Source organism: Peromyscus maniculatus, chromosome 21, assembly GCF_049852395.1.
Source record: "Peromyscus maniculatus bairdii isolate BWxNUB_F1_BW_parent chromosome 21, HU_Pman_BW_mat_3.1, whole genome shotgun sequence".
Lineage (NCBI taxonomy): Eukaryota > Metazoa > Chordata > Mammalia > Rodentia > Cricetidae > Peromyscus > Peromyscus maniculatus.
Window position 1 is genome coordinate 45,677,041 of NC_134872.1, and position 144,179 is coordinate 45,821,219.

A 144,179-nucleotide genomic window follows, 5' to 3' on the forward strand; every position below is an offset into this window, starting at 1 on the left:
ATATAAAGTTATTTTTCTTTTTCTGTTTAAGATAATTTGTATATTGATATAAATTCAAAATTATTTTTTGTTATAATGTATATATGTTTCTATTTCTGTTTGAAATATTTTTGTATCTAGATACAAATATAAAATTATTTTTGTCATACTGCATATGTTTCAACTTTTGTCTAGGATATTTTGTATATTGATACAAATTAAGGTTATTTTTGTCATATCACACTATATATTTCTACCTCTGATTAAGATATTTTTGTACAGTGTCACAAATTCAATGTCATTGTCCTTATACTGTACATCTGTTTACAGATTGTTTTTTATAATGTGAAGCCTTAGTCTTTAAATTATATAGGTTGATAAGAATTACAGGTTAATTGGCTGAGGGGCCCCCAACTGGATCAGGCTCTCTGAATAGGTGAGACAGTTGATTGGCTTGATCTGTTTGGGAGGCATCCAGGCAGTGGGACCGGGTCCTGGGCTCAGTGCATGAGTTGGCTGTTTGGAACCTGGGGCTTATGCAGGGACGCTTGGCTCAGCCTGGGAGGAGGGGACTGGACCTGCCTGGACTGAGTCTACCAGGTCAATCTCAGTCCTTGGGGGAAGCTTTGCCCTGGAGGAGGTGGGAATAGGGGGTGAAGGGGAGGGGGACAGGAGAGGGGAGAACAAGGGAATTTGTGGCTGATATGTAGAACTAAATTATATTGTAAAATAAAATAAAATAATAAAAAAAGAATTACAGGTTAATAGTCACCCATATTTGTTAGACTTATAGTCATGTCAGTTAGGTTTTCTAGCTATACATAGATATATTTCAGATGGGTAGGCAATCTTCAAACACCTCATAGACCTAGAGAATATTGTGTTTAAATGTTTTAATAACTTAGAATTCTGATGATGTGAGATATAACTGCTCCTGGCAGCACCAATCTATTCCTGAAATGATGATGGGCATCGAAGACACTCCATATGGAATTTGTTTTCTTCTTGGCAAAACTGGCATGTTGGGCAAAGAACTCTCCTTTCCTTGACTGCTGACAATACAAATATTGTCCAATCTGAACAAGCAGGGCACAAGGAAAATCAACTGCTGAACCTTCCCAAGACAGGGTAGGACAGTCTTTCAAAATTTCCTGCTTCTGGCAATGGTTTTTCAGATATCATAGGCCTATAGCCAAAGTTGGATGCCACAATGATGAGGAGAAACATTGGGTGACTGTCCATGTAGCCAGCCATTTGTCATTTCTCGCATTTTTTGGAAGTCACATACTTGCATTTCCTGCTTACTCAGGTAATGTTACTTTTCTTCCCAGGTCCTTGATGGGGTTGAAGACTAGATAGTTACAGTTATAATCCTCTCATTTCTTATCTACGGGCATATCAAGTATAAGACAGACTCTTCAGGATAGGACAGCTATTAGAGTAATTGCTGTAATTGGCCAATTACCTATGGTCTGGACATCTAGAATGTGTTTCTTGCTTGATGTTGTTCTTGTTAGTTATAGGTCCATTTTTGGCTGTGTTATCTTTTCTTTCTTCTGAACAATACTTGATAATTGTTCTTATTGCATATAGTTTTGTATTAGGATTAGAACCTATTAATTAGACAAAAAGGGGAAGTGTGGGAATTTGATCTGTTCAGCCAATGGTATTGGGGTTACTAGCCATGGATGTGGTCTGCTCTGGGTACATGACCAGTTAAGAATGGAGGAGGAGGAGTCTCTCTCCCTCTCTCTTGGATGTGGAAGGTTTCCTGATGCCACGGTTTGGTGACCTGGTATGGAGCTTTCTCCATTCTCCCCTGGCAGACAAAGAGGCAGCAGGGCTGCTTCATCCCGTATTCCTTCATTTTGTATTCATGAGTGTGCTATTTCCTTTAGCTCCTTAATAAACTCTTGTAGAGACTTTTGTGTGTTCTCACTTCATCTGCCAATGTTTCCCGAGTACTGAGACTAAAGGCATGTGCCACTGCCACCCAGCTCCAAAGGTCTCAGATGTGGGCTCCTATAAAATAAGTTATGTTCTTTCTTGCTCAAAGAGGGCATAACCAGGGCACAGTCACAATCAGATCAAAGCAAAGCCAAAGTCCATAGTGCGAAGTCAGCTTCAGCCTTCTGGTATTCATGATCTTCCGGGCTCCTGAGGGCTTGGCCGTGGCACTTCCGGCTCTGCCACTCACACCACATGCAGCTCGCTTCTTAGACTCAAGGCTGGCCCCACCTCATAGCTGCTGACCTCTTGTGGTTGTTCCTTGGGACTGGAATCCCATGGGACAAAATGCCAGGGCTCCTCTGAAAGTGGGGTTTGCCTTTATAATAGTCTCTTGGACTTTCTTCAGGGACCCTATCACTGCCACACGGTGCCAAGCCTCAGCTCTCTGTATTGTCCCTTCAATCATGGGCTGCCCCTTCACCAGTGGCCTCTCCTGGCCTTTCTTAAGGGACTCAGGAAAAATGTACTAGTATGTTGGTCATGAAAGCCCAAATTATGAAACCATATACCATAAAAAACATAGAGGATGCTTAAATTATAAATATTAGATTCCACTGAATATAAGAAGCTTGGGAAAATGATGATGTGAAGTTTAACAGCCAGACCACTGTTGGGGACAGCATCTTTAGGGGATGCCTGCATCCTTTACTTATCAGGAAACTAGAAATGAAAGGACTCAATAATTTGGGGGTAGGCAAGAGGTGAGATTGTTCTAAGAGGGAAATTTGTGTATCAAAATCTTCAATATTTCCTGACTCTGAAGGAAGCCAACCAATAAGACGCCAGAACTTAGACTGGTTGTGGTAGCCCATCTTCAGGTTCCTCGTGGCTTTACTCAGCAGGTCTGCATAGGGGGATGATTGGACCATGGGCATGAGTGCAGGTGTCTGAGATGATCTGCACTTGACTGTGCTGGGGGCGGGGGAGTGTAGATCTTTTGTTCCACCCCTTGGCATTTCTATAAATACTCTAGGGCAGAGACAGTCAGGGCTCGTTGGAATAGGTTCCCGGCCCTCTCAAGGCTATCCTGTATTTTCTGTTTATCTCCACAATTTAAATCTTACTATCTAATATTTCCTGCTGCTTTCACTCAAGAGAACTCCGGGGAACGGTGGGGTTGGTGGGTAAACACCCCGCAACTGGTGAGGTGGCTCTGGAGATGAAGGTACTTGCATTCAAGGCTGACATCCTGAATTTAATCCTTGGGTCACACGTGGAAGGAGAGCAGTTCTCACCTGTCCTTCACATGTGTGCTCACAAACACATGCACGGTAGAACTTCAGTGGGGAGTTTGTTCTACAACATAGGAGAACCAAATTACGAGTACTAGTATCATAAGGTTCAAATCGTGGGATTACAGGAGCAGAAAGTCAAATGGGTTGAGATTCACTGACAAATACAATGTTTACAGGACATCTGGTCAAACACCTGCCCCTGACCATTCATCTCAGGGCCAGGCAGTAATTGGGATTCTTAGAATGAAAAGTGTAGGGTTATAGCTCAGTTGGTAGAGTGCTTGCCTAGGATGAATGAAGCTCTGAGTTTTAACCTCAGCATTGCATAAACTGGCATGTGCATTCATGTAGTCCCAGCACTCATGAACTGGAGGCAGCAGGCTCAGAACTTTAAGGTCAGGGCTGGGAGATAGCTCAGTCAGTAGGGTGCTTGCTACTCAAACATGAGGACTGAAGTCGAAACTCTGCCACCCACAGATGCAAGAATATCCCCCAATGTAAACACACAAAATAAAATTTAAAAATTCAAGGTCACAAAACAAGGAGAGAGGGACCCTAGAGATGGCATAGTGAGTAGAAGCACTTGAGTTCAGGTGAGATCCAATTCCAGAAAGCTGTCCTCAGCCCTCCGATATTCACTGGGATGCCCATATCACTCCAAACAAACAAAATAAATAAAACTGTAAAAAGCAAGATAAGGAAAACATGACAAGTCTTATTTTATTGATTTGGCTAGAAATTAAAGGAGTTTATACAGTTAATGTGGTATAATTAGCCTGAAAGATCAAGTTATCCTAATAAACATTTAGGCACTTAGGTAGCATGTCAGAGCTTTAGGCCAATTAGGAATAAACCTTTTAATTGTGGATGCTTGAAAAGATATCTTTAAGACAATAGCTTTTGCCTTCCTTCCTTAATGGTTACTCCTCCAGTCTTAGATACAGGGTTCTTGTTTACAAAGAAAAAGAAAAAGAAAGATATAGAAAAGGGTAGATCATTGAATTTACTCTGAAAAAAGGGAAGATACAGAAATGATAAAAGGTAGAATTTTGGATCTACTCAGAAAAAAAAGGATATGGATATGGTAAGATAAAAAGGGAGATTATTGAATCTACTTTAAAAAAGGAACTACTTGTTTTAAATAGGATAAGTAATGAAAATTTTTTTATCTGAATTTGTCAAATGTTAATGGACTAGACATTGTTATATATTAATGGAGTTTTTTGTCTGAATTTGTCAAATGTTAATGGACTAGACATTGTTATATATTAATGGAGTTTTTTGTCTGAATCTGTCAAATGTTAATGGACTAGACATTGTTAATGTAATTCTTGACTGTATATATTGTATATACTTATTGCATATAGTTTTTCTTGTATTAGTTACAAGCTTCTTTAAATTTTAGACAAAAAGGCAAAATGTGGTGATATTGTATTCCCCAATATATTGTGCATCTTAATAAACTTATCTGAGGTCAGAGAACAGAACAGCCACTAGACAGAGGCCAGAAAATGGTGGCGCTCACACCTATAATCCTAGCATTCTGGAGGCAGAGATCCATCCAGATCTGAGTTCAAAGCTGCACTGGAAACAGTCAGGCATGTGACACACAGGAAGTGATGGCAGGAAGCAGAAGGTATATAAGGCATGAAAACCAGGGACTAGAGTCTGTTAAGCTTTTAGGCTTTTAGCAGCAGTTCAGCTGGGATTCATTCTGGATGAGGATTCAGAGGTTTCCAGTTTGAGGAAATAGGGTCAGCTGAGAAGTTAGTGAGGTGAGGTTAGCTGTGGCTGGTTCTTTCTGATCTTTCAGCATTCACCCCCATACCTGGCAGTGAGTTTGTTTTTATTAATAAGAACTTTTAAGATTCATGCTATAATGGCTAAGGCAGGCAATGTCTAAGATGTCTGTTCACCCCACAGCATGGCTGTAAACTAGATTAGATAGCTACATGGTAATTTGAAGGATTCTTTTTAAATGTCCATTGGTTTAGCATGGTAGTATATACCTTTAGGTACTTGAGAGGCAGAGGCAGGTGATCTCTGAGTTCAAGGACAGCCTGGTCAACATGGCAAGTTCCAGGCCAGCCAGAGTTAGATGGTGAAGCCCTGTCTAAAAAAGCAATGTAAGGGAAATGAAGCAGATCTAATTAATTTCTAAAGAGAGTCAGGCTGATGAGGAAGACTTATCCCAAATTCCTGTGAATGCTCATACTCTTTAGTTGGTTCCCTGAGCATCCATCTTCCCATTGGTGTTTAACATGGCTCTGAGATCTTTGAGTCAGGCCAGACATTCAGGCAAGCTTCTATGCTGCCAGGAGATGACAGAAAGCCAACAGTCAAGTCCTGTGAACTACACAGGAGTCACAGTTCCATGTGATGTTTTGATTGATACAAGACTGATCCACAGAAGGCAGGGGAGTCTACACCAGACCTGTCATGAAACTGGCAAAGAGCATAAGGGTTGTTTCTGGCCTCCTCCTTTGTTGAGTTGGGTCTGGGCAGCAATTCATTATGAGCACAAATTGCTTCATCATTGTTCATTTGGTTTTCATCTCATACAACACTTTGCTTTGAGAACACCTACAGTTTTCCCACCCCAGCCTCATGACCAGGTTATTCCAGAGTTCTTTTCCTGATGCATTAAGACCGAGACAGGGGACACTGGAAGAAATCTGTCTTCATGTTTGGTTGAAACCCGATAACACTGTCAAGGTCAGCCTAAGGATCTCCAGGCTTTGGTAGACAAAGAAGGAGGAGCCTGAGCTGGAGCCTGAGCAGTTTGGGGGAAAACCCTTTTCTTCTTAATCCCCAGGCTAAATTCTGAGTCTTCACAATGATCTTGGCTCTATTATTGATACCCTACATTCATGCGTATTCATTCCAGTGTCTTCAACCTCAACACATAACAATGGAATCAGCAATGTCTGGACCTCTAAGATGAGCACAGTTCCCTTGGACTGGCCTGTGTATATATGAGAAGGCCATTTCTCCCATTCCACACTGGACCAGGAGGTGGTGAATGAACGTTCCCCAAACTGGAAACAGTTAGCTTCCTGTGATGGCCATTCTTGGTTGTCAACTTGACTATATCTGGAATGAACTACAATCCAGAAGTGGAGGGCACACCTGTGATCCAGATCTTAAGGCAGGAAAACAACATGACTTTGAACTTTTTCTATTCACAGCTAGCCATTGTTGGACTACAACCTGTAAGTTATTCCAAAAAATTTCTCTCTCTCTCTCTCTCTCTCTCTCTCTCTCTCTCTCTCTCTCTCTCTCTCTCTCTCTCTCTCTCTGTGTGTGTGTGTGTGTGTGTGTGTGTAGTGAGAGAGAGTGAAAGCAAGTGAGAGCAAGAGATTCATTCTATAAATTCTGTGACTCTAGAGAACCGTGACAAACACACTTCCTAAAGGGTGGAATAAAAAAGGGTCCCAGACCAGGACCTGAAAAGCATTTAGACAGGCCGGCTCGTGCAGCTCTTTTGCATCTACCTGCTGAATCCAACGAAAAGGCAGTAAAACTCCTGTGAAGCCCCAAGAATGTGCAAAGCCTGTGGGAAACACTAGCTTGTTGACAAATGGACTCGGACAAGACAGGACCAAGTTCCTAAGGCATTAGTTTCTTTCAGAAAACATAAATGATATGAACCTTGAGAAATCAGGCCTACCTCCCAGTGGGAAGTCTATCTCACAGTCCCTCTCCTGAAATCAAATCTCCAAAGGGGCAAGATAGCCTGTCTGTTACCTTCAGGGTAGAAGGATTTTGAGTTTGATGCCTTGAGGTGTGATTTTCTCAGTCTTCTAGATTTTTCCACTTTAGATGAGTTCAATATTTACTTAGGGAAAATAACCTACCAAAATGACCTGGAATAGCAGAGAAGTCATTGTACAAAGTAGGCTGGGGTTCAGGCAAACTCCTATGCTGCGGGGAGGTGACAAAGCCGGGAGCCAAAGTTCTGTGAGCTACACAAGGTTAAAGTTCTACCAAGTTAGGTATGTGGTTTAGAGGTGGAATGGTTGAAGTATAGGTGGATGTTTCTATCCTGCCCACCAGTTCTCAAACAACAGACTCAGAGGCCAAATATGAATTATAAATGCTCAGCCAATAGATCAGGCTTGTTACTTGCTAACTTTTACATTTAAATGAACCCATATTTCTTCTCTATGCTTAGTATCTTTTCTCAGTATGGCACATTCATCTTGCTTCCCCCTGCATCTGCTCGCAACTTCCTTGACTCCACCCTTCTTCATCCCAGCATACTCTGTCTCAGGCTGTCTTGCCCAATCTCTTCCTGCCCAGCTATTGGCCAGCTTTTTATTAGCAATGAGAGCAATACATATTTACAGTGTACAGAAGGATTATTCCACAGCACTAGAGGGTGGTACCCATGTGCTGAGAAGCCGAGTTTGCAAGCAGTCCTGTCATCCATTAGGACTTCAGCCAACCCCAAACAAAGAAAGTCAGTATCATATTTTATAGCTATCGTTCAAGATAGTGACATTAGAGCCTAGGTTCCCCCATTAAGATACAACAAAGCCTTTGAACTCCATTCAAAAGATGTTAGATGTATTACCCTCTTAGCTGTCGGTTGGGAATCTGTGTTAAATGCATTTTTCTAGAAGACAACGCTAACCATCTTCTCAAACTGCTCTAAGAACTGCAGCATAAGGAAAAAACACATGAGTCAGGTTCCTCCTGGACCTTTTGATAAATATTTCAAGTGGGATTTAGCGATAACAGAATAGCCAACCTCATAGTAAAAAACTAAGTTGTGGTATCAGTAATACACTATAACTAGATTATGCTAAGACTCTGCCTTATTTTCTTCACTATAAAGTAAAATTAGAAGTTGTATGTTACTTTTAATATAAGCATTTAGCATTTATATTTTATGCTAATTGCATACATTTGGTTATAATTGGTATGTTTCTATATCATGGTTTTCAACCTAGTCTTTTTTCTATGGCTAGTTAGATTGAATAATAATGCTACTTAATGCTGCCCTATGGTTTATTCAATAAAAGCATGCTTAAAAATTTAGTATCCTAACAATTTCCAAGCTATATACATATACATCTTAACTAGTTTTCTTCCTTAAGTTGGCTTTTCAGAATCAAATGCTGGGTTTACTGGAGCAAGTTAGAAAGGGCCTGCTAGTGGCTAATATTGCCAGATGGAAGCAGCCTAGCAGCTCAGGACAAACCTGAGTGTGGGGAGGCTCAGTCCAGCAGAGCCCACCAAGATGGAACCCAAGCATCCTGTCTACTAATTTTGGGTTAGTTCTCTCCATTTGCTTATGGTATCTGTGGTATGTGACCCAACCTATGGCTTCCCTTTTTGATCTACAATTCAGATCACTAAATCACCCTGTTGAACCTTTACATCCTGTGAATATATTCTAAACCCTTGTATTGTATAGCTTAACACCCTCCCTTCTTTGCAGAGACAGGTTTCTCCTTCTGCAGCCCAGGTATCCCAGCAAATTTTATGTCAACTTGGCATAAGCTAGTGTCATTTTTAGAAGAGGGAACCTCAATTGAGAAAATGTCCCCACCTGTGGCCAAGCCTGTGGTACATTTTCTTGATTGATGTGGGAGGGCCCAGATCACTGAGGGCAGTACCACCAATGGCATGTGCTGGTGGTCCTGGGTTCTATAAGAAAGCATGCTGAACAAGCCTTGGGGAGAAAACAAGCAAGCAACATTCTTCCATGTCTTCCATGTGATGGCCTGGCCTGGCCTCTCATTGTACCAAGCCTCAGCTGATCTCCACGACCCTTCATGTTTTTAGATCTAGTACGACCTGGGAGACTCTTATACTACCAAGTTGGGCTGCCAGGATAAGATGCAGCCTCAGCCCCTGTGGACCACAGCTTCTGTGTGCTGAGCCCTGAATAAATACTCAGATTTATGATCCTCAGTGATGCTGGTCTCTTAATCACCACGAACTTCTTAGTTCCAAATAACCAGTATCAGTTATCTCAGTAAAGCAAAGGTTTCACTTCAGTGGTCCTTAATCCCACATATTACATAAATGGCCCTAATAGTTTTTGCTTTCATCTAAAATTTCATGAACCAGTCTGTTGTGGAATATTATTTTAACTATGTAAAAATGTGTTACATTTCTTTAGGGTGTGCAATATTACTTTAACTATGTGAAGGTGTGTTATATTTGTGCTGCATTTGTTTAATGATGTAAAGATGGGTTGCATTTGTTTCACCTTGACTGCCCTAAGGCACCCGATTGGTCTAATAAAAAGCTGAATGGCCAATAGCTATGCAGGAGAGTGATGGGTGGGGCTGGCAGGCACAGAGATTAAGTAGGAAGAGAAATCCAGACTCAAGAGAGAAGAGAATGAAGGAGAAAGAGAGGGACATGCCTGGGGCCAGAAACCAGGCAGCCTCTAGCCAGCCAGACACAAGAAGCAGGGTACGTGGGACATACATTAAGGTAAAAAGTCCCAAGGCAAGTTCAATAAACATATTGAGATAAGAGCAAAAAAAAAAAAATTAGAGCATTCATAATAACAAGTCTCCATGTCATGATCTGGGAACTTGTTGGTAGTCCAAAATAAAAAGTCTGCTACCCCAGTCCTCCATTGTCCACACTGCTCTCAGCATTATCTTCCCAGCTCCCACAGAACAGCCCACTGAGCACTGAGCTGTTTTCCAGTCCAAAGTTCCAGTGCTACCGAAGTCCTCTCAAAAACATGGTCAGATCTGTCACAGCAATACCCTACCCTTGGTACAATTTATTTTAGTCAGTCTTCTGCAGAGTGACAAGACAAGAGGGGTAACCTTCAAAATAATGGCAGCCAAATCGCAGCAGAGAAGCCAAGAACCCGCTGTAGTAACAGTCCACAGACGGGTGTGCCTCAATAGTCTCAGTATTGTGCTAGAAGCTCAGCAGTTCCTGGAGAACCACTGGCCCCTGTTCCACAACACTATCTCAGAAAGGCTCATTCCGCTACCAGCAAAGGTGCCAACAGGGCAAATCAGCTCAGCGACCAGAGGGAAGTCCACGTGATCAAAAGCAAGATGGTCTTCCTTTTGCCATGCTCTTTTTATCTGGGCTGATATCATAAAGTGCAGCCCATAGTTGAGGGTGGGGGGAGGGCCTTCCCACATCAATCAAGGCAATCAGGACACTTCAGATGAGGCACTTTACTCAAGTAATTCTAGTTTGTGCCAAGTTGACATTGAAGTCAACCATAATGATACCCAAAGACTGTTTGAATTCATGGTCCTTTCATATCAAGGATGGTGCGTGATTACCTGGAGGAAAGCCACCCAGCCATTATCTCTCCATGAGTAAAGCATTTTTCAACTTAACAAAAGTAGGAAGGCTGGGCCTGGTGGCACATACCTTTAATTCCAGCTCTTGGGAGGCAGATCTCTGAATTTGAGGCCAACCTAGTCTACAAAGCAAGGTACAGGCCAGCTAGAGCTACAGAGAAACCCTGTGTCAGAAACAAAAAGTCACTGATCTCTCTGGAGTCTTTGACTAAAGCATGGCCTAGACACCACAGTATTTATGCTGGGCATGTCTCCCCCTGCCTCCAACATACACAAGTGAACATCTGTTGTGTGACATTTTGATCACATTCTGACAATACAGTTTGCTTTGAGTCAGAGGGCAGAGCTAGCCATTAGCTGACCAAAATTAACCATCGAGGTTTTGGAGGACAGAGGACAGGTAGAAGACAGGAAGTAGTAAGGCGGGACTGAGAGGATTTCAGTCCTTTTGGATGAAGGAATGGAAGAGATAGGAGGTCATTGGTGGCTGATCTGCTGCTTCTCTGATCATTAAGGTTCTTACTCTAGGTTTTTTTAATGATAAAGAATAATTAGATGAATACATCATCTGGTGTCCAACTTAGGGCCCAAAATCAAGATATGCCTGGCTTTGCAGCCCCCAGAGACACACCTTCCAGCTCTGGTTGGCTTTTCCTTTCTTGCCCCAAACTGTGAGTCTGGGATTTTCCTGTTGTAGCCTCTCTACAACAGCCTCTAGCTGCTGCTCAAACTCCAGAGGTGCCTGGGCTCCAAACAGGGTTCGCCACCCATGACTGGCTGGCTCTGCCTCTAGGCAGCTCCCATCACACATGCTTCTTATGCATGTTCCCGGTGTCTGCTTTTCAGATGGCTGGCTCCTTTTTCCCGTGGGTTGGGGGTTTCCCCTGGACCCCCTTCTCTGGGCCACTGCCACACCAGGTCAGCCACCTCAACACCCACTTGGGCTTTTGTTGCTGTGACAGCTACACACTCTCAGCTTACAGCCACAGCTGCGCTCAGCCAGGCTGTGTACTGCCTGTGTTCTCCTCTGCCTGTGTTCTCCTCTGCCTGTGCTCTCCTCTGCCTGTGCTCTCCTCTGCCTGTGCTCTCCTCTGCCTGTGCTCTCCTCTGCCTGTGCTCTCCTCTGCCTGTGCTCTCCTCTGCCTGTGCTCTCCTCTGCCTGTGCTCTCCTCTGCCTGTGTTCTCCGCCTGGCCGGGCTGGCGGCAACAGCCAGCCTCACACTTCACTGTCATTGTCAGCAGATCTGATAAGAAAACTGGAAAGAATTAGTTTTTAAAAGGGGCCTTTCCTTCTGTTAAAAATGGGAAATACGATGCAGGGAGTTAAGTCTCTGTATAGTTCCACAAATGGTTTGAAAATGAACAATTAATTGAAGAGATAATCAACTTAGCTAGGATTAACAATGCCAATTATAATCATTATTTTAGTAATTCATGTTTTATCCCTAAAAGCTGTTTGATATTGGTGTCAAATACAAAAAATTGACTGATAAAATCCTTAGATTAATGAAACTAAAAAAATATTCAGAGACAGAAGAGTTTGAGCAGAAGTTAGCACACCATTGCATTGCGAAATCGAAGAGGAGTGGCCAAGGTTATTAGAAAGCCAACCTTAATTTATCCAGTTACAATCAAGAATGACTGCCAAATAGGGATCCCCCAAGGCTATTCAGAAGTTAACTGGGATCCTATAGAATGTTAGATGAAGATATTTAAGGAAGCAATACTTTCATATGGTATGTACCTTTTGTGAAGTAGGTGTTAAATTCATGGTCCACGCAGAACAGAATTATTCCACAAGATTGGGAAGATTTAGATACAGGAGTACTCGGAGCTGGTCCTCAGCTACAATGGAATACCTGGTAGAGATGAAACTAGGGCCATCAAACAACAAGGTAGGGCTAGAGGTTGAGAGTTCCCAAGATCAAATCCTTGGTGAGGACCATTACGCTGATGTGGAATGACAGGTTACATCTGATCACGATTTTTATTTTCTTTCCTTCTGTATATCTTACTTTTAATGCCTCTGATGTCTGCCTGGCTTCTTGCCCCCAGTCATGTTCCTCAAATCCCCTTTCTCATTCTTTGAGAACCTAGATTTCTCCTATTTATTCTCTGTGCTTACCAGCCCTTTATATCATTTCTCTGCCCAGCTATTGGACATTCAGCTCTTTATTAGACCAATCAGGTGCCTTGGGCAGACAAGGTGAAATAAATCCAAACATAATTAATCACATATCCTTACATTGTTAAACAAATGCAGCACAAAAATAATGTCACACACCTTTACACAGTTAAAGTAATATTCCACAGCATAAACAAATCTAACATCTTTGCCTAGTTAAATATTCCACAGCATTCAGCTTTCCAGAATTCCTGAGCTGCCCATGCTTGGGTGGACTTTTTGATGCTGTTGTGTCTGTTCTGCAGCTGAAACAGGCCCTTCTCCATATTCCTGTAAGTGGCCCCAAGAAAACTCACTGGCTCACCAATTCGGACTTTATCAGTATGCATGCTTGGAGCTGTTCTCATCTCCCTTTCTATGGTGAATATATATATATATTTATATATTTTATGCATATATATATATATAATAAATAAAGCTCCCCAGGAAATGTTTGTCACACAACATGTGCCCAAGCCTTTAGTTTTTACTTCAAACTTGTTCATAAGTTATTAGTATACTCAAGATGGCCGCAGCTGCCAGGACCCATCAGGCCCCTCCCAAGAGCCTGAGAGACCAACTGAGGCTTTGCAGGAAGACACAGTGGGGAAGGACAAGCCTGGAGAATGCACCATTCATATCTCTGGAACTGAAAAAAGGCAGGTCTTCTGGGAAGATGTTTTTAAAGAGTGGTTTCACGAAATTGAGAGGAAAAAAAAAAGATGTCGGAACAGAGCGGCACACGTGGTGAGAGGTGAAATGGAGATGCTGCCTGAGTGACGGGTGTGGGAGCATGGTGGCCGAGGCAACAAAGGAGCATGTTGCTGCCAAGGAGGACAGGTCTTCTGCCACCTGGAGGCTCAGGTCACCCGCTGCTTGCAGGCCTGGCCCATGGCATGGAATTGCCACTGCTGCCGCAGCTTTGCAGCTCGCCCTGCTGAGGGGAGGAGAGTGTTGCCCACAGGCTCTAAGTGGTCTGTGCCTGGAGCAGAAGAGGGGCAGCCCAAGGCAGGGTAGTGTGCAGTGGCCTGGAGCTCTCATAGATCCTGCTCCCCAACTTCCCTGCCTAGCCACATGACCACCCTGACAGGATATCCAAGATGAGTCCCAGTGATAGTCCAGTATTTATGTTTCAGAAACCTTAAACCAGATCAATAGTTCATTGTAATGTGTATTTGCATGTAATGCTGTTGGAGATAAATATACTGTGTGACACACAGCAGATTGCAACACCACTTTAATAAATGAATGTGTGATAGTGAGATGGGAAAGATGGCAGAATTCTTGTGGTAGAGATGTGAGTGTGGCTGCCGTGGACAAAGGAGCAGTTCATTGCCAAGTAGGGCTGGTCCTTGATCCACCAGCAGTTTTGGGACACCATGGGACCCACCTAGCCTTGTCACCACTTGCTAGGATGGTGCCACTGCTTAGCCTAAAAGGCCAGGCCCGTGGCATGGAGCCCCTGGGGAAAGGGGAGCACAGAGTTGTGGTGCTGCCCAAAGGCTGCAAATAATGATCATGCCCAGTGGACTGGGAAGGACGGGTGGTGCTGAGGGCAGGGTGGTGGTGTACAGCTGCCTGGAACGTGCACAGGTTCTGCCCCAGGGCATGCTGTGCAACCACACGATTGCCTTGGCTCCGAGCAACAAGATATCCAAGATGAAGAATGGTTCATTTTCTGGATTAAGTCTCCTCAAAAGACTTCTGTGGTCCATGCTGTCTCCAGAGACCATGTTGATGTCCATGATGTGTGCTGCTGTCAGAAGCCATGTGGAAGTCTATGACCCATGCTGCTACCAGCTGCTGGAAGTCCATGATCCATGCAGCAGCCAGCTGCTGTGGGTAAGGAAGCTTCTTTTGCAGTGGTATCAATGACTGCAGACTCATGAGAAAGACACTGAAGGTTTCTGTGCCACCCGCTCCTCCTTGCAAGAAGAAACAGATAGGAAGCAATTAAAGGGGGACCTTTAAAATCGTGATAAAGATGCTCTTCACAGTTAGTTTCTGCTGGGGAATAGGGTGGGATGGAGAAGGACTCAGTTTTAAGGGGCTGCCCACTGGGAGTCTCACCATGCTCTGATAAGTATATGGGCACACAAATTAGACTTGGTGTTTTTGTTTTGTTTCCTTTGGAGGGGAATGCAAGGGTGGGCCTGGAAGAAATGGGAAGTGTGTGTGATCGGGGTGCATTGTATGAAATTCCCAAATAATAAAAATATTAACTTCCTTTTTCTCCCCCCAGATAATATCAGAAAGAATGAACTTGTTCATTATTGTGCTAGATTCATGTCTGGTTGTACCTCAGAAACCCCACTCTAGAGAACCCCAAGAAATACATTGAAGTTGTCAAATCTTTACCTAGTAATTAAATTATAGCAGCATCTGATAAATTATCTTCCAGAAAAACCCTTCCATTGCTTTATTAAATTATGTGATACTCAAAATAATTAAAAATAAAAACAAGTGGCTGAGTCTTGGTCATCCTCCAAAATCCTGTGCTCAAAGCACAAGCAGCTAGCTACCTGCTCTTTGGAAGCCACACACCAAAGGGCTAATGGTATGCCCAACCTTCTCTTCTGCTCCAATTGGCCAGGAAGCCAATATATTGTCATTTACACTGATTACCCATGGCATGAGCCCTCATCCTTGACTCATGGTCTCTATGCATTCTGCTAATCTCAGTACTTGCTGGCTAACTCAGCTCTACCCTATACCTATGTATAGTATACACAGGAAATGTATAATGTATAGTGGTACACAGGAAAGAAATGAATTCTGGCCTTGAAGTGTGTCCAGGATGCTTCCCCAGTGGTTATTACAGGGCAGGAATGGTAGTGCTCGAGATGTGGATCCTTCCAACCTGCAAGGACATAATAAGGACATGGCTGGCTTTACTACCTCCATGTAACACCGCCGTGCTACTTGCCACACAAGTAGGGCATCACTGGGGAGGTGTGCCATCAGTGTGGCCCACATTTCACAGGAAAGGTGCAGCAGAAGGAAAACCTGACCTGTTATCCATGCACAGAACCCTCCTCAGCCTGGCCTGTAGACAGTGTTCTGGCCAAAGTCCTGCTGCTTTCTCCACAATTATCAGGAGAGTCACAGACGACTCGAGAGGAAGGCTTCATTTTGGTTCACGGTTGCAAAGGTATCAATCCACCATAGTGGACTAGTTCAGTCGACATTATAGGTCAGGAAGCACAGAAAGGGTAATACCCATACTCTCTAGATTTCTTTCCTTTTATTCCATTAAACCGATAGCCATTAAGATGGTGTACTCATATTCAGGAAGAGCAAGCTCCCTTATTAATCCTCTTGAAGTGCTCAGACATAGATATGCCTTAATAACGTAAGTTGCCTGTGATCTAGTTGACAATGACCAACCATCACAAGCCCACCCTTATCAATTTGACACCCAACCATTTCCTTGACCAGGGATATTTTGCCCTAACACCTTGTAGAAGGTTTATGTTCAGCTCATATTGTGAGTCCCATGGACTTTTGAAAAACTAAACTCTTAAGACTAAGTTCAAAGTCTCCTTGACTTGACCCAAAGCAGACCTGAGCACTCATGAGGAAAATGAAAGTTATGTGCTTCCAATACACAATTGGTATCAGAAGCATTTGCTTTTCAAAATGGAGGAAGAGGGCATAGAAAACAGGGATGGGGCCAAAGCAAGTTGAAACCCAGCAGGGCAAACAATCCTATAGTGTTCATGCCTGTACTTTAGAGGTATGTGTTCCAACATTTGAGTTCCAACGAGCTCGGGCAGCCTTTCTTCCCTATGGGCATGCCATTAGAGCCTCTCTTGGTGACTCCACTACTTAGCAGCAATGTGGAATGTCCACTGAGAAAAGCAGCCATCTCCCATCCCGGGCTCTCTACTATAGCTTAGGTTTCAGCTCATTCCTCATGCATCACACATGGAAATCTGACCCTACTATACATTGTCTGGCATCCCGAGCTTTCTTTTGGAATCTTGGGTGGAAACCCCCATGACTCCAACTCTATCAGTCTCGAATGTCTGCCTTGAACTTTCCTCCATCTCCTTTAAACTCTGCCTCTCAAAAACAAGGCATGTACTAGAGTGCCATTTATAGTAAAAATTCTGACAAAGAATCTGTCTATATTTTGTATGGTATTCAAGAGTCCTAATTCCTACCTGAAACCCCACAGATACAGCAGTTAACTGCCTAAATTTCAATCAGCATTGAAGAGTTTCCAAGCTCTTGCTGCACCTACCCACTAAATGTCCTTTCCCTCATTGTAGGGATTCTCTAGCCCACATCTCCAGAGTCTTCAGACTTCCTTCTGCAATCTAGTTTCAGAAGCCCAAGAGCCACATGGTCAGATTTAGTTACAGCAACGACTCCACTTCTGATACCAATTTTCTGTGACAGATTCTGGACATAAACAGCTTAGGGGCAGGATTTATTGTGGATTAAAGTTTGAAGGTCCTGCTCATTATGATGGGAAGCAAGTGAAACCACTCAGTTTACAGGATGGGCCAAGGAAGCAGAGAATGGAGAGTAGCCACTCTGGCTTGCTCTGTTTCCTCCTTATTCTACCTGAGTGTCCAGTCCACACAACAGTGACGCTCACATTCAGGGTATGTCTCTTTCCATCACTTAATCCTCAGGAAATGCACTCCCAGGTACTCTCAAAGGGTGTTTCAATCTAAGTGGCTCTAGTCCAATCAAAGTGAAAGTGAAGATTAACCACCATAACCGCTCCTGAGTCCGTTGCCTTAGCATCTGTGACATCTTTGTTCATTTAGACCAGTAAGCCGCTTCATATTGTGTTTAACACCCTGAAATGGTCCCTGAAACCATCTGGTAACAATGGCAGCTGTTGATCCAATTTGGTTTGACTTCGCTACGTTCATCAGCCCATTGCCACCAAGTCAAACCACAAGCTTAAAGGGTCTAATGGGAAAAGGGAACCAGATGCCCAAATGTTAGTCTCAAATACTAATCATTAGATATAGTGGCAGGTTCAACATTTCCTGTGTATTTGGAATTAACCTTCAGCTCCAGGAAAGATCTCCTAAATAACAGGGGGTGCATTAAAAATGGTACCTGTGCTACTCTGAATGAGAAACATCCGCTCGTGTGTGTGTTTGAGCACCTGACGCCCAGCAGGTGCTGCTGATGGGGGAGGTTATGGAACCTTGCAGGAGGAAGTGCCTCACTGAGAGAAAGCTTTGAGTTTATAGCCCCGCCCACTTGAAGTTCGCTCTTTTCTGCTTGCAGCTGAAGATGTGACCATTCAGCTCCCTGCTCTGGCTGCCTGCTGCTCTAAGTTTCTCCCTCACATGTGCTCCCCCCTCCAGGACTGTAAGCAAAATAAACTTCTACAAGGTGCTTTTGGTTGTGGTGTTTTATCACAGCAACAAGTCACTGATCCATCACCCAAGAGTACCTCTTGCTTTGACAACCTTTCCCAGACCTCTGATTCTTACCTAAGAAATCATGCAATATTTACATGTAGATTTCTCTTTAGGCACCACAAGCCTTGCATACACAAACACAAATTTGTCAAAAAGCCTTAATTTCTGTCCTATTGGAGCAGCAAAACCCCACATCAGGCCCGAAGACTCATCTTCATACTTCGCAGCAACCTGTTCATTCGACTCCTCTGTGCTTCTAAGGCTGCACCTTGATCCTCGCTGCACATATCAGTTGCTCTGGGAGCCACACAGCAGTGAATAAAGGCGCCATTGCTGTAAGTGTTCCTAGTGGCTTTCAGTAAAATCTACCCAAGGTTCTGCATAGCAGTGCCTGCCTACTTCCCTCACTAAATTCTCACCACAGCGCATCCTGCTGGGGATTCTGGACCGTTTTGCAATACTCTACACATCTGATGTCTCTTCTAGGACCCTCACATTTCCAAACCTTAAAAATAAGAATGTAAAGTCATCTCTGAGAAGCTCCTGACTACCATATCACTGCCTCCACCTTCCATCATCTGTTTTAGTTATGAAACCAATCAGAAATATGTGATCTTTCCATCTCTTCCCTAGCAGCACAAGATCTTACTCCTGGGGACCTCATCTCTTGAGACCAATGCAGACAGAGGCTTTTTTTCTTTGTTTTCCAGAATGAACTCAGCTGAATTTTGGGAAGCACATAAGCCAACATATCTTACATGGGCAACATATTTAAAATCAATTATGGTATTTGAGTACCCGCCAATCTCCTAGAAATAGAAAGTATATTCATGATGGAGGGAGGTAAATTTCTAGGGACTTCCTCTATAGACAATCTTCTCACAGAACTTCCTACAAGATTGCTATCACATTATCTATTTTTTACATTTTATTTTATGTGCATGGGTGCCTTGCCTGCTTGTATTATCTGTGCACCTTATGTTTGCAGTGCCCATGGGGTCCAGAAGAGAGCATCAGATGTTCTGGAACTGGAGTTTACAGCCTGTTGTGAGCCACCATGTAGATGTCAAGAATCAAACCAAGTCCTTTGTGAGAGCAGCCAGTACCCTGAACTGATGAGCCATCTCTGCAGCCAATGCAATGGTTTTCTTACAGATGGCCCTGCAGTCTGAGCTTGCTCCTACACAGCCCTCTATCCATCCTTTCTGTGCTGGTTTCTAGAGGCTTTCCTTGCCTGCTCTTGGCTTGCTTTTTCTCTTTGCTGTTAAGTCTTAGAAGTTTCATGCTTTTGAATGTCCTTGCAATGTATTTTCCATAGGACCACTTGATGACAGAAGTAGCTTGAGATATCAAATGGAAAGGAGGGGTTTTGAAGATTAAATCACTTCTCCAACTGGTCAGAGATCCTGTGCTTTTGAGTACCTGGCTGTTTATATTACTCTAGAGAGTCACATTTATTTGCATTAGCTAGAGCACTGAGGACAGGCCAAAGAAGCCATTCTACCCACTCTAGCTTGGCGAACCAGGGAGTTTGAGGCTTACAGGAGCACTAATCATTCAAAGACAAATGCATCATCAGAAAGGCTACATGTGGTACATGGCTACTGATGAAATAAGTTATCTTTTTTCCAGTCCAGTTACTAGATGATCAGAACAGTTTTAATCCACACGAAATTGTATATAGTATAGCCCAAGTGCAGATCTCTTTCAGGCTCCATCAAAATACAGTCAAAAGACTCAGCCATTCACACAACACAGAACACATTGCTTCACTAGAGCCTGAGATCACGATTGCACCCAGTGAGAGAGATCTGGTGTCCTACAATCACATTTGCAATGTCCCAGGCACATCCAGACTATGGGGAAGGAGATTGCTCAGTTTTCTAGGAAAACTGAAAGTCTAAATTGTCTTTCAAGACTAACTCTGAGAGAAATTTCTCACAACTTGAGGAAGTTACCAAATCCAGCAAGGTGATGCTGAAGATCCCACAAAAGCATGAACTGTGAGAAGCACCTTCATTTCATCCAAAGGTCATGACTGCTCTTTGCATTTATGGAGAGAGGTGTGGCACACCCAAAATGTACCCTGGCATGGCCATATCTGAATGAAATGTCAGAAGTCATAAAGCCAGCACAGCTTCCTGACAGAGATCCAGAAAAGCTGAGCCACATGATGGCTACCATGCCACCTTTGGTTTTCATTTCCACCTGTTACATACTTGGGGTACTTTTAATATTTGTACAATTTGAGGATGTTGGATTGATGGACAATTCCTTATGAATCATTTATGCCTTCTCCCAGGAATGCTGCTTCTAAGCTTATCCAGGCAAGTCCTGAACATACTATCCCTCCCCCGCCCCATACACACACTTTGAGGGAGATATCCTTATCTACTTGAAGGTCTTCCTTACACCTTGAAGGTCGTGACACATAAAGAAGCCACCAGAGGTCTCTTTATGAGGCTATGAGACATTCTTGAAACATCTGTCCCTGTACTTACACTGGAACAAAAAATTCAAAACAAAGTAAAATTAAAAAGGTCAACAAGATTCAGTGGGCTAGAGGGATTGTCTGCAGTTGAGATTACAAGGCTCTTCCCACTGTACACTCCGACAATTATGTGGCATACAACTCTGCCCCACACAGAGACATATTGATAAGCAAAGTACAGAATGGAAAGATGATAAAAGTATAAGAAGTCAGGACTTCCCTCTCTTACAAGTTAGAGCTACTATAATGTCAAGGAACAACAGAATGCCAAATTCTATAAAGATATAAAATATAAACATTGTATTATGCCAGGATTTGAATAAAAACTGTAGCAGCTTTAGCCTGAGGATTTTCCCTGAGCACTCTCACCACTAAGATTCAGTAATATACTGCCTGAGACATGGCAAAATGCCCAGGGTAACTTGAACATTTTGTTTTGGTCTAGTGTCCTTGAAGCAACCAAAGCTACTAGCCTGAGAACAGGCTGTCATATGCCTCTAGTTTCTCAAAAACTGGGTTATGGGGTTAATGGGTAAGAATGATAACTGTTTATTAGTGATGTCAAAACCTGAGGGAAAATGATTGGAAATGATAACTCTGTTTTGTCATAGTTCATTAATGATGACTAAAAGATGAGCAAAAAAAAAAAAAAAAAGGTAAAACACATGTCCAAGAACAAAAATGATATGATCTATGTTTTGGAACATCATGAATGTATCCCTACTTACTAAATTCTGTATAAATAAAGCCTATGAGAGATATAGGTTGTCAGAGTAGGACAAGCCATTCCTAGATGCACTTCCTTTCTGTCCATCTCTCCCAAAACAAAATTAAGAAATGTCCCGTGTCTGATTCCTCCATCGCCGCTCTTGCATCCACCCATCTTCAGACCCTGCCCTCATCTGGAGCTGGACTCCGACAGTACCTCACATTTTCACAAAATCCCCAGAACACTACTAGGGAGCTGACCAAGGTCTTGAGAAATACAGACTCCCAGATTAGAGAAAGCAGAAGCATATTTAGAAGTTTCCAAAAGAGAAACCAGTTAGATGGAAACCTGTCTTAATTTAGAGAAGGCCACCCTGAAACAGGTCGGGGTGTCCAAGGACTCAAATGTCCCCACAAGACCCAAACCAAAGCCACAGAGTTACATGGAGAGCTTAGATCTTTTCGGAGATTAGAGAACTTTCCAAGAAGGTGAAATATCATGGAGAGCCTAAGAACTCTTCCATGGGCACCACCAAGACTCTAGGCCAAGTATAAAGCATGAACAGGCTGAGGTGCAGCTAGTTCAGAGGCCTGGACCTCTGTCGAGAGTTCATCATCTAAGGACTAGGCTGCCAAACTTGAGCTGCCTAGGAAGTGAGCACAAGAATATTACCATGACAGAATGCTCAAACCCCATGTTCAGATGAACAGCTCTGCAGTCCTCCTCAGCCTAGGACCTGCAGAGGGCTTGAGGAGCAGTCTGCTCCAGGGATGGATTGTTAGGATTTTGTACATGCTCAGCTCGGGGTCTTGTTTGGCACCTTACATCATCAGCAGGCGACTACATCCTGGACCCCACGCTCTCTCCCTCCTATCTCGTCTTTCTAATAAAGCCCATTCTAACTCTGGTAACCATGGCCCGTGATTCTTCTGCCGACCAACCAGCGCTGTTCATCCTTTCATGGATGACTACCCCAGTCAGCTGCTACTGCTCACAGGGATCAAGGCATATAAGTGACAGGAGAGAGGAGTGGAGTTGGGGCAGTGTCTGTACCTCACCTACCTTGGGATTTCTTAAATAGGTGCCACCTGATCTCTGGTCATATTCCAAATCCTAAGTCAGGAAAACTCCCAGAAAAGTTCAGAACATCCTCAGAGGGGAGCAATTTATATGATGGTGGTTGGAGAGAAGAGAAATGAACAGAGGAAGAAATCTGGGCAGGATATCATCTGCAAGGGCACAACCTCAGCCCCCTGCTGCTCTGGACAGGCCCCTCTAGTATACAGTCAGTCAGCAAGGGCACACATGCTGGCAAAGGGCACTCACGACATCGGCAAAAGGCACGCCCTCAGCCCCCTGCTCCTCTGGACAGGCCCCTCTAGTATACAGTCAGTCAGCAAGCGCGGGCACGCCGTCGGCACCCGGCTCCTCTGGACAGGCCCCTCCTGTTGTTAACCACCTCCCAATTATACCATACAGTTAGATAGATCATAAGGGCTCTGGCATAATAACTGATCTCTCTGGAGACTTCATCACAAGTGCACACACATGCATGTGCATGCATGTACAACACACACACACACACACACACACACACACACAGTGTGTTTTATTAATCCATTGGGCATTTTTTTTTTAAACCTATTTACAGTGTTTCAAGATGATATTGGATAACCATCGAACTTTGTGAACATTCACCTCTTGGGCAGCTATTAATCAACTTGACAAGAGTACTATACCTACAATAGGTCAGTCAGAGATTGTATTTGAAGGGATTTTCCTACATCATGTCCATGTGGATCTTCAGATTTAGGGAAATAGACCAGTATTTGGTGCTCCTTACTAATCTGAATCACTATGTCTTCTCTCAGATTGTCTCTAAATGCAGGATTAAAAGCAGGTAACAGTCTGTTCACCATGTGTGGAATGAAGGATTTGTGGTGGGAAAAGCAGTTCCCCAGAGAACTTCAGGACCTAGTCAATGCACATAAAAGCAGTGTAGTGATTTAGATAAGATGTCTCCTATGTGTCAGGCATTCAATACTTAGTCCTCAGTTGATAGGGATGTTTGAGTAGGTTAGGAGGTACAGCCTTGCTGGAAGGTTGAGGCTTCAAAAACTCCCAGATTTCTGCTCTGCCTGCCTTCTCTCATGGATTTTAACCCCTTGAACTATAAGCTAAGATAAACTCTAGACAATTGCTCTATTGTGCTGTTTTATTATAGCCTTAGGAAAGTAAATTATATAAAAGCAGGGCCTTGAACCTCCCATACAAGGATAGAGCAAGCTGAGCACAAAGGATTTATTATGGGTCTCTTGCTTTGGCTTACTAATACTTATCCTAGACACACATTGTAAAGCACTTCCTTGGATGTCTGTTAGGGCTCAACAACCCAGTTTCCATGGATAAGTCAGTGGAAATTGGGAAGAGACATTGACCCACTGAGGAAAGCCTTGTCCTAACAAATACCATAAGTTCTTATGGAAGGGTGAGGGAATATTTGTAACTGCATACAGAGAAGAGGCACATGCTCACTTCAGATAGGCTGTCTGATGAAGAGCCTGAGCTGCCACTGGTATCAAAAGGGCTGACATGGCAGAGATTCCCTTGATACAATGAGTGTGGAAGCTAGGTGACAAGGAACTATGGCCTTCTTAATATTGTCATCATATTCTAGGAACATTTTCCTCATCCAAATCCTTAATTGGGAAGGCAACCCTAATGCTGGCCAAGCCAAAAAGCTTTTGGACCTATAGGAATTGAACAATAGAAACTTGACCAAGGTGTGGCCACTGATGAACCACCTCTTGCTGGTTTACCTATCCTTTGTAACAATCACCTTTCATGGTAGGAAGCATCTGGATGAGGCCCCTAAAATTGCTCTCCTCCCTTCCAAAGCCCCACATCAGGTACTATTTATAAGTTACTCACCAGGGGTAGAGGCTGCTCCTCCGCCTGAGCCGCTAGGATGGCTTTTAAAACTAAAATGAGTTCCACAAACTCAGGCAATTAGAGCTATAGCCCTGGAGGAGAGGTCTTCACTACTGATCAGCTACCTTGGCAAGTATCAAGCTATCGGCCCAGCACAATCATCCTTCAGTCCTTTTCAGCAAGACAAACCTCTTCCAATAAGCACATGCATCATTCATTAGTATCCCTCAGGTTCTGAAAGCTTTTCTGGCTTAGTGATCTAAGATGACCTTATGGTCTCAGAATTCTAAAGACCTCCATGCTAGTTCATCACATTGATGGCAAATGTTTGACCTGTTGAGGCAGTGGCTGGTCCATTTTTAGGCACAAGGCATGACATCAAGCCTGTGGCTTTGTGGAGTGGCAGGACACTGGTATCATTCCCACAAATGCCACTGCCCAGAGCTCTTCCTGCTCTTGGCCTGGGGTCTTCAGATGGGAGTGGTTTTGCCACTCACAACTGGAGTTCAGTGGTTTGTCCACATGGCAACTTAGTAAAATTAAGCCTCAGTCTATGCACAATTGTTTTATTAAAAGAGGGGCTGTCCTAAGCACCCGACACACATGCCTTCCTGTTGCAGAGTATAGGGATTACAGGTACTTGCCACCACATCCACTTTGCTGAATTGGAGACTAACTATGTAGCCCAGGCTGGCCAGTAATGTTCATTAAACTGCTTGCTTTGGTCACCAGAGTACTGTGGCTACAGTTGGTGACTGAATTTCTAACTCTGGTGTCCAAAATCTGAAGGACTTTATTTCCAAGTTAATTTTGGATTGAGTATTTGCAATATATACAAATGTATAGCTCTTTTAGGACAATGTTTCTGTGTGTAGTTCAAGAGGGCCTCTAGATTCTGGCTGTACTCCTTGCTCCTGAGTATTGAGAAGCTCATTTAGAAGCCAGGTGTGCTATCTCACCTGGGCTGTCTTGTCAATTGCTATGAATGACAATAGAAGATGGTTAAACTTTTTCTGTAAGTTTAAGTACAACAACACTTTTTATCACTAGCTGGGCATGGTAGAGCATGAATATAATAGCAGCACTTATGAGGTTGAGGCAAGCAGATCTGAGTTTGAGGTAGCATGCACCAGCAAAGTTGAGTTCCAGCAGGACAGCAACAGATATGTAAACAGATCTTGTCTAAAAACTGAAATAAGAACTTTAAAAATGTAATGCAATTCAGCACTTACACACCGATGGTAAAGTAGAAGGATGATATACTTGATTCAAAGACAATGATGTAGAATTAGAAACACCAAGGCCAGTGACACAGCAGATCTGAACTATAGCAGGGACACTGGTGACAGCATCCTTAGCCTTTCTCTCCCTTCCGCATTCCTGGGGACTGCCCATGTCAAAGGACAGAACTCTGGGAAGTCCAACCCAATACAGGACCCTGTTGAGACCCTTCCAGGTATGCTACAAGCTCCCACATAAGTATGAGCCGTGACAACACAACCAAGAATAGAGTGGGATTGGACCAAGAGTCAATTCTGACCTTTTAGTGATTTTGAAAATATGTCCCTGATGTCTATCCACTGATGGACAGTAACAGGGCATGGGTCCAGCTAGGCCACCTCTATGTGAGCATACATTCCAGAAGAGGTCACTGTGAGGTCAATCAGGAACACCTCAAGGATCAAAACATGAACAAGAAGATGAGTGTTCTTTAGCACTTATGTTCAAGAAAATTCTTGGTCTGATTTTGACCTTGTCACATATGACTTGGTTTAACCTCAGCACAGCTTCTGCATACCTTCCTCAGATCTGAGTCTCTGAAGGGCTATTTAGGGTGACTGTGAAAGTTAGCAACAATGAGATGTATGGAGATGGCTCTTAGGAGATGGCTATTTCATGAAAGACCTGCCCCACAAGTGTGAAAAGGGTTGTCTTGAAGCATATAGGCTTGTTGGTGGATACATAAAAAAGATGATCTATGAGGTACTTCTAGGGAAAAACCTCAATAGGAAGGAGTCATACTGCTGTAGATTTCTCAATATCACTTGTATTATGCTATCCCATAGCTGCACTAGTGTACAATATTAGGTTCTTCCTAAGAAGAAGGAGCTGTCATAGATGCTAGTGAGATGGCTGGACAGCTTCAAGATGTGGACTGGTCATGGAAGAAAAGAAGCATGATTAGAAGGTTGGGACTTTGAGCCCCACACCCAGAACCCCAGAAGAGAGAACAAGGGAATTGTCAGTGGCCAGTGCTGTGATCCTTCATGCCTACATTAGGAAGTTCCTATGATAGGAGTGGATAAGTGGCTCAAAAGTTCAGAGAACACAGTACTCATGTAGAGGACCCAAGTTAGGCTCCTGGTTCCTAGAGCATGTGGCTTATACCCCCTATTACTCAAGCTCTAGGCAGACCACAAGTCTCTGGCCTCTCAGAGTACCTGAGATCAAGTGCCTGTACCTAAACATATACCAATAAGACCTTAAAAAGGTTTGGCAGCATATAAGAAATTATCTTCAAGGCTCATGTGCTTAGAGTGGATACAGAAGTTCCTTCCCACCCACCTTGCCCTAATCTACTCTACCCATGCCCAGTGGTTTCACTTAATTTTTTTTACCCACTTGTTGCACATGCCATTTGAAATCCTGAGTTCTATGAGCATTTCTATCCACTAACAAAAACCAAAGAATAGAGGATAACTCATAGCTAATTGAACATAGAACCAATGAACGTCTGCTGGCAGTGGGCAGCCAAGGTGAGAGATATCAGATGAGACTTTGATCTGTCTGCTGTGGCTGTTTCCTTCTATGGTATCAATACCAAGTGTTATTTGGGGAACACCAAGCTACTATGTGCTGGAGAACTGTTTAGTGTATAAAGAATGAGCCATTCATGTCTACTGTTTGAAGCACTGTAGATTATGAAAACCATCTGACTTGAATGGCAACCTTCAGTTTTGTAGAATATTTTAAAGTGCTGCATTTTTCCTACTGCTTTTGTTCACAAATAAATGTTTTTGATGAAATAAAACTGACCTGCTTGCAGGAGGCTGAGTCAGCAAGCAGTTGACAGGAAGTGGTAAGGAGGAACCACCTGTAGCAAAGGTTTTTTAATTGGGAGCTGAGAGAAAGAAGCTGGCATTTTTAGAAGATGCAAAGGGAGAAGGTTTGCTACTTGTTATTCAGCCTCTGAGAGCAGAATTCCACCTAAACCAATTGAATCCTGAGTTCTTTAGATTTAGATCAAGTTTCCCTTAGCTTTGAAAGATTCAGTACCTAAGGAAACAGAATCCCATCAGGCTGTGGTCCTGGCAGCTGAAATACTGCTGGTACAAGCAGAGCTGCAGTCTCTCACTGGGATAGCCATTGCTCAAGGGGCAGCAACTATAGATAATAGATAGCACTTCAGTGGTTCATTTTAAAATGGACCAACCAGGCCAGTGAACAAGGGAGCAGATACTACCTTCCTACTAATTTTGGGAATTCTAGTGGCCCAAGTGTTGAAGGATCTAATGTGACCAAGAACCTGAATTCCCCCATTTCATCATGTCATAGCGACCTCTCTAGTTGGCTCTGAACAGAGCCTCCTCCAGCACAAACAGTAGTTTCAGTACAAATATGGACTGTGAAAAAAGCCCTTTTAGACTAGATAAGGCTTTCAAATGTTCCCCATAATTGAGTAGCAAGACACCCAGGAAAATATCATGCAAATGCATGCTCCAATTCCTTTTAAACAACTTAAAGAGTTAAAAAACACTTTTTTCAGCCCAAAATGCCTTTTTCCCCCAAACTTTGTTAGCCTTACCTCTCAGCAACTGGAAATAGATGAAAGCTTGCCTGTCAGGAGGCAATTAAAATGCTAATACCACACTTGTCAAGCCACTTTGAGACCTGTTATAAAGCAAGGGAGCATTCCAAACCCTTGGAAATTGCTTTCGGTGTGGAAAAAGCTTAAGGGCAAATAAAGAACCAGGGTTGTGTATGAGATCTAAGAGGGAAACATTGGGCTAATAAGTCTATCACAGACAGGACATCATTGAGAGAGCCAATGGAAGTGTTAAGATGCAGCTTCAAAAAAATTAAGGGGGAATTGTACCCTCAGTTATCAAATGAAGCTTAATGACTGCCTGAGCACTTGGTGCAATGTGTGGAATAGAGGAATGTCACCTGTGATGACACTGTAGCTGCTGACAGAACCAATGTTCCCGATACTGATATTCCATCCTGCAGTTAGGAGAAAGCAAGAGACTAAGGAGGCCCCCAAACTGGTGATGAGGAGTTTGGGACAAAAGTTTTGTCACTATTTGGTAAAAGCTGGAATGAAACAGAGCCTGGAGTCATACTGCTTCTGTTTACTAGTGGCAAATTAATGTATTGCCCCTTTACAAGGTTTCCTGTGTCCTACTAGCTGAGCAGAAAGGCAGCTCAGTTACTATGGCAACCACCCTCGCCCTGTCAATAAAGTGCTGCTGTAGCCAAGAGTGAAGTTTCAGCAATTTTTTTTTTTTTTTTTTGTGGCACTCAGTGGAGCTGCTAGGACTTTGGGTTAAGGGGCAGTCCTCAGCTGGTGACCATCTTCTGCTGAGCTCACTACTCAGTGGGAAGGTGACTGAGGGGGAGTGGCTTTGTCCTGAGTGTTACTGTCCCCTACCAGTGGCATTCAAATTCCCTGGTCAAGAGAATTGGTTACAAAGACTCTAGAGCTGCTGATGAATTAGCCTCTGATCTCAAACTCTTAGTGGAACTATAAGGATCATAACAAAACTGACTGAACTACAAGCCTCAGAAATGAAACAGTTTTGAGTTCACTCTGCAATTTTAACTATAGTGATTTATAATTCATATACTGTCTGGTTGGAAGAAAATGTAAATGGTTCTGTTTGCTAAAGTTTGCAAAGTAGTCCTATAGAGTTTGCTTTTGAATGGAAGTTTGTAAGGAGTGTAAATATGTATAGTAAATATTCATGTTAGCTGTAAATATGTCTAGTAATGTTCATATTAGAATTGTGTGAATTTATTGATAATAATGAACCATGATCTGGTAAAGCTAAGGAAATCTAAGTTTGATGCAGTTTGTTTGATGCATTTACATCAAGGGTTTGTTGATTTAAATGAGAATGTGGCAGCCCAGGGATTGCTGTGGTTGTTTCAACTACTTGCAAGTCATTAGTAGAGACCCAAGTTAGAGATAAGAGAAGCTCTGTACTCCCCACTGCCAGAGGCTGGTAGACAGAGATGGGCAACATTCTTGCTAGCTGCCAACCTAAGGCAGAATATGCATAACTGAAAGTGTATCTCGATGACTGATAAGGCTTGACTAACTGAAGATTACTTAAGGCAGACAGAGTCTGAGGGATTTGAAGGGCCCTTTAAAGTATTAAGGGGGAGCTGTGGAGACCCACATAGGTTTTCTAATGAGATCTAAGCTTGCTTTACCCAGTAGGGCTGCATAAGCGGATGACATGATCACCTGCTTGGTTTCTAGGTGTTTGGAAGGGTCTGCACTTGGCTGTGCAGTATGCTTTGATCTAGCAAGGAGAAGGTGTTTTGCTCTGCCACTTGGCATTGTTATAAAAAGCTCTTTTGAAGAGACAGAGGGGCTGGTAGATTGTGATCCAGGTCCTCCCGAAGCTATCTATGCTTCTGTCTCATCTCTGCTATCTTTCTATCTACAAATTCCTTATTCCTCTCCTCCTCATAGGAACCCTGCAAAAGGTGGGAGATGGCCTCCCAAAATTTCTATGCATTAAATTTTCAGTTTCTGTGGAAGATGGTTGGTAGACAAAAGACAGAGGGGCAGCCTGAATAGCACTGACAGGCTCTGCTTCAGTGAATGGAGAGGAAATAATGGCAGGATTCTTCATATGTCCCATATGGAACCTCTGCCTCAATTATCATCTATCAGACAGTCTATATACCTCCATCTTCTTGGAGGACTTACACGCAAGCTTACAGGCACTCATAAACACACGAGATTGGGAACCAGGATCTCACCATGGTAGCTAAACACTCCCATTATTACCAAGTACTATTTCTATAACATGAGCTCTGTCACAATAAGAGTCTGATGACCTGCCCTTCAGAGTCACTAAGGAGCAAATAGCTAGTGGCAAGGAAAGAAGTTTGGTCCAAGAAAGGGTGGGCAGTGGCCAAAATCCTTCTTCACAACATCACTGCAGACTGAACAGAACTTCATGCTTCAGGGTGAGAAAGGCTCCCAGTGGGTGGGCAGATCTTTTAGAGACCAAGGAGGCCATAGTCTTGGTATCTGCAATTCTTGTCCCCTAATTCTCACACTGTCTCCTCCGATCCTTAGCTTTGGAGCTGAGGACCTAGGACCAAGCAGTGACCTTGCACAGTGGCCTCATCTGGAGTGTGACCCATTCCGGCTCTGCTTCTGCATTGCTGGTGTGTACTTGTGACTCCTGGCTGTACAGTGAAAACCCTGACAGGAGGTTCTGTCAAATGTCTGAGCTTCTTATTCAGCGGTCAGCTCTTCAGCAGGGGAGCTCTCCCCATGCCCAGAGCCACCTCAACATCCATAGGCATTGGGCAGAACTTTTAAGAACAAGCACACTTCGGGATTGTAGGGATTTTGGCTACTTAGCTTCCCCCTCCCTGGGCTATAAGTGCATTTTCTAGTACAATCCTTAGTAAAAGGAGCCATCTAAAGGGAAGCCTGTTCTAGGCTCCTAACACACAAACCTACTAGGGTCACTGAAGTCCAGATGAGCCTCATCTCCCTGTGAAACACTTCTATATGCCATGAAAGTTCCCTAGTGTCCATGGCAACTTGAAGACTTGCACAAGATGTTTTAGAAATCTTAAGATTTCACTAATTATTTTAACATGATTCTTTGTTATTTGAGAATTGCACACCATGCACCCCAATCCTGTTCATTGCTGAGACCTTCTATATCCTCCCTTCACCTCTTAAAGTATCCCCCAAAGAAATCCCCTCAAAAAGTCACTTAAAACCAAAGAATAACATACAACCTTACTCCTCTGTCTTTCCAACACCTCTTCATTCATCCTAGTGGATTGGGTGCTTCAGTGTGTCAGCCTTTATACCATTATTCCAATGAGCCTCACCTACAACATGTTCATTGCAATGAGTCACTGGTCTAGATCAAGGCCTCTGGCACACTGTCATCTCTGATTTTACCAAAACTTCTACTGGATATCATGCTGCTACCCAGAGTCATGGAGATCCTATGGATATTTTTCCACAGGACAAGTCTCTTCACAAACTCTATAGTCACCAATGGGGTAGATGTTAGGGTGGGCCAGTCCCAGTAATCTTCATTGACTAGATGAGCTACCACCCAGATCCACATCCTGGGTCTTGGATTGGCCCACCCTTAAAGATTTTTCTAAGGTAGCCTACTGTTATTAAATTTAATCTTACTACTTGAACAAAACTAGAGAAAGATAAAGAGATTGACTGAAAGCCCCTACCATTCAAACTATGGGAACATACTATTACTAAGTCCCATAAGCCAGCCTAAAGTTCAGATCTGGACACAGCCAGATACAGAGAAGCAGCAGTTGAGTTCAAGTCTGTTAGCCCTCTGTTGAACACAAGATACAGTTAGAAAAAAGACTCAAAGAGGGTTCTATCCTCAGGGAGCAATGCCCTTTATACATATCCACCTCCTGTGACTCTGAACCCAAGTCCTAAAACACTTGAACTTTGGGATTTTCATCCAAGTCCCTGTCATCAGGTTCAGAGGGCCTGAAGAATCCATACTAGCAGGCCTCTAATTTTCACAGATCTGAGGTTTACCTGCTTTCTCAGTACATTATACTGAGCTACTCCCCCACAAAAGACATAGTGTTCTGAGGCCAGCCCTACTCAAGAGTACCAAGATCTGGTATAGAGTCCTGCCCTGAAGTCCTGCTATTGATTCAAAACTACACGTGCTGGGTTGGGACATTTGCTGAGCCTGACATGGGTCTCTGACGCCCCATGAAGCTCTTTGTTCCCTGTAGCATCAGAATTTGCTTTGGCTCCTCTGTTGAATCTGCACTAAGAAGGCAGTTTCCTGAATTTGTCATGGAGAGCTGCAGCTTTTAAGAACAGCAGAGAGAGCAGAGAAATAGTGACAGGAGAAGGAAGGCATCAAAGCTGCAGGGCTGGCTGCCTCTCCAGGTTATTTTCTCCACTCAAGGGTGGTCCTCTCAGGCTCCAGAACTCCCAGGGTATAATAAACCACTCCCACAGGAGAGCTTTTCCTTCCTCCATCTTGCCCAACACAAAGATCTGGGCTGACTCTTGAGAAAGCTGTCTGAAGCATCCATAGGGGAACCACTCAATGCAGTTCCCTTAACACTCATCCACTGCTCCTGTTCCCCACACTGTTTTTAATTCTCTTCAGATGAAGACACATGAAGACACACTGCAGTCCAGAACTCTGTTTGGCTCTTGCTGCAAACCAGAAGGTTCTGAAGGTTCAGAAGGTTCACTGAAGGTTCTGTAACAGCTTAACTCCAGCTTTACAGGAAGCTTGAGCAAGAATCCAAGTATGAGGGGCTGTCCCCTCTGATGACATGGTGTCTGAAGCCAGACCATCTGTCTTGATAGCAGAGGGACACAGACAAGTAAGCTACAAGCCCAAGTGAGATTTCAACGACAAACACAATCATAGTCACAGAGAATATCAGGCTCAATTGCCATCCATGACCAGCTCTTCATTGAAAACCTCTATGAATTGGCTAACTTTCTAGATCCTGACATCACTGAGCACATCTCACTACTGGATTACTTTTAAGATTCTTGATCTTTACTAAGACATGGGTATAGCAATGAAGGGTTTGGTTTTTCAGGCCTGGGTTTTGCAGTCCTGAAGTCAGGACATTCCTGAATCTATTGGGTAGGGAGAATTGGCACCTGCAGATGCACAGGCCACAGATGCACATCCTGGTGTGGACTCTTTTCTGAATGCATTAGTTCCCAACCAGCTTTCTGGGGACATCACCTGCTTCCACGGAGCTAGCCTGGCAGAATGTCGCCACCTGGGTATGCATGCTCCTGTAGGGTCATTTGAGGGACATGTCATCAAGCCTGTGAGTTTGTGGGTTTTTAAGACAGAAGTGCTAAGGCAGGTCACAGGTGTAGTTCTGCAGATGCCATTGCCTAGAGCTCTTCTAATCTCGGCCTGGCTCTTCAGATGGGAGTGGTTTTGCAACTCAAATCTGAAGTTTAAAGTTTGCCCACCTGCCAATTTAAAGGTGCACAGGCTGGGGCTTCCTTTGTTTTATTGTCAAGGGGCTGTTCTGAGGCATCTGACACCTCTGTGTCACTGTCCCAGATTATAGGATTGCAGGCACTTTATACCACATCCAGGTTCTATTTGTTGATATGGAGTGTAAGTCCATGTAGCCCCGGCTGACCAGGAATGTTCAGTGAACTGTTCACTTTTGTCCCCAAAGTGCTGACAGCTGGTGACTGACTGGAAACCAGAGTTAGAGGTCTTCAGGAATTCTTTCCCAAATTAAGTCTGTATTAAGTATTTGCAATATATGTCAAATGTAGATATTTTGAGAGTGTTTCTGTGTGTAGTCCAGGCTGGCCTCTACATTCTGACTAAGTACCTTCTGCCTAATGTGTGTTGAGAAGCTCATAGGAATCTAGGTATGTCTTGTCAACATGCTATTAATGATAAATGGAAGATTTTTAAAATTTTTCTTTATATGAATGATTTAAATACAAAAATACTTTTTGATCCCTAGTTGGGCAAGGTAGAGCATGCATTTAATGGCAGCAATCAGGAGGCAGAGGTGAGCAGATCTCAGAGTTAGAGGGTAGCCTGGTCCAACAAAGTTTAGTTTCAGCATGACAGCAAAGGATATATAGACAGACCCTGTCCAAGAAGTAGTTACTTCATCACACATACACACACACACACACACACACACACACACACACACAGGAATTTGTGCCCTGCTGCAATGGTGGGAAAGTAATAGGGTCGCCTCCCTGATTCGAAGCCAATTAAGTAGAATTGAAATGAACCACCAGGGCCAGTGACACAGCAGAGCTGAAATCCTACAGCAGGGACACTGGTGACAGCATCCTTAGCCTTTCTCTCCCTTCATTCATGGGGACTGCCCATGTCAAAGGACAGGACCCTAGGAAGCCCAACCTAATACAGGACCTTGTTGAAACCCTTCTAGGTATGCTACAAGCTCCCACATGAGTATGAGCATGACAATACAACCAAGAATAGAGTGGGATTGGATCAAGGGTCAATTCTGACCTTTCAATGCTTATTTTTCAAATATGTCCATGATGTCCATCCACTGAGGACAGTAACAGGGATGGGTCCAGCTAGGCCACCTCTAAGTGAGCATACATTCCAGAAGAGGCCAGTGGGAAGTCAGTCAGGAACACCTTGAGGATCAAAACATGGACAAGTGGACGCGTGTCCTTCAGCACTTATGTTGCTTAAGGGAATTCTTGGTCTGTTTTCGACCTTGTCACATATGACTTGGTTTAACCTCAGCACAGCTTCCACATACCTTCCTCAGATCTGAGTCTCTGAAGAGCCATTTAAGGTGACTCAGTGAAAGTTAGCAGCTGTGAGATGTATGGAGAGGGATGGAAAGCTCCCCTTAGGAGATGGCTGTTTCACAATGACCTTCCACACATTGTGAAAAGAGTTGTCTTGAAGCATATTGGCTTGTTGGTGGGTACAGTAGAGAGATGACCTAAGTCTCTGAGGTCCTTCTAGGGAAACGTTCTACAGAGAGGAACCATGTGTTGTAGATTTCTCAATATCACTGATTTGTTTCTCCCATAGCTGTGTGAATGTAAAACATTAGGCTCTTCCTCACTTCTTAGCCCAGCTCCTAAGAACCCTGGGGAGTCTCTGGAATAAGAGCCGTCTTATGATTCTTGTGAGATAACTTGACAGCTTCAAGATGTGGACTGGTCATAGAGAACAAGCATAATTAGAAGGTTGGGACTTTGAGCCCCAACACCTATAACCCAGAACCCCAGAGGAGAGAGTGGGCGAATTGTCAGTGGCCAGTGCTACATTAGGAAGATCCTACAATAGGGGTGGATAGGTGTCTCAAAAGTTCAGAGCACACAGTACTCATGTAGAGGACCCAAGTTAGGGTTCTGGTTCCCACAGCGTGTGGCTTACATGCCCTCCCCAACTTGAGTTCTAGGCATATTTGATCTCGCTGCCCTCCCAGGGCCCCTGAAGTCACCTGTGTGTACATAAACACAGCCGCCTATACATTACAACCTTACACAAAACGGTTTCAAGCGGTGTAGCTCCGTGACAGGTTCGGCATCGCATGCGCCTCCCACCGAGCTCTGCCACGAAGCCCAAGAGGAAGGATAGTGTGGACAGAACAGCAAAGGCAGAGCCCAAGCAAAGCCCCACAAGGCTGTTGGCCAAACTGGCCAAGGTGGACACAAAGCCTCAAAAGGCCGTGGAAAGGATAATTCAGACAAAAACGTGCAAACCAAAGGGAAGAGGGGAGCAAAGGGCAAACAGGCCGAGGTGGCTGAGCAGCAAACCACAGATGTGCCTGCAGAAAATGGAGAGACTGAAAACCTGAGTCCAGCCTCTGAAGTCGAAGAGAAGAAGCCAAGGCCGACCAACTATCCGTCATGTCTGTCCGTGTCCCCGCCTCCCTTCTTGTACAATCCAGGGAAATTTTTATCAACTATTTTGTAAATGCGAGTTTAGTAGCTCTAGAAACATTTTTAAAAAGGGGGGGGAGTCACACCTCATCCTTTTGTGTAAGTGTAAATGATTTTTTAAGAGGTTAAATCAGTTGATGGTTGTTTATTTTTTGGTACAACCAGAAAGTAGCAGGATACTGACTCAGGAGAGGCTGGGATTGTCTCAGGGGTCACCATAACATTCCATAGAGGTGGCTAGTTTTATATCCTACAACATAAAGCAAGCATTACTAAATAGTAATTTGGAGTCTCTTGGTTGTGCATTTGTGTCTGGAATATGTTCAGTTACATCTGGTCTCATGTTTGTAGTAGAACTGTATCCTTAAAAAAACACTCCTCAGTCCTTGCCCTATCAGAACTGTCTCTGGTCATGGCAGTCCATTTTCCTAAAAATTGTGATACTGTGCTAGTATTCAATGAAAGAATGAAATTTTGAATTTGTACTGTATGTGGCATAAAATTGTGAGTCAGTGGAATTAAGGATTGTGAGCATTTGATTGTTATGTGATGTCTTAGGAGAACTAGCCAATTTTAGGATGGAGCATCAATGGAATAAGTTCAAACAGAAACACCACATGGCTCTTTTGGGTACATGAGCACATGATTGACTGAGAGTTTGGGTAGATGTTTTAAATGATTTGAAATGTCTGTATACTCTGGTCCTCAACCAATAAAATCTCAGCTGTGAAAGCAAAAAGGTTTCAAGCACCATGTAAGACATCACTTTGAAAGGCTCCCACAAGACTGAACACAAGAAGGTGCACCTAGGCTCATGTGCCCCGAGTGGATACAGAAGTTCCTCCCACCCACCTTGCCTTTTGCTCTACCTCTGCCCAGTGGTGCCAATTCTGTTTACCCACTTGTTGCACATGTCATTTGAAATCCCAAGGTCTGTGAGCATTTCTATCCATTAGGAAAACCAAAGAACACAGAGGATAACTCATAGCCAATGGGACATAGAAACGATGAACTTCTGCTGGCAATGGGCAGCACAGGTGGGAGAAGTCAGGTGATGGGACTTTGATCTGTCTGCTGTGGCTGTTTCCTTCTTCTATGGTATCAGTACCAAATAGTATGTGGCAACACCCACTACTATGCACTGGAGAACTGTTTAGTGTGCGAAGAACAGTTCTTGTCTATGAAGGAAGCACTGTAGATCAGGAGAGCCATTCTAACTTGAATGGCAACCTTCCGTGGTTCCTTTCAAAATGGACCAATTAGTCCAGTGAACAAGGGGGCAGATACTACTTTCCTGCTGTCTGAATTATGAAAATTATAACACCACTAAAGTGTTGAGAAATCTAATGTGACCAAGAACCTGAATTCCATTTCATCATGTCATAGAGGCCTCTCTTATTGGCTCTGAACAGAGCCTATTCCAGCATACACTTTAGCAGTATGAATATCCAAGTCATAACTAAAGCGTTTCCTCCAATACATGATGGCAGGATACAGTGCTTCAGTGTAAAACACATGGGTTTTTTGTGTGTGTTGCCTGCATGGTTAACTGTGCACTATGTATGTACAGTGCCCATCAGTGCCAGGCCATCAAATCCACTGAAAGAGAAGTTACATTTGTGATTCACAATGTGGATGCTGGAAATTAAACCAGGTGCTTTCCTAAAACAGGAAATGCCCTTAAACCCTGGCTAAGCTCTCTCCAGCCATCAATGTCACCACTTTTAATGACTTTAGCTTTTGATGATTCACTTGGGAGACTATCCCACTCTCCTCTCTGACCAAAGTCAGGTCCCTGAGTGGAAAGGAGTCAGGCTGGTGGGATCCTGATATGTAAATGCCACATCACTGTGAAGAGCTTTCCTAGCACCTCATGAGATGTCTTCAGGAATTATATGACTGGATAACTGGAGCTGACCTGGGTACCACTCTTGACCAGTGTATAGCCAACTCCCACTTTGTCATTTTAATCCAGCCCTGTCACCTATCAGAAAAAGTCAGCACTCTATCATCACAATCACCACCTTAACTTTGGAGATCCCAGCCTGAGCAATCATTCAAGGAAGATTTCTAGGCATTAAATGTTCATTTGGTTTTAGAGGATGGTAGGTAGACAGAAGACAGCAGGAAAGCCTGGCTAAGAGCAATGAGACTCTACATCAGTGAATAGAGGAAATACTGGCAGGGTTCTTCCCCACACTTCCCATCTGGAGCCCGTGTCTCCATCATGAGCCACAGTCAGTCTATACACCTCCACTTCTCTTGGAGGACTTCTTACAGACAAGTTTAATGGTGTCATGAACACATAAAAGGAGATTGGGAACCAGGATCTCACCATGTTAGCAAAACACTCCCAGTATTCCCTAGTATTTCTCTAACATGAGCTCTGTCACAGCAGGGGCTGGTGACCTGCCCTTCAGAGTCCCTGGGGGAACAAGTAGCTAGTGGCAAGGAAAGAGTATGGTCCAGGAAAGGGTGGGCAGTGTTGCCAAAATCCTTCTTCACAACATCACTGCCGACTGAACAGAACTTCATGCTTCAGGGTGAGCAAGGCTCCCAGTAGGTGGGCAGATATCCTCCTAGAGACCAAGAGGCCACAGTCTTGGGGTACCAGTAATTTTGTCCCCTAACAATTCTTATACTGCCACCTCAGACCCTTAGCTGAGGACCTAGGACCAAGCACTAACTTTGCACAATGGCCTCATCTGGAGTGTGACCCGTTGGGGTGTGCTTCTGCATCGCTACTTTGTACTTGTAACTCCTGGCTGTACAGTGAAAACCCTGGCAGGTGGTTCTGTCAAAGTGTCTGAGCTTCCTGTTCAGCAGTCAGCTCTTCAGCAGTGGAGCACTATCCAAGCCCAGAGCCACCTCAGTGGGCAGACCATACAGGAACAAGCATACTTCGGGATCCTAGGGATCCTGGCTAGTTAGCTGTACCTTCCCTAAGCTCTAAGTGCATTTTATATACAATCCCCAGTCAGAGGATCTATCTAAGGGAAGGCTGTCCTAGGCTCCAGACACCCCCACTATGGTCACTGAAGTCCAGATGAGCCTAATCTCCCTGTAAAACACAGATGCATGCCATGATAGTTTCCTAGTGTCCAATGCTACTTGACTATATCCTGCCCTACATGTAAGTTGAGAAATCTTAATTTTATTAATTGTTTTAGTATAATACTTTATTATTTGGGAATTTCCCATCATATAACCCAATCCTGCTCATCTCTGAGAACTTCTATACCTTCACCACAACTGTGATACATCCCCACTAATTAACCCTTCAACATCATTTAAAAAGCAACCGACAACCTCACTCTTGTCTTTCCAACATTTTACCATTCATTTTAGTGGCCTTGTGTGATTCAATGTGTCACCCAATATAACCTTAGTCCAGTGAGACCCACCCACAACATGTCCATTGCAAGGAGTCACTGGTCTAGGTCAAGGCCCCTGGTACACAGTCATCACTGGACCATCAAACTCCACTTGGATATCTTGCCTTTGCCCAGAATCATGGAGATCCTGTGGTTATTGTTCCACAGGACCAGTCCCTCCATGCCCTCCATAGCTCACAGATGGGATTGATGTTAGGGTGGGCCAGTATGAGTGGCTTTGACTGACTAGATCAGCTACCACCCAGAGTCACATCCTGGGCCTTGAATTGCCCCACCCTAAAGATTTTTCTAACTGAGCTCTCTGATATTAAAATTAATCTTACTACCTGAACAAAACTAGATAAAGGGGAGGAGCTTTCAGTCAATCTAACACTATGGAAACACATACTACTACTAAGTCCCACAAGCCAGCCTAAAGTTCACATCTGGACACAGCCAGATGCAGAAAAGTGGGTTAGCTCCAGCCATTAGCCCTCTCTTGAACACAGAATGCAGCTAGGAAATTAACACATGGAGAGGTTCTATCCATAGGCAGCAATGCCCTTCACACACGTCCATCTCCTGTGCATCTGAACCCAAGGCCTGAAATGCTTGAACTTGGGGATTTTCATCCAAGACCCTGTCATCAGGTTCAGACTGATGAATCGACACAGGCTAGCCTCTAATTTTCACAGAAGACCTGAGGTTTACCCCTTTCCCAGTGCATTATGCTGACACACTCCTCATAGGCGGATTTGGCTTCTGAGTACAGCTCCACTCAAGAGGACCAAGATCTGGGACCTGGCCCTGCCCTGGAGTCCTGCTGTTGACTCAAAACTACATGTGAAGGGTTGGGACATTTGCTGAGCCTGATACTGGACCCTGACACACCATCAGCTCTTGGTGCCTCGTGCATTTGGATTTGCTTTGGCTCCTTTCTGAGGGATTTCCACACCTTGCACTAAGACCATGCCAGTTCCCTGAATTTGTCAGGAAGAGCTGCAGCTTTCAGAACAGCAGAGAGAGCAGAGCAATAGTCAATCCACAGGACAGGAGGAGGAAGGCATCACAGCTGCAGGACTGGCTGCCTCTCCAGGTTATTTTTTCCACTCAGGGGTGGTCCTATCAGGCTCCAGAACTTCCAGTGTATAATTAACCACTCCCACAGGAGGGCTTCTCCTTCCTCTGTCTTGCCTAACAAAAAGCTCTGGGCTGACTCTTGAGAAAGCTGTCTGAAGCATCCATAGGGGAACCACTCAATGCAGTTCCCTTAACGCTCATCCACTGCTCCTGTTCCCCACACTGTTTTTAATTCTCTTCAGATGAAGACACATGAAGACACACTGCAGTCCAGAACTCTGTTTGGCTCTTGCTGCAAACCAGCTGGTCTCTTCTCAGTGAAGGTTCTGAAACAGCTTAACTCCAGGTTCACAAGAAGCTTAAGGAGGAATAGAAGCATGAAGAGCTGACCCCTCTGAGGACATGGTGTCTGACGCCAGAGCACTTGTCTTTTGATAGCAGAAGGACTCATGCTAAGGCCTAAGTGAGACTGCTTCAGGAAACTATCCCAGCTACAGAGAAAGTTCAGGCTCAGCTGCCATCCATGGCGAGCTCTTCACTGGAAACCTCTATGATTTGGATAACTTTCTAGACCCTGACATCACTGAGTACATCTCACTACTGCATTAGTTTTGAGATTTTTTATCTTTACTAAGATATGGGTATAGCAAGGAAGGCTTTGGTTTTGCAAGCCTGAAATCAGGACATTCCTGAATCTATTGGGTAGGGAGAATTGGCACCTGCAGATTCACAGGCCACAGATGCACCCCCTGGTGTGGATTCCTTTCAGGTTGCAGTAGATCCCAATCAGCTCTCTGGGGACATCCCTTACCTTGACTTAGCTAGCCTGGCAGAGTGTCCCCACCTGGCTATGCATGCTCCTGTGGGTCATTTGAGGGTCATGACATGAAGCCTGTGAGTTTGTGGGTTTCTAGTACAGAAGTGCCCAGGCAGGTCACAGGTGTAGTTCCTGCAGATGCCTTTGCCAAGAGCTCCCCTAGTTCTTGGCCTAGTTACTTAGATGGTAGTGGTCTGGACACTCAGATCTGGGGTTCAAGTTAGTTTGCCCACCTGCCAACTTAAATGTCTATAGGCTGAGGCTTTATTTCATTGTTGTATTGTCAAGGGGCCTTCCTGAGGCTCCTGACATCCCGCATCCCTGTCCCAGAGTGTAGGATGACAGGCACCTGTCACCACATCCACTTTGCTTCTCTTTCCTGAGATGGAGTGTAACTCCATGTAACCCAGGCTGGCCAGGAATGTTCAGTGAACTGCCCACTTTTGTCCCCAGAATGCTGTGATGACACCTGGTGATTGACTGGACACCAGAGTTAGGTCTTCAGGAGTTTCCTTTCCCAAATTAAGTCTGTATTAAGTATTTGTAATATATGTTAAATATTGATATATTGAGACAGTTTCTGTCTGTAGTCCAAATTGGCTTCTACATTCTGACCAAATATCTTCTGCCTAATGTGAGTTGACAATCTCCTAGGAAGGCTGGTGAGTCAATTCACACCTGGATTCTCACTTCTTAGTCCAGCCCCTAACACCACCAGGGAGTCTTTGGAATAAGAGCTGTCTTAGATGCTTGCTAGATAACTTGATAACTTCAAGATGTGGATTGGTCATGGAACTGGTCATGAATAAAGAACAAGCATGATTAAAAGGTTGGGACTTTGAGCCCCCACCCATAATCCATAACTCCAGAGGAGAGAGTGGGGTAATTGTCAGTGGCCAGTGCTGTGATCATTCATGTCTACATTAGGAGGATCCTACAATAGGCGTGGGTAGGTGTCTCAAAAGTTGAGAGCACACAGTACTCACGTAGAGGACCCAAGTTAGGGTTCTGGTTCCCATAGCATGTGACTTACACCCCCTACAAGTTGAGTTCTATAAGGATCCAAACTCTCTGCTCTCCGAGGGCTCCTGCACTCACCTGTGTGTACCTAAACACAGACACCTATACAAACAACCTTATACAAAAATGTTTCTCCAATTAAAAAAATGGGCTAAAGAGCTAAACAGAGAATTCACAAACAAGAACTACAAATGGCTGAAAGACATTTAAAGAAATGCTCAACATCCTTAATCAGAGAAGTGCAAATCAAAACGACTCTGAGATACCACCTTACACCTGTTAGGATGGCTATGATCAAAAACACCAATGACAACCAATGTTGGAGAGGATGTGGAGCAAAGGGAACACTCCTCCACTGTTGGTGGGAATGTAAACTTGTACAACCACTGTGGAAGTCAGTATGGCGGTTTCTCAGAAAATTAGGAATCGAACTACCTCAAGACCCAGCTATCCCACTCTTGGGCATATACCCAAGGAATGCTGATTTATACCATAAAGATACATGCTCAGCTATGTTCATAGCAGCACTATTTGTAATAGCCAGAACCTGGAAACAACCTAGATGCCAGTCAATGGAAGAATGGATGAAAAAAATGTGGTACATATACACAATGGAGTACGGCTCAGCAGAGAAAAACAATGAAAGCATGAAATTTGCAGGCAAATGGATGGAACTAGAAAAAATCATCCTGAGTGAGATAACCCAAACCCAGAAAGACAGTCATGGTATGTACTCACTCATAGGTGGATTCTAGATATAAAATAAAGAACAATCAGACCACAACCCATAGAACCATAGAGGCTATATATATAGCATGGAGGTCCCTAGGATGACTGTGGCTTATAATAAATTTCAGTTTTACTCAATTATTGAAAAAAAAAATAGCCAAATGAATGGAAACACATGAACTGTGAACCAAAGGTTGAGGGGCCCCCAGCTGGATCAAGCCCTCTGAATAGGTGAGACAGTTGATTGGCTTGATCAGTTTGGGAGGCAACTAGGCAGTGGGACCAAGTCCTGTGCTCATTGCAGGAGTTGGCTGTGTGAAACCTGGAGCTTATGCAGGGACACTTGGCTCAGTCTTGGAGGAAGAGACTGGACCTGCCTGGACTGAGTCTACCAGGTTGATCGCAGTCCTCGGGGGAGGACTTGTCCTGGAGGAGATGGGAATGGGGGGTAGGCTGGAGGTAAGGGGAGGGCGTGGGAGGGGGGAGAATAGGGGAACCCATGGCTGATATGTAGAACTGAATGGTATTATAAAATATATATTAAGAAAATAAAAAAAAATTTAAAAAATGTTTCAAGCACCATATAAGATATCATTTTGAAAGGCTCCCACAGACCTGAACACAAGGAGGTGGATCAAGGCTCATGTGCCCCGAGTGGATACAGAAGTTCCTCCCACCCACCTTGCCTTCTGCTCTACCTCTGCCCAGTGGTGCCAATTCTGTTTACCCACTTGTTGCACATGTCATTTGAAATCCCAAGGTCTGTGAGCATTTCTATCCATTAGGAAAACCAAAGAATGCAGAGGATAACGCATAACCAATGGGACATAGAAACGATGAACTTCTGCTGGCAATGGGCAGCACAGGTGGGAGAAGTCAGGTGATGGGACTTGATCTGTCTGCTGTGGCTGTTTCCTTCTGTGGTATCAGTACCAAGTGTTATTTGGCAACATTCAGCTACTATGCACTGGAGAACTGTTTGTGAAGACTGGCCTATTCATGTCAAGTGTCTGAAGCACTGGAGATCATGAGTAACCATTCTAACTTGAAGGGTTCATTTTAAAATGAACCACTGAAGGTTGCCAATCATTCCAGTGAACAAGGGAGCAGATACTACCTTCCTGTTATCTGCATTGTGGAAATTATATAATGCCACTCAAAAGAGTTGAGGGATCTAATGTGACTAAGTGCCAGGAGCCATTCCCCAGTGGTGGATGGATCCTGCAGAGGATGTACGGAGTCGGTGGGAGAAGGAAGTGAGCCAGGCCATGATGGTTAGGAGAATCTTGCAGCCTGACTGATTAGCAGCCAGAGTATTTATTTATACAGAACTTAGTTAGCAGGGATACATTCATGATGTTCCAAAACACAGATCATATAATTTTTGGTTTGGGACATGTGTTTCACTTCCTTTTGCTCATCTTTTAGTCATCATTATAAACTATGACAGAACAGAGTTATCATTTCCAATCATTTTCCCTCAAGTTTTGACATCATTAATAAACAGAGTTATCATTCTTACTCATAAAACCCATAACCCAAATTTTGAGAATCTAGAGGCATATGACAGCCTGTGCTTAGTCTGGTTGTTTTGGCTGCTTCAAGGACACTAGACCAAAACAAAATCTTCAAGTCACCCTGGGCATTTTTCCATGTCTCAAGCAATGTATTATTAACTCTTAGTGGTCAGAGTGCCCAGGAAAAATGCTCAGGCTAAAACTGATAGTTATTATTCAAATTCCTGCATAATACAATGTTCACATTTATATCTTTATAGAATTGGTCTATATGTATAATCCTGGCATTCTGTTGTTCCTTGGTCATATGACATTATAGTGGCTCTACATGAGCTAAATTCTAAGAGATGGAAGTCCTAACACCTCATACTTTTATCATATTTCCACTCCATACTTTGCTCATCAATGTGTCTCTCTGTAGGCCAGAGTTGTATGCCACATAATTGTCTGAGTGTACAGTGGGAAGAGTCTTGTAATCTGAACTGTGGACAATCCCTCTAGCCCACTGAATCTTGTTGACCTTTTTAATTTTACTTTGTTTTGAATATCTTGTTCCAGTGTAAGTACAGGGACAGATGTTTCAAGAATGTCTCATAGCCTCATGAAGAGACCTCTGGCGTCTTTATGTGTCACAGCCTTCAAGGTATAAGGAAGACCTTCAGGCAGATAAGGATATCTCCCTCAAGCTGGGGGGGGGGGGATAGTATGTTCAGGACTTTCCTGGATAAGCTTAGAGGCAGCATTCCTGGGAGAAGGCATAAATGATTCATAAGGAATTTTCCATCAACCCAACACCCCCAAATTGTACAAATATTTAAAAATATCAAATGTAACAGGTAGAGATGAAAACCAAAGGTGACATGGCAGCCATCATGTGGCTCAGCTTTGCTGGATCTTTGTCAAGCAGCTGTGCTGGCTTTTGACTTCTGCCATTCTATTCAGATATGGCTGTGCCAATTAAGAACCTGAATTCCCCCATTTCATCATGCTATAGAGACCTCTCTATCTGGCTCCAAAAGAGTCTCTGCCAGCATAAAAATTAGTAGTTTAAATAGCCAAGTATTAGTTTAAGCATTTCCTCAAATACTTCGTGGAAGTATCCAATGCTTCAGTTAAAAAAAATTGTGTGTGTGTGTGTGTGTGTGTGTGTGTGTGTGTGTGTGTGTGTGTATTCACCTGAAGGATGTCAGTGTTCTATGTACAGTGCCCATCCATCAGTGCCAGGATATCAAATCCACTGAAAGAGAAGTTACATATGTGATTTACATTGTGGATGCTGGAAATCAAACCAGGTGCTTCCGTAGAAGAGGAAATGCCCTTAAACCCTGGCTGAGCTCTCTCTCCAGCCATCAATGGCACCACTTTAATGATTTTAGCTTTTGATGATTTACTTGGGAGACTATCCCACTCTCCTCTCTGACCAAAGTCAAGTCCCTGAGTGGGAAGGAGTCAGGCTGGTGGGATCTTGATATGTAAATGCTACATCACTGTGAAGTGCTTTCCTAGCACCTCATGAGATGTCTTCAGGAATTATATGACTGGATAACTGGAGCTGACCTGGGTACCACTCTTGACCAGTGTAGAGCAAACTCCCACTGTCATTTTAATCCAGCACTGTCACTGATCAGAAAAAGTCAGTACTCTATCATCACATTTTCCACCTTCACTTTGGAATCATTCAAGAAAGGGAAGATTTCTAGGCATTAAATGTTCATTTGGTTTTAGAAGATGGTAGGTAGACAGAAGACAGCAGAACAGCCTGACTGAGAGCATGGACATGCTCTGCATGAGGGATGGAGAGGAAATAATTTCAGGGTTCTTCACACTTTCCATCTGGAGCCTGTGTCTCCATCATGGTCCCTAGATGGTCTATACACCTCCACTTCTCTTGGAGGACTTCTTACAGACATGCTTAATGGACCTCATTTATACATACAAGGACATTGGGAACCAGGACCTCACCATGGTAGCTAAACACTGCCAGTAGAACCTAGCATTTCTATGACATTAGGAGTCTGGTAACCTGATCTTCAGAGTCCCAGGGGGAACAAGTAGCCAGTTGCAAGGAAAGAAGTTTGGTCCAAAAAAGGGTGGACAGTGTTGCCAAAAATCATTCTTCACAACAACATTTCCAATTGATAAGAACTTTATGCTTCAGGGTGAGCAAGGCTAAAGTGGATGGGCAGATCTATTAAGAGGCTTCTAAGGAGGTCACAGTCTTGTTATCTGCAATTCTTGTCCCCTAATTCTCATACCGTCTCCCCAGATCCTTAGCTTTGGAGCTGAGGACCTAGGACCAAGCAGTGACCTTGCACAGTGGCCTCATCTGGAGTGTGACCCATTCCGGCTCTGCTTCTGCATTGCTGGTTTGAACTTGTGACTCCTGGCTGTACAGTGAAAATCCTGACAGGAGGTTCTGTCAAGTGTCTGAGCTTCCTGTTCGGCAGTCAGCTCTTCAGCAGGGGAGATGTCCCCATGCCCAGAGCCACCTCAGCATCCACAGGCATTGGGCAGAACTCTGAAGAACAAGCACACTTCGGGATCATAGGGATCCTGGCTCCTTAGCTTCACCCTCCCTGAGATGTAAGCACATTTTCTAGTACAATCCTCAGTGAGAGGACCCATCTATGGGACAGCTGTTCTAGGCTTCAGACACACCCCATTATGGTCACAGAAGGCCAGATGAGGCTATTTCTTCTGTAAAACACAGACTTGCCATGATCCTTCACTAGTGTCCACTACAACTTGAAGACATCTTGTCCCTTCACAACAGTTGAGAAACCTTGGGAATTTACTAAGTATTTATACATTATTCCTTATTTGAAAGTTTCCCATCATACACTCCAATCTGCTCATCTGAGACATTCTATATCCTCCCCTCATCCCTGAAGCATCCCACTAAGAAACTCCCTCAAAATCATTTAAAACCATAGAACAGTAGACCACCTCACTCCTGTCTGTCCAAGACCTCTTCCTTCATCCTGGTGTCATTGGGTGCTTCAGTGTGTCACCCAGTGTACCCTTAGTCCAGTGAGACCCACCAACAACATACTCATTGCAAAGAGTCACTGGTCTAGTTCAAGGTCCAGAGTCATCCTTGGACCTTCAAACTCTGCTTGGATACCATCCTGTTACCCTGACTCAGAGATCCTGTGGTTATTGATCCACAGTACCAGTCCCTTCATGCACTCTCTGTTCCACAGTTCACAGATGGGGTAGATGTTAGGGTGGGCCAGTCCCAGTGGCCTTGACTGACTAGATCAGCTACCACCCAGACCCACACCCTGGGCCTTGGATTGGCCCACCCTAAAAGATTTTCCTAAGGTAGTCCAATATGATTAAATTTAACCTTACTACATGAACAAAACTAGATAAAGAGATTGACTGAAAGCCCCTCCCATTCAAGACCATGGAAACATCCAGTATTTCTAAGTCCCACAAGCCAGCCTAAAGTTCACATCTGGACACAGCCAGATGCAGAGAGGCAGCAGGTGAGCTCCAGTCCATTACCCTCTGTTGAACACGGGATGCAGTTAGAAAAGTAATACATGGAGAGGTTCTATCCATAGGCTGCAATGCCCTTCACACATGTCCATCTCCTGTGCATCTGAACCAAAGGCCTGAAATGCTTGAACTTGGGGATTTTCATCCAAGTCCCTGTCATCAGGTTCAGGTTGTCTGATGAATCCAACACCAGCTGGCCTCTAGTTTTCTCAGAGACCTGAGGTTTATCCCTTTTCCCAGTGCATTATGCTGAACCTCTCTGCAGAAGTCAGAATTCTGAAGCCAGCCCCACTCAAGAGGACCAAGATCTGGTACCTGGCCCTGCCCTGGAGTCCTGCTGTTGACTCAAAACTACGTGTGAAGGTTTAAGACATTTGCTGAGCCTGAAACTGGACCCTGTCACACCATGCAGCTCTTTGGTGCCTGGTGCATCTGGATTTGCTTTGGCTCCTGTCTGTTGAATCTGTTGAGTCTGCACAAAAGCAGGTCCCTGAATTTGTCAGGAAGAGCGGCAGCTTTAAGAAAAGATGGGAGAGCAGAGAAATAGTCAATCCACAGGACAGGAGGAGGAAGGCATCACAGCTGCAGGGGTGGCTGCCTCTCCAGGTTATTTTCTCCACTCAGGGGTGGCCCTCTCAGGCTCCAGAACTCCCAGTGTATAATAAACCACTCCCACAGGAGAGATTCTCCTTCCTCTGTCTTGCCTAGCACAAAGATCTGGGCTGACTCTTGAGAAAGCTGTCTGAAGCAGCCATAGGGGAAACACTCAATGCAGTTCCCTTAATGCTCATCCACTGCTCCTGTTCCCCACACTGTTTTTAATTCTCTTCAGATGAAGACACATGAAGACACACTGCAGTCCAGAACTGTTTGGCTCCTGCTGCAAACCAGCTGGTCTCATCTCAGTGCTCATCTCAGACCACTAGTATTTCATAGCAGAAGGACCCAGACCAAGGTAAGAAGCAAAACACAAGTGAGACTCCATCAGCAAACAATCCCTTTCACAATGATGCTCAGGCTCAGCTCCCATTCATGTTCCACTCTTCATTGAAAACCTCTATGAATTGGCTAACTTTCTAGACCCTGACATCACTGAGCACATCTCACTCCTGGATTACTTTTAAGATTTATGATCTTTACTAAGACTGGGTATAGCAATGAAGGGTTTGCTTTTGTAGGTCTGAAGTCAGCACATTCCTGAATCTATTGGGTAGGGAGAATTGGCACCTGCAGATGCACAGGCCACAGATGCACATCCTGGTGTGGACTCCATTCTAAATGCATTAGCTCCCAACCAGCTTTCTGGGGACATCACCTGCTTCCATGGAGCTAGCCAGGCTAATGTCCCCACCTGACTATGCATGCTATTGTAGGGTCATTTGAGGGTCATATTTTGATGCCTGTGAGTTTGTGGGTTTCCAGTACAGAAGTGCCGAGGCAGGTCACAGGTGTAGTTCTGCAGATGCCTTTGCCAAGAGCTCCCCTAGTTCTTGGCCTAGTTACTCAGATGGGAGTGGTCTGGACACTCAGATCTAGGGTTCAAGTTAGGTTTGCCCACCTGCCAACTTAAAGGTCTATAGGCTGAGGCTTCATTTCACTGTTGTATTGTCAAGGGGCCTCCTGAGGCTCCTGACATCCCGCATCCCTGTCCCAGAGTGTAGGATGACAGGCACCTGTCACCACATCCACTTTGGTTCTCTTTGCTGAGATGGAGTGTAACTCCATGTAGCCCAGGCTGGCCAGGAATGTTCCGTGAACTGCCCACTTTTGTCCCCATAGAGCTCTGATGACAGCTGCTGACTGACTGGACACCAGAGTTAGGTCTTCTGGAGTTCTCACCCAAAATAAGTTTATATTTAGCATTTATTTCAAATATGTAATGCAGATATTTTCAAACAGTTTCTGTATGTAGCCCAGGCAGGCCTCTACACTCTGCCTAAATACTTTCTGCCTAATGTGTGTTTTGAGAAGCTCACTAGAATCCTGAAGAGTTAACTCACACCTGGAATCTCCTGTCAATGTTTTATGAATGACAGCACATGAGATTGTTTAATATCTTATAAATACGGTAATAAAATTCTTTTTGATTCTTACCATAGGCATGATAGAACATGCCTTTAATGACAGCACACAGGAGACAGACAGATCTGCATGTTTAAGGACACACTGGTGCAATAATGTGAGTTTCTGCAGGAGAGCAAGGTACGTATATAGACTGACCCTGTTTTTAAAAAGTTAATTTATAAAAATAAATACATATTCAGGAATCTGTGTCCCTCTACAGTGGTGAAGTTGTAGGGTTATATCCTTGATTTCAACCGATTGTTTAGAATTAAAATGAACCACCGGGTCACAGCAGAACCCCACATTAGGGACACTGGTGACAGCATCCTTAGCCTTTCTCTCCCTTCCTCATTCATGGGGACTGCCCATGTCAAAGGACAGGACCCTGGGAAGCCCAATCTAATACAGGACCCTGTTGAAACCCATCTAGGTATGCTACAAACTCCCTCATGAGTATGAACATGACAATACAACCAAGAATAGAGTGGGATTGGATCAAGAGTCAATTCTGATCTTTTAGTGCTTATTTTGTAAATATGTCCCTGATGTCCATCCACTGAGGACAGTAACAGCACATTGGCCCAGCTAGGCCACCTCTAAGTGAGCATACATTTCTGAAGAGGTCACTGGGAAGTCAATCAAGAACACCTCAAGGATCAAAACATGGACAAGAGGACAAGTGTCCTTCAGTACTTATGTTCCTCAAGGGATTTCTTGGTCTGATTTTGACCTTGTCACATATGACTTGGTTTAATCACAGCTCAGCTTCTGCATACCTTCCTCAGATCTGAGTCTCTGAAGAGCTGTTTAAGCTGCCTTAGCGAAAGTTAGCAACAATGAGATGTATGAGAGGGATGGAAACCTCCCCTTAGAAGATGGCTGTTTCACAATGACCTTCCTCACAAGTGTGAAGAGATTTTTTGAAGCATATTTGCTTGTTGTGGGTACAGTAGAGATGACCTAGGAGGTACTCCTAGGGAAACACTCAGAGTAATCATGTGTTGTAGATTTCTCAATATCACTGGTATGTTACTCCTGTAGCTGTGTGAATGTAAAACATTAGGCTCTTCCTCACTTCTTAGCCCAGCTAAGAACCCTGGGGAGTCTCTGGAATAAGAGCCATCTATGATTCTTGTGAGATAACTTGACAGCTTCAAGATGTGGACTGGTCATGGAGAGAGAACAAGCATGATTAGAAGGTTGGGACTTTGAGCCCCACACCCTGAAACCAGAACCCCAGAGCAGAGAGTGAGGGGATTGTCAGTGGCCAGTGCTGTGATCAATCAAGCCTACATGATGAATCTCCTTTGATCAGAGTGGATTAAGTGGCTCAAAAGTTCAGAGCACACAGTACTCATGTAGAGAACCCAAGTTAGGCTCCTGGTTCCTAGAGGTTGTATGTGACTTATATCCCCTAAAATTTAAGATCTAGGATGACCCAAAAATCTGGCTTCTTAAGAGTTACTGGCATCCCATGCCTTTACTAAAACACATACCTACACATAAGAACTTAAAGAGGTCTCACATCTAGCAACTAATGCCCCATGAACCCTGATCTTTGGGTGCCACTGTTCCTGTGCCCAGTGATACTGGCCCCTCCTCTGCCTCCCCATCCAAGAACTCCTGAGTTCATGTTGACCATGTCTCTGTGACAGTTCATCCTGCTCTGTAGAAGAAACACTTGCATCATCATATCCTGCCTGACCCGGAAGCTCCATACTGAGATCAAGGGCAGCTTCCCCTGCCCTTTCCTGAAGCACCATTACCACTTGGTTCTGTAGGGTGTTAGGGTGGTCATGCGATGCATTGCATCTTCCAGTGCTGTGTTTGAACATGCAATGTTTCAAACTGGTGCTCAAATTTGTCTATTAAGGCAGAAATCCTTTCAAAGTTCGTACTCCTCAATGTAGCATCCATAGACCTAAGGACACCTGCCATCCATTTTTTCACTCTGCCTATTGTTACTGCACTTTGACCTCTGGCTCTTGGCGCATCAACCCTAGCACTTGCTCTCAAAGAAATTGATTGCATTTTGAGCATGTATCAACACATCAAGCAATCTATTCTTGAAACCTCTGGACTGCCGTTCTGAATGGACTTTTTATATCTTGGCCCTTTCAGCTTTTTGTTCTTTATCACATTTTGTAAAATTCCTGTTTTGGAATTGGTGTCTGGTCTTCCATGTGTGTCTAAAATATCGTGTGTATGTGTGTGTGTGTGTGTGTGTGTGTGTGTGTGTGTGTGTGTGTGTGTGTATAAAGCTGCACTCTAGTTAGAAAAACACCATACATGCCAAAAAGTTTGAACATTGTTTACATATGATACTTTGCCTTGTTTATTTTGTAGTGCACTAAGAATTTCAGGGAATTTCTACATTGGCAGATTTATAGTTCTATATATTATGTGTAAAGGTGTAAGAGATATTTTTGTAGATGTCTTTGACAGAGCTAGCATTAGTTATATAATATATATCTTTCTCAAATATTAGAACAAACATCTAGCACCAAAATACTACTAAAGTAATTTTGTCAGAATAAAGGCTTTTTTTAATTGCAAGAAATTTTCAGTCAAAAAAAAAAAAAAAGATGCTGTGGGATGGTCTGTATGTCAAATTGCTCTGACTGATCAATAAATAAAACACTGATTGGCCAGTGGCCAGGCAGGAAGTAGGTGGGACAAGGAGAGAATTCTGGGAAGCGGAAGGCTGAGGTGGAGAGACACTGCCAGCTGCCACCATGACCAGCAGCATGTGAAGACACTGGTAAGAAACCAGCCACATGGCAAGGTATAGATTTATGGAAATGGATTAATTTAAGATATAAGAACAGTTAGCAAGAAGCCTGCCACGGCCATACAGTTTGTAAGCAATATAAGTCTCTGTGTTTACTTGGTTGGGTCTGAGCGGCTGTGGGACTGGCGGGTGACAAAGATTTGTCCTGACTGTGGGCAAAGCAGGAAAACTCTAGCTACAAAAAGAGGACTTAAAAAGAGTTTAGCAGCAAGTAAATTTGAAGGGCCTCTGTAGACCTGAACACAAGGAGGTACATCTAGGCTCATGTGCCCCGAGTGGATACAGAAGTTTCTTCCCACCCACCTTGCCCTCTGCTCTGCCTCTGCTCAGTGGTGTCAAATTGTTTACCCACTTGTTGCAGATGTCATTTGAAATCCCGAGCTCTGTGCGTATTTCCTTCCATTAGGAAAACCAAAGAATGCAGAGGATAACACAAAGCCAATAGGACATAGAAACTTCATAGATGAACTTCTGCTGACAATGGGCAGCACAGGTGAGGGGCCTTTGAGGTCTGCTGTGGCCGTTTCCTTCTATGGTATCAGTACCAAATAGTATTTGGCAACACCCACTACTGTGCATTAGAGAATTGTTTAGTGGGAAAATGGTCAATTCATGTCTAGTGTCTGAAGCACTGTAGATCATTTGTAACCCTCTGACTTGAATGGCAACCTTCAGTGGTTCATTTTAAACTGGACCGATCATTCCAGTGAATAAAGGAGTAGACACTACCAAGCTGTTACCTGCATTATAGGAATTCTAATAGCACTCAAAAGTGTTGAGAGATTAATGTGACCAAGAACCTGAATTCCCTCACTTCATGTCATAGAGACCTCTCTAATTGGCTCTGAACAGAACCTCTTCCTGCATAAACAATACTTGTTTTAATAGCCAAGTCTTAACTAAAGCTGTTTAAATATTTTGGTAGTATACAATATACTGCAGTTTAAAAAAAAAACATTGGCTTTATATGTGTGTTGCCTGAATGGCTATCTATGTATTATGTATGTACAGAGCCCATCAGGGCCAGGACATCAAATCTACTGGAACAGGAATTACCTTTGTGAGTCACAGTAAAGATGCAGGAATCCAAACCAGGTCCTTTCCTAGAGCAGCAAATGCTCTTAACCACTGGCTAAGATCTCCCTCCAACCATCAATGCCACTAATTTAAAGATTTTAGCTTTTGATGATTCACTTGGGAGACTATCCCACTCTCCTCTCTGACCAAAGTCAGGTCCCTGAGTGGGAAGGAGTCAGGCTGGTGGGATCTTGATATGTAAATGCTACATCACTGTAAAGAGCTTTCCTAGCACCTCATGAGATGTCTTCAGGAATTATATGACTGGATAACTGGAGCTGACCTGGGTACCACTCTTGACCAGTGTAGAGCAAACTCCCACTGTCATTTTAATCCAGCACTGTCACTGATCAGAAAGTCAGCACTCTATCATCACATTTTCCACCTTCACTTTGGAGATCTCAGCCTGAGCAATCATTCAAGGAAGATTTCTAGGCATTAAATGTTCATTTGGTTTTAGAAGATGGTAGGTAGACAGAAGACAGCAGAACAGCCTGACTGAGAGCATGGACATGCTCTGCATGAGGGATGGAGAGGAAATAATTTCAGGGTTCTTCACACTTTCCATCTGGAGCCTATGTCTCCATCATGGTCCCTAGACGGTCTATACACCTCCACTTTTCTTGGAGGACCTTCTTACAGACATGCTTAATGGACCTCATTTATACAGACAAGGAGATTGGGAATGAGGACCTCACCATGGTAGCTAAACACTGCCAGTAGAACCTAGCATTTCTATGACATTAGGAGTCTGGTAACCTGATCTTCAGAGTCCCGGGGGGAACAAGTAGCTGGTTGCAAGGAAAGAAGTTTGGTCCAAAAAAGGGTGGACAGTGTTGCCAAAATCATTCTTCACAACACCATTTCCAATTGATAAGAACTTCATGCTTCAGGGTGAGCAAGGCTAAAGTGGATGGGCAGATCTATTAAGAGACTTCTAAGGAGGTCACAGTCTTGTTATCTGCAATTCTTGTCCCCTAATTCTCATACCGTCTCCCCAGATCCTTAGCTTTGGAGCTGAGGACCTAGGACCAAGCAGTGACCTTGCACAGTGGCCTCATCTGGAGTATGACCCATTCAGGCTCTGCTTCTGCATTGCTGGTTTGAACTTGTGACTCCTGGCTGTTCATTGAAAGTCCTGGCAGGAGGTTCTGTCAAGTGTCTGAGCTTCCTGTTCGGCAGTCAGCTCTTCAGCAGGGGAGATGTCCCCATGCCCAGAGCCACCTCAACATCAACAGGCATTGGGCAGAACTCTGAAGAACAAGCACACTTCGGGATCATAGGGATCCTGGCTCCTTAGCTTCACCCTCCCTGAGATGTAAGCACATTTTCTAGTACAATCCTCAGTGAGAGGACCCATCTATGGGACAGCTGTTCTAGGCTTCAGACACACCCCATTATGGTCACAGAAGGCCAGATGAGGCTATTTCTTCTGTAAAACACAGACTTGCCATGATCCTTCACTAGTGTCCACTACAACTTGAAGACTTCTTGTCCCTTCACAACAGTTGAGAAACCTTGGGAATTTACTAAGTATTTATACATTATTCCTTATTTGAAAGTTTCCCATCATATACTCCAATCTGCTCATCTGAGACATTCTATATCCTCCCCTAATCCCTGAAGCATCCCACTAAGAAACTCCCTCAAAATCGTTTAAAACCAAAGAACAGCAGACCACCTCACTCCTGTCTGTCCAAGACCTCTTCATTCATCCTGGTGTCATTGGGTGCTTCAGTGTGTCACCCAGTGTACCCTTAGTCCAGTGAGACCCACCAACAACATACTCATTGCAAAGAGTCACTGGTCTAGTTCAAGGTCCAGAGTCATCCTTGGACCTTCAAACTCTGCTTGGATACCATCCTGTTACCCTGACTCAGAGATCCTGTGGTTATTGATCCACAGTACCAGTCCCTTCATGCACTCTCTGTTCCACAGTTCAGATGGGGTAGATGTTAGGGTGGGCCAGTCCCAGTGGCCTTGACTGACTAGATCAGCTACCACCCAGACCCACACCCTGGGCCTTGGATTGGCCCACCCTAAAAGATTTTCCTAAGGTAGTCCAATGTGAGTATATTTAACCTTACTACCTGAACAAAACTAGATAAAGAGAATGACTGAAAGCCCCTCCCATTCAAGATCATGGAAACATACAGTATTTCTAAGTCCCACAAGCCAGCCTAAAGTTCACATCTGGACACAGCCAGATGCAGACAGGCAGCAGGTGAGCTCCAGTCCATTATCCTCTGTTGAACACGGGATGGAGTTAGAAAAATAATACATGGAGAGCTTCTATCCATAGGCTGCAATGCCCTTCACACATGTCCATCTCCTGTGCATCTGAACCCAAGGCCTGAAATGCTTGAACTTGGGGATTTTCATCCAAGTCCCTGTCATCAGGTTCAGGTTGTCTGATGAATCCACACCAGCTGGCCTCTAGTTTTCTCAGAGACCTGAGGTTTATCCCTTTTCCCAGTGAATTATGCTGAACCTCTCTGCAGAAGTCAGAATTCTGAAGCCAGCCCCACTCAAGAGGACCAAGATCTGGTACCTGGCCCTGCCCTGGGGTCCTGCTGTTGACTCAAAACTGCATATGAAGTTTTGGGACATTTGCTGAGCCTGAAACTGGACCCTGTCACACCATGCAGCTCTTTGGTGCCTGGTGCATCTGGATTTGCTTTGGCTCCTGTCTGTTGAATCTGTTGAGTCTGCACAAAAGCAGGTCCCTGAATTTGTCAGGAAGAGCGGCAGCTTTAAGAAAAGATGGGAGAGCAGAGAAATAGTCAATCCACAGGACAGGAGGAGGAAGGCATCACAGCTGCAGGGCTGGCTGCCTCTCCAGGTTATTTTCTCCACTCAGGGGTGGCCCTCTCAGGCTCCAGAACTTCCAGTGTATAATTAACCACTCCCACAGGAGGGCTTCTCCTTCCTCTGTCTTGCCTAGCACAAAGCTCTGGGCTGACTCTTGAGAAAGCTGTCTGAAAAGCCATAGGAGAAACACTCTGTGCAATTCCCTTAATGCTCATCCACTGTTCTGGTTCCCAACACTGTTCTTAATTCTCTACAGATGAAGACACATGAAGACACACTGCAGTCCAGAACAGTTTGGCTCCTGCTGCAAACCAGCTGGTCTCATCTCAGTGAACGTTCTAGTAACAGCTTAACTCCAGGTTCACAAGCTTGGAGGGCGTCAATCATGAGGGGCTGACCCCTCTGAGGGCATGGTGTGTGTGGCCAGACCACTTGTATTTCATGGCAGAAGGACCCAGACCAAGGTAACGACCAAAACACAAGTGAGACTCCATGAGCAAACAATCCCTGTCACAATGATGCTCAGGCTCAGCTCCCATCCATGTTCCACTCTTCATTGAAGACTTCTATGAATTGGATAACTTTCTAGACCCTGACATCACTGAGCACATCTCACTCCTGGATTACTTTTAAGATTTATGATCTTTACTAAGACTGGGTATAGCAATGAAGGGTTTGCTTTTGTAGGTCTGAAGTCAGCACATTCCTGAATCTATTGGGTAGGGAGAATTGGCACCTGAAAATGCACAGGCCACAGATGCACATCCTGGTGTGGATTCCATTCTAAATGCATTAGCTCCCAACCAGCTTTCTGGGGACATCACCTGCTTCCACGGAGCTAGCCAGGCTAATGTCCCCACCTGACTATGCATGCTATTGTAGGGTCATTTGAGGGTCATGATATGATGCCTGTGAGTTTGTGGGTTTCCAGTACAGAAGTGCCGAGGCAGGTCACAGGTGTAGTTCTGCAGATGCCTTTGCCAAAAGCTCCCCTAGTTCTTGGCCTAGTTACTCAGATGGGAGTGGTCTGGACACTCAGATCTAAGGTTCAAGTTAGTTTTGCCCACCTGCCAACTTAAAGGTCTATAGGCCGAGGCTTCATTTCACTGTTGTATTGTCAAGGGGCCGTCCTGAGGCTCCTGACATCCCGCATCCCTGTACCAGAGTGTAGGATGACAGGCACCTGTCACCACAACCACTTTGATTCTCTTTCCTGAGATGGAGTGTAACTCCCTGTAGCCCAGGCTGGCCAGGAATGTTCCGTGAACTGCCCACTTTTGTCCCCATAGAGCTGTGATGACAGCTGCTGACTGACTGGACACCAGTGTTAGGTCTTCTGGAGTTCTCACCCAAAATAATTTTATATTTAGCATTTATTTCAAATATGTAATGCAGATATTTTCAAACAGTTTCTGTATGTAGCCCAGGCAGGCCTCTATACTCTGCCTAAATATTTCTGCCTAATGTGTGTTTTGAGAAGCTCACTAGAATCCTGAAGAGTTAACTCACACCTGGAATCTCCTGTCAATGTTTTATGAATGACAGCACATGAGATTGTTTAATATCTTATAAATACGGTAATAAAATTCTTTTTGATTCTTACCATAGGCATGATAGAACATGCCTTTAATGACAGCACACAGGAGACAGACAGATCTGCATGTTTAAGGACACACTGGTGCAATAATGTGAGTTTCTACAGGAGAGAAAGGTACGTATAGACTGACCCTGTTTTTAAAAAGTTAATTTATAAAAATAAATACATATTCAGGAATCTGTGTCCCTCTACAGTGGTGAAGTTGTAGGGTTATATCCTTGATTTCAACCAATTGTTTAGAATTAAAATGAACCACTGTGTCACAGCAGAACCCCACATTAGGGACATTGGTGACAGCATCCTTAGCCTTTCTCTCCCTTCCTCATTCATGGGGACTGCCCATGTCAAAGGACAGGACCCTGGGAAGCCCAATCTAATACAGGACCCTGTTGAAACCCATCTAGGTATGCTACAAACTCCCTCATGAGTATGAACATGACAATACAACCAAGAATAGAGTGGGATTGGATCAAGAGTCAATTCTGATCTTTTAGTGCTTATTTTGTAAATATGTCCCTGATGTCCATCCACTGAGGACAGTAACAGCACATTGGCCCAGCTAGGCCACCTCTAAGTGAGCATACATTTCTGAAGAGGTCACTGGGAAGTCAATCAAGAACACCTCAAGGATCAAAACATGGACAAGAGGACAAGTGTCCTTCAGTACTTATGTTCAAGGGATTTCTTGGTCTGATTTTGACCTTGTCACATATGACTTGGTTTAATCACAGCTCAGCTTCTGCATACCTTCCTCAGATCTGAGTCTCTGAAGAGCTGTTTAAGCTGCCTTAGCGAAAGTTAGCAACAATGAGATGTATGAGAGGGATGGAAACCTCCCCTTAGAAGATGGCTGTTTCACAATGACCTTCCTCACAAGTGTGAAGAGATTTTTTGAAGCATATTTGCTTGTTGTGGGTACAGTAGAGATGACCTAGGAGGTACTCCTAGGGAAACACTCAGAGTAATCACGTGTTGTAGATTTCTCAATATCACTGGTATGTTACTCCTGTAGCTGTGTGAATGTAAAACATTAGGCTCTTCCTCACTTCTTAGCCCAGCTAAGAACCTTGGGGAGTCTCTGGAATAAGAGCCATCTATGATTCTTGTGAGATAACTTGACAGCTTCAAGATGTGGACTGGTCATGGAGAGAGAACAAGCATGATTAGAAGGTTGGGACTTTGAGCCCCACACCCTGAAACCAGAACCCCAGAGCAGAGAGTGAGGGGATTGTCAGTGGCCAGTGCTGTGATCAATCAAGCCTACATGATGAATCTCCTTTGATCAGAGTGGATTAAGTGGCTCAAAAGTTCAGAGCACACAGTACTCATGTAGAGAACCCAAGTTAGGCTCCTGGTTCCTAGAGGTTGTATGTGACTTATATCCCCTAAAATTTAAGATCTAGGATGACCCAAAAATCTGGCTTCTTAAGAGTTACTGGCATCCCATGCCTTTACTAAAACACATACCTACACATAAGAACTTAAAGAGGTCTCACATCTAGCAACTAATGCCCCGTGAACCCTGATCTTTGGGTGCCACTGTTCCTGTGCCCAGTGATACTGGCCCCTCCTCTGCCTCCCCATCCAAGAACTCCTGAGTTCATGTTGACCATGTCTCTGTGACAGTTCATCCTGCTCTGTAGAAGAAACACTTGCATCATCATATCCTGCCTGACCCGGAAGCTCCATACTGAGATCAAGGGCAGCTTCCCCTGCCCTTTCCTGAAGCACCATTACCACTTGGTTCTGTAGGGTGTTAGGGTGGTTGTGCGATGCATTGCATCTTCCAGTGCTGTGTTTGAACATGCAATGTTTCAAACTGGTGTTCAAATTTGTCTATTAAGGCAGAAATCCTTTCAAAGTTCGTACTCCTCAATGTAGCATCCATAGACCTAAGGACACCTGCCATCCATTTTTTCACTCTGCCTATTGTTACTGCACTTTGACCTCTGGCTGTTGGCGCATCAACCCTAGCACTTGCTCTCAAAGAAATTGATTGCATTTAGAGCATGTATCAACAAATCAAGCATCTATTCTTGAAACCTCTGGACTGCCGTTCTGAATGGACTTTTTATATCTTGGCCCTTTCAGCTTTTTGTTCTTTATCACATTTTGTAAAATTCCTGTTTTGGAATTGGTGTCTGGTCTTCCATGTTTGTCTAAAATATCGTGTGTGTGTGTGTGTGTGTGTGTGTGTGTTTGTGTGTGTGTGTGTGTGTGAATAAAGCTGCACTCTAGTTAGAAAAACACCATACATGCCAAAAAGTTTGAGCATTGTTTACATATGATACTTTGCCTTGTTTATTTTGTAGTGCACTAAGAATTTCAGGGAATTTCTACATTGGCAGATTTATAGTTCTATATATTATGTGTAAAGGTGTAAGAGATATTTTTGTAGATGTCTTTGACAGAGCTAGCATTAGTTATATAATATATATCTTTCTCAAATATTAGAACAAACATCTAGCACCAAAATACTACTAAAGTAATTTTGTCAGAATAAAGGCTTTTTTTAATTGCAAGAATTTTTCAGTCAAAAAAAAAAAAAAAAGATGCTGTGGGATGGTCTGTATGTCAAGTTGCTCTGACTGGTCAATAAATAAAACACTGATTGGCCAGTGGCCAGGCAGGAAGTAGGTGGGACAAGGAGAGAATTCTGGGAAGCAGAAGGCTGAGGTGGAGAGACACTGCCAGCTGCCACCATGACCAGCAGCATGTGAAGACACTGGTAAGCCACCAGCCACATGGCAAGGTATAGATTTATGGAAATGGATTAATTTAAGCATTAAGAACAGTTAGCAAGAAGCCTGCCACGGCCATACAGTTTGTAAGCAATATAAGTCTCTGTGTTTACTTGGTTGGGTCTGAGCGGCTGTGGGACTGGCGGGTGACAAAGATTTGTCCTGACTGTGGGCAAAGCAGGAAAACTCTAGCTACAAAAAGAGGACTTAAAAAGAGTTTAGCAGCAAGTAAATTTGAAGGGCCTCTGTAGACCTGAACACAAGGAGGTACATCTAGGCTCATGTGCCCCGAGTGGATACAGAAGTTTCTTCCCACCCACCTTGCCCTCTGCTCTGCCTCTGTCAGTGGTGTCAAATTGTTTACCCACTTGTTGCAGATGTCATTTGAAATCCCGAGCTCTGTGCATATTTCCTTCCATTAGGAAAACCAAAGAATGCAGAGGATAACACAAAGCCAATAGGACATAGAAACTTCATAGATGAACTTCTGCTGACAATGGACAGCATAGGTGTTGGGCCTTTGAGGTCTGCTGTGGCCATTTCCTTCTATGGTATCAGTACCAAATAGTATTTGGCAACACCCACTACTGTGCATTAGAGAATTGTTTAGTGTGAAAATGGTCAATTCAGGTCTAGTGTCTGAAGCACTGTAGATCATTTGTAACCCTCTGACTTGAATGGCAACCTTCAGTGGTTCATTTTAAACTGGAACGATCATTCCAGTGAATAAAGGAGTAGACACTACCAAGCTGTTACCTGCATTATAGGAATTCTAATAGCACTCAAAAGTGTTGAGAGATTAATGTGACCAAGAACCTGAATTCCCTCACTTCATGTCTTAGAGACCTCTCTAATTGGCTCTCAACAGAACCTCTTCCTGCATAAACAATACTTGTTTTAATAGCCAAGTCTTAACTAAAGCATTTCAAATATTTTGGTAGTATACAATATACTGCAGTTTAAAAAAAACATTGGCTTTATAATATGTGTGTTGCCTGAATGGCTATGTATTATGTATGTACAGAGCCCATCAGGGCCAGGACATCAAATCTACTGGAACAGGAATTACATTTGTGAGTCACAGTAAAGATGCAGGAATCCAAACCAGGTCCTTTCCTAGAGCAGCAAATGCTCTTAACCACTGGCTAAGATCTCTCTCCAACCATCAGTGCCACTAATTTAATGATTTTAGCTTTTGATGATTTACTTGGGAGACTATCCCACTCTCCTCTCTGACCAAAGTCAAGTCCCTGAGTGGGAAGGAATCAGGCTGGTGGGATCTTGATATGTAAATGCTACATCACTGTGAAGTGCTTTCCTAGCACCTCATGAGATGTCTTCAGGAATTATATGACTGGATAACTGGAGCTGACCTGGGTACCACTCTTGACCAGTGTAGAGCAAACTCCCACTGTCATTTTAATCCAGCCCTGTCACCTATCAGAAAGAGTCAGCACTCTATCATCACATTTTCCACCTTCACTTTGGAATCATTCAAGAAAGGGAAGATTTCTAGGCATTAAATGTTCATTTGGTTTTAGAAGATGGTAGGTAGACAGAAGACAGCAGAACAGCCTGACTGAGAGCATGGACATGCTCTGCATGAGGGATGGAGAGGAAATAATTTCAGGGTTCTTCACACTTTCCATCTGGAGCCTATGTCTCCATCATGGTCCCTAGACGGTCTATACACCTCCACTTCTCTTGGAGGACTTCTTACAGACATGCTTAATGGACCTCATTTATACAGACAAGGACATTGGGAACCAGGACCTCACCATGGTAGCTAAACACTGCCAGTAGAACCTAGCATTTCTATGACATTAGGAGTCTGGTAACCTGATCTTCAGAGTCCCGGGGGGAACAAGTAGCCAGTTGCAAGGAAAGAAGTTTGGTCCAAAAAAGGGTGGACAGTGTTGCCAAAATCATTCTTCACAACACCATTTCCAATTGATAAGAACTTTATGCTTCAGGGTGAGCAAGGCTAAAGTGGATGGGCAGATCTATTAAGAGACTTCTAAGGAGGCCACAGTCTTGTTATCTGCAATTCTTGTCCCCTAATTCTCATACCGTCTCCCCACATCCTTAGCTCTGGAGCTGAGGACCTAGGACCAAGCAGTGACCTTGCACAGTGGCCTCATCTGGAGTGTGACCCATTCTGGCTCTGCTTCTGCATTGCTGGTTTGAACTTGTGACTCCTGGCTGTACAGTGAAAATCCTGGCAGGAGGTTCTGTCAAGTGTCTGAGCTTCCTGTTCGGCAGTCAGCTCTTCAGCAGGGGAGCTCTCCCCATGCCCAGAGCCACCTCAACATCAACAGGCATTGGGCAGAACTCTTAAGAACAAGCACACTTCGGGATCATAGGGATCCTGGCTCCTTAGCTTCATCCTCCCTGAGATGTAAGCACATTTTCTAGTACAATCCTCAGTGAGAGGACCCATCTATGGGACAGCTGTTCTAGGCTTCAGACACACCCCATTATGGTCACAGAAGGCCAGATGAGGCTATTTCTTCTGTAAAACACAGACTTGCCATGATCCTTCACTAGTGTCCACTACAACTTGAAGACATCTTGTCCCTTCACAACAGTTGAGAAAACTTGGGAATTTACTAAGTATTTATACATTATTCCTTATTTGAAAGTTTCCCATCATACACTCCAATCTGCTCATCTGAGACATTCTATATCCTCCCCTCATCCCTGAAGCATCCCACTAAGAAACTCCCTCAAAATCATTTAAAACCAAAGAACAGCAGACCACCTCACTCCTGTCTGTCTAAGACCTCTTCATTCATCCTGGTGTCATTGGGTGCTTCAGTGTGTCACCCAGTGTACCCTTAGTCCAGTGAGACCCACCAACATCATACTCATTGCAAAGAGTCACTGGTCTAGTTCAAGGTCCAGAGTCATCCTTGGACCTTCAAAACTCTGCTTGGATACCATCCTGTTACCCTGACTCAGAGATCCTGTGGTTATTGATCCACAGTACCAGTCCCTTCATGCACTCTGTTCCACAGTTCAGATGGGGTAGATATTAGGGTGGGCCAGTCCCAGTGGCCTTGACTGACTAGATCAGCTACCACCCAGACCCACACCCTGGACCTTGGATTGGCCCACCCTAAAAGATTTTCCTAAGGTAGTCCAATGTGATTAAATTTAACCTTACTTCCTGAACAAAACTAGATAAAGAGATTGACTGAAAGCCCCTCCCATTCAAGACCGTGGAGACATACAGTATTTCTAAGTCCCACAAGCCAGCCTAAAGTTCACATCTGGACACAGCCAGATGCAGACAGGCAGCAGGTGAGCTCCAGTCCATTACCCTCTGTTGAACACGGGATGCAGTTAGAAAAATAATGCATGGAGAGGTTCTATCCATAGGCTGCAATGCCCTTCACACATGTCCATCTCCTGTGCATCTGAACCCAAGGCCTGAAATGCTTGAACTTGGGGATTTTCATCCAAGTCCCTGTCATCAGGTTCAGGTTGCCTGATGAATCCACACCAGCTGGCCTCTAGTTTTCTCAGAAGACCTGAGGTTTATCCCCCTTTCTCAGTGAATTATGAACCTCTCCGCAGAAGGCAGACTTCTGAAGCCAGCCCCACTCAAGAGGACCAAGATCTGGTACCTGGCCCCGCCCTAGGGTCCTGCTGTTGACTCAAAACTACATATGAAGTTTTGGGACATTTGCTGAGCCTGAAACTGGACCCTGTCACACCATGCAGCTCTTTGGTGCCTGGTGCATCTGGATTTGCTTTGGCTCCTGTCTGTTGAATCTGTTGAGTCTGCACAAAAGCAGGTCCCTGAATTTGTCAGGGAGAGCGGCAGCTTTAAGAAAAGATGGGAGAGCAGAGAAATAGTCAATCCACAGAAAAGGAGAAGGGAGGTATAAAACTACAGTGCAGGCTCCCTCTCCAGGTTATTTTCTCCACTCAAGGATGGCCTGATCACTTTCCCAAACACCCCGAGTATAAGCCCCTCCCTTAGGGGAGCTTTTTCCTCAGTCTTCAAGACAAAACGCAGGGCTGACCCAAGAGAAATCTGTCTAAAACAGCCATTGGAGAAACACTCCTCAATTCAAGTGCCTTAACACCCATCCACTGCTTTTTCCCCAAAATGTTTTTAAGTCTCTTCAGCTGAAGACACATGAAGACACATTGATGGCATTTATGTAGTGTCAATTTTAAACATCATTTTGATCATTCTTGTTTTATCCCTAAAAGCGTTAGTTTATGAGTGCTAAGTTGGTTTATGTGAGTGCCAAGATACAAGTCTTAGAATAACTTATTAAAATGGATCATAGAGATATTCCTGTCCAACAGGGGAACTAAAAGAACTAATCTCAACATTGAATTATAAAGTTACAGAGAAAGAGACTAAGACTTTAAAATAGCCAACCTTAATTTATCCAGTAACTTACAGGAACTACCAAATGGTAGATATCCCCAAGACTCTAAGTTATGAATGGACTCCTTTGTAAATGTTGCATTTGAGAGATTCAAGGAAGCAATAGTCTTAGGTGGCATGTACTCACCTTTTGGAAAGCAGATTTTAAACTCATAGTCACCTTGCAATAAAATTATCCCTCAAGACTAGAGAGATTTGGTTACAGCAGTCTTGGAGGCTGGTCCCAATTATAGTGGAGGGCCTGGGTGAAGGATGAGGCTAAGACCATTGAAAAATGGAGTAGGGCTAGAGGTCTAGAAATTTCCCAAGATCAACATCTTAGAGAGGGTGGTTATGCTGTTGTATAAAGACAATTTTATATGATGGCTACACCCTGGGTTTATGCCTCACAGCATCCTTGAATGCTTGGGACAGAATTGAAGTAGGAAAGAAAATTGTATCATTTACTAAAGTTATGCAAGGCCCAAAAGAAAACTTCACTGATTTCTTATGAAGAATGACTTCAGCCGTGAATATAATGATACCAAATTCAGAACAATGGGGGATCTTGAACACATACACGTCCATCTCCCTTGACTCTGAACCCAAGCCCTGAAATGCTTGAACTTGAGCATTTTCATCCAAGTCCCTGTCATCAGGTTCAGATAGGCTGATGAATCCACACCAGCTGGCCTCTACTTTTCACAGAAGACCTGAGGTTTACCCCTTTTCCCAGTGCATTATGCTGACACACTCCTCAAAAAAGGCATTGGCTTCTGAGTACAGCTCCACTCAAGAGGACCAAGATCTGGTACCTGGCCCTGCCCTAGAGTCCTGCTGTTGATTCAAAACTACATGTGAAAGTTTGGGACATTTGCTGAGCCTGAAACTGGACCCTGAAACACTATGCAGCTGTTTGAAGCCTGGTGCATCTGGATTTGTTTGGCTCTTCTCTGTGGGATTTCCACACCTTGCACTAAGACCATGCCAGTTCCCTGAATTTGTCAGGAAGAGCTGCAGCTTTCAGAACAGCAGAGAGAGCAGAGCAATAGTCAATCCACAGGACAGGAGGAGGAAGGCATCACAGCTGCAGGACTGGCTGCCTCTCCAGGTTATTTTCTCCACTCAGGGGTGGTCCTCTCAGGCTCCAGAACTTCCAGTGTATAATTAACCACTCCCACAGGAGGGCTTCTCCTTCCTCTGTCTTGCCTAGCACAAAGCTCCAGGCTGACTCTCGAGAAAGCTGTCTGAAAAGCCATAGGGGAACCACTCAATGCAGTTCCCTTAATGCTCATCCACTGCTCCTGTTCCCCACTGTTTTTAATTCTCTACAGATGAAGACACATGAAGACACACTGCAGTCCAGAACAGTTTGGCTCCTGCTGCAAACCAGCTGGTCTCATCTCAGTGAAGGTTCCTGTAACAGCTTAACTCCAGGTTCACAAGCTTGGAGGGAGTCAATCATGAGGGGCTGACCCCTCTGAGGACATGGTGTGTGTGGCCAGACCACTTGTATTTCATGGCAGAAGGACCCAGAACAAGGTAACGACCAAAACACAAGTGAGACTCCATGAGCAAACAATCCCTGTCACAATGATGCTCAGGCTCAGCTCCCATCCATGTTCCACTCTTCATTGAAAACCTCTAGGAATTGGCTAACTTTCTAGACCCTGACATCACTGAGCACATCTCACTCCTGGATTACTTTTAAGATTTATGATCTTTACTAAGACTGGGTATAGCAATGAAGGGTTTGCTTTTGTAGGTCTGAAGTCAGCACATTCCTGAATCTATTGGGTAGGGAGAATTGGCACCTGCAGATGCACAGGCCACAGATGCACATCCTGGTGTGGATTCCATTCTAAATGCATTAGCTCCCAACCAGCTTTCTGGGGACATCACCTGCTTCCACGGAGCTAGCCAGGCTAATGTCCCCACCTGACTATGCATGCTATTGTAGGGTCATTTGAGGGTCATGATATGATGCCTGTGAGTTTGTGGGTTTCCAGTACAGAATTACCAAGGCAGGTCACAGGTGTAGTTCTGCAGATGCCTTTGCCAAGAGCTCCCCTAGTTACTCAGATGGGAGTGGTTTTTCTACTCAGATCTGGGGTTCAACAGATTGTCCACCTGCCAACTTAAAGGTCTATAGGCTGAGGCTTCATTTCACTGTTGTATTGTGAAGGGGCTGTCCTGAGGCTCCTGACATCCCGCATCCCTGTCCCAGAGCGTAGGATGACAAGCACTTGTCACCACATCCACTTTGGTTCTCTTTGCTGAGATGGAGTGTAACTCCATGTAGCCCAGGCTGGCCAGGAATGTTCCGTGAACTGCCCACTTTTGTCCCCATAGAGCTGTGATGACAGCTGCTGACTGACTGGACACCAGAGTTAGGTCTTCTGGAGTTCTCACCCAAAATAATTTCATATTTAGCATTTATTTCAAATATGTAATGCAGATATTTTCAAACAGTTTCTGTATGTAGCCCAGGCAGGCCTCTACACTCTGCCTAAAGACTTTCTGCCTAATGTGTGTTTTGAGAAGCTCACTGGAGTCCTGAATAGTTAACTCACACCTGGAATCTCCTGTCAATGTTTTAGGAATCACAGCACATGAGATTGTTTAATGTCTTATAAATACAGTAATAAAATTTTTGTTTCTTACCATAGGCATGATAGAACATGCCTTTAATGACAGCACACAGGAGACAGACAGATCTGCATGTTTAAGGACATACTGGTGCAATAATGTGAGTTTCTGCAGGAGAGCAAGGTACGTATAGACTGACCCTGTTTTTAAAAAGTTAATTTATAAAAATAAATACATATTCAGGAATCTGTGTCCCTCTACAGTGGTGAAGTTGTAGTGTTATGTCCCTGATTTCAACCAATTGTTTAGAATTAAAATGAACCACCGCGTCACAGCAGAACCCCACATTAGGGACACTGGTGACAGCATCCTTAGCCTTTCTCTCCCTTCCTCATTCAAAGGACAGGACCCTGGGAAGCCCAATCTAATACAGGACCCTGTTGAAACCCATCTAGGTATGCTACAAACTCCCTCATGAGTATGAGCTGTAACAATACTACCCAGAATAGGTGGGATTCGAGCAAGAGTGAATTTTGACCTTATAGTGCTTATGTTGCAAATATGACCCTGATGTCCATCAAAAGGTCCATTAGGAACACCTCGAGGACCATAACACAGACAAGTGAACAAGTGTCATTAAGCAGGTATGTTGCTCAAGGGAATTCTTGGTCTGTTGTTGACCTTGTCACATATGACTTGGTTTAACCTCAGCACAGCTTCCACATACCTTCCTCAGATCTGAGTTTCTTAGGAGCCTTTCCAGGTGACTCAGTGAATGTTAGCAACAATGAGATGTATGAGAGGGATGGAAACCTCCCCTTAGAAGATGGCTGTTTCACAATGACCTTCCTCACAAGTGTGAAGAGATTTTTTGAAGCATATTTGCTTGTTGTGGGTACAGTAGAGATGACCTAGGAGGTACTCCTAGGGAAACACTCAGAGTAATCAGACTCCCTGGGGAGTCTCTGGAATAAGAGCCGTCTTATGATTCTTGGGAGATAACTTGACAGCTTCAAGATGTGGACTGGTCATGGAGAGAGAACAAGCATGATTAGAAGGTTGGGACTTTGAGCCCCACACCCTGAAACCAAAACCCCAGAGCAGAGAGTGAGGGGATTGTCAGTGGCCAGTGCTGTGATCAATCAAGCCTACATGATGAATCTCCTTTGATCAGAGTGGATAAGTGGCTCAAAAGTTCAGAGCACACAGTACTCATGTAGAGGACCCAAATTAGGCTCCTGGTTCCAGGAGGTTGTATGTGACATATCCCCTAAAATTTAAGAGCTAGGATGACCCAAAAATCTCTGGCTTCTTCGAGTTCCTGGCATCCCATGCCTTTACTAAAACACATACCTACACATAAGATCTGAAAGAGGTCTCACACCCTAGCGACTAGTGCTCTGTGACCCCGATCTGGGGGTGCCCCTGTTCCTGTGCCCAGTATTACTGGTCCCTGCTCTGCCTCCCCATCAGGAACTCCACAGTGCATGTTGAATATGAAGAATCACTTCTTTAACCTGAAGTTTGCTGCCAGCCTCTGACAGTTCATCCTGCTCTGTAGAAGCAACCCTTGTCTCATATCCTGTCTGACCCGGAAGCTCCACACTGAGATCAAGGGCAGCTTCCCCGGCCCTTTCCTGAAGCACCATATCCACTTGGTTCTGTGGGGGTGTTAGGGTGGTCGTGTATCTCATTGCATCTTCCAGTTGTGTTTGCACATCAAATGTTTCAAACTGGTGTTCAAGTTTGTCTATTAAGGCAGAAATCTTTTCTATTTCATCCTACTCCATGTCACATCCATAGACCAAACGACACCTGCCATCCACTTGGTCACTCTGGCTATTGTTTCTGCACTTTGACCTCTGGCTGCGGCAGCATCAACCCTAGCACTAGCTCTCAAGAAATGGATTGTTTGATTTGTTGATACATGCTCAAAATGCAATCTATTCTTGCAACTTCTGGACTGCCTTTCTGAATGGCCTTTTTGTATCTTGGCCCCTTCAATTTTTCTTATTTATCACATTTCTTGGAATTCCTCTTTTGGAATTCGTGTTTCAGTTTCCTCCATGTGTGTCTGAAACTTCCTTTGTGTTTGTGTGTATATGTGTGTGTGTGTTTGTGTGTGTGTGTATAAAGCTGAACTCTAGTTAGAAAAACACCATACATGCCAAAAAGTTTGAACATTGTTTACACACTTTCTTTTGCCTTGTTTATTTTTTAGTGCATTAAGACATTTCAGGAAATTTCTACAGTGGTAGATTTATAGTTCTATATATTATGTGTAAAGGTGTAAGACATTTGTGTAGATGTCTTTGACAGAGCTAGCATTAGTTATATAATATACAACTTTCTCAAATATTAGAACAAACATCTAGCACCAAAATACTACTAAAGTAATTGTCAGAATAATGGCTTTTTTTTAATTGGAAGAATTTTCAGTCAAAAAAAAAAAAAGGACTTAAAAAGGGTTTAGCAGCAAATAAATTTGAAGGGCCCCTGAAAAGCTGAATGCAAGGAGGTATATCTAGGCTCATATGCCCTGAGTGGATACAGAAGCTCCTCCCACCGACATTGCCCTCCGCTCTACCTCTGCCCAGTGGTGTCAATTCTGTTTACCCATTTGTTGCAGATGTCATTTGAAATCTCAAGTTCTGTGAGCATTTCTATCCATTAGGAAAACCAAAGAATGCCGAGGTATAGAAACGATGAACTTCTGCTGGCAATGGGCAGCTAGGTGAGAGAAGTCAGGTGATGGGCCTTTGGGGTCTGCTGTGGCCTTTTCCTTCTATGGTATCAGTACCAAATGGTATTTGGCAACACCCACTACTATGCACTGGAGAACTGTTTAGTGTGAAAAAGGTCAGTTCATGTCTAGTGTCTGAAGCACTGTAGATCATTTGTAACCCTCTGACTTGAATGGCAACCTTCAGTGGTTCATTTTAAACTGGACCAATCATTCCAGTGAATAAAGGAGTAGACACTACCAAGCTGTTACCTGCATTGTAGGAATTCTAATAGCACTCAAAAGTGTTGAGATTGTGTGACCAAGAACCTGAATTCCCTCACTTCATGTCTTAGAGACCTCTCTAATTGGCTCTGAACAGAACCTCTTCCTTCAATAAACATTGCTTGTTTGAATAGCCAAGTCACAAATCATTTTCAATATATTATGGCAGTATACAATATACTATATTAAAAAAAACATTGGTTTTATATGTGTGTTACCTGCATGGCTGTGTATGAATTATGTATGTACAGAGCCCATCAGTGCCAGAACATCAAATCCACTGGAACAGGAATTACATTTGTGAGTCACAGTGAGGATGCTGGAATCCAAACCAGGTCCTTTCCTAGAGCAGCAAATGCTCTTAACCACTGGCTAAGATCTCCCTCCAACCATCAAGGCCACCACTTTTAATGATTTTAGCTTTTGATGATTCACTTGGGAGACTATCCCACTCTCCTCTCTGACCAAAGTCAGGTCCCTGAGTGGGGAGGAGTCAGGCTGGTGGGATCCTGATATGTAAATGCTACAGCAGTGTGAAGAGCTTTCCTAGCACCTCATGAGATGTCTTCAGGAATTATATGACTGGATAACTGGAGCTGACCTGGGTACCACTCTTGACCAGTGTAGAGCAAACTCCTACTTTGTCATTTTAATCCAGCACTGTCACCTATCAGAAAGAGTCAGCACTCTATCATCACATTTTCCACCTTCACTTTGGAGATCTCAGCCTGAGCAATCATTCAAGAAAGGGAATATTTCTAGGCATTCAATGTTCATTTGGTCTTTGGAAGTTGGTAGGTAGACAAGACAGATTGACTAACAGCACTGACAGGCTCTCTGCCTCAGTGGGTGGAGAGGAAATAATTTCAGGATTCTTCACACTTCCCATCTAGAGCCTGTGCCTCCATCATGGGCCCCAGACAGTCTATACACCTCCACTTCTCTTGGAGGACTTCTTACAGACATGCTTAATGGTCCTCATGAACACATAAAAGGAGATTGGGAACCAGGATCTCACCATGTTAGCAAAACATTTCCAGTATTCCCTAGTATTTCTCTAACATGAGCTCTGTCACAGCAGGGGTCTGGTGACCTGCCCTTCTGAGTCCCTGGGGGAACAAGTAGCTGGTGGCAAGGAAAGAGTTTGGTCCAGGAAAGGGTGGGCAGTGTTGCCAAAATCCTTCTTCACAACATCACTGCTGACTGAACAGAACTTCATGCTTCAGGGTGAGCAAGCACCCAATGGGTTGGCAAATCTTAGATTCAAAGGAGGTCACAGTCTTGTTATCTGCAATTCTTGTCCCCTAAATTCTCATACTATCTCCCCAGATCCTTAGCTCTGGAGCTGAGGACCTAGGACCAAGCAGTGACTTTGCACAGTGGTCTCAATGCAGTATGACCCATTCGGGCTCTGCTTCTGCATTTTGCTGGTTTGAACTTGTGACTCGTGGCTCTATAGTGAAAACCCTGGCAGGAGGTTCTGTCAAATGTCTGAGCTTCCTGTTCGGCAGTCAGCTCTTCAGCAGGGGAGCTCTCCCCATGCCCAGAGCCACCTCAGCATCAACAGGCATTGGGCAGAACTCTTAAGAACAAGCACGCTTTGGCATCGTAGGGATCCTGGCTCCTTAGCTTCACCCTCCCTGAGATGTAAGTACATTTTCTAGTACAATCCTCAGTGAGAGGGGCCATCTATGGCACAGCTGTTCTAGACTTCAAGCATACCACCACTATGGTCACTGAAGTCCAGATGATCCTCATATTCCTGAAAAACACAGATGCATACTATGATTGTTCCCTAGCATCCAGGGTGACTTGAAGTCATCCTGCCCTGCAAAAAGTTGAGAAATTAGAAGATTTTATTATTTTAGAATAACTATTATTTGGGAATGTCCCCATCATACAATCCAATCCCGCTCTTCTGAACTTCTATATTCTCCCCTCAACCCTAATATTTCCCCACCGAAGTAACTCCCTCAAGAATCATTTAAAAATCAAACTAGACAACCTCACTCTTCTTTCCAACACTTCATTCATTCTTGTGGCCTTGGGTGCTTCAGTGTCACCCAGTGTACCCTTAGTTCCATGAACCTACCCACAATATGTCCATTGCAAGGAGTCACTGGTCTAGGCCAGGACCATGGTACACAGTCATCACTCCGCCATCTAACTCCACTTGGATATCTTGTCTTTCCCCAGAATCATGGAGATCCTGTGGTTCTTGTTCCACAGGACCAGTCCTTTCATGCACTCCATAACTCAGATAGGATTGATGTTAGGGTGGGCCAGTACCAATGGCCTTGACTAACTCAGCTACCTCCCAGACCCACATCCTGGGCTTTGGATTGACCACCCTAAATGATTTTTCTAACTGAGCCCTCTAATATTAAAATTAATCTTACTACTTCAACAAGACTAGATAACAGGATGAAGTGAAAGCCCCTCTCTTAACACTATGGAAACATACAGTATTACTAAGTCCCACAAGCCAGCCTCAAGTTCACATCTGGACACAACTAGATGCAGAAAAGCAGGTGCGCTCCAGCCGTTAGCCCTCACTTGAACACAGAATGCAGCTAGGAAATTAACACATGGAGAGGTTCTATCCATAGGCAGCAATGCCCTTCACACACGTCCATCTCCTGTGCATCGGAACCCACGCCCTGAAATGCTTGAACTTGGGGATTTTCATCCAAGTCCCTGTCATCAGGTTCAGACTGATGAATCCACACCAACTGGCCTCTAATTTTCACAGAAGACCTGAGGTTTACCCCTTTTCCCAGTGCATGATGCTGACACACTCCTCATAGGCGGATTTCGCTTCTGAGTACAGCTCCATTCAAGAGGACCAAGTGAAAGACCCCCACTCCATTATGAGGACATGGGGCGTTGGGCCGATGAAATGCCCCCCCCCCAGTCCCAGTAACTTAGCCTAAGAAACGCCATTCTGAAGGAATCAGAAAAACAGGAGTTCACAGCCGTAGCCAGCCACCCGGCCTTGAGAGAGATAACTATGGCCAGCCATCCAGCCTTGGGAGAGAGATAACTGTGGTCGGCGGCCTTGGGAGAAAGACAGTTGAGTCAAATCAGGATATTTTATGGCTGGCCCCTGGCCTTGAGGAAGAAGCGGCTGGGCTGGAAAAACACCCACTATACCCTGGGCACGGCCAAGTCAGCCACACACATACGACCCCAAGTTCACCCTGGCCTTCTTTGAAACAACCAATAGGGACCCTGTAACTATGCTTCTCGCTTCTGTAACCGCGCCTCTGCCCCTGGGATCGCATAAAAAGTCCCCCTTGCCCTAGGAAAGTGCGCAAGTCCTCCAAGAGACTTTGCCCCAGGTACCTGGTCTAAATAAACCCTCTTGCTTTTGCATCTGATCTGTGGTTTCGGTGTGTTCCTTGGGTTTGGGGTCTCTCCTGAAGGAAGATCTCCCCTGGGGGTCTTTCACAAGATCTGGTACCTGGCCCTGCCCTGGAGTCCTGTTCTTGACTCAAAACTACATGTGCTGGGTTTGGATATTTACTGAGCCTGAAACTGGACCCTGACACACCATCAGCTCTTGGTGCCTGGTGCATCTGGATTTGCTTTGGCTCCTTTCTGAGGGATTTCCACACCTTGCACGAAGACCATGCCTGTTCCCTGAATTTATCAGGAAGAGCTGCAGCTTTCAGAACAGCAGAGAGAGCAGAGCAATAGTCAATCCACAGGACAGGAGGAGGAAGGCATCACAGCTGCAGGGCTGGCTGCCTCTCCAGGTTATTTTTTCCACTCAGGGGTGGTCCTCTCAGTCTCCAGAACTCCCAGTGTATAATAAACCACTCCCATTGGAGGGCTTCTCCTTCTGTCTTGTCCAAGACTAAGCTTTGGGCTATCTTGAGAAAGCTGTCTGAAACAGCCATAGGAGAAACACTCAATGCAGTTCCCTTAATGCTCATCCACTGCTCCTGTTCCCCACTGTTTTTAATTCTCTTCAGATGAAGACACATGAAGACACATTGCAGTCCAGAACTCTGTTTGGCTCCTGCTGCAAACCAGCTGGTCTGTTCTCACTGAAGGTTCTGAAACAGCTTAACTCCAGGTTCACAAGCTTGGAGGGAGTCAAGCATGAGGGGCTGACCCCTCTGAGGACATGGTGTGTGTGGCCAGACCACTTGTATTTTCATAGAAGGACCCACTTGTACTTTTGTAGCTACATCAGCCAAGACATTCCCCATCACAGATCCTCAGGCTCAGCTCCCATCCAAGTCCAACTCTTCACTGAAGACTTCTATGAAATAAATAACTCTAGACCCTGACATCACTGAGCACTTCTTACTCCTGGATTACTTTTAAGATTTATGATCTTTACTAAGCCTTGGGTATAGCAATGAAGGGTTTGCTTTTGTAGGTCTGAAGTCAGCACATTCCTGAAACTATTGGGTAGGGAGAATTGGCATCTGCAGATGCACAGGCCACAGATACACATCCTGGTGTGGACTCTTTTCTGAATGCATTAGCTCCCAACTAGCTGTCTGGGGACATGACCTGCTCTGACTTAGCTAGCCTGGCAAAGTGTCCCTACATTGCTTATGGATGCTCCCCTGTGTGATTTCAGGGTCATAACACAAAGCCTTTGGATTTGGGGTTTCTAATACCAGCAGTGCCAGGTGGTCACAGGTGTAGTTCTGCAGATGCCATTGACCAGAGCTCCCCTGGTTCTTGGCCTAGTTACTCAGATGGGAGTGTTCTGGACACTCAGATCTGGGGTTCAAGTTAGTTTGCCCACCTGTCAACTTAAAGGTCTAATGGCTGAGGCTTCATTTCACTGTTGTATTGTGAAGGGGCTGTCCTGAGGCTCCTGACATCCCGCATCCCTGTCCCAGAGTGTAGGATGACAGGCACTTGTCACCACATCCACTTTGGTTCTCTTTTCTGAGATGGAGTGTAACTCCATGTAGCCCAGGCTGGCCAGAAATGTTCAGTGAACTGCTCACTTTTGTCCCCAGAATGCTGTGACAACTGGTGATTGACTGGACACCAGAGTTAGGTCTTCAGGAGTTTCCTTTCCCAAATTAAGTCTGTATTAAGTATTTGCAATACATGTTAAATATAGATATATTGAGACAATTTCTGTCTGTAGTCCAGGCTGGCCTCTACATTCTGACTAAATATTTTCTGCCTAATATATGTTGAGAGGCTCATAGGAAGCCTGGAGAGTTAATTCACACCTGGATTCTCAAGTCAGTGTGTTATAAGTGACAAAACACAAAATTGTCCAACTTTCTATAAACACAGTAATAATCTTTTTTGATTCCTAGCCTGGGCATGGTCGAGCATGACTTGATGGTAGCACACAGGAGACATGCAGTGAGAATCTGCATGTTTAAGGACACCCTAGTCCAATAAAGTGAGTTTCAGCAGGACAGCAAGGGATATATAGACAGACCCTGTCCAAAAAGTAGTTACTTTATAAATACATACACATATTCACACACACAGGAATTTGTGCCCTGCTGCAATGGTGGGAAAGTAATAGGGTCGCCTCCCTGATTAAAAAAATTGTGTCGATTCAAATGAACCACCAGGTCACAGCAGAACCCCACAGAAGGGACACTGGTGACAGCATCCTTAGCCTTTCTCTCCCTTCATTCCTGGGGACTGCCCATGTCAAAGGACAGGAGCCTGAGAAGCCCAACCCAGTACAGGACCCTGTTGAAACCCTTCCAGGTATGCTACAAGCTCCCACATGAGTATGAGCATGACAATACAACCAAGAATAGAGTGGGATTGGACCAAGGGTCAATTCTGATCTTTTAGTGCTTAATCAGTGTATAGAAAACTCCCACTTTGACATTTTAATCCAGCCCTGTCACCTATCAGAAAGAGTCAGCACTTTATCGTCACAATCACCACCTTCACTTTGGAGATCTCAGCCTGAGCAATCATTCAAGAAAGGGCAGATTTCTAGGCATTCAATGTTCATTTGGTCTTTGAAGTTGGTAGGGTAGACAAGACAGCAGGACAGCCTGACTAAAAGCACTGACAGGCTCTGCCTCAGTGGATGCAGAGGAAATAATGGCAGGCAGGGTTCTTCCCCACACTTCCCATCTGGAGCCTGTGTCTCCATCATGGTCTCCCAGTCAGTCTATACACCTCCACTTCTCTTGGAGGACTTCTTACAGACATGCTTAATGGTGTCTTGAACACATACATGGAGATTGGGAACCAGGATCATACCATCGTAGCAAAACACTCCCAGTATTCTCCAGTATTTCTCTAAAATGAGCTCTGTCACAGCAGGGGTCTGGTGACCTGCCCTTCAGAGTCCCTGGGGGAACAAGTAGCTAGTGGCAAGGAAAGTTGGTCCAGGAAAGGGTGGGCAGTGTTGCCAAAATCCTTCTTCACAACATCACTGCCGACTGAACAGAACTTCATGCTTCAGGGTGAGCAAGGCTCCCAATGGGTTGGCAGATCTTCTCGAGACCAAGGAGGTCACAGACTTGTTATCAGCAATCCTTTTCCCCTAATTCTCATCCTATCTCCTCAGATCCTTAGCTTTGGAGCTGAGGACCTAGGACCAAGCAGTGACCTTGCACAGTGGCCTCCTCTGGAGTGTGACCCATTCGGGCTCTGCTTCTGCATTGCTGGTGTGTACTTGTGACTCCTGGCTGTACAGTGAAAGTCCTGGCAGGAGGTTCTGTCAAGTGTCTGAGCTTCCTGTTCGGCAGTCAGCTCTTCAGCAGGGGAGCTCTCCCCATGCCCAGAGCCACCTCAACATCAACAGGCATTGGGCAGAACTCTTAAGAACAAGCACACTTCGGGATCATAGGGATCCTGGCTCCTTAGCTTCACCCTCCCTGAGCTATAAGTGCATTTTCTAGTACAATCCTCAAAGGAGCCATCTAATGAAGGCTATCCTAAACTCCATACACCCCCCATTATGGTCACTGGGGTCCAGATGAGCCTCTCCTTGTAAAACACAGGTATGTGCCAAAGTTTCCTAGTGTCCATGACAACTTGAAGACATTCTGCCCTGCACAAAAGTTAAGAAATCTTGACCCGGACGGTGGTGGTACACACCTTTAATCCCAGCACTCGAGAGGCAGAACTAGGCTGATCTCTGGAGGCCAGCCCGGTCTAAAGTGTAAAATCCAAGACAGGCACCAAAACTAGAGAGAAACCCTGTGTCAAAAAAAGTTGAGAAATCTTCCAATTTTTACTATTTTAACAATTCTTTGAGAATATATCATACACCCCAATCCTTCTCATGAGATCTTTTATACACTCTCCTCACCCCTGAAGTATCTCCCATAAGAAATCCATTCAAAAATCATTTTTAAACAAAATAGCAGATCACCTCACTCCTGTCGTCTACACCTCTTCACTTATCATAGTGCCATTGGGTGCTTCAGTGTGTAATCTTCGTCCAATGAGACCCACCCACAACATGTTCATTGCAAGGAGTCACTGGTCTAGGTCAAGGCCCCTGGTACACAGTCATCACTGGACCATCAAACTCCACTTGGATATCTTGCCTTTGCCCAGGGTCATGGAGATCCTGTGATTATTGTTCCACAGGACCAGTCCCCTTTATGCACTCCACAGTTCACAGATGGGGTCGATGTTAGGGTGGGCCAGTCCCAGTGGCCTTGACTGACTAGATCAGCTACCACCCAGACCCACATCCTGAGTCTTGGATTGGCCCACCCTAAAAGATTTTTATGATGTAACATGCTGATATTAAAATTAATCTTACTACTTGAACTAAGTAACAGAATAGTTAAAGCCCCTCCCCTTGAAGACCATGGAACCATATACTATTACTAAGTTCCACAAGCCAGCAAAAAGTTCAGATCTGGACACAGCCAGATGCAGCAAGGCAGGTGAGCTCCAGCCTGTTGTCCCCTGTTGAACACGGGATGCAGTTAGGGAAGTAGCCCAGGGAGAGGGTTCTTCCTTGGGCAGCAATGCCCTTCACACACGTCCATCTCCTGTGACTCTGAACCTGAGCCCTGAGATGCTTGAACTTGGGGATTTTCATCCAAGTCCCTGTCATCAGGTTCAGGTGGCCTGATGAATCCACACCAGCTGGCCTCTAGTTTTCTCAGAAGACCCGAGGTTTATCCCTTTTTCCAGTGCATTATGCTGACCCACTCCCAACACAAGGCATTGGCTTCTGAGGCCAGCCCTACTCAAAAGGGCCAAGATCTGGTACCCAGCCCTATCTGGAGTCCTGCATGAAGACTCATCATACTCATGCTTATCATTGGCAAGTAGCAGTTCAGCACATGGTTATCTATATTCTCCAAGGCATCGGCTTCAGGCAGAGTGAAAGAGTTGATTGCCAACTTGCCTTCAGAGCCTCATTGGGAGGGCTTAAGAAACTGCAAGCCTGGGTATGTTTCCAAGATGGATGCAGGGTAAAGTCAACAGTGTCTTAGGCTGTTCCTCTATACCTAACAGTGGTGCATCTGAGCTGCACTCAATTGAGGTCAAGACCATATTTCAATGGGTCATTTTTAATGTAGACCCCTGTGGGGCATTTACCCACCACCCCCACAGTTCCCCAGAGTTTTGAGTGCGAGCAGCAGGAAATAGTAGATAGGATTTATTGCGGAGAATATCGCGGAGATAAACAGATAGAAAATAAAGGATAGCCTCGAGAGGGCCTGGAACCTATTCCAATGGGCCCCGACTGTCTCTGGCCCAGGGTTTTTATAGAGACGCCAAGTGGTGGAGCAAAAGACCTCCTCCCCCAGCACAGCCAAGTGCAGACCATCTCAGACACCTGCACTCAGGCCCATGGTCCTCATCATCCTCTATGCGGACCTGCTGGGTAAAGCCATGAGGAACCCGAGAACGGGCTCCCAGAGACCCCCATACTACTGTAGTTGCACAGAATAACTAACCAGCAGAGCTCTGCTGATGACAGATGTCCTATCAACCACCCAACCCACAGAGCTCAGGGGAACATTTCAGAAGGGGGGTCAGAAAAGCATGTTCATCCTGTAAGATCCTGCCTTCTGGACAGGACCTGCCTGTTGTACAGGATCTCAGAGCAGCTGTGGTTGCCCACATAGGACCAAGCGGGCGAAAACTGCCCACATGACTTGGGCAGTCTTACACATGCTGCACACAGCTGAGAAACCACTGGCAGTTGAGGACTGGGGGGGTGAAGGTCACTTTGGGGTGGGGTTGTTTGGCCACACCCCAGCGGGTGACCCCACACCCATGTTGTCAGCACTAGCCGGATGGGCTCAGTTGGTTTAAAGAGAAATTTTGAGAAGAGAGCTTGTTGAGGGTGTCCTGGAACAAGTTGGAGTGGAAGGTGTGCCTGTGGAGATATATGGTACACATGTATTCAAAATAAAGATACACTTGTAACCAATGCTTTAATGTGTGTTTGTTTAGCTGAAGAGGCAACACCAGGGAAGGAAGTTAAAATGTCCTGTGTCTTTAGTATTTGTCTATACAATGGTCTGCCAAAGCTTATCAGTCTCCCAGACAGGACATTGCCTTCTGAATTTCCTGCACTAGTCTTTCTTGAAGTTTGGACTTGCTCAAAGCGACAGTCACCAGTCACTCCTGGGCTCTACTGCCAATTCCTCCTGCCCCAGCCCATCGTGAGTGGGTGACTGCCCAATTGAGCTCTTTGTAAAATGCCCACATATTCCTGGGCAGCCCCCTCCAGCTTTGGTACATGGAACCAGTGTCCATGTATTTAGCAAACTGAGGCAGAGTCAGCTCCTCCAGGCCTCTCCAAACAAACAGGAATGTTCCAATGCAGGGAGCATTGGTCACGACAAGCCCTGCTCTTTGGGCTTGCCTTTCTATTCAGCCAGCTACCCTTTTCACCCTTGGAGGGGAGGGGGGAATAGCATGTTTTTATTTCAAAGATTATGTGCAGTGCATTAGAAGCCCAGAGGCAGTAGGAATCTAGACTCATCCTGAGAATGAATTCAACACTAGGCGTCAGACAGGGCTTTCTGGAAAACAGTAGGGATGTGCGGCCGACCAGCACATTGCTGTCCTTGTTCCTTGTACATGACAGCTTATCCCAGTGAGGAAAGGCAGTGTGATCCCACCCCCTCTTCCACACAGGCTCCACATTTACATAGATGCCTTTGTAGGGCCAGAATATTTCCCTGCAACATCCCTTTAGCAATCCAGAAACAAAACTGGAAGTGGACTGTGATGGCTAGTTTTCTGTCAGTTTGACACTCTATAATAGAGTTATTTGAAAGGAAATTTCAGTTAAGAAAATGCCTCCACAAGATCTGGCTGGAAGGTATTTTCTAATTAGTGAGACCATTGTGAGCGGCGCCATCCCTGGGCTGGTGGTCCTGGGTTCTATAAGAAAGCAGGCTGAGCAAGCCATGAGCATCAAGCCAGCCAGCAAGCCACACTCCTCCATGGCCTGTGCCTCAGCGCCTGCCTCCATGTTCTTGCCTTGTTCAAGTTCCTGCCCAGACTTCCTCCAGTGGGCTATGATAGGGAAGTGTAAGCCCGATCAACTTTTCCTCCCCCAACTTGCTTTTGGGTCATGGTGTTTCATCACAACAGTAACCCTAACTAAGACAACTGTCAACAGTATTCTAGAACACATTGATTTGCAACAAATATTTGGATTCCAGCAGGAAGTTGGGTTTTTTGTCAACTTGTCACAAAGTTACTTGGCTAGACAACTGAAAAAAAAAAAAACTTCCATCAGATTGCCTATAGGCAAGTCTGTAGGGCATTTTCTTGATGAACGTTTGATGAGGGAGGGCCCAGCTCATGGGGATTGTGCTGCCCCTGGGCAGGTGGCCTGGGTTATGTAAAGAAGCAAGCTGAGAAAGCATTCGGGAGGAGGCACTGAGTTAGGTCAAGCCAGTAAGCAGAGTTTCCTCGAGTTTCAGTTTCTGCCATGGCTTCCTTCGTTGGACTGTGGACCTGGGATAGGTAAGACAAATAAACCTTTTCTCCCCCAAGTTGCTTTTGATCATGGCATTTATCACAAATAGAAACCAACCCTAATAAAACCCAGGTGGCTCCAGGTATCACAATTAAGACAATAGAATTCCCAATTACTCAGTTCACCGAGCACATGGCCAGGTGATGGGCTCTGCTCTTCCAAACCTCACGTGATGGCAAACCTGAGATGGCAAACCTGAGATCAAGATGTTTCCAGAGAGGAGTAACTAATCCTAGTTCAGGTCTAGAGACAGCCCCAGAACCAAGCAGGTGAGCTGCAGCCCATACGTCCCGACTTGTCACCTGCTGCGGTTACATTCACGGCAAATTCCCTGTAGTCACCGCTCTATCCGCAGTGGGTCCACCAAGTCGGGTACCGCTCCTTCACCACCGAGACCCCACACTTCCTCCCACCTCCAGTTTGACATTCCATGAAGCACTTAAAACTGGGTTTCCGCTAAGCTTCCATCACCACTCGGCTCTGGCTCACACCTGGACTGAGCCGATAGTGGCATGAACAGATGAATTTCGTACTTTTCCCAGGATGATAACTTTACACGGTGGCTCAGTCTGCCTGCAGGCTGAGCGCTCTGCAGGCTCATCCTCCTCTCAGGTCAGCCCCATCCACAGTGCCTTGACCTCTTCCCTTAGAGCTGCCTGCTTGAGCCACGAAGACTTCGTGTGCTTCCCTAATCCCTCTTTCCCGGTTATGGGTATTTGTCTGGAGGATGGTTTTTTGGTCCTGCTGGTACCCGTCTTCACCTTGGCCATCACTCATGTGAAGAAAGCTGCTCTTAGCCAGCTGCTGCATTTGTTAAGGATCAATTGGAGCAGGCAAGTGTCATTCGGTACAGATCTGAGGTGAATGGAAACTCTTTGGACTGTAGCGGCTTCCCCACATAAAAAAGTCACCCAGGAGAAACTGGGCTTGTTGGAGCCTTAATTCATCCTGATGCAGTGTCCTTCCTGACTGCATAGCTCTTTGGTCTGTACTGCACCTACATTCACTTTGGCCAGCCCTCTGCGTTGAACCTACACTCAGGAGGTCAGTGCCTGCATTTTTCCAGGAGAATACTGGCTTTTAGGGAACATTCAAGAGTAACTTAAGCCTGTAAGACAGGTAGATGCAAGTATCCCACAGGCTGTCTTGCTTCCTGGTGTTACCCCCCCCCCCCCCCCCCCCCCACACACACACACACGCCCTCTTCCCCTCAAGTGAACAGAGGTGTATGCCTATCTCAGACCTGGGATTCCCAGGAGCTGCTCTGCCGTGACCCCAGGACAGCAGTCAGAAAACACCGCTCCTTAAGCAATGCTCTCTCTAAACAGCACACCCTCCTGCCCTCCTGCCGTCCTCATTTGGCGTTTTCTTTCTCCTTAGGTGAGTGCCTGCTCAAAAGGCCTGGCTCGTGGGCTTCTTTGGCTTCCCTGGCAGCCCAGCTGATCCTGGCAGGCTGGCACCATTACCCAGACACGAGGCGGAGACAATACTTAAGACTGTAGCCCCCATTTTAAAAGTCACCCGGGAAGAAAACCGACTTTAGCGTTCTACCTGCAGGGTTCTCCACACCTCCCCCAATTTTCTTTTCCAGGGCTCTAGTGCTGTAGGGAGCTTCCCCCCACCTCCCTTTCCTTCCCCTTCCCCCACCTCCCTCCTCCCCTCTTCCCCCACCTCCCTTCTTCCCCTTTCTTCTCTTTCTCTTTTTTTCTTCTCTCTCATTTTTTTTTTAACATAATGACCACCCCCCCAACAGAAGGTAACACTCGAACAAGTTTCCAGAGAAGCCTCAGAGCTTTATAATGTGTGGAGACTCACTCCCACCCCTGCTCCCAAAGCATTCTGGGCGAGCAGCCTGGCCTCTGGTTTCTCATAGGTTCTCCTCTCTCACTCTCCTGTCAGTTAGTAGCTAGATCCCGCCCCTATCCTGGCAAGTCACCAATAGACGTAAAGGAAGCTGAGAATGTACAGCCCCTCTGGATGGCTGGATCTACCGCTCCTCCCACCACACAAACAGCTGCTTCCCATGAGTAGTCGTCATCCCTTAATTGAAACACCGGCCAGCCTGTGCTCAATCCTACCTGACTCTTCTTCCTTCAGGCCCTGTGCTGCCAGAGATCACCTGGTGCCCACAAGCCCAGGTCATCAGTTTTTCTCTCCATTTTATGCCTCAGGCCTTGGGGAAGGGTTTCAGAGCATGGAATGTAAGCAGCTCCAAGAGGGGTGTCATCGAAGAAAATGTGTTCTAAGATACTGCCCCTGTTAACTTGCTCTGATGGTCCCAAGATTTCCTGTTTGTGCTCCTCCTCCTCCGTGGAATGGTCCAGAGATGCAGGAGTCACATCCCATTGGTGCCCTCACATGGACCAGTTAGGGACTCAGGCTCCCACATGCTCTGAGGCCCTGAGGACAAGATAGCGTATGGGATGACCTTTTCCAGAAGTGTCAGATTGGGAGGGCAGGCCACAGTGCCAAAGGACTTGGAAAATGAAGGGTGGCATTACATGCACCATGATTGGTGGCAGGTGAACTTGACTAAAGCCTCCCGCCCTAGGATCAGATGCTCTGAAGACAGAAAAAATGTGACCCTTGGGTACCAGGTGCTTATGCTTTTCCTGACAGTATTTGACAGCTGGGCCTGTGAGCAGCGCTTCCTTTCTGATTCAAAGGACTGCCAACTCCCTCCCCAGCCTCCCTCATTCCCTTGACTCCTGCTGTCCCCAACCAAGAAAGCTGCTTGTCTCCTTAAATGAAACCAAAGCCCTCCTCCCTGGCTGAGATGTAGGAAGTGTGAGGAGGACAGCTCAGCCCCACATGTTCATCAAGGGTCTGTCAAGACCCTTCAGAGGTGGGGATGACGGCGGGGGTGGGGGAGGGTGAAGGGGGCGGGGCCTTGGAAGGGCCACAGTCTGGCTCTTGCTCCATCAGTACCTTGTCCCTGCTCTGCCCCATGCCAGCACCATTCACACCTCCAAACAGCACCTGCTCTGCTTGTCTGCTGTCACTTTTGTCCATGTCGTATTAAGTTTCAAGTCTTATGTGTGTGTGTTCTGTATACATGTATGTCTGTGCACCGTGTGTGTGTGTGTGTGTGTGTGTGTGTGTGTGTGTGTGTGGTGCCTGGAGGTCAGAAGAGGGCATCAGATGCCCTAGAACTAGAGTTACAGATGGTTGTGAGCCACCATGTGGGTGTCGGGAATCAGACCTGGAGGAGCAGCCAGTCCTCTGAACCCTTTGATGGCTGTTGTTAGTTGTCAGCTTGACTACACGTGAAATTAACTAAAACCCCAATGTCTGGGCACACCTGGGGGAAGTTTTTCTTAATTAAATCATTTGAAGTGCAAAGATCCATTTCTAATCTTAGAGGTCTTAGAGGTGGGAAGATCCATCTTTTTTATATTACATATAATAGTTATATTTTAGAGATAGGAGAACAAAAATTGAACAATTTAGGTGGTAGGTAAAAGTGAGTTTACATATCCCTTTTTAAAAAATATTTTATTCATTTTACATGCCAACCACAGATCCCCCTTTCATCCCTCCTCCCACTCCCTTCTCCCCCTGCCTTTCCCCCCATCTACCCCTTGTCCCCTCCTCCAAAAGGGTAAGTTCTCCCCTGGGGGAACAGCTAAGCCTGGCACATTCAGTTGAGACAGGACCAAGCCCCTCCCCCCTGCATCAAGGGTGAGCAAGGTGTCCGACCACAGGTAATGGGATCCAGAAAGCCAGCTCATGCACTAGGGATAGATCCTGATCATACTGCCAGGGGCCCCTCAAACAGACCCAGCTACACAACTGTCTCCCGTATGCAGAGGGTCTAGTCAGGTCCCAGGCAGGTTCCACAGCTGTCAGTCTAAAGTTTGTGAGTTCCTATGTGCTTGGTTCAGTTGTCTCTGTGGATTTTCCCATCATGATCTTGACCCCCCCCTCCCCTTGCTCACATAATCCCTGGGATTATCCATCTTTAGTATGGGCCATGCCTTCTGCTGGCAGCCTACATAGAGGACACAGAAGAAGGAAGTCTTTGTTCATCCCCTGCTTACTCTCACTCTTACTAGGAAGTCCGTTCCTTCACTGGCATTAGAACCCACTTCTTCTGGATTCCTGCTACACTGAGGACCAGCTAAGACATCACCCAGCCTTGTGGACTGAACAACTACTGCATTCTCGGACATTCCATTGATAGGCGGCCATTGTTGGACTAGCTGAACCACAGCCTGCAAGCCATTCTAATAAATCTCCTTTCTGTACATACACAGATTCATTCATAAGTTCTGTTCCTCTAGAGAATCCTAACTAATACAGATTTTAAAAAATCAAATTCTTCCTCTCTTGGTCTTTGCTTGAATGTGATGACATTGGAGTAAGTTCTGGAATTCTGTAAGCTCTGCAAACAGTCCCGCTTCATACAGCTCAGCTTCATATTGCCCAGCCGTACAAGATCAGGCTTACAAGATCAGCAAGGACAGATTGCTGGAGGGTGGGGCAAAAAGAGATTTGGGGCAAGAACTAACTAGTCCTGTCCCCTCCTGTCCTAAGCCCGGCCGGTCACAGCTGAGTCAACTCTGAGGTCTTAGGTGTGACAGAGTGTTAGTAAATGTGCGTTGTCTGTGTCAGTGGCCACAGACACCGAGCCCTTGGGCATGTCCTGTGATCTCAGTGGGCTTTGACTTCTCTGCAGGAAAGTGTGAAGATGACGCACTCATGACCTCTTAACGAGCTACCACTCAGAAAGCACGGGAATTGTGATCATCTAGTAAGTCTTGACTTGTCATCTAATGTTCTTGGCTTGGTAACACACGGTCACTAAGGTTTACCTGCTATATCTACTGTCTTGGTTTATTTTATGTTAACTTGAAACAAGCTAGAGTCACTTTGGAAGAGGGAACCTCAACAGAGTGGCCTGTGGGCAAGTCTACGGTGCATTTTACTGACTGATGATTGATATAGTAGGGCCCAGCTCACTGTGTGGGGTGCCGCCCATGGGCTGATAGACCTGGGTGCTCTAAGGAAGCTGGGTGAGCAAGCCATGGAGGAGCAAGCCAGTAAACAGCATTGCTCTATAGCCTCTGTACCAGCTCCTGATTCCAGGTTCCTGCCTTGAGCTCCCGTCCTGGCTTTTCCTCAGTGATGGACTGTGACATGGGACTCAAAGGTGAAATCATTGGTTTGCTCTCAAGTTGCTCTTGGTTGTGGTATTTGTCACAGCACTAGAAACCTAACAAAGACATGCACTTAACCCTTGGTGTGCACCATCAGCTGATTGAGAATTGCTGGGAATTTAGGGGAATCCCAAGAGCTCCTTAACCTGCCCACATGCTCCTGCGAACAGGCAGATTCCCAAAGATGAGGGCCCTTGTGTGTGGCTCCGGTGCAGAGGCTAATTTATCTGTGTTCTTTAGATTGGAGGGGAAAGCTTCTCCTTGGTGGAGAAATAGCATCGCAATAAATGATTAATTTAGTGTCTAACGCATAACGAGTAGACATGGTGATGGCAGCTATTGCTAATGTCAGACAAAGCTGTCCTCTTGGTCTCTGCCCGGGTCCTAGGATCAGTTCTAAGAGCTAAAGGGAGCTCACGGTGGCTGCCTTCTCTGAGGAGAAATGGAGAAATGGATGAGTAACTGAAGGAGGAGTGTGTGGCAGGTATCTTTGAGGGAACGTGAATGTGAAGCAGCATCCTAAAGCGGCAGGCACGTGGGGTCCCCTAAAGCTGCAGGCACGTGGGGTCCCCTAAAGTGGCAGGCACGTGGGGTCCCCTAAAGCAGCTGGCATGGGGGGGGGGGGGCGCTTCCCATCTATATCATCTCCGGGAGAGCATCTGCCATGGCCTGAGCCTTCTCAGAGGAGGAAGCCAGATACCCACGGTAGCTGTGATGTGTGTGAAGAGAGGAAATGACAGATCAGTCTGAGGCCGTTCTTCAATCACTGGCTTCTGTTCCTGTCTCTGCAGGCTATGGACAGTGGTTCCTTGAGAACTTCTACCTCAGAAGTTGTCAGGTGGGTTTCTGATGCAGGAGTCTGAGAAACTGCATTTACAGCTGGTCCCCATGCTGGTATGTTGGGCAAATCTTGAGGAGCCAGGCTAAAGCCTTGGCATGGAACAAGATTCCTAGGCCCTGCCAAGCATTCTGAGTAACTCCCCTGCCTGCTCTGTTTCAACTGGGACTGTGAGAGACTCCCCAGGAGCTATTCTTGTGAAGGGGAGAGACAAGAATCTAGGAGCAGAGGCCTAACCCAGAGTTCTAAGTTGTCCTCTTGGGGGGCCCTGGGGAATGTCCTGTACTCAGGAGGCAGCTAGCACCCCCACTTTTCTTAGAACCTTCTATGGATTGAGCACTAACCAACCACTCTGGTTCTATAGTGTTCCCAACATGTGACTTTCCTGATTTGGGTTATTGACCAGAGCCGCCCTCTGCCCTCTGCCCTCTGTCCTCTGCCCTCTGCCCTCTGCCCTGGGATCTTGGACAGATGGAGGCTCCAAGGCTTTCAGATACCTCATGCCCAGAGGACAGTCAGAGATGACAAGGGACCTGTCTCACAAAGCTCACCAGCTGCCCTGTCATCTAGTTAATTAACTGAAAAAGCGAAATGAGACCCTCAAGTCTCAGTGGTTTTGGAGAGGACCTTAGATACCTCTGAATGGGGGTGGCAGGGAGATGGGCAGTGCCGGGCTGTGGTGACACATCCCGTGGATGGCTGAGCAGCCTCTGTTAGTCGTGGCTATTAAACGCCTTTCTTGGGAGCTGTTTTTGATTCCTGTGGAATAGATTGAGACTGTTTTGAGTCCCCTGGGGTCTCCTATGGAGCATAATTATAGCTGCTCTGGAATCAGAATTCAGGTCAACAATTATCTTTAATGAGATGTCTGAAGAGCACGGTCAGTGAGATGGAGGCCCCCCGGGAAGAGGAGAGGGAGGGGGAGGAGGGGGACTAGGGCGCTAGGAATGAAGGTTTTATAAAAAGGTGTCTTCTATGGGAGAGAGGCGGGGAGGGACTGTGGGAGGGAGGCCAGCCAATGAGAGGCATGGAGAAGAAGAGCTGGTTAGAGGCAGCCAATGAGAAACAAGGGGAAGGGTGAGTAGAAGGGAGCCAAGGACGGGTGAAGAGACTCGTTGGGTCCTGGAGTGAACCAGGCAGATTTTCAAAGAAGAACAGAAAACAGGTCATTAAACAAGACTGAGATTGTCCGGGCATCTGTGGAGAGGTCTACCATCTTGGAACTGGACATTTCACATTTCTGTTGTGTCTGTCAGGACAAGGCAGGCTCAAGGCTCACCAGGCTTCTATCCCAAACCACCCCTTTTGAGCTGTGTAGCTCTGGGCTTATTTCTAAACCTGTCTGAGCCTGTTTCCTAATGTGTCCGTTTTATTAAGCATAGAAGTTTTGGAATACTCTTTGGAGTGGAGTGCTGTCTGGAGAATGTCTGGTGGGCAATGATTACTGACTTAAGGAGGGGTCTGAGTGTGAGAGACATAAGCCTTGTCTAAGAGTTCAAGACCAGCTGATAGCAGAATTGTTTTGATTTGTCTGATTTCCATTGCTACCAAGGAAGATGTACACAAGAGACATGCCTGCTCTCCACAGAGGCTCTGAGCCACGGCCACAGGCTGTGTAACTCGGGGCCGGTGCTCAGGGAGAAGCTACCCTCTATCAGCCGTGGCAGGATTGAAGCACCATTTGCACAAACTTTTACAGGTCAGCCTTTCTCATTTCCCCCACGAGTGTGCAAGGGCACAGCCATTTCAGAGATCCCTCTGGGGGTGTCTGTGTCCCCTTGAGTAGCCTGCTACAGTCTCATGCACCCAGTAGCACACATTTAGCTGGAGGACAGTGACAGTCTGGCGGAAGCCGGTCTGGCTGTCCTTTGACTTTAGAATCTGCCAGTTAGAGCAGGAGAAAGTTCATCCTGGCTTCTTGACTCCACAGGCCAGTGACCACCCCGCAGGGTACTGGCTGGGTCATTTCTCCCCACCCTAGGGAGGGATTTTCCTCTCCCTTCCTTTCCACTTCCTCCCCTCCCCTTTTTTACCACACACCCAGTGTCTTTTCTGGTTCTTCATCCTTCCCAGCCATCTCTATCCTCTCTAGTCCATACTCCTTCTGCCCCCACGCTTCCCTTCTGCCCTCCCCCCCCCACTCCACCCCGCCCCGCCCCGCTCCCCTCCCCCCAACTTCTTTTCAGGGTCAAACACCATCTGTCACAGCCTGGAACAAACCCACACCCGTCACCTTTTCTAGGAATTGCCCTCCCCAAACCTCTGGTATCCTGTGATGGTTCATCTTCCCTGTTGACATGATCGGATTTAGAATCGCCACTTGGGCCATGTGGAGGCTGGCAGCCCACGGGGTATGGGTGGTCATGGAGCCACCTGCCATACTCACTGAGAATGCTAGATGAGAGAAAAATGGACTCCCGGGTTGTCTGAACCATTATTATTCAGTCTTCAGTTAAAAAACAAAAATCTGAGTTTGTATTTTAACGGAGACCAGAAGCGTTCTCCGTAATCGGTCAGTTCTGCAGGGAAGGTATATGCCCTGTGGAAATGTCAGACTGACTGCTCACCTGAGGATAATGGAGGTATGGGGGGCTGGGTCCTGAGGAGACTCAGAGCCCCAGGTCTATGTGTAGAAGCACTGTGATGGGCCTGAACTGTCACTTGACCCTGGGAAGATCCACTTGGGCCCAAGCTAGTGCTGAAGCCAGAAGGGATGGGGGTAGGGGAGGCTGGTGTGTGAAGAAACAGAACAGGGAAAGCTGATGGAGAGCACTTTGGTGGGAGCACTGAAGGTCACCACGTGGTCCGATCAAGAGACGTCTTGTCTCTCTGGATTCGTAAGCCCAAATAAACTCTTCTTTCTGTAAATTGCCTTGGCCATGGAATTTTTATCAAAGCAATAGAAAAGTAACTAACACAAGGGTGGTGGCTGAGCCCTGCTCCTGACCTGTTTTTCTCTGCTTGACCCACTGAGATGTTAGCCAGCAGCCCCATACTCCTGTTACTGTGCCTTCTCCACAATGATGGACTGGATTCCTTCAAACTGTGAGTCAAAACAGAGTGATAAGAAAAGTGACAGGTACAGCCACATAATAGTCCCTAAAAGGGATGATTATCAATACCCAGAGGGACAAACAGTTATCCTAAGAATCAGACCGTGCAGATTCCAGGTCACTAGACATTCATTCTGCCTAAGTTTCATCCTTGAACCCTTGAAGAGGAGAAGGGGTTGCAGCCCTCTCCCCATCACACACACACATACACACACACACACACACACACACACACACACACACACCCCACATACACATACCACACACACCACACACCACACACACACACATACACACACACCACATACACATACCACACACCACACACACACACACACACACACACACACCACACACACACCACACACATACCACACACCACACACACACACATACACACACACACACACACACCACATACACATACCACACACACACACACACACACACACCACACACATACCACACACCACACACACACACATACACACACACACACACACACACACCACATACACATACCACACACACACACACACACACACACACACACACACACACACACACACCACACACATACCACACACCACACACACACACATACACACACACACACACACACACACACACACCACATACACATACCACACACACACACACACACACCACATACACATACCACACACCACACACACACACACACACACACACACACACACACACCACACACATACCACACACCACACACACCCACACACCCACACACACCACACACACACCATCCAGAGATGTGTTTTCTCTGGGGAAGAAAATCAAAAGGCCACATTTAAATGTAGGGAGAGGATCCAGGGAGGGGACTCATCACCTGATGGCTTCTACTCCAGTTTAATCATTTTGTTACTAATTAATGGGGTCATTACTGCATTTCAAAGAGAAAGAACTATGATTAAAGGTTAATGCCATTGGTGCAATGCATCCCACCTGAAATTACATTATAAAAATGTCCAGAGTGTTTAATTGAACCTATAAGTAACAATGTAATTACACTGGATGTATGTGCCTCTGCATCCATTTGCTCCTCTTTGAGGTGCAGAGAGCCCACGTGGGCCAAGAGAGCAGGGTGATTCTCTAAATCTCCTTCCCCATCACTCCAGTCTCCTCTGTTAGGTCCACACCCCAAGGGATAGGTGGTAGGTGACCTGTCACCATACACCTGCACTTTCCCTTCTTCAGTGTAACATGTTCGTGTGTGTGTGTGTGTGTGTGTGTGTGTGTGTGTGTGTGTGTGTGATTGTGTGTGTCTGTGTGTGTGATTGTGTGTGTGTGTGTGAGGGTGTATGTCTCTGTGTGTGAGTGTGTGTCTGTGTGTGTGATTGTGTGTGATTGTGTGTGTATGTGTGAGTGTGTATGTGTGTCTGTGTGTGACTGTGTGTGTCTGTGTGAGTGAATGTGTGTTTGTGTGTGTGGGTGTATGTGTGTGTGAGTGAGTGTGAGTGTGTGAGTGTGTATGTGTGTAAGTGTGTGTGAGTATGTGTCTGTGTGTGTATGTGTCTGTGTGTGAGTGTGTGTGAGTGTATGTGTGTCTGTGTGTGTCTGTGTGTGTGTGAGTGAGTGTGAGTGTGTGAATGTGTATGTGTGTAAGTGTGTGTGAGTATGTGTCTGTGTGAGTGTGTATGTGTGTCTGTGTGTGAGTGTGTGTGTTTATGTGTGTCTGTGTGTGAGTGAGTGAGTGTGTGTGAGTGTATGTGTGTGTGAGTGAGAGTGTGTGTCTGTCTGTCTGTCTGTGTAGTGCATGTATATGCTTCTGTATGCAGGAGCCAGGGGACCACATGGCTGTGACTCCTCAGATGCTGTACATCTCATTTTATTGACAAGGTTTCTTGCTGGCCTGGAGCTTGCTCATTCAGATAGGCTGCCTGACTGGTCAGCAAGACCCAGGGACCAGCCTGTTTTTACTTCAGTGCTGGGACAAGTCCACACACCAGCACCAGGCTGTTCTTCACGGTTCTGGGGATTGAACTCAGGTCCTCCATGCCTCCTATGCCAGCTGAGCCACCTCCTCCACAGCAGCGTAACAGGTTATAATGTCAGTAAAATGCCTCTGCTGGACTCTGGGCACTCACTAGCACATGCCAGGGCAGTGGCTATGATCAGGTGGCTCTTAGGTCCCTTCGGCAATCTGTCCCACCATCCCTAGGGTGCAGACTGTTAATTAAAAACACTAAAACCCCCATTATTCTCATTACCATTTGAAGCAGCCCAAGCTGCAAGGAAATGCCCATCTTGCTGCCACTTTCCCGACAATACCGCAATGAGAATGAGTGGGAGGGGTCAGTCTTGGTTTAAAAAGGAGGAGGAGGCATTTCAAGAGAAGGAACAGTGTTTGCAAATGAGAGGGTGTCATGAAAGAATAACTTGGTTTGGAGAACACGAGTCCCTTGGCAAGACGGACGTGACCAAGCACAGGCAGCTGCAGCTTTCTCAGCCCTTCATCCACCCCCCACCTCCTTCCTGGGATTAGCCACTGTACCGGCCTCACATGTTCACCTCCAAATGTAACTGGCTGCACCCAGTTACTTTGGCTTATTTAAAGATTTTTTTTCCATGCCAGCTTTTTTTTTTTTTTCTTGATAATGGCCATTCTGATTGGGGTAACATGGCATATCAAACTAGTTTTAATTTGCATCCCCTTAATGGCTAAGGATATTGAACACTTTTGTGGGGCATTTACCCACCACCCCCACAGTTCTCCAGAGTTTTTTTTGAGTGTAATCAGCAGGAAATATTAGATAGAAGGATTTATAGCAGAGAATCTTGCAGAGATAAACAGATAGAAAATAAAGGATAGCCTCGAGAGGGCCTGGAACCTATTCCAACGGGCCCCGACTGTCTCTGCCCCAGGGTTTTTATAGAGACGCCAAGGGGTGGAGCAAAAGACCTCCTCCCCCAGCACAGCCAGGTGGGGTCTGATCATCCTGTACTCAGACCTGCTGGGTAAAGCCACGAGGAACCTGAGAACGGGCTCCCACACATTTTAAAACAACAAATATAAAAGATAAAACAAAACCATCATATAGAAGTTAGACAAGGCAAATCAACAGAAGGAAAAGAGCCCCAAGAGCAGGCACAAGAATCAGACCCACTCATTCACACACTCAGGAGTCCCATAAAAACACTAAACTACTGGAAGCCATACTATACACACAGAGAACCTGGTGCCGACCTGTGCAGGCCTGTGCTTGCTGCTGCAATCTCTGAGTTCATATGAGATCTGGACAGTTGATTTTAGAGGGCTTTATTCTGGTGTCCTCCATCCCCTCTGGGTCCCATACTCCTGCCTCCTCTTCTGTGGGGTTCTCTGAGCTCTGAGGGGAGAGACCTGATGGAGGCATCACATTTAGACTGGTGTGTTCCAAAGTCTGTCTGTCTCTGAAATGTCTGACTGTGGTCTCTGTATTTGTTCTCAACTGCTTCAGGAGAAAGTCTCTCTGATGATGGCTGAATGTTTATGAATATAACATATCATTAGTCATTTATTGTTATTATTATTATTATTATTATTATTATTATTATTATTATTATACTAGCAATATTTGGTTTTGCCCTAGGTCTCTGGGTTATCTAGTCTCTGGTTCTTAGTCACCCAATCAGTGCCAGGTATGGACTCCATCTTTAAGTCAAATCAGACATTGGCTGCTTACTCCCACAAGCTTTATGCCACCATTGTCACGCATATTTTGTAGGCAAGACAGACCGTAGGTCAAAGGTTTTGTGGCTGGGTTAGTGTTTATGTTTCCCTTTTGGTAGCCTGCAGAGAACCTTCCCATACCAAAGACACTAGAATGTTGAGGTGAAGGTTCTACGTAGGTGCCAGTTCAATCAACCTCTCAATAAATTGTGTTGGTGTTGTCTTCAGCAATGTGGCCTTGCTGTCAGTTGGTGGAGAGCAACCTATTGTCTTGGCAGCAGGCTGAGTTGTTTGGGGTTCCATGGGACCCCTTTGGCCATCAACTCAGTTGAACCCAGTCCCAGTAATGGGAGCTTATTTGGTGACAAGAGAAGCCAGTGGGTCTTGTTCCCCTCATTATTTGAATACTCCATTAGGATCCATTCATGTATTTTAGGAAGTTTCCACTGCACTAGGTTTCCATAAAACCCTTCCAATGCCCCTCAGTTCTCGCTGTCTCTCCTCTCCCTCCCACCCCAATCCCATTTCCCCTTCCTACTCTCATATCCTCCCCCTGCTCCAGTCCACCCACAAAATACATTCTATTTCCCCTCCAGTGATGAGCCATGCTTCATCCCAGACCCTTCCTCCATAACTAACCTCTCTGGGTCTGCGGAGTATAGCGTAGTTATCACTTATTAATGGCTAATATCCACATATAAGTGAATACATACCATGTTTATCTTTCTGGGGCTGGGTTACCTCACTCAGGATGGTTTTTTTCTAGTTCCATCCATATGCCTGCAAATTTCATGGTGTCATTTTTTTAACAGCTGAATAATACTCCATTGTGTAAATGTACCACATTTTGTGTATCCTTTCTTCTGTTGAGGGACATCTAGGTTGTTTCCAATTTCTGGCTATTATGAATAGAGCAGAAATGAACATGGTTGAGCACGTGTCCTTGTGGTAGGGTGGAGCATTCTTTGGGTGTATGCCCAAGAGTGGTATTGCTGGGTCTTGAGGTAGATACAGATTCCCATATTTCTGAAGAACCACCATATTGATTTCCATAGTGGGTGTACAAGTTTGCACTCCCACCAGCAATGGAGGAGTATTCTCCCTTATTCCACATCCTCAACAGTCTGAGCTGTGACTTGTGTTATTGATCTTAGCCATTCTGACTTGTGCAAGATAGAATCTCAAAGTAGTTTTGATTTGCATTTCCCTGATGGATAAGGATGTTGAATATTTCTTTAAGAGCTTCTCAGCCATTTGAGTTTCCTCTATTGATAATTCTGTTTAGATCTGTTACACAATTTTAATTGGGTTATTTGTTCTCCTGATATCTAGTATCTTAAGTTCTTTATGTATTTTATATATTAGTCTTCTATTGGCTATGGATAAAAAAATCTTTTCCCATTCTGTAGGATGCTACTTTGTCCAAATGATAGTGTACTTTGCCTTACAGCTTTTCAGTTTCATGAGACCCTGTTTATTAATTGTTGATCTTAGTGTATGTACTAACAGTGTTCTGTTCAGAAAGTGTTTTACTGTGCCAACGAGTTCAGGATTTTTTTAACCTTTCTTTTCTATCAGGCTCAATGTATCTGGTTTTATGTTGAAGTCTTTGATCCATTTGGAGTTGAGTTTTGTGCAGGGTGATATGGATGAATCTATTTGGATTCATCTACATGCAGCTGTAGAGTTTGACCAACACCATTCATTAAAGATGTTCTTTTTTCTAGTGTGTATTTCTGGCTTTTTTTTTTTAAATAAAAAATTAGGTTTTCATAGGTGTGTGGATTTATATCTGGATCTTCAATTTGATTCTGTTAATCAACATGTCTGTTTTTGTGCCAATACCATAATATTTTTATTACAATAGCTCTGTAGTACAACTTGAAATTAGGAATGGTTAGACCTCTAGCAGTTTTTATTTATTTTTTTAAATTCAGAATAGTATTAGCTAAGTAGGATTTTTTGTGTTTTTATGCTGAGAATTGTCATTTCAAGATCTTTGAAAAATGTGTTGGAATAGTGATGGGGATTGCATTGAATCTGTAGATTGCTTTTGGTAAGATGTCCATTTTAACTATATTAATTCTTCTGATTCATGAGCATTGAAGATCTTTCCATCTTCTGATATCTTCTTCAATGACTTCAAATTTTCATCCATACAAGTCTTTCACTTGCTTGATTAGAGTTACCCCAAGATATTTATATAATTTGAAGCTATTACGAAATGTATTGTTTGCCTGATTTCTTTCTCAGTCCATTTGTCATTTGTATATAGGAGGACTACTGGTTTTTGTGAGTTAATTTTGTATCCAGCAACTTTGCTAACAGTATTTATCAGCTGTAAGAATTCCCTGGTGGAATTTTTAGGGTCACTTATGTATACCATCATATCGCCTGCAAATGAAGATAACTTTGGCTTCTTCCTTTCCAGTTTGTATCCCCTTGATGTAGCTAGAGTTTTCCTGCCTGGCCCACAGTCAGGACAAATCTTTGTCACCTGCCAGTCCCACAGCCGCTCAGACCCAACCAAATAAACACAGAGACTTATATTGCTTACAAACTGTATGGCCGTGGCAGGCTTTTTGCTAACTGTTCTTATATCTTAAATTAACCCATTTCTACAAATCTATAACTTGCCATGTAACTCGTGGCTTACCGGCATCTTTGCATGCTGCTTGTCCTGGTGGTGGCTGGCAGTGACTCCTTCTGCCTTCCTGTTCTTTCTTTTCTCCTCTCTGTTAGTCCCGCCTATACTTCCTGCCTAGCCACTGGCCAATCAGTGTTTTATTTATTGACCAATCAGAGCAACACATTTGCCATACAGAACATCCCACAGCACCTTGATCTCCTTCAGTTGTCTTATTGTTCTAGTTAAGACTTTAAGTACCATACTGAATAGGTATGGAGAGAGTGGACAACCTTGTCTTGTTCCTGGTTTTAATGGAACTTCAGTAAACTGCCTTTATTATGTTGAGGTATGTCCCCTGTGTCCCTAATCTCTCCAGGACTGTTATCATGAAGGGATGTTGGATTTTTGTCAAAGGCCTTTTCTGCATCTAATGAGATGATCATGTTTTTTTTTCAGTTTGTTTATATGGTAGATTATATTTATTGATTTTCATTATTGAACCATGAATTTATAAGTTTTCTATTATTTCTCTTGTTGATATTCAGCTTTAATCCATGGTGGTCAGATAGGATGCAGGGAGTTATTTCAATTTTCTTGTATCTGTTGAGACTTGTTTTGTGTCCAGGCAAGTGGTCAGTTTTGGGGAAAGTTTCATGAGGTGCAGAGAAGAAGGTGTATTCTTTTGTGTAATGATGAAATGTTCTGTAAATATCTGTTGAGGTTCTTTTGGTTTATAACCTCTATTAGCTCCAGCATTTCTCTGTTTGGTTATTGTCCGGATGTCCTGTCTATTGGCTAGAGTGGGGTATCGAAGTCTCCATTATCAGTGTGTGAGGGTCAATATGAGATTTAAAGTGTAATAGTGTTTTCTTTACAAACTTGTGGTTTTTTTTTTGTTTGGGGCATAGATATTAAGGATTGAAATGTCTTCTTGGTGGATTTTTCCATTGAGTGTGTAGTGTCCTTCTCTATCTTTTCTGATTAGTTCTGGTTTGAAATCTATTTTTTCAGCCTAACCCAGCTTGCATCTTAGGTCCATTTGTTTGAAATATCTTTTTCCAACCCTTCACCCTGAGGTAATGTCCATCCTTGAAGTTGAGGTGTGTTTCTTGGATGTAACAGAAGGACGAATCCTGTTTTCACATGCGTTCTGTTCTGTTGGTCTGTGTCTTTTTTTACAGGGGAGTGGGGAGATTGAGTCCATTGATATTCAGAGACATCAATGACCAATGATTGTTGATTCCTGTAATTTTGTGTTGTAGTTACTGCTGCTGCTGGTGGTGGTGGTGGTGGTAGCAAAAGTGTGTGTGTGTGTGTGTGTGTGTGTGTGTGTGTGTGTGTGTCCCTTCTTTTGAGCTTATTTGTTCCCTGTGTTTTCATGGTTGTGGTTAATGTCCTTAGGTTAGAGTTTTCCTTGTAGTACTTTCTCTAGACTTGGATGTGTAGACAGATATTGTCTAAATTTGGCTTTATCATGGAATATCTTATTTCCTCCATCTATGGTGATTGAAAGTTTTGCTGGGTGTAGTAGTTTGGGCTGGCATCTGTGGTTTCTTAGAGTCTGTAGCTAATCCATCCAGGCTCTTCTGGCTTTTAGAGTCTCCACTGAGAAGTCAGGTATAATTCTAATAAGGTTGCTTTTATACATTACTTCATCTTTTCCCCTTGCAGCTTTTAACATCCTTCTTTGTTCTGTACATTAAATGTTCTGATTATTACATGCCAAGAGGACTTTCTTTTCTGGCCCAATCTATTTGCTATTCTTCATGCTTCTTGTATCTTTATAGGAATCTCCTTCTTTAGGTTAGAAATTTTTCTTCTATGATTTTGCTGAAAATATTTTCTGGGTCTTTGGGTTGCGTTTCTTTTCTCAATTTCTATTGTTATTAGATTTGGTCTTTTCACAATGCCACAGATTTTCTGGATGTTTTTATATCCTGTACCAGGAGTGTTTATATTTAACATTTTCTTTGACTGGTGTATCCATTTCTTCTACTGTAACTTTGATGCCTGAGATTCTCTCTTCCATCTCTTGTATTGTGTTAGTGAAGTTCTTCGCTGTAGTTCCTGATTCAATTCCTAAATCTTTTATTCCCAGAATTCCCTCAGTTTGGGTTTACTTTGTTGATTCTATTTTAGGTCTTGAACAGTTTTATTCATTTCCTTCTGCTGTTTCTTTGTGTTTTCTTGGATTTTTTTCAGAAATTTGTTCATTTCCTCTTTAAGGACCTCTATCATCTTCATATAGCTGGTTTTAAGGTCTTTTTCTTGTGCTTCTACTGTGTTGGAATAGTCAGGGCCTGCTGGGGTAGGGCAGCTGGACTCTAGTGAAGATGGTTTGCCCTGGCTGCTGTTGACTGTGTTCTTATCCTGGTGTCTGGGCATCTGGGATTCAGATGAATATAGGTCTAGTGCTGGTTTCTGGGTCTGTCTTTGTTGAGTGGATGTTTGTTCCTTGATTTCTCTTTTCTCTCTGAATTTTTGAGAGTGTGATGGCTGTGTGTTGCCTGGTATGAAGTTTTCTGTGGCTCTGCTTGCCTGGCCTGCTCGGCTGGTGTGTTCCCAGGGAATGCCTGCTGCTGGTTTTGGATGCTAGGACAATGGCATGCATTGGGGGAAGGAAGGTTGGAGAAGATCCTTTTGGTCCAGTGGGGCTGGGATCAGAAAGGAAAGGGAGACTGCAGTGGGCGTCCAGCTCCAAAGCTGGGGGTGAGACCGGGGATTGGATCTGGAGGAGCAGGAGGGGTGATGATCTTCAGGCAACCTATCTGCTTCCCTGGCAGGAGTGGCCTCTGGGTGAGCCTTCTGGGGATGGAGGCTGGAAGAAAGCCTACAGATGTTTTAAAGATTTTTTTATTTTGCGTCATTAAGTGTGGCGGCATGGATGTGTGGGTTCATGCGGATCTGTGGAAATGTAGAAAGAAGACTCAGAGGCACCGTAAGAGTGAATCTAGCCTTTCTCAGCTGCAGGGACATCCAACCTCTAAGGAGTGAAGTGCTTTCCCTTCACCCAGGGCATTTTTATTTTTCGCTCTATTTACAGTCTAGCCAGTTAATTTCCATATGCTCAAAACAACCTGAAAGAAGCACCCAAAGATACAATGCCAAATGCAAATTCCTCAATTTATCAGGTGCCACGGATGTTCTGGGTTTCTTGAACCAAGTTTTGCATAGGCCTTTGATCCTTGGGAGACTCTTAGACAAGATTCACATAGGGCAATAATAGAAACAGAAGGTATGGGTTAAACAAAGGCTGGATTAGGGCTGGGTGCTGCTCTCTGGAGCCAGGCCAGGAGGATCTCAGCAGGAATACAGCCACAATTTTGTATTATTTTGTAGGTGTGTGTGTGTGTGTGTGTGTGTGTGTGTGTGTGTGTGTGTGTGCATGTGTTAGTGCAATGCTTGCAGAGTCCAGAAGAGAGCATTGGATTCCCTGGAGCTGGAGTTACAGACAACTGTGAGCCAGTCAGCCAGGGTCTTGAGAACTCAGTTAGGGTCTGCTGCAAAAACAGTGCATTCTCAAGTACTGAGCCATTTCCCCGGCCCCTGTTCGAAGACTGTTAGTGACTCTAAGACCAACAGGCAAATCCACGTAAGTTTTCCAGCCCCTTCACTCCCTGTGCCTGCAGGTGAACCTGCCCTGCAGAGCACACTGTCTGCTTAGTGCTCAGCTTAGAAGCAATGCCGACCTCAGGCAGGGCTGAAGCTGTTCTCTTGTTGACGACGACGACGATGCCCAAGCATCCGTCCTCTGCCATTCAGCGCTGTGGGCAGGGAAATCGGCTTGACCCAAGACTTTGGGCCTGACCATTTAACAGCTTTGACTCGGAGAATGAAGGAAACGGTGGTGTACCAGACCACAGGCCTCCGGAAACTGTGTGTGTTCTAGACAGTTCTGCACAGCCTGTACTGTCACCTACAGAATGCCACCAGGGCACCTGCTAGCTCCGTGAGAAGAAAGGGAGACACTGGGGCATGGGTGGCAGCTGAGCCCAGCTGCCAGCACAGGACAAAGCAGTTTGCTTATAACTGGCTCCATTTGTGACATGCACAATGCATGCTTGTTATCATAGCAATGCATCCCTGACCCTGTTTTGTTGACATTTATTTCATTGTGTGCATGTGTACGTAAGTGCACAAGTGCCATGACGTGAGTGGGGTAGAGGACAACTTCATAGAACTGGTCCTCACCTTCCACGTGTGGATTTGGGATCAAATTCAGGCTGTTATCCTTGGCAATCTCCTTTACCACTGAGCCGTCGCGGGGCCCTGTTGTCTCTGTTGTTGGGTGGGTTCTCTTATGCTATATTGTGACAATGGGTCATTGGCCCATTTGCTTTCTCATGATTAATAAACAGATTCCTAAAAGGGTGTGTGTGTGTGTGTGTGTGTGAGAGAGAGAGAGGATCAAGGCCTCTGTGTTTTACTGAAAAGATCACGGAAAGTGAGACGTAGGCACCTGCGTCCTGGTGTTCAGTTTTCTGTTAGCTCTGTGACCTGGGTCGCTCACTTATTTCCTGTGCCGTTTTTTTCAAATCCTGACTAATAAACATTTTTCTATCAGTTTCACAATTTTGTAAAGATAATCTTGCAAGAAGGGTGGGCCTGGCAGCACAAGCCTTGTAATCTCCAGTTCCTCCGGAAGCTGAGGCAGAAGAATTGCCAAGTTCAAGGCTAGCCTAAGCAATTGTTGAGAACCTGTCTCAAAGGTTAAAGGAGGCCTGGGGATAGATGTGGCTCAGTGGTCGAGCACTTGCCTAGCATGTGCAGGGCCCTGGGTTCAAACCTCAGTGCGGCCATTCCACGTGTGTATGCATGCTTGTGTGTGTGTGTGTGTGTGTGTGTGTGCATGGGGGTGAGGGTGGGGTGTATAAGTGCAGCTTATACAGCTAGCCACAGATGCTGTGTATTCATGATTGCAGGGGTCATATTGTGCCCAAAAGACAGTGTTTCATAGGCCTTCCAGCTCTTACAATCTTTTCTTCCTCCCTCCTTCCCTCCCTCCCTCCTTCCCTCCCTCCCTCCTTCCCTCCCTCCCTCCCTCCCTCCCTTCCTTCCTGTGGGCCCTGGCCCCCCACTGTGAGTGGCTGCCGCCTTCCTTGCCGACCTTGACCAGATGTCCTCCCTATTCAGATTCCCTGCCGGTTTCCTTCTCACCTAACAATCGCCGGAGGTTCTTTGTACCTGTATCCTGCATTTGGTGTAAACAACTTAGATGCAGGAATGTAGAACACTTGGTAGAACTTCTGCCCTCCAGGGATCCTCTATTGTGTTGTAAGCCTGTATTTAAGGTTTCTTCCCTCTTTCAATAAACGCCATTTGGCATTTGGCATTTCAGCCGTGGCAAATGACTCACTGTCTCTTGTCTCTATTTTTTAATCCACAGCCCCTAGCTCGGACATGGTGAACAGGTATCAGTAATGCGGGCGTTACCGCAACACCTTCCTTTATTTTTAGGGGAGAGTACAAATGCAGTTCCCCACTACCACAAATCATGCAGTCTAGTTTCCTGCTTTTGCAGAAACTGCAGGAGTCAGCACACCCAGAGTATAATGGACAAATCTTACCCTGGGAAAACCACCTTCATGATCATGGTCTCTCCCCTGCCAGGTAAGTATACAGGCTCTTACGGTCTCTCTGCCTCCACTTCTGCGATGTGTGTAGGACTTGGTAAGGGTGTTATGGATGCCTTGTAGGTCAGAACACTCAGTGGGCACTTCTCAGCATGCTGACCAGCTGTGAGTTTCTGTATCAACTGTCACCCTCTGAAAAAAGCTTTCTGGGGGATGGTGAAATGGCTCAGCAGTTGCTGTTTTCATAAAGGACCACAGTTCAATTCCCAGCTCCTAAGTTAGGTGGTTCACAACCGCCTGTAACTCTAGCTCCAGAGGATCTGACACCCTCTTCTGGCCTCCCTGGGAACTACACACACACATATAAATAAAAAATAAACTTTAAAAAAAAGTTTCTCTGATCAAAGATGAAACACACATCGAGAGGCAGTTTGGCTGCATGTCTATCTAGCAAAAGCAATCTGGTCAAAGACGTCTTTGAGAAGTCAATGCAATCTTTGTGGTTATAAATTATTATTAGCTGTATATTCTTGTCCATCTTAAATGAGAGTTCCTTCGAAAACAGCTAGCCTAGGATGACTTCGTGTGGTTTGCATTTCTTTTGGTAGATGAATCTGAGAGTTTAGACTCATATCTGCCCCTGGCTCCTCTTTGCCTTCATCTGCATATTTCCTCATAGAGAACTCTAGAATATTGAAACAGGAATGTTTTCCCTATGTAACCAAGAATCTCTTCTCCCCAAATAGTGGTTTTGTTTGGGGCATTCATCCTTATTCTAAACTTGGTCAGCTGGCCCCATTCCCAGCCAGTCTTCCTGGGCAGCAGTACCCCCGAGGCCCTGTGGGAGGCATAGGCGCCTCTCTAGCTGGCTGGGCCATCACATCCCTTCATAATGAGCACTTTGGTGTATTGGCCAACAATCCCCCAATTTCACCCTTGAGTTCCTCTGCTCCTCTCTGGTGAATGCCATCTGCTCCTGGTGATTTATCTACATTTAGTTTGTCAATTAAGTAGAAAATCACTCACACATCTACTGCCATTTGGGTTCGTATCTACCCTGTTGGTCCCCAGAACAGTCTGGAAGCGGGACCTTTATAGCGTCGTCACATACAAATGCAGAACCTGAGCTTTTTGAGGAACCTCATCCTCTATATCAGATTCACTGATTAAGGAACAACAAGAGAGCACCTACTGTGTGCCTTCCAGAATATTCTTAGAAAGGAAGGCTAAGGTGGGAATGTCTGAAGAACAGTGTGGAGAAGGAACTAGGGGGGCAAGCGGTTTGTAGGAGAGCCTTGAAACGGTGAATGGAAGAGTGAGAAACTCGGAGGAGTGTGGCCCTGGTTAGAGAGAAGGTTGAGGAAGAGCTGCAAACAGGTGTCCTGAGTCTCAGACCTCGTCTTTCTGTGTTGTTCTTCCTCATGCTCACCCTGGAGAGTGGCAGAGCAGGTACAGGTGACATTGCATGGGCTTGTTCTGTCCTGAGGTCATTAGTACCCTCAAGACAGGCGTCTGTGGACCAGACGGGGTCTTCTCTCTAGTCCAGTGGTTCGCAACCTTCCTAATGCTGTCACTCTAACACAGTTCCTCCTGTTGTGGGGACCCCCAGCCATAAAGTTATTTCTCTGCTACTTCATAGCTGTAAGGTTGCTGCTGTTGTGAGTCATAATATAAATATCGGATATGCAGGATATCTGATATGCGACCCCTGTGGGGGCCTCAACCCACAGTTGGGAATCACTGTTCTAGCGTCTGTCTCTCAGAGGGACAGCAGAGACCACTGGACCTGTGTAAGAGGAAGATAAGAGATCTGGACAGAGCCAGGGATCTGGAGCAGGGGAGAGAGAAAGAGGGGGTTTGGGGGAAATGGCACATAGGGAGGTGTTAGGAGATAAATAGACATCTCACGGGGGCTGGAGAGGCGGCTCTGGCGACAAAGTGCTTGCTTTACAGCCACCAAGCCCCAGGACCTGGGTTCAATCCCCAGGACCCCCATGGTGGATGCAGTGTACTGACTTCAGAAGTTGTCTCCTGAACTCCACATGTGCACCACAGCACACACATACATACCCCCCCCCACACACACAAGCACATACATGTAACATAAATAAAATGTACTTTGTGTCTTACAATCAGCTGTGATGACCTATGCCTGTGGTTTTAGTGCTGGCAGGTGGACACAGGAGGGATCCCTGGGTCTCAGTGGCCAGTCAGCATAGGTGACCTCCAGGTTCAGCGACAGACCCCGTCTCAAAAAATAAGGTGGAAAAAGATTGTGGAAAATACCTGACATTAACCTTTGGCCTCCACATGTACATACATGTGCACACACACACATACACACACACACACACACACACACACACATGCACGCACATAGGTATATACATGAATACATTTATGTAGAGACACACGGAAATAGGAAACAAAAACTGAAACATTTGCCTGTTTCCGGGACTTGGGATGTCATCATGTCTGTCCATCCTGGCACTGCGTGAGAAGGCAGGCCTGCTGTGTCCTGGTGCAGATCTACAGTGGCCCTGCAGGTCCAGTGGCCCTGGGGTGAGAATCCAGCTCCAGGCAGCGGAGGCCAGGGTGAAGTGCTGGGGCCTGTGGCAAGTTCCGATGCTGTTTGAGACATTTGCTACATACGGCCCTGAGGGGAAATGAACTCATTCCAGCCTTATGAATAGGCTTGTTAGGTGTCTTCGGGAGTGTCTGCCTAAAGCATGGTAGAAATCCCTGCTCTGTTGAAATTCTGGGCTCTCTACATACTTGCTTTCAGACACCAAATGTGAGCCAGAGAAACCCCACTGCTTCCAGCAAGTTTTCTGAGCCAGCTCTCCTTGTAGAGGCATGGAATCTGACACTGTTGGCTTCCTCTGACAGCCTGGCTCACACAATGGAGACAGCTTAGAGCAGAGGCACAAGTGGGCACTTGGAAGGATCAGCAAACATGACATAATATGTGCTTACAACCCCAGAACTGCCCCACTGGACATAGAACATTATTAGGAAATAAACTTCAGCTGTAAGCCATGTACATTTCAGGACTATTTGTTACAGCAACATAGTATAACTCATACTGACTGATACATTTGCGAGTGCTCCTGAAGTAAGACAAATCAGGAAAAGCCACGGCCAAGAAGTAAGCTGTACAGAGGGTCTTGAGCCAAATAGGGTAACTCATGGAAGACTTTGAATAGCTAAGAGACTGGGGCTGGAAATTGCAATGAGAGCAGACAGGCCTTACTGATGGACCCAAAGGTCTCTCTGAAGCCAAGCCCCACTCCTCTGTGCTTCAGTTTTCTCCTTTGTAAAATGAAGATAATAAATCAGCACCTGGTTATAGGGCTGTTTCCAGGTCTGAATGAAGTGCCCAGGCACCTTACCCGCTTATGCTGAGCACAGCACCCTGGCCACAGTAGATAGATCCTCGGGATGCATTAGATACCTCCATTCTTTCTAACTCTCCTACCCTGCAGAAATCAGACTGAGTTCTCCAGAGGTTTCAGCGCTCGCTGGAGACCCTCACCACTGACGGACAGCAAAGGAACTTCCTGCAGCCAGCCAGGGAGAAGGTGGGTTCTGAGAGCCAGGGGTGTGGGTGGCCAATGACAGGCATTTAATTCACATTTAAGCCAAAACAGTTGTTAGTAAATTAAACATTGATTGTAAATGAGCCTCCAGTTAAGATTCACTAATTACACCACCAACTCAATTGTCATGCAATTTATATACAATTACCCCAGAACAAATATTTAATTACTTTCCCCTTAATACGTTGAACTAATATTGTTCATCAAGCTGGTAGATGGGAATGTGGAAACATTTAGTTGACGCAAAGATGGGCAATCAGAGAATTAATAAGACAGTGGCCACATTGTCTTGTCTACTGGTGTGACAGGGCTTTAATGGTGATGAGGGAGCTGTAGAAGGAAGGCCCTTGTGTCTGTGATGGTAGAGGAGGTGGTGGCTGGAGACACCTGGAAGTGGGGGACTTCCCTGAAGGGCGTGGTCTAGAACCCCCTGGAGAAGGCTGAGGCCGTTGGTTAGACCTGCACCCTGGCTCAACAACTTCTTCCACCCGTCCTTCTCCAATGATGGTGATCACAAAGCTACTCCCAAAATCACATCCTACTGTTCTGGAAAATTCTATCTACAACTGGAAACCATTGGGCTTTGCTGGACAGAAAAGTGACGTGATCTGACTCATCCATTAGCAGGCTGAGGCTGAAGGGAGGCAAGAGGTGAGGGCCAGCCTTGGGAGCCTTCCTAATTCACAGAGGCTCTGCTCTGTTGGGAAGAAAACACGGTGAGTGAGGGCCTCAGAGGCGGAAGCCCTTGAGACTCTGGGATACGAGCGAGCAGGAAGGGCTGGCGTCAGGGCTGCCCTGACTGAAGGCAACTGGTCCTGCTTTGCCCGGTGCCTGGGATGGGTTCTAGGTTCTGTCTTTTGGGAGAAGCCATAGTCCTTTAGCACCCAGAAAACAACTCTGTAAGATGAAAGTCTGGAAAAGAATGGAAAGTCCACCTCGTGCATTTGAGAGAGAAAAACAATACTAGGGTGATGACAAGCATTGATGACGGAGAGATGACTTGGGGGGGGGGGGTAAGAGTGAGTACTGCTCTTCCAGAGGACTGAGTTTTGTTCTCAGCACCCACATCAGCCAGCTCACAACCTGTAACCAAAGAATCTGGTGCCGCCTTCTGGCTTTCACAGCATTCACATGCACAACCCCACTACTCACAAACAATTTCATACACATAAATAAAAATAAATGAATAAATAAATAAATAAATAAATAAATAAATAAATAAATATATAGGTGCTGGAGAGATGGATCAGTGGTTGACAGCACACACTGCTCTTGCAGAGGTCCCAAGTTCTGTTCCCAGCACCATCTCCAGTTCACAATCACCTCTAACTACAGCTGCGGGGTCTCAAGTGCCCTCTTCTGGCCTCTGCAGGAACTGCATTCATGTGGCTACACACACCCATGTGCACATAACAACATATATATGTATATGAAGGAGCCTGGCGTGGCCATGGCCCAAAGCTAGCAAATGACCGATATGTGCTGTGGGCACTGTGCCCTAAGGATTTATTCCGAGGTGGGTACTGCTAAAGCCAGACACAGGATTGGAAGTGGGGAGATTCCTTCCACCAAGAAGATCCTCCTTATCAGATGTGGACATAGTCACCTCCAGGTTCAGAGCCCTCCCTTCATACACCCCCAGAAGCATTTTCCAAAGGCAGTGTTTTCTGTGACTTGATTATACTGAATGAGAGAGAAGACAATTTTTATAAAATGTGTGCCCAGGAGAAGCCGGGAACCAAGCGAAGTGTTTTATTACCTCAGATTCGAAGAGATCTCTATTTCAATAGTAGAATTTTGTAAAAGACTTTGAAATGAAAGAAAGTGGTGCTGAGTGCTCACCCAGCGCAGCTGCCAGGCTCCCCGATTGCACTGGGACTGGGACCTGTGCCCCTGCACCACCTTAGGGCGATTTCACACCTGTTAGTTCTAAAGAACACTGATAGCAATGCAAATGACTTTTCCCTCTCAAAATGCAAATGGATGTTTGGGGGAAATGTTGCCCAGGAGTGAGTGAGGGAGCCCCTTTGCAGATATTTCTGAATTGACTTCAGTTTCCTTGATCACCTGTTCTTGCCTTGTTTTCTAGAGATATGAAAAAAAAAAAAAGTAAGTTCACCCTGGATAGATACCTAAGACAGACCAGAATAACGTAATTACACTCTAGTTTGGTGAGGCAATGAATTTACTGGGGTAACTTACAGGAGCTTGGGTGACTTGGGTGACTTGGGTGACTCAGAGGCAGCTTTATCTGCAGAAAGCCCACCCCTGCGTGGGTGATGACCCATGCAGGATGTTTCTCGGGAGCGCCCTGAACAACTTGAAGGCAGCTCTACAGAAGAGTCTCTTCTCCCCCAGACAACTGTTTACTGCTGATGTAGCTGTGAATTCTGTTACTTTCCCAGCTTCCCAATTTCCCTTGCAAATTGCCTTCCTTAGCTGTCTCCCACCCAGCAAGGCTCCCTCTCCCAAAGGTTTACAACCTTCCCAAACATTGTCACCACTGGAAGCCAAGTGTCCAAACATGTGAGCCTCTGGGGGATGGTTCACCGTCACAGTCACGCCCCTCGCCTCCCTAGACTCACCTCATGCTACAGAATGCTTTTAGTCCAACTTCAAAAGTTCCCAGAGTCTTTAATAGTGTCAGCACTGTTCCGAAGTCCAGCTTGAAGATCTGCCCTGCCAAGGAAATCAGATTAGGTTGATCCCTTGAGATTCTTCCTACCTTCAAACCTCTGAATAAAAGGGCATGCATGCATGCACAGTCCTACACACACACACACACACACACACACACACACACACACACACACACACACACACCACAGTATAAAACGTCTTAGATGAGGTTCAAGACAAACTCTTAACAATGACATCCTGTAAAAATTTTTTAATTATGTTCCCAACACACAGTGGTATAGTACCAGTCCACAAGAGGAAATGGGGCCCTAGTGAGAAAAGATGGGACCAAAGCAAGGCAAAACCCCACAGGGCATACACTAAATCCTGTAGATCCATGTCTGCTGCCTGGGGCTTCCATTTCCAAGGGCTTAAATGGCTCTGCCCTTCTAGATACTGATGCTTCAGGAACTAACTACCCAGCTCCTGTATCAGCTTGTCTCTAGATCCTTTTCTTCACCTGGTTATCACATCTTACTAGTTCCCTTATTAAGTAATGAGTGAGCCGGGCGGTGGTGGTGCACGCCTTTAATCCCAGCACTCGGGAGGCAGAGGCAGGCGGATCTCTGTGAGTTCGAGGCCGGCCTGGTCTCCAAAGTGAGTTCCAGGAAAGGCACAAAGCTACACAGAGAAACCCTGTCTCGAAAAAACAAAACAAAACAAAACAAAACAAAAAAGTAATGAGTGAAATCTAACCTGTGATCATTTTGGGTTTATATGGATATTATGATTTTCACCTTAATTTTTTCCCTTTAACATCATGCATCGGAACATTGACAGACACTTTGGCCGAGGTCACAGGGCTGGGTCTCTGTGGACCTTGGATCTGTGTGGCTCTCAACAGCAGAGCTACTTCCATCAGTCATTTCCTGTGGGTTCATCCATGTGGCTTTCCTCTCCTCCTGTGTGTCCTCAAGGACTAAAGAGGCTAGAATCGGACCCCAAACTAAAGGGGTTTTTGAGACAAGGAAGAGGCTGAGTCTGGCCACTGGGTGCTACAGTTTATGTGATAAAATGGGTGCAGGACACACTTAGGGAATGAGATCTCGAAGCACAGATCACCTTCTGTGTTGATTTACTGTCTCTCTGCCATGAGAAAGTGAGTCCCGGAAGACAAGGATTTGGGAGAGCGAGGTTTTTTGTAGTGAATGATCAAAACCCACACATGTTGGATGATTGGATAAGCGAGCATCTCTCAGGCTCTCAGGTTGAGGGTGTCAGTTAGGGAGCTGAGACAATCGTATCCCTCAGAGGATCTTAACTAGGAGAGCAGCAGGCTCACGGCCACAGGCAGTCAGGATGAGACCCTGAAGAGAGAGCCTTGCGGGAGAGAGTCCCCATGGATAGCACGGTGGAAGTCAAGATGGGACAGAGCCTTCAATCCTGAAATCAAAGTGAGAAAGACATATTTGCTAAACCCTGACCCAACTTTGGCTAAAACTGATGTCAGCCTGCCCCTCGGGTACGCACAGTACTTTGCGGGACCCATGACTCACCCGCATTGTTCTGCTTTCTGTTCGTGTCCGGATCAAACAGACACACCGTGGTGACCCAGCCGTACCCTGTTCTTATTAAAGTTCTTATCCTGTCATGCTTGCTAACACTCATCACAGCTACATCAACCAGATGTAACAGACTTGTGGGTTTTACCCTTATAAACGCCCTGCTCTTTTAGCTTGGGGCTGACTCGAGACCTGTAGTCACAAGAGTGCATGCCCTGCCTGGGTCTATGTGGCTCAATAAAATCTTCAAATTCATAAAGAGCTCTCATCCTGGTCTTCTCTCAGGTGAGAACAGCCCAGCTACAGTACAATATGGGGAGAGTTAGAGAGTTATACCACAGACGACACAATGGGACCCTGAAGGGTGAGACAGACCCTTCAGTAAGGTAAAGGGAGTTTGGGAATCTTGGTTTCCCAGGAAAACAAACTCTGGTGCAGAATTCTCAGCTGCAGCCCCTGCTTCCACTAGTGACAAAGGGAAGCTCCTGGATTGCTCTGGGACGGGGTGGTGGTGGGGTGAGGGGGGGAGCGGGAGGTAAGGGAAGGAACTCTGTTAACAGCTACAAGCAAATGAGCCAAAGCAGTCACAGACCCAACGCATGTGGATTTAGAATGACAGCTGAAAGGGGGCTCCTGCGTCTGACTAGTAACCCTCACCTGTGCAGAAGTACATAAATCCTTTTGTTCCACATTATCCCCCTTATTTTTGTCTATTTTTAATTTCTCTGTAAGTAATTTATGCTTTTCTTCCCCAATTTTTCATTTCAAGGATGCTCTTAGTCCAAAGTGGTTCTGGCCCTGGTGCTTTTCTGGCTAATGTCAGTCAAGGCTAACTAAATAAGCCGCTGGATTTCAAAGGTTCCCTGGTCTCAAAAGACTTACTCTAACACTAGTCAGGCAGGAAATGCCCTCGGGGCTCAGTTCAGCCTTTCAACAGAGCAGAGAAGATGGTTCCTGGGAGCTACACAGACCTGGGCTGCTGGAGTCCAGAGGCAAAGGGATGATGTAGGTGGGAGCAGGGGGTGCTGATGCTGGAAGAGAAGTCCATCAGTGTGCAGGGCCAGACAAGAGGAGATTCATGCTAGAACCAGTGAGGAGGGAGGAGGTTGGCAAACAGTGACAGAGGAGTGAGCCAGGAGGCGGGGGAGGAGGGGTTGGGGGGAAGGGGGGAGGGGGACACAGACACGGGACGGGATGGGACGGGACGGGATGGGGGACGGCATGGCACTTGGATCTCATGGGATCATACAGTAGGCGTCGTGTATGAACTACCAGAGGGAAAATAATGTTCTCTGGTCTAACTGGGTTCTCAGTGGAGTTTCCTATAACAAAGACACAGTGACAAGAGAAAACCAACTTGAAATTCATTATCATGTAAAGCACATGTGCGTACTGGTGTCATGTAAAGTACATGTATGTCCTGGTGTCATGTAAAGTACATGTATGTCCTGGTATCCAGAGAAATGAGTCGATCTCAAATAGATGATTTCAACCAGGGCTTCCGACACTCTTCCTGCTTCCAGCCCCTTATGCCTGAGAAGTTCTACATCATCAAGGGATATAGATAAATGAGTAGGCACACAAGTGAAACACTTGCTGATAATAATTCACCAAGAATTTATTTCAGAACAATTCTCTTCTGTGCTTGTAATGTTACCATTTATTAAGACAAAAGCAAGTTTGCATACTAATGACTTGGAAGTTCTCTTTTCTTTTTGCATACAGAATTAAATCTTGGCTGAATATTCAATACCACAGGACGTATCTTCAGTGTTTTACAGAGTTGATCAATATTTTGATTTTATAATCATCAATGCTGGGAATGCCACTTCACATAAATATATAGCACAGAGTGGCAGAACTATGCCTAAAGCCATCTTAGAAGTTGTTGGAAATTCTGTTCCGATCTGAAGCCAAAATTCATTTAACAATTTTTTTAATGAAATGCAAGTCAGCAACCCAAATGGCAGTTTTTAAAATGAAGTACTCTAACACCCCAAAGATATCTGACACTAACATCCTGAATAAAGTTGGTAGAAAAATATTTAAAGTCCCTGCACCCACGGCAGTACCCCGCCATGTGTTACTTCATTCCTGGGTGAATCCAGTGCCCTATTTTGGCCTTGGCGGGCACTGAATGCATGTGAGGCAGATACATATATGAAGGCAATAACATTCATATGTGTAAAATTAAAAAATAAATATTTTATATACTGCAATTTGTACTTAAGGTAGCCTTTAACCCGAGCTGATGTGTTTGAGGAAGTGCTTGTTGGCACTGTATAATGTGACTGCATGCAATGTGCAAAGTACGTATGTTTTGTGTTCAGATTCAAGGCTACAGGGACATTAAACATGGCTGAGTGCTGTCAGAAACGCCTTGGGTCCACTACATGTTTGGTTTTTTAATGGTTTTTGAAATTTATTTATTTTTATTTACATGTATGTGTCTGTGTGCCACATATGTGCAGTTGCATGAAGAGGCCAGCAGAGGGCGCCTGATCTCCTGGAGCGAGAGTGACAGGCAGTAGTGAGAGGCTGGACATGGGTTCTAGGAACCCAGCTCAGGTCCTCTTGCAAGAGCAGCAAATATCTTAACTGCTGAGCCATTGCTCTAGTTTCGGGATTAATTCTTGTTCGTTGCACGTTCAGAAACCTCATTTCTACGTTTTGTGCAATCCCCACCTTCTCTCACTCCAGTATGGGGTCGCAGCCCACAGTTTTAAGCTGGAGCGAAAACTTCTGATTTAAACGCCACCATCTGGGCTGGGGAGATGACTCAGCGGTTAAGAGCGCTGGCTGCTCTCCCAGAGGATCTGGGTTTGAATCCCAGCTGCGCACCACCTGTGAACTCCGCATCTAGGAGATCAGATGCCCTCTTCTTGGCCTCTGAAGACACCAGGCATGCATGTGGTATATAACACACCCAAACACATAAAATAATTTTTTTAAAAAGAAAAAATACCATTATTTGATGAAAGAAAGAAGAAAAAGGAATGTAAAATTATGGGGGGACTCCTAAGAACAGAATGAAGTAAGGCTGTTTTTGTGGTGCTTGTGCTTAATACTGTTGACTTGTCTCTGACTACGCCTGTGAGCAATCATCTCCATCCATCAGGCCAAGGTGGGAAGACCCACACTAAATGACGGCAGCGTCCTTCCCTGCTTGGGTCCCGGGGAGCACACAAAGAAGGCAGCTTGCTGGGCACCAGCCTCCACTGCTGGCTTCCTCCTGGCTTCAGACACAGTGTGGCCCGCTGCCTCAAGGTCCTGCTGCCCGGCCTCCACCGGGTGACAAACTGGAACGCTCTCTGGGACAGACTGAAGAAGCAGCCTGCCCCCTACTGAACAGCTGCCATTTACGGAACCTGGCTCCTCCACGCTCTTTATCACACAGGCTGGGCTGAGCTCAATCACGTGATAAAAAATGTCTTGCCAGCCCCTAAACTTGAAGTCTGATATCTCCTTTATGCTAGGTTCAGGGACTCGCTGTGGGGATTGTTGCTTGAAAAGGCTCCTCTGCCCCGTCCTCCTCCCCATGGCTCTCTACCCTCCCATCTCTCACAATGCTCCTCTCCAGGTGGGAAGGAAAAGCCTCCCCTCTCTGTAAGGCCACCATGTTTAGATTTCCACATGTACGTTGTATTTTCTGGATGCTGCTCTCCCTCTCATGCTGTGGCTGACCATGGCTTCAGGCACTTTCTCCTAATGAGCTGCATGTCCTGATGGGTCTTATATGTCTGTCCTTCCTGGACCCAGCACGGCTGTCTTACTACGTACTTCTTACAAACAGAGATGGTCTGGGTTGGTTGGTTTGGTTTTTTTGGTGGTGATGGTGGGTTTTTTGTTCTGTTTTTTTGCTTTGTTTTGTTTTTTGAGACAGGAGACAGGTTTTTTCTGTGTAGCCCTGGCTGTCCTGGAACTCACTCTGTAGCCCAGGCTGGCCTCGAACTCAGAGAGATCTGTCTCTGCCCCCTGAGTGCTGGTTCTTTATCATTGTAAATGTCTCTTCTGAGAGGATAATGCCATGCCACTTTCAGTTTCTCTTATAGCTGCTGCTTCAAAAACAACTGGGTCCAAAAACACATCCTTGTGCCATGGAGGCAGATTCTGGGAGGCACAGTCTGGCCAGCTGTCTTACTGTGCCCCCAATAAAATGTGAGGCAAAAATGATAAGACACAGGCTGGAGAGGTAGCTCAGTTGATGGCATGCTTGCCTCCCATGCATGAGGTCTAGGTTCAGTCACCAACAATGCATAAACTTGGGGTGGGGTGCTTGGGTGTGGTCCCACCACTCAGGAGGTGGAGGCAGGAAGACTGGGAGATCAGGGCCAGCCTCAGCTACCCAACTAATTTGGGTCCAGCCTGGCCTTCATGAAACCCTGTCTCCAACAAGCAAATAAAACATAACCCCAAACATTGTGGTGCTAGTCTTGGTTGTCAACTATACTGGATCTGGAATCAACTAAGAGACTTACCTCTGGGGTAGATCTGTGAGGACATTTCCAAGAAGGACTCACTGACGGAGGAGCACCTTCCTCCAGAGTGGGCAGCACCCTCTAGAGGCAGCCCAGGGGTAAAGAAGCCGAAGGACAAGCAGTGTTGCCAGCCAGCCTTCACTTCTTGCTGATGTGTACATCTATTCTGCTGGTGCTGCTGCCGCCGCCACTGCCGCTGCCGCCGCTGCCGCCACCACCACTGCCAATGCGGCTACCATCCCTCAGTGCCATCACCACTCAGCTCCCTGGAACATCTAGATGACAGAAGCTGTAAGACATGAGGCTTCAGTGGATGTGTGAGAGCCAAAGCATTTGAGTTCGTGGGGATAGAAGAGGGAGGCAGCTGGGCATGGGGGACAGGTGTGGAAGCGACACCACAGGTCTAACACCCCAAAATCTTGGGTCTCAAGTGGGCGCCCCAAGAACACAGACTCCGGTCCAGTTGATGCAATAGCAAGAGGTGCTTATTGATGCGGCTGTACAGTCGGGCAAACTCTGCTCCAGGGAGCAAGAGTCGCCTCTTACCGCAGCCACATGGGGGCTTTTAAAGGAAAAACCCACAAAAACCACAAGATTACAATTCCCATACAATTTCGTTTCACAAGATCATGGTCTGATCACAGAGTAGGTACAGTCATTTCTGCATGTACCTTCTTCCTGAAACTTCAAGGGGGGTATCAGGGCAGGAGTGGAGTTTACACAAAGGTCACAATGTGTCCTTCCTGGAACACCTGCAACTATCACAGTCACAGTTGAGCACATCTCTTAACAGAAATCTTTTTGCATTGTTACATTGTGGCAGGGGTGGTTGAATAATGGCTGAGTCAGGTTGCTCTTGGAACTAGTTTTCTTTTTAGTTCCTATTCTCCTGGGGCTTGGGGGGGTGTAAGCCTGAAGGGTTAGGGTCTTTCAGTCTTACCTTCTGAGACTTTTGGGTGATTGCCGAGGGCTGGCCGGGAGCTTTCACGTAATGGACAGAACTGCAGGCAGAAGAAACTGCCGCATGGAAGCGTATGTCTTTACAGCATGAGTAGACTGGGTCTGGGGCCAGGCAGGCAGTCATCCACGAGTGCCCGATGGGACTGGAGAGGGTCACACAGGGAGCAGGCAGGAAGAGCAGGCCCTGGAGCCAGGCCTTACAGATGGCATATTGGGCTAAGGGAAGTGGGCCTTATTGTATATACAAAGGTTAGCAAGTTCCATCTACGGAAGGCCAGATAGTGAGTTGAGGCTTTGAAGTCTGTCCTTGTGGATCCCTGGATAATAACCGCAGGTATTGCATAAATAGATGGGTGTGGTTGTGTTTTAGTAAAACTTTAAAAAGGAAAACAACTCCATTTACAAATACGACCTGAAGGCAGGATCGACCCCTTGGCTTCCCTGTGTTTTGTCTACCCCCGCCACCAACACTGGGCAACATTCAACCAAGGTGAGCATGGGGCAAGATTTATGAGGCTCAAATGTGCAAGGTGGATTGAAATGGGGACTCTCTGGGAACCAGAAGAAACAAGCCACCTGTGAATTTACAAGACTGAGCGATCTGAGGTTGGCAGCCTTAAGAACTGAGGGCTGGGAAGCCTGTGTGTATGTAGTAAAAGGGCCTGGCAGCCTAACAGACTCAGGGCACAGGGAGTGGAAACTTGATCCTAGGTCGGAGCCTGGGCAGCAGGGAGAATACCAGCAGTGCTGTGACTTAAGCTTAGTCAGCACCAGCTCCTCTCATAGACACTCAGGTAACGGCATCCCTCAGGAGTTGCAGAAACAGATCCGAAAATGACTTCCATGTTACTGAAATTCAAAGGAGACATTCACTTAGACACAGGCATTATGGGGGTGGGTTTGGCAGTGGCGGGCAAGGGGGAAGGAGGCACCTTCCCAGTGCACGTTTGCTACTGTGTAGGGGAAATGGATACATCTGGAAAACTCAGAACTGTTTGCACACTCTAGTGCTAGCTGCGCAGACTCTGTTTCTCAAACCCCAGGTGTTCCATTAGATAATGTTGCTAAAATGTTTGGGACTTGGGGAGAGAGACTGTATAAACATGTGATTTTACTACAGCTCATAAAAGATGATTGTGTGGAAACCTTAGAAAAATGGGAACTCGGCTCAGTATAAATGAACCGCTTCCCTTCCATTTTATCGATGCTATCGCGCTAAAGGCTTGGAGATGGGATTAGAAATGAGTGTCCAGGGGCCAGGCCAATGTGCTCGGACTTGGCTAGACACATCCATTTGTCTGCTGGGGTCTTCTAACTCTGGTTCAGGGGAAGAAATAGACAGGAACCAATGCATACAGGCGTGTATACCTGGATGCTCTGAGTCAGGCTCGGGGAGAAACATCAGCAATATGAGCGTGGAGTAGAGCCATAAAGGCTTGTCAAAGGCCAGCCTGGCAAAGGACTGGTAAGATGGCTCAGTGGATAAAAGTACTTGCTCTTAAGCCTGACTGCTTGAGTTTGTCAAGAACCCACATAGTGGAAGGAGAGAACCAACTCATGACATGTGCCCACACATCCATACACCTGGCCCTTGTGATAAATAAGTAGATAGATAGATAGATAGATAGATAGATAGATAGATAGATAGATAGATAGATAGATGATAGATAGATAGATGATAGATAGATGGTAGATAGATAGATAGATAGATAGATAGATAGATAGATAGATAGACAGACAGACAGACAGACAGACAGACAGACAGACAGACAGACAGATAGATAGATAGATAGATAGATAGATAGATAGATAGATAGATAGAAGATGGTTTTTTAGGTTTCGTTCAGGGAGCTGAGAATGTAGAAATCTCAGGGGATGCTGACCCCAACACCTCTCTCCAGCATTTCCCATTTTCTCAGGTAAAAATGAAATCTGAAATGGACCCGATTCAAGTAGCAGCATCTTGCTTTTATTTGCCCTCAAGGGGACAGGATGATAGAGTCTTTGAACAGCCAGGCATGTGAACAGCCCGCGGGCTGCTCTCTGAGTAGCTGCCCCAGGAGAAGTTGTGGGCATGTAGCCTTCCAGGAAGACTGACAGAGAAAATCAGACAAGGAGAAAGGTGGAAAATGCTTCATTACTAGGGACTCTGCATAATTCCTGCCTGGCTTCATTCAGGCACTGCTCTGTCTGTAATGTCCTCTCCCAGGGGACTCAGTCCAGTGGAGTCCAACCACGTAGGAGCAAAGGGATATGGGGGAGATGAACTAAGTGCATAGGGCCACTGTCTTGGCTTGCTCACTGTGGATGTGATAAAACACCATGGCCAAGGAAACCTGGAGAGAAAGGGAATGATTTCAGCTTACACGACCCAACCACAGTCCATCAGGAGGAAAGGCAAGGCAAGAGCGGAAGAGGAGGTGGACAAGTGCTGCTTCCTGGTTTGCTCATCTAATACCATCCAGGACAGCCTGCCCAGAGATGGCCCCACCCACAGTGAGCTGGGCCCTCCCACATCAACCACGAGTTGGAAAATCCCCCTCGGACTTGCCCACAGGTCAATCTGAAGGAGGCTTTTCTCAACTGAGGCTCCTCTTCCCACATACCACTAGCTCCTGTCAAGGTGGCAAAAACCAGAAAACCAGTTAGGACTCTTCCCTTGCCACCTTGGAAAATTCTCACTACCAACAGGCAAGGCTATATGTCCTAGAAGGATCCAAGACTTGGGAACTAGATAGTCAGTGGTTCAAATCCTGTGTCTGCCACTTATTAGAGGTAAAGTTTAGGTTGTTTACTAAATCACGAGAAACTTCCTTATGTCATACATATAAGGTCTCTCTCTCTCTCTTTCTGTGTATGTGTGTGTGTGTAGTGTGTGTGTGTGTGTGTGTGTGTGTGTGTGTGTGTGTGTGTGTGTGTGTGTGTGTATGAATGCACAAAAACCAGAGGTCAACATCAGGTTTAATTTCTCACCTTGGATTTTTGTTTTATTTTATCTGAGACAAGCTCTCTCACTGTCCTGGGAGTCACTGGTTAGCTAGGCTGCTGGCCAGCAAACCCTAGATACCACCTTTCTCTGCCTGATTCCATGGCTAGTATTACAAGCACGCAGGACAGGACCTGGCTGTCTGGGGTAGTGTGGTGGTTTGAATGAGCAGCCTCCCCACAGGCTCAGATGTCTGAGCACTTGGTGCCCCTGCTGACGGCACTGTCTGGGGAGGTTAAATAACCTATAAGAGGTGCAGCCTCCTTCTGGAGGAAGCATGTCCCTGGGGATGGGCTTTGAGACTTCGTGGCTTTACCTCACTTCTTCCGGTTTACACTCTCGGCTTGTGTTTGTGGTTGAAGATGTGATCTCTCAGCTTCCTGCTCATCATCCTGCTGCAATGCCTCTTTCTCTCTTGTGTGCTCTATCTCTGGAACCATAAGCCAAACAAACAAGCTTATCTCTTCCATAAGCTGCGTTTGGTCATGGTCTTTTATCACAGCCATAAGATACTTGTGAGTTCTGGCTATCAAACCCGAGTCCTCAGGTGTGTGCTATAAGAACTTCACCTAACTGAACCTCACACCCTCACCCCTCCATCCTTTTCTCCAAACTTTTAAAGACTGTAAGCCACCAAGCCCAAGTCCTTCCCCCTAGCAAGTAATAAAACCACTGTCCACAAGATCCAGGGAGCTTAGAGTCTACAGATCAGTTCAGCTCTGGCTTCTACTGTGCGGACTCAGAGTCGCTTAGGAGGGATTGGCGCCGAGTGTGGGGGTCTCTTGTTAGTTCCTGTGTTCTGTGCTGGTCGTGGTGGTGCACAGGAAGGCCAACACACGGTAGAGAATGTGGGGCGGACTTTCATGTCTTCCTTGTACTTGCTGGCTTTGTGCTCTTGAATAAATCATGTCACTTACTTCTTGAGCTGTATCTTCACCTGCAGGATGACGAGTGTGATGAATGTGAACACTGCAGAGCCGGGAGCACCACATGAACCCCGCAGAGCCGGGAGCACCACATGAACAGTGCAGAGCCAGGAGCACAGCGTGAACACCGCAGAGCCGGGAGCACCACATGAACACAGCAGAGCCGGGAGCACCACATGAACACAGCAGAGCCAGGAGCACCACATGAACACCACAGAGCCGGGAGCACCACATGAACAGTGCAGAGCCAGGAGCACCACATGAACACTGCAGAGCCAGGAGCACCACACGAACAGTGCAGAGCTGGGAGCACCACATGAACAGTGCAGAGCCAGGAGCACCACATGAACAGTGCAGAGCCGGGAGCACCACATGAACAGTGCAGAGCCAGGAGCACCACATGAACACAGCAGAGTTGGGAGCACCACATGAACAGTGCAGAGCCGGGAGCACCACGTGAACACTGCAGAGCCGGGAGCACCACATGAACACTGCAGAGCCGGGAGCACCACATGAACACTGCAGAGCCGGGAGCACCACATGAACAGTGCAGAGCCAGGAGCACCACATGAACAGTGCAGAGCCAGGAGCACCACATGAACACAGCAGAGTTGGGAGCACCACATGAACAGTGCAGAGCCGGGAGCACCACGTGAACACTGCAGAGCCGGGAGCACCACATGAACAGTGCAGAGCTGGGAGCACCACATGAACAGTGCAGAGCCGGGAGCACCACATGAACAGTGCAGAGCCAGGAGCACCACATGAACAGTGCAGAGCCGGGAGCACCACATGAACAGTGCAGAGCCAGGAGCACCACATGAACACAGCAGAGTTGGGAGCACCACATGAACAGTGCAGAGCCGGGAGCACCACGTGAACACTGCAGAGCCGGGAGCACCACATGAACACTGCAGAGCCGGGAGCACCACATGAACAGTGCAGAGCCAGGAGCACCACATGAACAGTGCAGAGCCAGGAGCACCACATGAACACAGCAGAGTTGGGAGCACCACATGAACAGTGCAGAGCCGGGAGCACCACGTGAACACTGCAGAGCCGGGAGCACCACATGAACAGTGCAGAGCTGGGAGCACCACATGAACAGTGCAGAGCCGGGAGCACCACATGAACAGTGCAGAGCCGGGAGCACCACTTGAACACCGCAGAGCTGGGAGCACCACATGAACAGTGCAGAGCCGGGAGCACCACATGAACAGTGCAGAACCGGGAGCACCACATGAACACTGCAGAGCCGGGAGCACCACATGAACAGTGCAGAGCCAGGAGCACCACATGAACACAGCAGAGTTGGGAGCACCACATGAACAGTGCAGAGCCGGGAGCACCACGTGAACACCGCAGAGCCGGGAGCACCACATGAACAGTGCAGAACCGGGAGCACCACATGAACACCACAGAGCCTTGAGCACAGCATGAATACTGCAGAGCCGGGAGCACAGCGTGAACAGTGCAGAGCCGGGAGCACCACATGAACAGTGCAGAGCCGGGAGCACCACATGAACCCCACAGAGCCCTGAGCACAGCATGAATACCGCAGAGCCGGGAGCACCACATGAATACCACAGAGCCGGGAGCACAGCATGAACACCACAGAGCCGGGAGCACGGTGCTGATCTATGCTTGATGGCTGTGATGAGCACGCTTGAATTTAAATTCACAGGTTCACTTCACCTTCTGCCTCTCATTTCAAAACTGCTACACGTGGAGTCCTGTGAGGGAAAGTGAAGGCTACGGCCTCTGTCTGAGATTGCACCTTAAGCAGACAGGGGTGTATCAGCACAGTCATTCCCAGAAAGGAATGCATGGATAGACAGGTCAGGAGAGGCGCCCCACACCTCAGGAGACCAGAAAACAAGACGCTGCCCTAGTCTTCTCCTTTGTACTCAGAGCCACTCTCTGGCCCTCAGCACCCCACTCTGCCCCAGTCTGTCTGGGGCTCCGAGGCGATGTGCTGCTCTCAACAGGAGGGGAGGGAACATGAGGGGACACAGCCTGTCTTCAGGGGGCCCAAGCCTGAGGGAGACACGGTTGTCCTCAGGGGGCAGGCCCCAGTCTGGGAGATGGACCTCCTGTAAAGGGGGCTCACTACAATCATTCCAGGGCCAGAGCTAGAAGAGATTCCTCTGTGTCCTCACTGTGGAGTCAAAGGTTTCTGGAAGCCCCACGACACCAGCAGAGAGGCCTGTGCCAAAGCCCGATGCCTGTCAGCCTAGGCAGTGCAAGATGCTCAGCTCACTGCCTGAACAGTTTGCACGGTCAGATTGCAATACGGGCTTGCTGACTGTGTGTCTGATTCCATAATCTAGTTATCATGCTCAAGTTGTAAAAACAAACCAAGGGCTTAAGGTCAGGTGGCCAGCGCCCAGCCAAGGAGTGAAGGAACCAGGTGGGGAGACAGATTATGCTCCCTAAATGGGCAGTTGAGTTCTGTGGCTGGGACATGGGTCAAGCACTTGGTGCTAAGATCAAGACAGCCCTGTTTCTGCAGACTGCTGGAAACTTCTGTGGCTAGCCCTGGCAGCTGTGTGGAGGGCAGCTGGAGGGAGAAAGTGCGAAGAAAGACTGCCTAATATTTAGTTCATTGCTGGGGGTCCCCACCCTCCACTTGACACAGAGGCCATGCTGTCTTCCATGGTACTCAACACCCTCTTCTGGGCAGAATAGGGTTTAAGTGGGGCCTTTGCCTGGATGTCTGGCTGATACAGGATGACTGAGCCCGCCTAGAGCCTGTGGTGGGAATGGAGCCACCGTGGGACAGATCTGTAATTCTCCATCTCTGGGATAAGGGGAGCTGCCTGCCTCTTTCAGTCAGAGGTGCCCTTCTCTCCTCTCCTCCACCCCAGGGAAGAGCAGCCCCAAGCTCCCGACTCTGTGCTATTTGGAGGTCACCACCAGGCACCTTGGGGTTACAGCATGTCCAGTTTATTTTTGTAGATCCTTATCCTTACCACACCATGATGCCTGATAAATACATAGTACTCCTAGAAGAGCTGACCCTTAGGGATATCCCCTGGTGACTGGGGGACAGGGCTTTCTCTATGTCTGGAAGGGGAATGGCCTGGACAGAGACATTTCCTAGACTAGATACTTCATTCATTCATTCATTCATTCATTCATTCATTCATTCATCAGGCAAGGGGTGGGAAAATATGCCATGGCACTCTTGTGAGGTCAAGGGACCGCTTGTGGAAATCGGGTCTCCTCCTCATGTGGGTTCCAAGGACTGAATCAGGTTGTCAGATTGGCAACAAGCCCCCTTTCCTGCTGGGCCTCCTCATCGGCCCCAGACAGTACATTCTGAGCCACTTCTGTGGAAAAGAAGAAGGCGGAGATGAAGGGGAATAGTTTTTTTGTCATGCTTTGCCTTTGGTCTTGGTATCATTTCATCTTTTCTTCACTCCTGGGTGTTCTCTGATCTACAGGGGAAGTTGTTGCTCAGCCTTCTGGGTAAGTAAAGTGCCTGGCTGTGGGGGGTGGGGGAGGGGTGGGAAGGCTGGTCCAAGAGTAGGGAGACCCCTAATACATCTTCTATTTCCAGACAGCTCTCCTGGGGAGCAGCTTCTGAGGGGATTAGCTGGGGTGTTCCGGGGACGATACCTGGGAAACAGGGGGGGGGGGGGCAGGAGTAGAGCTGGGCAGAAGGAGAAGCTGAGCTGGATGACGCTCTAATGGACACCCAGCCATCCCTGCAGGGGTGATGTGAAGAAGATGGTCGGCATCATTCTCTCCCTGCAGCCACGCTAAAGTGGGGGTGAACTGCTCTGCGAAGGGGTCCCCTGGGGAGAGAGCACTCTCTATTGAGGCAATCCTCAAGGAAGCAGAAGGTGGGAGATGGGAGCTTATCACACTGACCCAAAGGAAGCCCACAAACTCATGCAGGCGAGCGAGACTCCAATTAAATGTCATCTGGGAGGGCGAGTGTGGATCAATTCCAATACATGCACACATGAGGAGGTCCCTCTGTCTGCAGCCGGCCTGCGTGCAGCTCTGTTTTGGTGTTGATAAAATGAGACTAAGACACTCCATTTCTTCACCTTGGTGCGTGCCTTTGGGGAACTCCAAAGGAGGCATGTAGCATGGGGGCCCATGTTTCTCCCACTAAGACAGCAGAGCTTAAGGAGTTCCGTCTAGACTGGCTTTCCAGGTGCATTCCTGAGAGCATGGCTCCCATCCCCCTCCTCCTCCTTGGTTTCCCCAGACCCTTTCATCCATTAGTTGGAGAATCAACCCCATAGACATTCTCATGGAGACTCCCTAATCCTCCACTCCAGTGGTGATGTAGCGGGGCGCGGGCGCAGGCTTTGGACTCAGACGTCTTTGATCTTGCGCCAGCACTGACTGGCTGTGTGGCCTTGGGCAACTCCTGCCAAATTCAGTTTCCTCCTTGGAAAAAAAATGAACAAAAAAGAACAGAGAGGATAAAATGACCTCACGTGTCTGAAATTCCTATGGCTGTGCTAGGCATGAGGAAAAGTCGAGAGTCTTCCCTTCCCTCTTTCCTCTGGGCTGGCACAATGGCCTTGAGGATGGGGTCTGCGGGACACATCCTCCTTCCCACGGTGACCTCTGGGAGTCCAGCCATCTCTTCCATTCCTAGCCCATCGCCGGACACTGGCAAAGTCAATGGGGTCAGAGCTGCCGGGGGGGGGGGGGGGGGAGGGGGGGCCGCTTCGGGAAAGAAGACGGTGTGCTTGGGAGACTGGGAGTGGTGGAGCATTGTGAGGCGGCCATTAGAGGCAGCGGCTGCCTCTGTGAAATGAGTAACCTGCTCAAGGGGAAACACCAGAGGAACCATGCTTCCCAGCGTCTGTGGAACTGGTCAGGCATAGGCGGGCTGATTGAAATCTTGAAAGATTAAATACGCCAGAGGAGTTTGGAGATTGATCCCTGCCTTCAGCCCCCTGGGATCCATGTGCCTTTCAGAACTCCGAGCAGCCTCCCCCTCCTGATTCCTGCTCCAGGAGGGATGCTTTTGTCAAAGGCACATTCTCTCCAGCCTGGGCATAGGAGGATCATAGGCTCCCATCTAAAAAAGGTAATTAATGAAGGATTCCCTTTCTTTTCATTGATTTCCCAACTGCCGCAGCCCCACAGCCCAGGCCAGGACCTGATTAAGGAAGATTCCAGATGGTTTCTGGCCAGTCAGGAAACTGAAACGACATGATGGTGACGGGAAAATCTGGTATTTTGTTGCTCAGGGAGACCTGCCATTTCCGACTACACAGGACAGAGGCAGGGACAGGGCAAGGGAAGGAATTCTGGGGATGGTAAAGGATAATGGGGGTGAATATGGTCAAATAACAGTATTACTGAATGAAAATATCATTGTGAACTTCATTATGTGTACAATAAATGTGAGATAATACATATGTGTAATTTACCCAAACCAACCCAAAATGTCAAAGAAAAATAAGACAGCAACAACAATAAAACTGTTTCATCTTCCTCCTACAGGATGCTCGGGATGATATTGTCACTTCATCTCCATCATGCCATCTCCTAGGACATTCTTGATCCTGGTTATGTAGGGGGAGGGTCCAGCACGTATGTGTTTAGTGGATATATATATATATATATATATATATATATATATATGAACAGGGGCCAGCTAAGGAGTGGCTGGTACACTAACTCATGGAAAGATGAGAAAAGCTCCAGAAAAAAATCCTAATATATCAAACAGAAAAAAATCGATTATTCCAAACCGGCAACGGTATTCTCATGAAATATCTAACTTTCCTGAGGAGAGAGCGCGTGGTGCGTGTGAGGGAGGTGTGAGACCATGCCCACTCCTGACGATGCTGCATGCTAACAGCAGCCCGAGTGCACTGAGCAGTCCCGGGGACATCTGAACGTGGCTGAGGGGGAAGCTAGCTGGAACACTGCTTTCCTGTGATGTCTTCGCAGCTGCTGAACTCCTCAGCTGGAAATCCCTCCCTGCCTCCTCTGGTGATGCCCTCTTTGTTTGCTTTTATCTGTGGGTGGCATGGTGTGCCTTTCTGGTTTCCTTGCTGTACTGTAAGCTACTCGGGTTCAGGATTCAAGTCCTGCCGGCTCCTCCTCCACTCGAGCATCTGGCGGAGTGCACTGAAGTAAATTGTCAAACAGAGAGAGCACCAGACTAGCAATGCTACTGAGGTTGTCATTCTCCAGGAGACCCGCAGAGGGCGCTGCTTCTCCCATCCACCTGCCAGACGCTAAAGGGGTCAGTGGGTGCTTTGCAACAGCTCAGGCCCATTCTCAAGAAAATCGCTCCCAGGCCTAAGGAGGCTGAACAGGAGGGTGACCCATGGCTGGAGGAGACTGTCTCCCTACCCATGTCCTTAGATCTCAGCAAGTGACCAACTGACAGAGAAGACAAGCGGTTTGCCTGCCGCCCTCAAAGGGCTTCCATCTCTACCTCTGCCTTGCAGTTTGTGCTTCATGGGACCAGACTGAAGTGCAGCCCGTACCCAGACCTTATCTCCAGGCTTTTTGCTCTCCTGCTCCCCCCGCCCATCCCTCTCCTGAGACTCTACCCTTGATAATTCACAGGATGAAGATTGCCCATGCCACATCTGCTATTCAGACTTGACCTGAGCAGGGCTAATCAGAGCATGAACTGTAAAACTGACATGACACCCTCAGACAAGATGTGAGTTTGGGAGTTGTTGAGCTGTGGGAAGGAGAGGGGAAGTGAGGTAAGACGGCAGGAGGAAGCCAACAAGAAGCATAGTGATGAGCTGATCATCTCAATGGACAACGGACACGTAGGCCCTTTGGGAAGCATCCGAGATGCTGTGAGGGACATATCTGGAAACTGTCACACAGAGAGCAGCTCCTATCATTACAGATTGATGGTGACTCCTGGGACAGTCAACCCTTCCATGTCTTCCTCCCTGCCTGACTCCAGCAAGAAGAAGGCATTCTAGGCCAGCAGCACAGGAAGTCATGAGTGGCCATGGAGCTGTTTCTCAGTGACCTCGTAGTGTGGCCAAGAGGATCTAGGGTGAAGCACCAGCAGCACCCTAGAACCAAGCTTCTCAATAAAAACAGCAGTGGCCAGGCTATCTGGATGCTCTGTGGACATCATGCACCATGACTCCAGTATGAACTCAGACCCATCACCCAGCCCAGAAGCTGCCACAGTGTTCCCAGGCTCTAGGTCTCTTACCCAAACTCACAGAGATTGGAGAAAGAAGAGGAAAGTTGATTCAGAGCAAAGCGATAGTACTGGTTATAGAGAGACACTGTCAAGATGGATGGCGGTCACATGAGCGGGGTAGGGGGGTATCAAGGGTCCCAATTATTTTCCAGGGCTTCCTTTTATGGAGTTCCCTGGTTACTAAGGGAGTAGTTGAGTGGTCCTCTATTTTGATTGGTAAATCAGGTCATATAAGCATTTCTCTACTTCGCATGTCCCTTCCCATAGTGCATCTGATTTTAATCGTATGCATGCTCAGTTAGGCGTAGACTTAAGATGGTAAATAGGGGGTCTCCCATAAAGGTTACTGGAGGACACAGTTTTAACTTATTGCATGTGCACCCAAACCAGCTCAGGCTGGATTGGCTCTTCTGTTCTTCATACCTGGGTCCATTGGGAGCTCACTTAAATAGCAACTGTCTTAATTGGACTGTTACCTGGGCTGGGGAAGCGTATATTATCATTTATAATTGCTTATGTAATATTGCTTTCACAGGGGTTCTAGGGTGCTGGGTGCATTTTTTGCAGATGGGTATGTGTGCATTATAGCTGGAGGTTAAGAAGCGAGGCCGCCAAGTACACTGCTTCAAAAAGCGTGTGTGTGTGTGTGTGTGTGTGTGTGTGTGTGTAAGCCACGCCCAGATGCAGGTCCCATGCTAAATGACCTCCTATTCTTGTCTGCCTCAAAGCTGGCCCCTCTCCTTCATTCCCTGGCCCCATCCTTCAAACAGCCCTGTAACTGACACCCCAAGAAGACATCCACATTGCTTTAACTTCCTAATGGTCCTTCTTCGTGCCAGATACTGAGGCCCCTGGGCCTGCATTCTGAGAGTCTTGGTCTCTGAGCCTCTAAGCAGGGAGGTCCTGGCCCTTGCCTGGTTGCTGTTACTTGTGTCTTTCCCTGAAAAGCCTCCCCCTAGTTTTCATTGTTGGTGTTATTTGTGGGCAGCCTCTCAACCCCAGCAACGTATCTACTCCTTCTTAGACAAGATAGAAATCTGTCCGTAAAACAGCCTGGCCGCAAGTTGGCCGTGAAGCCCCCTCTCATCAAAGGAAGACAACCCCGTCTTCTCCATCCTCCTCTCGGAGGACTCTTTTCGCAGAGAAACAAAACCTCTCCCTCTGAGAGGTCAAGGCTTTTATTTATTAAATGCTGACACGTGGATGACATTTCTGAGGCACCACAGGAGAACTGTCTCTGCTGGAGCAGCTGGAGCTCTTCTATCTTACGGGGTCTGTGGCTGGGGCTCTCTTCTGTATTGACCCCTAGGAAGGCAACAGCCAAGTTCCCAGCCAACCACTGGGAATGTGAGGATCCGGGGGCTTTACCTCACCAGTCCTGCTGTTCTCTCTTTCCCTAGGCTCCTGCTTCCTTCTGCATCTAAGAAGTGTTTTTTTAAGTACGATGTATTTTTGGTGAAGCCCCCTTAAGTCCATTAAGACAAATATATATATGGAGGGAGGAGGGGCAGGGTGCTTGTCACTTAAAATTGTCTTCTCCTCGCAGTCCTGCTTAACCATCCCGGGCTAATAGTCATACTCACAGTCACAAATCACCCACAGTGGGAGGTGCTAAGGGCAGGAAGAGACTTCACGGTATGAGACACAAGCTTCCGGCTGGGACGAAGCCTCCAGACACAGTGGACTCGGAAGGGGACAAGTGAGCAGAGGACAGCTGCACATGCGGTCCCCGCCTTGCCAGGTGTGGCCCTGCGCTACCTCAGGATTCTGCCCCCAAAAACCCATCACCAGGGGCAGCTCCTTGACCTTGGACCAGAACTGTGAGGCAAAATCGACATTTTTTCCTTAAATAAAGAAGCCTGTCTAGGTTGTTTGTTCCAGGAACAGAAACTAGACTGATCCAGCTTTACAGTTCGCTGGGTGAGGAGAGAGACAAAGAAGAGCCTCAAATCCCAATTCTAAAAAAGTGAGCAGCAAACGATGGAGAGCCTTCTTTTTGTGTTATAGTTTGTGGAAGTATTCTCGGTTAAACTGCAGTAACATTGATCTCTAACTGCGGATACATACTCCCTCAGGCATGACTTTAAATTCCAAGAGCTGAGAACAGAGAACGAATACAACTATACAACTGGACTAATAAACACATGAGAAACACGGAATGCTTTTATCAAAACCCTATCCATACAATGAATCTGTTCTAGATCCACGCCCTTCATGTTCTTAAACTAATTTGTATCCAGTTCCCTGTAATTAGGCAGATTATTTTACTTTATTTATTTCTAAAGGTTTTTGTTTTGTTTGTTTATTTTCGAGACAGGGTTTCTCTGTGTAGCCCTGGCTGTCCTGGAACTTGCTCTGTAGACCAGGCTGGCCTTGAACTCAGAGATCTGCCTGCCTCTGCTCTGGAGTGTTAGCATTAAGGGTGTGTGCCACCACCACCCTGCTTAAGATGCATTTTACTTCTGTGTGTATATGTATGCCTGGGTGGGTGTCTGTGCACTGTGTGTGTTTAGTTGCCCATAGAGACCAGAAGGGGAATCAGATTCCTTGAAACTGGGATTACAGGTGATTGTGGGCCTCCATACAGGTTCTGGGAATCAAACTCTCATCCTCTGCAAGAGCAGCAAGTGTTCTTAACCACTGAGCCATCTCTCCCGCCCTTAAATGGATTATTTTAAATTGATTATTCATCACATTTCAGCTTACATTAACTGAGTGTCCAGTGCAAGACATGTCATGATTTGAAGAAATGTTAAGGCCATTTCCTTAAATGCAACACACAAACAGGAGTGAATCAGAGAGGCATTCTTCATGATATCTATTCAGAACAGCAAGGGCAAAGCACCTGATAACTGCTGGGAAGAGAAAGACACTAAACAGCATTGAAGGAAAACAATACAAATATTCCTCTTGCCTGGTCACCTAAGTAATCAAAAGAAACCAACCAAAATATTGTTAGAGGTAATAAATGAATTCTCTGGAGTTACAGCGTAAAAGATGTAGCCTCAAAACTCAATTGTGTTGTTATACTGGGTACACACTGAAAATAGGATGCCAACAAAGGGCGCATTTATGGTAATAAAAATTTGAATAGCCGCACACACCATCAGAGATTTATTCAAATAGCATTATAAATATTTAATAACAGGAAGAAGACATTAGTGAATGGGGAGAGAGCTACGCATGTCAAGGAATAGGAAATGCCACCGGGCAAGAAAGCACCCATGTCTCCTCAGCTTTCTTCAGCGTTGACGTGGGTCCACCGTTGTAAAAGGGGGGCTGATTTGTGATGGTGCCCAGGACCTTGCAGATGCTGGGCAAGTGCACTACCCCTGAATGGCCCCCGGCAGGGGTGTGTCTCCTTCATTGCTAGAATGGTGGACTGGTGGCCCTCACCCATCGTCTTAGTCACTGTGACTAAATACCTAAAAACTCAAATAAGGAAGTAACTGGGATTTTTGCTATTTGTTTTATTTTATTTTTTGAGTCAGGGTCTCACATAGCCCAGGCTAGCTTCAAGCTCACTGTGTAACTGAGGAGTAACTCAACTTCTTTTTAGAAATACCAATTTTATTTTTAATTATGTGTATGTTTGGGAGAGGGGTATGTGCAGGGGAGCTCAGGAAATGGTGTTGGGCCCCTGGGAGCTGCAGTTACAAATGGTTGTGAATCACCCACCTGATGTGGGTGTGGGAACAGAACTTGGGTCCTTCCCAAGAGCACTACACGGTTCCAACTATTGAACGCTCTCAGACCTAGACCTTGTGATCCCTCTGCTCCTCCTCCAGTCTGCTAGGATTGCGGGCACCGCCACGCCCAGTTTATGTGGCGCTCGGGAGAGAACCCAGTGCTCTGCGCGTGCTAGGCGAGCACTGCGCCACCAGAGCCACACCCCCAGATCGTCACATTTTCAGGGGCTGCAGTCCCTGCGCACTTGGCTGAGCTGCTTCTGGGCACAAGTGTGGTGAGCTAGGGCATCATGGCCGCAAACATGGCACAGAGCCACCTAGCGGGGGTCTCGCCTCACAGCAGGACAAACAACAGCAAACATCCTTCACCGACATACCCCCAGTGACCTATTTCCTTCAGTTAGGTCCCACTTTCAGGCATTTCCAAAACCTGTCAGTCATGCCATCAAACTATGAATCCACCCATGGAGACCGGTCCCCTCATGATCCAACCACATCCCCTCTGCTGTGCTGGGAACAGAACCTTCTGCATAGTAGCCCTTTCCCTCCCTCCCTCCCTCCCTCCCTCCCTCCCTCCCTCCCTCCCTCCCTCCCTCTCTCTGACTCTGTCTGTCTCTGTCTCTGTGTCTCTGTCTCTGTCTCTGTCTCTCTCTCTCTCTCTCTCTCTGTCTCTCTCTCTCTCTCTCTCTCTCTCTCTCTCTCTCTCTCTCTCTCTCCACAGTGTCCCACTGAACCCGATGCTTATTCAACCAAGTCAGTGAGCCCCAGGGATCGTCTGGGTCGCCCTCCCCAGCACTGGGGTCACAGGTGCCCCCTGTACCTGACTTTGACAGGGACCCCAGGAGTCTAACTCAGGCCCTCATGCTCACTTTGCCCACTGAGTCCTCCTCCCGGCCCTGACCTCGCGTCTTTTTGATATCCAAGGCTGACTCTTTAATATTGCTCTCTACAGACTCCAGCGGGTCAAAGATAAATATAAAAATCGAATCCTTAAAAAATTATCTACAAGAAAATAGAACAGAATATTTATCTCAGTTCGTGGGAGGAAATAAATTTATGAATATTAAAAATGGAGGCTATCATCAGAAACAAGATGGATGCGTAGAAATCCATAAAACCAAGGACTATTGCACAATAAAAAGCAATAAAATAAACATCAGAAAGAAGGCAACAGATAAGGAAAAATATAGCTGATAAATACCATCAGAAATATTTGCTGCCCAGATATATGAAGACTTGATAAAATATATAAGATGGACGTCCCGATTCTCCAAAATAAGAGATCAAAAGAGAGGAGCAGAGAGTGCTAATGGAAATCGAGGTGATAAATCAGCTCAGAGAAGAGGCATTCACGCTGCCAATTAAAGACACGCACACAAAAACCAACTGAAGGTGTAATTATACTCATTTAATGAGCAAAGCCAAACAAACTGTCTGAGGGAGGTGGGGATGGGCTATTTTCCCATCAGGTCTCCAACTGCTACAGGTTTTCTTACCCATAACTCACACTGGGGGGGGGGGGGGTTTCTTCTAGGGCAGGGCACCTGCACAGCTTAGATGCTGCATGAATCCTAACTGAGACAGGTTCAGAAGCAATAGAAAGGTGTGTGTGTTTGTGTGTGTGTGTGTGTGTGTGTGTGTGTGTGTGTGTGTGTGTGTGTGTTTATGCCACCACACTTATGTGGGAGGTCAGAGGACAGCCTCAGCTGATTGTCCTTGTCTTGGGTCTCATGCTTACTTCCTCTACACTGCAGGCTAGCAGGCCCACAAGCTTCCAGGAGTCCTTCTTTAGTCCTTCATCTTACGGCAGGTATGCAGGAGTTACAGATATGTGCTTCCATGCCCAGCTTCACATGGGCTCTGGGGGCTGTCTTAGTTAAGATTTCTATTGCTCCGAAGAGACACCAGGACCACAGCAACTCTTAGAAAGAAAACTTTTCATTGGGGTGGCTCACTTACAGTTTCAGAGGTTCAGTCCATTGCCATCATGATGGGGAGCACGGCAGTGTGCAGGCAGACGTGGTGCTGGAGCAGCTGAGAGTCCTACATCTCGCAGGCAACAGGAAAGAAGCCATGACACTGAGCAAGCTTAAGCAAAAGACCTCACAGCCCACCTCCACCGTGACACACCCACTCCAACAAAGCCACACCTCCTAACAGTGCCACTCCCTTTGAGGGCCACCCCAGGGCTCAAACTCAGATCCTCTTAGTTGCACACTAAGTATGCATACTTGCATGCTTTACACAGGGAGCCATCTTGCCATCTTCTAGAAAGAAATTCGAAAGCCATGGATGCCAGCTGAATTACCATGAAAACATTATTATCAATATTCATTTTGTGACGCATTTCCCTGCTTCCTGTCCCCTTCCAGATCAGGGTTAGAAAGCAGCAGACCTATGTGAGTGACGCTCATGGCAACTGGGCATCTGTTAGTTTCCACTGGAAAGCTGGAGAACACAAAGAGAGCAAGGCCAGGGGGAGAAGAGGGGGCCAAGAGTCATCACCATCTGATGAACAAGAGCTCATGATAAGATCTGGGACAATGACAACCAGAAGAGAGAGTTGAGGGCTAGGGAAGCCGCCTCAGCTAATAAAGTGCCTGCCACACAAGTATGAGGATCTTAGGGTAAAGAGCCAGACGTGTGTGTGTGTGTGTGTGTGTGTGTGTGTGTGTGTGTGTGTGTGTGGTGTCTGTGTGGGTCTGTGTCCCAGCACTGGTGAGCCAGAGGCAGAAGGATCCCAGCCAGCCTGAGTCAGCAAGCCGCAGGTTCATTGAGAGACTGAGAATCGAAAATAAGGTGGAAAGCAATTGAGGAAGACGAGGGACTTATCTCTAGCTTCTCCATGCACAGAAAAATACATGCATATACACCGCACGTGCACGCATACAATAAAGAAAAAGAAAGTAAAAATCCAGAGGAAGCAGCTGGTTAAGACTTGTCCTGTGTAATTTTATGCACAGTCCTAGTGTGGATAGCTGGCTTCTCTTAAAGGACTCTTTGAGGCAGGCATAAATGTCCCCTGAATGCCAGAGCATGGCATGGCTGCCTCTCCTTGCCTTCTCCTCCTCCTTCTTTCTCTCTCTCCACATGCATTTCTGGCTACTGAGACACTGTGGTAGGTTCATAATGAATGGATGGAACTAAGTGGGACTACATTTCCCAGAATTCCCTTCCCTGTATGGGAGAGCCCCGCCATGTTGTCGCTCGTAGATCTTTTTCCATCTTTCAAATCCACTGGCTTCCTCCTTTCTGGTATGGGCAGCATTGGGCCATCAGTATTGCCGGTTTCATTGCACAATCCCTCTCTCCAGGCCGTTGAGGAAGGACGCTACAGTAACCACAGAAGTGTGCTGGAATCCCTCCTCCCACTTGTTACAGCGATTGATGAGCACTTACCAGTGGGGCCATGTAATGGGTAGGGAAGTCCCCAGACTTTCCTGGGGCTCATGAATGCTGTCTCTAAACCAGCATTGATTCCCAAAGAGCCACATTATCACTGTGGCTCACATGTCAGAGCAGCTGTGCCTGGAGGTGGAGTGATCACTGTGGGCAAAGTGAGCCCCACCTGATCTGTGGGTGTCTCTTTTTCTTTTCTTTTTAAAGAAAGTTTTAGAAACGGAGTCCTCTGGAAGAGCTGTGAGTGTTCTTAACCAGTGAACCATCCCTCTAGCCTCTGTAGGTATATCTTGAATCATTACTGGTATAAACAGAATTGGCTGGACAGAGGGAGGTCAGTGGAAGAAGCACCCTGTCATAACCCCAGGAATGCACACTGTAATCCTCTCTTCCTTCCATGGGCTCCTGATTGGGGGGAGGTGGCTGGGGAAATCATGGAGGAGAGTCATTTGATGATCCAGTTACTGGCACGGTTTACCCCGGCCTCTACTGGAGGGCAAGGCAGCCCCTCTAGGTTTATGATTTAAGTCAACAGTAGACACACTTCCACTCATTTTTGGATTCAGAGACTTAATCATTTATGGATACAGGCATGGAGGAGAAATAACATATTCCCCCATTGTTACCCTTAGAATGGCATGAGGTGAAATTTGCCTCCATCTCCACGTCTTAGGTATCAATTGCCCCAGTGCAGCTGCCACAGGACACGATGATGATTCTGTGAAGTTAGACACCGGGGCCTTGGAAGTTGGCTCAGTGGGTAAAAGCACTTGATATGTAATCCTGATGACCTGAGTTCGGCTCCATGGGACCTGTGTAAAATGTTGGATGTAGTTGTGTGTGTCTGTAACCCTAGCACTCACAGGGTGGGGAGGCAGACACAGGAAAATCCGTACAAGCTTGTAAGCCAGGTAGCCTACAAGGCAAATTATCAGAAACAAGAGAAACCCCATCTCAAAACAAGGCGGGGCACTGGAGATCTGGCTCAGTGGTTGTGAGTTCCTTCTGATCTCCCAGAGGTCCTAACTCCCAGTGCCCACAGAGGTGGCTTACATCAGCCTGTAATTCTAACTGCAGGGCACCTAACACCCTCTCTGGCCTCTTCCGGTACCCCCCAACACACACACACACACACACACACACACACACACACACACACACACACACAAATAAATACATAATGAAAGGTGAAAACACCCAAAAGATGTTTCCACTTAACGTGTACACACACACACACACACACACACACACACACACACACACACACAAATGAATACACAATGGAAGGTGAAAACACCCAAAAGATGTTTCCACTTAATGTACACACACACACACACACACACACACACACACACACACACAAGACTTGAAAAATAAAAAAGAAAATGGAAGTCAAGCTCTTACCTGGCCACTCCCTGACCTCCTCATGCTTGTGGGTCAACAAACAAAGAATGGGCTTAGCTGAGGTGCTGAATCTTGATGAAGGGGGGCCACTGAGCACCCAAGTGGGGATGGGAGTTATGTGGAATTCAGTCTCCAGGGGGACATCCCAAGCCTCCCACATCACATGACTATATATGTGGAACATTAAAAACAGTAAGTGACTCAGGATCCGGATGGTTTGGACCATGAGAAGTGGAGATGCTTTTTGAGGGCAAAGGGATATGACCTGAGTAGAGACAAGAGATGTGTTAGAAACTGCAGCAACAGCCACACAAACCAGATGCTGTGTAATGGTGAGTATTCCTTTTGTATTTTGATGTGAATATATATTTTTACATTTATTTTTATTATTGCTTAGCAAGTGTCTGCATGTATAGGTATAGGTGGGTATATGCACACAAGTGCAATGGCCATGGAGGCCAGAAGAGGGAGCCAGAGTTACAGGAAGTGCAAGCCACTTGACTTGGGTACTAAGAGCTGAATTTAGGTCCTCTGGAAGAACAGCAACTGCCCTTAACCACTGAGCCATCTCTCCTATATTCACCCATTTTTCCCTCTGCAGCCTCCTGCCATCTAAGATAAGTTGTATTTGTAATAATTTGCTTTTCAGCATGAAAGTTATAAAATAGTAAAGGGGAAATGGGGCTCACCTGTGAAGAAAAGTAAACCTAAGCTGGAGTTGGATGAAAGGAAACATGGTCCTTTGTGTTGCGGAGCAGGTGATATTCCTGTCATGTGAAGAGCAGGGTCACTTCATGCTGGTAGTGGTATACTCCATTGTCTATGAATTAGATATGGGTTAAAGACATGCATGCCCACTGAATCCAATTTCCTGTGTGAAATGGGCAAAACTAATATTTATCTCATTGATTTATAAAAGTAAATGGCATGGCTTATTGTGTGTGAGACACTCAATTATTGACTAAACTTTTAGTTTAAGGTGAGAAATGGGAGAGAAAGTAAGAGGAGGTGGAGAGAGAAGATGAAAGGAGGAGGGGGAAGGGGAGGGAGGGAGGAGGGGGAAGGGGAAGGAGGGGAAGAAGAAGGGAGGAGGGGTAAAGGGAAGAAGGGAGGAGGGGTAAGGAGGGAGGAGGGGGAGGGGAAGGAGGGAGGAGGAGGAAGGGGAAGGAGGGGGAAGGAAGAAGGGGAAAGAGAGGAGGTAAAGAAAGAAGAAGGGAAGGAAGAAGAGGAGGGAGGAAGGAGGAGGAGAGGAGAGACGTGTATGTGTAAATAGGCAAATGGACACTAGTTCAAGTACTAATAAATGGGGGAGATAATCAACAAAATCCAGAAGAGTGCCTCATGCCCAGGCTTCAGAATACTCATATATCAATCTTCTATTTTAATAAACACTCTCATCTGCTGCTGAGGGAGATAACAGGAGGACTGTCCATCTTCATGTGTGGAATTTTCTCTGAGCTATTTTTGGTCTTAAAAATGTTTCAGCTTCAGGAGAGCACATGGCAAGCCTCACTGTGGGCTTGCTTGCACCAGACGATAGGAATTCTTTAAGTTGGGAAATGAATCCTCCCTACAGAAGAGAATGAAACACACTGATGGTTTACACAAGATCATCACGAGTGTATTTGGTATCATGAAACATGGAGATAGCTGCCTCATACCTGTGGGGCTTTCCTCTGTGGAGTCAACAAAGGCAGATGAAAAGTATTGGAAAAAAAAGTGTGTGTGCACTGAAAATGTGTGGACTATTTTCTTTGTAAATGTTTCCCTTTATGTGTTTCACCTGTATGTATAGCTTTGTAGTAAGTATGTGCAGTGCTCATGGACGCTAGAAGAGGGCACTGGATCCCCTGCCACTGGAGTTACAGGTGGCTGTGAGCCACCATGGGGTTGCTGGGAATCAAACCCAGTTCCTCTGCTCCATATCTCCAGCCAAACCATACAGCACTGTAGCTATTTGATAGCTTTTATATTGTGCTGGTTACTGTACTAAATCCAGAGATGATTTTAAAGTTATGGAGGATAGGTGTGAGTTCTCTGCAAATTCTGTACCATGTATAAAAAGAATGTGAGCATCTGTTGATTTTAAAGTCCTGGAACCAGTGCCATAACGATGCTGAAGGACAAGTCCCTAGGGGTTTGTATACCTCACCCCTAGAGGTAATAACTGTATCATTTTAGTTTGTTTTTTTTGTGTGTATGGTATTCATCTATGTGTGTATACATGTTCATGTGTGCACATGCACGTGTTCAAGGTTGACATCAGGAGCCTTCCTCACTCACTTTCTACCCTATGCATTGAGGCAGCTGAACCCAGGGCTTGCTCCATGTCTGTCTCTGCCTCCCTGCTACTGGGATTACAGGTGAGCAAAGTATATGAGTCCTGGGGGTCTCAGCTCCAGTTTCTTCTTGTTTGTATCATTTCCTCTTTCTGATCTATTCTCTTACTTTGGTGGGCTATTTCCTCTAGTACATTACTAAGCAATTCAAGGAAAATAAAATTAATACTGCAAACCCAAAGATGACATATTTGTCCCTTACCCATAGATGATAGGTGGGCTGGGTATAGAAGTCTACTCTGACAATAATTTTAGTTCAAAAGTTTTTGATTGATGCTTTACAGCTTCCCGTTGCTGTTGAGGACTCAATAGGCTCCAGTTCCTGACACTTTCTTTTTTCATCCTTGTCCATAGAGTTCTGAAAGTTCACAACAGTACATCTTACCTCACATTTGTTTGGGTCCATCAGGACAGGCATTGGTTGCCCTTTTCCATACAGAAACACAAACCATTCTGAACCATCCAGTAACTAAGAGTGAAGCCCCTGCACCTCTAGATGAAAGTGGATTCTCCTACAGGGCCAGTCTGAAACTTGCTCCATCACTGACAACATATCGGTCTGATCCACCAATGATAAAGTGCCTCACCGAACATGCTTCTGCAACCAGTCAATGGTAACTTTTGAGGGCTGGTCAGTCAGCCACCAACCCGCTCGAGTGCTTGGCCTAATGAAGCACACTTCTGCTTATGTCACCCCTGTAGTTGAAAGTTTTCCTGTGTCCTGGGCGGCCAGCAGTCAGGACAAATCTCTCCCATTCGCATCCCCCAAGTAAACACACAGAGGCTTATATTAATTATAACTGCTCTTACACTTAAACTCAGCCTATTTCTATTCATCTATACCTCGCCATGTGCTCCCTGGAAGGCGGGCTGGCATCTTCTGACTCAGCCTTCCTCTTCCCAGAATTCTCCTTGTCTACTCATGTCACCTATACCTCCTGCCTGGCTACTGGCCAATCAGCATCTTATTTATCAATCAATCAGAGCAACACACATTCATAGCATACAGAAAGACATTCTACAGCATTTCCTCTTTTCTGTCTAATCAAAAAGGAAAGTTTTAACTTTAACATAGTAAAATTACATATAATAGAACAGTTATCAAGCAAGAATTACAGTTATAATATCTAGTCTATTTGTATTTTGTAAAATTAAAGAAAATATTGTATTTATCCTATATTTGTGAGTCTGAAGTTTCATATCTAATTTATCTTTTATCATAACCAAGGAAAATTATAACTATCTAGTCTTCAACTACATCAAAGACCTCAGAAGGATATAATATTATCTAAGTAAACAGGAAGAGCTTTGTAAGCAACTTCCAAAAATCAAGAAATACAGAGACAGCTGGCTACCTGGCCAGTTACCCAAAGTTCTTCTGCAATGTTGGGGCATCCTTCTTCAGCCTATAGGCCTAGAGTCTCTCTGTGTCCTGTAGAATGTCTGGCAGTCTCTTCTGTGAAGCAGAAACCTGAAGAACCATCTCATCTTGCAAAGTTCAGTGGTCACCTTCCCATGTCCATTTTATACAACACAGGACCCTACCTTGGCTCCCTCTGTTCCATCCATAGGACCCTACCTGGAAAATGCATTTCCTGTTTACTTAGGTAATATTATATCCTTCTGAGGTCTTTGATGTAGTTGAAGACTAGATAGTTATAATTATAATTTCCTTGGTTATGATAAAAGATAAATTAGATATGAAACTTTATACTCATAATTATACAATAGATGCAATATTTTCTCTAATTTTGCCAAATACAAATGGACTAGATATTGTAATTGTAATTCCTGCTTGATAACTGTTCTATTACATGTAATTTTACTATGTTAAAGTTAAAAACCTTCCTTTTTGATCAGAAAGTAAAGGGGAAATGCTGTGAGATATCGATATCTTTCTGTATGCTGTGAATATGTGTTGCTTTGATTGGTTGATAAATAAAGCTGTTTGGCCTATGGCAAGGCAGCTTAGAGACAGGCAGGAAATCCAGGCAGATATACGGAGAGAAGAAAGGCAGAGGAGGAGATGCCAGCTGCCACTGAAGGAAAAACAACATGCCAACAGACCAGTAAAGCCACGGAATATGTGGCAAAACATAGATTAATAGAAATGGGTTAACTTAAGATATTATAAGAGCTAGCTAGCAAGAGGCTTGCCATAGACTGTATAGTTTGTAAGTAATATAAGCCTCTGTGTGTTCAATTGGGTCTGAGTGGCAGAGGGACCGGGTGGGACACAGGAAAATTTCCAGCTACACATCCCAGTCTCTGAAACCAACACTATTTCTATTCTTGACAATAATGACTCAGTTGTCTGTGTTTTACTCACACCTATTATACATTTTGGAATTAATCTGCTTTAAATTATTTTATGTTAGTTTTTTAACACCTATGTATGCATCCCTAGCCTGAGTGGCATCAGCTCTACAGGGTAAGGCCATACCAAAGGCTGTGAGAAACTGAATTGAGCTGAGTCTCTTCGGCATAGTTTTTGGCTTTAGATATTGAGTGACAGATTTTTTTTCCCATAATTCCAGGCTTGACACCGCATGGCTAAGTGCTCTTGCACACCTATGATCATGACACACCAAAAACTGCCACAGTTGTGATGTGTGACAGCTTGTATAGTGGTCTTACAGCAAGGGTCCTGTTCTTCAGAAGCCACTGAGGTATTCGCATGGTTCCGCCAAGTTTTCCTGCTTGATACATGCTGAAGTAAACATCTCCTTCTGGAAGCCTTCCAGTTCTTTTTTAATTATTATTTTTATTTGTAAATTATGGGTAATTATGTGCCTATGTGTGCGTGTGTGAACATGAGTGCAGTTGCCCACATGGGCCAGGAGAGGGCACTGCACAACTGGGGCTGGTGTTAGAGGCAGATGATGTAGGTGTAGGGTGGTGCTTTGTGGAAGAAGCTGGAATTGTGTCCGTTGGACTCCACTTTCCTGGTATTCTAACAAAACAGGAAGCATCTGAGATGCAAATCATGTATTTTGATGCACAGTGTGCATAAAGGAGGCTCCCAGCAATCAATGAGCACTAAGTATGGATTGCATTTTTTCTCAAGTACGCATCTAGCCCAGGACTATCATCGCTGGTGACAAACGGGGTGAAAGCCATTAATCATCTATTGGCTTGTTAAAGCTATGCATGCTGGGAGGAGGAGGCTGCTCGACCAGTCCAAGCCTCATGACAGCAGCCGGAACTCCCCCTGTCCACACCTCTGGGGTTCAGGGTCCTTTCGCAGGTAAAGGCTGAGACTAGACTTGGCCACTGGCCACCACTAAGACATCTTTGGAGTGCCCAGGGACAGAGGTGGCAGTTTCACTTCTTGGTTGCTGGTGAAGGTTCTGATGCCCAGGAGGGGGCAGGGATCCTGGAACCATGTCTGGCTCTAGGATTCTTTGGAGCTGACTTCCTTCCTCCCTTCCCCTCCCCCTCCCTTCCTTTCCTTTCCCTCTCCTCCCCTCTCCTTCCCTCCCCTTCTCCTCTCTCTCTCTCTCTCTCTCTCTCTCTCTCTCTCTCTCTCTCTCTCTCTCTCTCTCTCTCCTGCATGTGGAGTCCAGAAGTCAACCAATGATTTCTTCCTCTTTCTGCTCTCAACCTTGTAGTCTTTTTTGAGTCAGTGCCACTCACTTTCCCTGGAGCTTACCTATGGCTAGGCTGCCAATGAGCACCAGGGATCCTTCCGTTTCTGGATCCCGGGGTTGGAATGTGTGCCATCTTTTTATCGTGCGGGGTTTGCGGGATTGAACTCAGGTTCTCATGCATGCACAGCAAGCACTTTGCTGACAGAGCCATCTCCCCAGCCTCTGGAGCTGAAGTATTTCTGAGAGTGACTTCTTGAAGACAGTCTGCTCCTCCTGCTCCATTGCCAGGAGTGCTTCTGACCGGCTCCCGCCTCCGCCCCTCCCCCGTCCCGCCTCCCCCCACCTGCTCCTGTACACCCCTGTTTAGCACCTCCTTTGACTTTGTTTTGTTTGTGATTCTTCAAAATTCCGTCTTTGTTTTGTGACTTAAACTGGGAGAACTCTGACTACTGCAGTCTCCACTCCCAAGTTCACAGTCGCTAGACTTTGCGAAATACTAATCCTAAAACCAATTTCACATGCTGGTTCTTCACTGATCACATGAGGGGACTAAGTTCTTGATCCATTTGTTCAAAAAGATCAAGTTTAGAAGCTGCATGGTCAGGATTCAAACTTCCTTCTCTCTAACTGTAAATCCCACCTTTTGCCTTTAGGGTTTTCTTTTCTGCTATTCCGTGGGACCCCCAGGACAGCTTTGACTACCCAGTTACTAGTCCTTTCTAGGCGCCTCCTACCTGCATTCAGCTCACATACACCGAGCACCACCGGACAGGCTGGGAAAGGACAAGGATGATTAATCTTGGCTCTACTACATTGGCCTCTCCTCTTGCTGACAGGACCTGACAGAGGGCAGAGCCGGCTCTCGGCAAAGTTTCCGTGGGCACTTAGTCAATACTAATCACAGGGGATGACAGGAACAAAAACTCATGTCCCTGAAACTTCAACAAAGGGAGGGATTCAGCCTCAGGGAGCTCATGACCTGGACAAACAGCCTCAAGGTAGATGTTGCTGTGGCTCATGAGGAAGGATGGAGTTAGGAGTACCACTGAAGGTGTGTCCCTGAACTGCTGCATTTTCCAGCTGGGAGAAATGAGGTCCAGAGAAGGGAAGAGAGGTGCCCATGTCCCACAGCCTTAGAGTATGTCAGCAGTCAGACTTCTGCCTCTACAGGGCTTTCCATGAGCCTGTGTCCAAGGGATGGTGTATCCCATCGGTTCTCATTACAGCTTGGATCTGGACTGGCCTCCCACAGAGACTCATGGACAGAAGGCTTGGACCCCGGTTAGTGGCACTATTAGAAATGGCAGACATGTTGCCCAGATGGTGTGGGATTCTGGCCTCCTTGCCTGATGTGGCAGTTGCCATCTTGAAATCAGAGAAGCTGTGAATCTGCATTAGACTCTCTCATGGTGGGCCTGTTAACATCGCCTCACAGAAGGGGATGGAAAGCATCATCAGACTCATCTGAGACGCCATCAACTCCCTCCCTCCTGTCCCTAACAGCTGTCCATAAGCCTGCCCCAGATGCATGTGATCTCAAGAGGTGCTAGACTATACAGAGGGTGGGGGGTTAGTGGAAGAGGGGCTTCCTTCTATTGGGGAGTGCTGCTGTAGACCCGGGAGACTGAGGGCCAGGGCTGAACCAGGAAACAAGCCCCAGAAAGGGTGCTCGCCAATGGCATTTAGTGAGGCTAGAACCGCCTCATTTCACTAAAGCCACCGAGAGAAAGGACGACACCTGTGCTTCCTCACGAGTATGAAGGTCATTGTGACTGACAACCTGAAGTTGCACGTGTACATGTGTACATGTGTGTCCATGAGCTGGGGGCCAGAGAGCATCTGCTATCCTCCTCCATTGCTCGCCACCTTGTTTTTTGAGACAGGGTCTCTCACTGCATCTGTAGCTCACCAGTTGGCTAGAATGGTTGACTAGAGTGTCCCGGGAATCTTCCCATCCTCGCTTTCTTGGCTCTTGGTTACTTGCTTTTCCACGGCTGCTGAAGATCCACATTCAGTCCATGTGCTTACATGGCAAGCGTTTTCTGACTGCACCATCTCTCCACCACCCAGACCCCAAGTTCTAGTTGCATTCATTCTAATAACTGTGAGTGTGGATGGAAGTGGTCACACATTCTGCTGCTACCGCCTTGGACTGCATGGACAAGAAAGAGCCCTCCAGTCCCTCCCACCTGCCTTTGCAAATCTCTCCCATCCTCTGCCAGACCTCCTCCTTCCACAGTCAGGGAGAGGCACAGCTCTAATGACAGCCATGACTTCAGCTCTGAGAAGGAAAAAGACAGGAGGGTAAAGAGCATTAAAGAAACCAATGTGAAGATTAAGCGATTACAGAGCAGGGCTCCTGTTGAGCCAGCCCTGCCTAACGGACCATGGCAGGTATCAGTCTGACCCATAGGCCTGCACACGGGCCCATCCCCAGCCAGAGACTCGTGGGTCCCTTCCTCACTAGCTTGGGACCATCTGCTGAAAGTTTCCCTTCCTACCCTGTGCCTAGTCCTCCAGGAGGGCCACTCAATCATGAGTTACTTCATCCGGGCTCAGGGGATGCAGCCTGGCTCCTCAATGAAAGCAGACGTACAGGGTTGAAAGAAA

At 45.9% G+C, this 144,179-nt stretch overlaps 1 non-coding gene and 3 pseudogenes across 1 annotated transcript; all 4 read right to left on the reverse strand.

Annotated features, from left to right (window-relative positions):
- Nucleotides 1-13,546: 13,546 nt before the first annotated feature.
- On the reverse strand, nt 13,547-53,584 carry LOC102920708 (charged multivesicular body protein 1B2-like; annotated as a pseudogene).
- Nucleotides 53,585-55,024: 1,440 nt separating this feature from the next.
- LOC143269874 (charged multivesicular body protein 1B2-like) lies at nt 55,025-61,826 on the reverse strand (annotated as a pseudogene).
- A 7,610-nt stretch (nt 61,827-69,436) lies between these two features.
- Nucleotides 69,437-84,922, reverse strand: LOC102921021 (charged multivesicular body protein 1B2-like; annotated as a pseudogene).
- A 17,809-nt stretch (nt 84,923-102,731) lies between these two features.
- On the reverse strand, nt 102,732-102,895 carry LOC121824897 (U1 spliceosomal RNA). Its single transcript, XR_006066903.1, has one exon. It is a non-coding gene; the product is annotated as a U1 spliceosomal RNA (small nuclear RNA).
- Nucleotides 102,896-144,179: the final 41,284 nt, after the last annotated feature.